The sequence below is a fragment of the Vipera ursinii genome (assembly GCF_947247035.1).
Source record: "Vipera ursinii genome assembly, chromosome: 14".
NCBI classification, from domain to species: Eukaryota; Metazoa; Chordata; class Lepidosauria; order Squamata; family Viperidae; genus Vipera; species Vipera ursinii.
In genome coordinates this window covers 8,596,816-8,700,169 of record NC_139527.1, presented here as the reverse complement: position 1 = coordinate 8,700,169, position 103,354 = coordinate 8,596,816, and the positions used below count along the sequence as shown (strand labels likewise).

The window sequence follows — 103,354 nt, the reverse complement described above, 5'->3', positions numbered from 1 at the left end:
AGGCAGCGATTTCCCAAACTTTTCCAGATGATGCATTGTTGACAAAAAATAAAAATAAAAAAAATCATAGATAACTTTTAAGCCTATCAGCATTCGGAATAGAATAACAGAATGACAAAGTTGGAAGCTCAGATAATAGAACAGAACAGAATAGGATAGATTGTAGAATAGAATAGAATAGAATAGAATAGAATAGAATAGAATAGAATAGAATAGAATAGAATAGAATAGAATAGAATAGAATAGAATAGAATAGAATAGAATAGAATAGAATAGAAATAGGAATGAGTAGAGTAGAGTAGAGTAGAGTAGAGTAGAGTAGAATAGAATAGAATAGAATAGAATAGAATAGAATAGAATAGAATAGAATAGAATAGAATAGAATAGAATAGAAATAAGTAGAGTAGAGTACAGTAGAGTAGAACAGAACAGAACAGAATAGAATATAGAATAGAATCAGAACAGAACAAAAAAAATAGAATAACAGAATTGGAAGGGACCTTGGAGGTCATCTAGTCCAACCACTTGCTCAGGCAGGAAACCCTATACCATTTCAGACAAATGGCTGTCCAGTCTCTTCTCAAAAACCTCCAGTGTTGGAGCATTCACAACTTCTGAAGGCAAGCTGTTTCGCTGATCATTATTCTCAGTGTCAGAACATTTCTCCTTAATTCCAGGTTGCTTCTCTCCTTGATTAGTTTCCATCCATTGTTTCTTGTCCTGGCTTCTGTTGCTCTGGAGAAATTCCTGCAATCATTCTTCATATATTTTAGCCTCCAGTTCCCTAATGTTCTTTGTTGCTTTTCTCTTCATTCTAAGAGTCTCAACATCTTTTTTTATATTGTGCCAATCAGCTGATGATTCAAAATAGCAAAAGAGATTTGTTGCACAATCTGCAAGCATTTGGCTTTTGCTTAACCATCTTCTAGAGTCGCGTAGAGGCCCAGTGGATCACAGTGAGAGGTCCAAACTTCCTTCCCAAGTATTTGCTCCAATGAAGATTACCTTCCATTGGACTAGACTAGACCACACTAGACTAGACTAGATTAGACTAGAACAGAACAGAACAGAACAGAACAGAATAGGAAGGGACCTTGGAGGTCTTCTAGTCCAACCCCCTGTTCAAGCAGGAGAACCTATACCATTTGAGACAAGTGACTGTCCAATCTCTTCTTTAAAATCTCCAGTGATGGAGCACCCACGATTTCTGGAGGTAAGCTGTCCCACTGGTTGATTTTACAACAGGCTGGGCAAACATACCTCTCATATGATTTACTTCAAGTAGACTTACAAACTAGCAAAGAGAGAAAGGGAAAGAGTAGAGGTGTTGTAAGGTCTGATGAAAACAAGTCAAGATGGTGGTCATATGTTGGGGGGTGTGGGGCGTTGATATTATCCCGTCATCCAGTATGCAGTAAAGGATGGAAACCAGCCAAGGAGAGAACCAATCTAGAAAGGACGAGAAATTTCCTGGCAGTGAGAATAGTCAATCAGTGGAACGGCTTGCCTCTGTTGCAGGCTGTTGGGGATGGGTCCTGTGATGAGATGCAGACAACACAGACTCATCCCCAACGGCCTGCACCCGTCTTCAACAGTGAAGGGACCCAAGGCAGAAAACACCCCTGCAGCCAAGAAGGCTCCACAGCCATTTGCACCACTCAGGTGACCCTGAGGACACAGGTAAACCTCTAAATGGCCTCACAGCTCTCTAAAATGATGCAAACGACCAGCTGTCTGCAAGGAGTATCAATCCTTCCACTCCCCACCATCCAGTCAGAGCTGAAGAAGAAGCTTCTTAGAGGAGAAGCGAAACGTCTTCAAAGAAAAATGAGAAAGTCAAGTTGCCTCCTGAAAAAGTAGCTTGGGACTTGCCTCCAGAAGTTACATATGCTCCATTGCTGGAGGTTTTTAAGAAGAGACTGGACTGCCATTTGTTTGGAATGGTGTAGGGTCTCCTGCTTGGCCAGGGGGCTGGACTAGAAGATCTCCAAGGTCCCTTCCAACTCTTGTCATTTTGTTCTTTCCTGTAATACCAGTATGGTCCTTGAGATTTGGCTTTCCAGTTTCTTCTTGAGTTTCAAGTTGAGGATTGGCTATCTTCCAGATCTTTTGAAACCTTCTAGATCCTTCACTTTCCCTCCCCCATGGCCTAAATCTTCCCCTTGTTAACTCCAATCACTTGGGCAGGCAGTTCCTCCACTTCTAACATCTTCCGTCTTGTACAGTGAGACATAATGGCTGTTATTCATCAACTTGATGTTCTGGCTTAACAATCCCAATCACGCTCCACTCGTCTCTCCCGTTCAATTCCAAATCAATTTCCCCAGGAGGAAATTGATTTGATTAGTGGTCCATTTGCTTCGCCTGTTTCAATTTTTGAAGGTTGTTCGGGTGACCTCTCAAGTATCTCCCGGGGGATGCGTAAAGCGTTTCCTATTTATAGTCTCACTTGGGGCAAGTCCGAGGTATGAATTGGTTTCACAACTTTCCATTGATAAGATTCCTACAAGGGGAATTCTGAGTTTTCTTGGGTTCGGGCATCAATCAATCAGATTATTACAGCCCTAAGGCCAGATATAGTAAAATATCTAAGAGTAGGATGGATGGGTGGGTAGATAGATAGATAGATAGATAGATAGATAGATAGATAGATAGATAGATAGATAGATAGATGGATGTTAGCTAAATGATAGGTGATAGATGATAGACATTAGACAGATGTTAGATAGATGATAGATATAGATAAGATGATAGGTGATAGATGATAGAATAGATTATAGATTGATGATAGATAGATGATAGATAGATGATAGATAGATGATATAGATATAATAGATATAAATGATAGGTGATAGATTATAGATAGATGTTAGATAGACGATAGATGATAGATGTAGATAGATATAGATATAGATGATAGAAGTTAGATTTGTCTTAAGTGTGTTGTTTTATGCACCCTGTCAACCCAAATATGGGGAGAAGGAATATTTGGGTTGACAGGGTGCATAAAAAAAACCATGAAGACATATCTCCTCCCCTGACCTCTTTCCTCCCTGATATAGCTGACAAAGTGAGAAAGAGCCTGTGGCCTAGATGTTAACACAGCTGCCTAAAGTGCATGCAGCCCAGGTTCAAATCTCAGAAGGGTGTGGCTGACTGATGAGAGCAAAGCAGCTTGAAATAGCTATACCAGTCTCCCTTTAATCCTTTGTTAGCAATCCAAATTTAATATAAATATGTTAGATTATAGATATGATAGATGCTAAATGATATATGATAGATAGATACTGTAGATGATAGATAGATGACAGATATATAGATGATATAGATGAGAGATAAATGATAGATATAGATATACAGTATAGATTTAGATATGTAGATATACTGTAGATGGGGTGGGTTTCCTTTGGAACTTGAACAGTGAGTATTTTAAATCTTGCATCCGAATTGGGTCAAGCCTCTTTTCCTTCCTCAGTTTAGGCCTCAAAGAAATTTATCTCTAGAAATAGTTTTATCGGAGAACATCCAGGTCACATTTCCTGTTCTACTTGAAGACTTCTGAAGGGTGACATTGGCGAAAGTCAACTAAAAAGGGTTTCTAAATTCATAACAAGGTGTCCGCAGCAATCTTGCACTTTGGCCTGTGGAAGAAGTTCCAGCTGTGTAGCAAGATTGCCCTTTCTCTCTATTCTCACCTCAAACGGAAGGGTGTAGATGATTGTAGGAAACCACGAAACATCTCATGTCTCCGCTTGAGACATGTCAAGAGTTCATAGGGCTTAGTTCCTGCATTATACTGTCTTGCCAAAAGATGGCAATGATGTTTTACTTCACTCTGATTCAGAAAACACTCCCCTTTAAGTCTGTGGAGATTCACAGTCCTCCAGGTCATAGTTATCCCAAAGATGTTGTTTTTCAGGAGGCAACTGGGCTTTCTTGTTTTTCTCTGAAGACATTTCACTTCTCATCCAAGAAGCTTCTTCAGCTTCAGCTCAGAGAGAAGCTGAAGAAACTTCTTGGATGAGAAGCGAAACGTCTTCAAAGAAAAACAGGAAAGCCTAGTGAAAAAACATCTTTGGGACTCCCTCCCTTTTAAGGGATCTTCTTTTCCAAGATGTTGCCTGTAACCCAAGCTTGTCTCTCTGGATGTTTTGTGGTTCAGATGCTAAATCATTTCTGACTCCTCATGACCCCATGGACCATCTAGCACACCAGGTCCCCCTGTCCTCCACTGACTCCCTGAGTTTGCCCAAACTCACACCCACTACATTGATGGCACTATCTAACCATCTCATCTTCTGCCATCTCCTTCTCCTTTTGCCTTCAATCTTTTCCAACATCGGGGTCTTCTCCAGGGAGTCCTGTCTTCTCCTTTGGTGGAACAGTTAGGGTTGATTTTCTTTAGGATTGACTGATTGGATCTCCTTGCAGTCCAAGGGACTCCCAAGAGTCTTCTCCAACATCTCTAGATGCAGAGGATTACAATTTCCATAATCACTTGACTCTGCCCTTATATAGAGATCCTGGGATCGATTATAGGACTTCCTTTATGCAATCTAGGTGTCAATGAGGACTTCCTATGGAAACCTTGGAAGCTCCAACTTAGCCTGGATGTGATCCCTGATTGGGTAGGATTGGATCCCTGGCTGGCTTAGACCAACCTTGTAAGCAGAAAACCAGGAAGAAGCAGATAGGTTCTTGTTTGTCACATGAAATAGCTTCCCCTTAAGGCAGGGGTCTTCAAACCTGGCCCTTTTAGGACTTGTGGACTTCAACTCCCAGAATTCCTCATGCCTGGCTGAGAAATTCTGGGAGTTGAAGTCCACAAGTCATAAAAGGGCCAAGTTTGAAGACCCCTGCCTTAAGACACTTGACACTTTAGAGATTTTAGCTTCTAAACCAGAGGACTTTAAACTTGGCCCTTTTATGACTTGTGGACTTCAACTCCCAGAATTATTTTGTGAAGAAAAAAAAGATGTCACCAGTCCAGGGTAGGAGTATAGATTTTTTTTTTACACCCCAAAGGCATTATATCTATATTGTTGATGTTTTTGTCACTGTTATTATTTTACAAATACCCTTTTTTTTAAAAAAAAAGATGAAACAGTACAATATAAAAACATCAAATTAGCAACAGTGCCATGGTGCCAGAAATTCAACAGAAAGGCTGAGGCAGAGAGAGTGTATAAATTATCTGGATTTATTGCAGACAGAAAGGTATAGTGGATTTTTTTAAGAAATGGAAATAATTGGAAGTTATAAGTTTCAAAGTTAATACATCCTCCCCCAAATCAAAGTCATCTGGGGGTAGGGTCAAAAAACAAAGATGGCATCCCTGACTCGTAAAAAGGGGTAGGGCTTCCATCGTGAGGTTAAAGCCACCATCTTTGCTTGTTCTAACCCCCCTGAAGAAATGATGGGACTCAACCCATACATTTAAAAACATAGATTAAATTAAGATGTAAAACAAGGGATGTAGCTAAAGGTGCAGACTTGGTGAATTAGAAATGGAGGGAAAGCCTTGATGACTGGGGAATTCTGGGAGCTGCAGTCTACATATCATAAGGTTGACCTCCACCCATCTTAAGGTTGAAGTCCACACATTTTAAGGTTGTCACGCTGGCTAGGGAATTCTGGGAGCTGAAGTCTACATTTTATAAGGTTGACCTCCACACATCTTAAGGTTGTCATGCTGGCTGGGGAATTCTGGGAGCTGAAGTCCATATGTCTTCAAGTGGCCATGGTTGAGAAACACCATTTTAAGGTATCAGGAGATACCTTGAGTTGACATCCTCATCATTTTCTTCAAGGTACTTTTCCTCCTTGTAGACATACAACTTTTCACTTATGACACGTACCACCTCAGTTTTTCCAAAAGCAGAAACAGATGTTCAGGAGAGATAAAAAGAGAGGTGATTATGCAATGAGATTGAGCAGTCTTTTGTAGTTAAGCATATTGAAGCTTAATCAAGAGAAGAAGGCAGATATCACATTCATTGTTTTTCAATCATTTCTAATCAGTGTTAGAATGGCAGGTTGAAAGCCTCTTTTCAAAACCTTTTCCTGCAGGGAACGTTTTATTAATTCCAACTGATTGTGTGTTTGTGTGGTGTTCCTCAAGGAAACAGTAAAACATGACAGGTATTTTTGTAAATGAAAGCAGTCTGCAAACATCTGTTGAAAGTGATAATGCCTAAGTAGTTTTGTTGTTGCTCTGAAAAACTTAGTTACATTCAGAGGAGATTAATTTTTCATTGTCCTCCAGTTAAGATGAGAATTGCTTACCCGGAATTACTGATGGAAAACATCACATGGAGCTCCAGATCATAAAAATTGGATGTGGATGGGAACATCAAATGGATCTCTAAATTTTGGAGAACAGAGAGAGTCTATTCCCCTATCTTTTTCAGCAATGAAGATGGTGTTCTTACTTTAATAAATCATCACATACGACCAAGATGTTTTGATATCCAGGATAGGAGTTACAATGTGCTCTGTTCTATGGACCCAAAATTAATTGGTCCGGTAGCTGAATATTTATTTAACACTGGTGAAAAGGTAATCTTCTCTAGAGATTAGAGAAGCAGGTTGATCTAAAAGGAAGAAAGCAGTCTTGAGTAGCACACACAGATGCATCTTCTCATCTTTTCTAATGCTCCCAAACCTTGTGGGATGACAACACAGGGGTCAAACTTGGCTCCATATCTTGGTTGTGCCTCTGTCTTCTGGGGAGTAGAGTTGACATCTCAAACCAATGATTAGGAAAAGGAAATAATACTTGGACTAATGTTCAGGTGAGTCAGTTCTTCAACCGTCCTTCTGAGAAGCACAGAAGAAAGCAACGATTGAGAGGGAATAGACAGTGACCAAGAATAAGGCTTTGATCAAGAATTGATGGTATTTGAGTGAGGACTTTGCTTCGGGAAAGGATTGAGTGAAGTAAAATTGTCAAGTTGCACCAACTTCTACTTCTAAGAAATTAGAGTTGCGACGATGATTCATTTGTATAACATTGAAGACCAACTTGTCTTCTGGGACTGCCTTACAAATGGTGCTGATTCTTTGTGACTGACATTAATCAGCCTAGAAGATTAATTAAAGCCTCTGCAGAAGAATCCAGTCAATTAAAGTTCAGTACTAAATTGGCACCAGATAAGAGTCAACAGAATTCAGGAGGGGTTGGTCTGGGACCCTTTATGGGAACATAACAACTCTAAACTGATAACACGCTTAACTCCACTCTCTACCTCTCTGCCTGCTCTTCTAACAACAGGTGAAGTAACTGCCACCAAACAGTTGGTGCCTGCAAAGAAACCCTCTCATCTACTTCTTGTAATTCTGGTGGTCATATTTCTGGGATGTCTACTTATGCGGTCCCTGCCTAGAGGGAATCATATAATAATACTAATAATAATACTGATGATGATGATGTTGGAAGGGACCTTGGAGGTCATCTAGTCCAACCCCCTGCTCAGGTAGGAAACCGTATACCATTTCAGACAAATGGCTGTCCAGTCTCTTCTAAAAAACTTCCAGTGTTGAAGCATTCACCACTTCTGGAGGCAGGGTGTTCCACTGGTTAATTGTTCTAACCGTCAGGAAGTTTCTCCTTAGTTCTAGGTTGCTTCTCTCCTGGCTAGTTTCCATCCATTGCTTCTTGTCCTGCCTTCGGGTGCTTTGGAGAATAGCTTGACTCCCTCTTCTTTGGGGCAGCCCCTGAGATACTGGAACCCTGCTATCATGTCACCCCTCGCCCTTCTCTTCATTAAAGTAGACATTCCCAATTCAGCAACCGTTCTGTCTATGTTTTAGCCTCCAGTCCCTTGATCATGTAGCTCTGGTTGGAAACAGAATACTGGATTAAGTAGACAGGCTCTTGTTTTCCTAGCCCCTTCCCTGGGGGAGAGTGGGAAGGATGTGACAGCTGATCGATAGGCTAGGAGAAGCCAACCAATATTCTAGGAAAAACAGCAAAATGGTGTTTCTGGCGCTTCACGAGATAATGAATTACCTCCTGGTGGAGATAAAGTTCATCCATCTTTCCATTCAACTTGTGTGCTTGTGGCAAGGTTAGTTGTGAGTTGAACTAGTCTGGGCCACCCATCATGTTTCTGCTCTGACCTTCTGAAAAATTTAGTTCTGACTTAAATGTCAAGGAACTGTTGCGATGGGAGCTTTGGAGAGGCGCATCCAGGAAGGTATTGATAGATATCGGCAAGGAGTTTTGCAGCTGTTGTTGCTGTTGCCAAGTGAGAGAGATCTGATCTTTGAAATTTGTTTCTCGGGCGTTGTTTTTTTTTTTTTTTGCTCTCTCCGCGTTCCCATCCACGCTAGCACCTGCTTTCATGAGCTGTTGAGACTGGTGGAAGAGAGTCTGTAACTCACAGCTCATAGATTACAGCCTGACATTGCGTTGAAAGAATGGCTGTGTTCTTTTCAGCAGTGATACCATAATACTTTCCTCTTACAGCATGTGTGCCCTGAATTTGGTTGTGAAAATGAACTAGGTGATTAATCTAAAGAAGACTTTGTCAGGCTGGGTTTTCCTTCCTTCCTTCCTTCCTTCCTTCCTTCCTTCCTTCCTTCCTTCCTTCCTTCCTTCCTTCCTTCCTTCCTTCCTTTCTTTCTTTCTCTCTTTCTCTCTCTCTTTCTTTCTTTCTTCCTTCCTTCCTTCCCTCCCTCCCTCCCTTTCTCTTTCTTTTTTTCATCTTCTTTCCTTCTTTCATCTTTCTTAATTTTCTTTCCTCCCTCCCTCCCTCCTTTCTTTCTTTCTTTCTTTCTTTCTTTCTTTCTTTCTTTCTTCCCTCCCTCCCTCCCTCCCTCCCTTTCTCTTTCTTTTTTTCATCTTTCCTTCTTTCATCTTTCTTAATTTTCTTTCTTTCCTCCCTCCCTCCCTTCTTTCTCTTTCTTTCTTTCTTTCTTTCTTTCTTTCTTTCTTTCTTTCTTTCTTTCTTTCTTTCTTTCTTCTTTCTTTCTTTCTTCTTTTTTCTTTTCTCTTTCTTCTTTCTTCTTTCTTTCTTTCTTTCTTTCTTTCTTTCTTTCTTTCTTTCTTTTCTTTCTTCTTTCCTTCCTTCCTTCCTTCCTTCTTTTCTTTTTCTTTCTTTCTTTCTTTCTTTCTTTCTTTCTTTCTTTCTTTCTTTCTTTCATCTTCTTTCCTTTTCTTTCTTTTCTTTTTTCTTTCTTTCTTTCATCTTTCCATTCCTTTTGTGAGCTATGTTGCCTCTGATTGTTCCTACTTGGAGACTGTGAGTTCTAGTCTTGCCTTAGACATGAAAGCTGGCTGGGTGACTTTGGGTCAATCACCTGGATACCGTGAGTTCTAATCCTGCCTTAGGCATAAAAGCCAGCTTGGTGACTTTGGGCCACTCCAAAAGAGAGTTGAGTTGAGTTAAACCCTCTGTGCATTCCTGTCTCTTCTCGGTGCCTCATTGAAAGTCCCTATTTTCAGCTAAGCTTGGGAAAAAGAGATCGTTCCATTTACACCTCCAATATTCTCAGTTCTTTGACTTGTCATAAATAACTTTGTCCTCCCTATCAAAATAGGAAACATCAGTAATTACGAACATGGCAGAACAAGAAGGGAGATGGCTCCTTCTCTGCCCTACCAGAAAGTCAAAAAATAAAAAGGAGCCAAACAGTTAATTCAAATCCTGACTGATGAATTCCCGTCTATTCTAGCCACTGCTTCTCGCTGGCATCTATGCTGTCCTTAACATTTTTACATGGTTTGGAATAGTGTTCCTTTTATTCCCTTATATTGCATTTTTATTTCTCAGTGCAGGGATATTGTGGACAAAATCATTACAACAGTTCAATCCATTTGTCCGTTTGACTCTCGTTTCTGTTTGCTGATCCATAAGCTGGGTCAAAATGCAAAGATGGACATTCAACGCGAACAATTTTGATGAGTTCCCAAGAGTGCACAGTGACTCATTGATCCTCTAGAAAAGGTCGACAGATGTGCACCAATATATTACTGATTCTTCAATAAGGTTCTCTAAATTCTGTTTTTCTCAAAGAACCATCAGCCTAGTGGTACCTGGCTCAATAGTAGTAACTGTGAGAGGGATTTTGGAGTCCTAGTGGACAATCCCTTAAATAGGAGCCAGCCGTGTGCTGCAGCTGCCAAAAAAGCCAACACAGTGCTAGGCTGCATTAACAGAGGAATAGAATCAAGATCACGTGAAGTACTAATACCACTTTACAATGCCTTGGTAAGGCCAGACTTGGAATACTGCATCCAGTTTTGGTCACCACGATGTAAAAAAGATGTTGAGACTCTAGAATGTGCAGAGAAGAGCAACAGAGATGATTAGGGGACTGGAGGTTAAAACATATAAAGAACAGTTGCTGGAATTGGGGATGTCTAGTTTAATGAAGAGAAGAACTAGGGTAGCATGATAGCAGCATTCTAATATCTCAGGGGCTGCCCCAAAGAAGAGGGAGTCAAGCTATTCTCCAAAGTGCCTGAAAGCAGGACAAGAAGCAACGGATGGAAACTAATCAAGGAGAGAAGCAACCTAGAACTAAGGAGGAATTTTCTAACAGTGTGGACAATTAACCAGTGGAACAACCTGCCTCCAGAAGCTGTGAATGCTCCAACACTGGAAGTTTTTAAGAAGAGATTGGACTGCCATTTGTTTGAAATGGTATACGGTTTCCTGCCTGAGCAGGGGGTTCGACTAGATGACTTCCAAGGTCCCTTCCAACTTTATTATTATTATTATTATTATTATTATTATTATTATTATTATTATTATTATTATTATTATTATTATTATCATTGTTAGTCTAGCAAAGATGGTCCTTATTCTGATTAGGCTTTGTGGATAGACCATTGTAATCGGCTGATTTGCATGTTAACAAAGTCAGTATCAAATGGAAGTCACACATGTTGTTCCTGGAATGGCTGTTGGGTTCTTGGGGATAACAATGTTGCATTGAAAATAAACCTCAGTTTCATGGAATATATTTGCTAAAAGCACCCATTTGGCAGCAAATAAGCTGGCTTATGTTCCAATGTTTTTAAATAAATATTTAGAACATAGAATAATAGGGTTGGAAAGGACCTTAGTGGTCTTTTAGTTCAACCCCCTGATTTCTCTGTCTTTCAGAACCAGCTTTCAACTCAGCCTTGAAAGATCTAGTAGCTTGGAGAATATTGCATTTCTTATTATTAGGACTGGAACTCTGAGTTTGGGATTGATAAAGCTGAGAATGGTTGCACCAGTCAGGTTACTGTTGTATATTAGAACTGCATTACAGAGTTCTAAGTGGACCATACCTTATTTTCCAGAATGCTGAGGTTGAAATCTACTTGTTTTTCTTCAACTGCCTTCAGTTTGGAGAAGTGTTTCCATGGGTAAATAAAAAGAATATGGAAATTGCTTTGGGAGGGGGAAAAAAAGCTGCGTTGGCAAATACACCCACATGCGTGCAGAAATTCTTTCTCCCTGAAATGCATCGACTTTCAATACATTTCTTAGCGAGGCAATTTTCTCTGCTTAACCAATAAAAAGGTGAGCATTTCCCCCATCTTCTGCTTCAGGCTGTGGATTAAATCAATGCATATGATTGCAAAGGAACTCCATTGAGTTACTTTCTCTGGACTGGGCTGATCTACATGGTGAAGCATGATCCTGAGAATTCCTTGCAGGGCGTGACCTGAAAGAAGGTTTGAACCCTTGATCTGTTGAAAGATAAATAGACTCATTTCAGTAGAGATTCTTTGCCCATTGAAAGGGTAGTGATAATTCTACAGGTAGTCTTTTGACTTACAATTTGGACCAGAGTCACTTCTGATTTTATAACCCTTTTTGTCATGATTGTTAAGTGAATTCAACTCCTCCATTGACTTTACTTGTTGGAAGCTGGTTGAGTCTGGAGGCTAAATTGTGTGATGAATAGCTAAGAGAGCTTGTCGTGCCTCTGAGGAAAATGAGCTGGAACGGGACCCTACGGAGGTCAAGGGAGAGGTATCTGTGGCTTCAGAGTAATGTGGGGAAGAGCAGGCCGAGGCAGGCCAGGGCCCTTCAGGATTGGGACAAGATGAACAGGAGAGACAGAGCTCAGGTGATGAGCAAGGGCCACCCCCACCTGATCCTAGAGCACGGAGAGTGGAGAAAAGTTTAGTTTAGTTTAGTTTTATTAAATTTTTATACCGCCCTTCTCCCGAGGGACTCAGGGCGGTGAACAGGGCATATGATAAAAATACAAAACTACAAAAGTTAAAATAGAATTAAATTAATGCCCAAGATAAAACAATAAAATATACAAATATTTAAAACCCAAATTAACTCCCCATCAGGCCAGGCCAGCTTGTTCAAACAGGTGGGTCTTTAACCCGCGCCGGAAGGAGCGGAGATCCGGTGCCATCCGGAGCTCCACCGGCAGTTGATTCCACAAAGCCGGGGCGCCCACAGAGAAGGCCCTCCCCCTGGGGGCCACCAGCCGGCATTCTCTGACTGGAGGCACCCTGAGGAGGCCCTCTCTGTGGGAACGCACAGGGCGGAGGGGAGTTGACGCCGGCAGCAGGTGGTCCCCGAGGTATTCCGGACCCATGCCATGTAGGGACTTAAAAACCATCACTAAGACCTTGAACCTCACCCGGAAGACAACTGGTAACCAATGTAGCTCGCGGAGCAAAGGTGTAACATGGGAGTACCGGGAAACTCCCAAGACAACTCTCGCGGCCGCATTCTGTACCAGTTGGAGCCTCCGAGTGGTCTTCAAGGGAAGCCCCATGTAGAGAGCATTACAGTAGTCAAGGCGAGAGGTCACAAGCGCATGAGTGACCGTACACAGGGCATCCCGGTTCAGATAGGGCCGCAACTGGCGCACCAGGCGAACCTGGGCGAAAGCCCCCCTAGTCACAGCTGGGAGGGAACAACACAGGCAGGCTCAACTACTCAGGAGGAGAGCATCCCGCCCTTCTCCACAAGGCACACCTCGGGATTGAGATTTAAGGAGACGCTGTGGGGAGAGGCATTTGTCGGGAACACATGCTGATTCCTTGGAGTTTTGTGTGTTGTTGCTGATCTCTTGTTCTGTGACTTCTGATTGGAAATCTGGAAACTATGACCATTGGACTGACTGACCATGTTGCTTGGATGTTCAAAGACCTTGGACTGTATTTTGTCTTCTCTTCTGAAACTGCTCAGGCAAGCTTGTATTCACACAGACTCGTTAGGTTTATGATGTATGTGTCATTCCTGGTTATCTCCGTGGCCTTGAATAAATTCCTCTTCTAATCAGACTGTGTGTGAAACTACTTGCAGCCAGAGGCAGTTGAAGGTGTGTGTGTGTGTTCCTTGGTTTGGAGGCTTGCCAGAAATGTGGGAGCATTTGGGGAAAATTTGGAGCAATTAAAGGGCGGTTTGAATTGCCAGCTGACTGCATTGCCTCTGTGCTGTGCCCTGGGTCATCACAGAGCTAGGTATCTTTAGCCTAATGCAGAGAAGGAAACGTGATAGCCATCTTCCAATACTTGAAGGGCTGTCACAGAGAAGAGAGGCTTGGCCTACTCTCCAAAGCACCAGAGGACAGGACAAGGACAAGAGGCAATGGATGGAAACTTATCAGAGAGAGATCAAGCCTAGAACTAAGGAGAAATTTCCCATCAGTCAGAACACAATGGAATGGCTTGCTTCCGGATGTGGTGGGTGCTTCGTTGCTGGACGTTTTCAAGAAAAGATTGGACAACCATTTGTCTGGGATGGAATAAGGACTCCTGCCTTGGGCAGGGGGTTGGACTAGAAGAGCTCCAAGGCCCCTTCCAGCCCTAGGATTCTATGATTCTATGAAAATATCAAGAGCTGAAACAGAGGGCTTTTGACCCACTTCTGTCTGGAGCTCTCCAAGGTTCTGAACCAGCTTTTGCTCATCTACAAATAGCAAAATAGGGTTGATGCAATGGTGTCAGCTTTTGCTCATCTACAAATAGCAAAATAGGGTAGATGCAATGGTGTGATTGGACCCCTTGTGCTCATGCAAGCATTATACAAAAGGGGCAGAGCTTCTGTTGCAATGCTGTACCCATTTCTTGCAAATTTTGACCCTTCTTGCAGATGCTACTGGAACCCACATAATCCCAACTTGGAGAGTCCAAAGTACTCAACTGAGGAAGCTCCGTTGTCTTCCCAGATGCCTTTTGTGAAAGAATATGTTGATCTGAAGCTGTTATCTAGTTTTGGGCATAAGCTTATGGGAAATTCAGATTCGTTTGTTTTGAGTGGGCAGGTTTCCTATTGACACACGGAGGAAAAAAGGGAAATGTAAAAATAGTAGCTTTTTTAAAGAAGGGAATCCTCCTCCCCGTGCCTTCCTAAAGAACTGTCGTTCTTAATTGTATCCATTTTCTGTAACTTGAAAGCCCTTAAAGTGAGGCTTTTCACTGACTCTTTGGTTTTCCACATTCTCAGCCTGAGAATGGCACATCAGGTGAACACTAAAAAGTGAGACAGCTTCTCAAAGGAAGAAAGAGATGGCACCGGAGTTAGGCTAGCTTCCATCTCAAAAACACCACTGGGTTCCTTTTGTAAAAGTTTTAGGTCAACAGACTTAAGGAAATCTGAAGAGGAAGGTTTGAAACCAAAAGGTTGAAGGAATTGGTGCCATCTTTCCTTTTAAGCAGGAGGGAGAGCAAAATTGTCCAGTGCCCCCATTTTTATGCAGGATCTGAACTTTTCCATGTAAGCTGCATTGATATGAAATTACCTGAGTGGTGGTAGTTAATGAGAGGTTACTGGAATTTGGGGGGGGGAGCCTGCTTATTTTTATGACTGGTATCCCATCTGCTCAGAGAGAACTTTTGATGTTCTCTCTAGGTGCTAAACTAGGTGCTATTGGACCTTAGTCTGGTGAGAGAGAGACATTCCTTGAGGATGGACTCCAGCACAAGTCCAAAGAATCAGAAGATTAAACCTCTGGTCCCAGATTGGACCCTTAGTAGGGAGTCTTGGAGATGAACTGAATTTGACGATGGATTTTTAGACAATGTGGGGACATTCTGGACTTCTTATAATCCCCCTCTTCTCATTTGCCTTCTCCTTTCTACCTCCCCCACCTATTTCATGGGTGGCCCTAGAATGTGATCTGGATGCATGTTGTGCTCACTCCAACTTGGTTTCACGATGATATCACATGGCTGTGAGTTATTGTGAAGTCCATTCAGCATAAGGACAGTGCATTTACTGTTCTGCCCTGGTTAAAAATAAATAAAAGGGATTGCCAGCTTTGAAATCTAGCCAGGGACATATTAAAGAGCCTTGGTGGAGCAGTGGGCTAATGCCTCCTTAAGTAACACCAGCTGCCTGCAATGAGTGCAGGTTCGAGTCCCACCAGGCTCAAGGTTGACTCAGCCTTCCATCCTTCCGAGGTAGGTAAAATGAGGACCCAGATTGTTGGGGGCAATTAAGCTGACTTTGTAAAAATGCCGCTTGGGGTGTGTGTGAAAGCCCTAATAAGCAGGCATATACATAGAATGAAGGCTACTGCTAAGCTTGTAAGCCGCCCTGAGTCTTCGGAGAAGGGTGGGATATAAATGGAATTAAAATAAAAAATAAAAATAAAAAAAAAATAAACACACCCATTGAGTTGAAATTTTGCAAAGAGAAGAGGTAAAGATGAAGTGTCTTTCAAGTCGACTGTTGGTTCCATTGATTTGATGGAGTCATCAAATGCATGGAGGGAGAGGCGAAAGTTGATTGACTAATGATGATGACTCCTGTTAATTTCTTTTTTTTTTCCCATGCGTGTCAATTGCTAGAAGAGGTATACAGCTTCTCCAACTCACCGTAACAGATTTAAATAGATAATTTTGCTTTCTCCTTAACTGGCCTGGCCACTTGTCCCAACGCATTTTACTTAAAAATCCCAGCACTCAGACTTTCTCTAATATAATCCCTATATTTATTTATAAAGGCTTAAAAAGGATGCCATTTTGTTTGCTTGAAGACAAATGGTGTGGGGTTTTTTAGTTACCACTGTTCTTTCTTTTCCAATTGTCCACGCATGATGTGTTGTTGCTTCGCTGGTTGTGTAGTTCTTTTTTTAAAAAAACATTCTTTGCCATCCCATCTAGTCATGTGCCTTTTCTCTGTTTCTTTTCATTCAGAAGCAATAATAACAACATATTCAGCGAAGTTGTCAGACTGAATTTTGAAATTGCCAGCTTCAGCAGCCTTTCGGGAACCCAGCCAATATCCTGGCAAGTGGAATATCCTCAGAAGAAAATGACAGAGATGGCCCTTTCTGAAATTTTCATTTGCCAGAAGGATCTAGTGGGGATCGTCCCATTAGCAATGGTAAGAGATCCTGAGTTTCCTACAAGATTTCTAAAAGATCTGTTGTACGCTTGTATTGCTTTCAGGGGAATGTCAAAATTTCTTCCTTACCTTTCCTAAAAGTAATATGCCTGCTTCCCTAGATGTTTGGAGGGCAATGTCTTCCTCATGTTCTAGTAAAGGTAGGTTGAAGAATGGTTTATTGGCTGATGATCACTCAAGACCATCATTTCAGTAGACTGGAGATCTGCTGAAGTCCATCATTTTAATCATAACACCGTATGGAATGCAGCTATTCAATCAAGAGGCAGCTTTAGTATCTTGAAATAGCAATGTCACATAATACACAGTGAATGAGCTGGTCCCGAATGTTGAGTATTAGTCCAGTCACTATGACTTTAGTTTGGTAAGATTCTGTCCATTGGTGAGGAACAATAAAGCAAACTTCCTAGAAGAACCTCAACATGTCTTTCTTGGTTTAGGAGCCTGACTGTCAGGTCCCACCCCAATCCACGTCTTAGGAAAGAAGGACTCTTGGAGACAGAATTGTCCAATAAGGAACTTTTTACTAAAACATGATTGTCAGTGGAAAATCTAGACAGGATCTGAAAACTGTGTTACAGATTGATACTTTTAAAGTGTCCCCAAGTGAACCCCCTCCCCTCAGTCCATTTGGTCAGTCCCGGATCAATTAAGGTTCAGGTGTCAAAACCTTCCATGGGAAGAGGGATCTTCCATGTCTTTACAACATTTCCTTCTACCCTTTCAGATGCTAATCGGAGATACAAACCAGAATCTCTCCCCCCCTCCCTTTCTTTGTTCTTCTCAGTTCAAAGGTTTACCCCTGGTCTAATGACAGCCTCCAGGCAGGCTGAAATAAACACCCTTGCAACAAATGGATAAGGATAACCAGTTAACATCTTCTCTTCTCCTTGGGAATGGCAGAATCCAGTGAGGGCTGTAAGATTTTAGAACATACAGATAGAGTTTTATGAATGGGATATAAATCCCATCCCAGTCCCATTCTGACACTGACAGTAGTTGCATTCTGGCATGTTGTAAGACCCCAGCCATTGTTTTTATCCATTGTGTGAATTAGGTTTGCATGTTAATCCATAGTGTGAGCATTCTATGTTTTTAGATGAACCCAACAATTATGTTCCCTTGAATTCAGTTGAAATGTATGAACTTCCATGGCTGAGGGTAGACTCAAAACTGGTTTTTTTTATTACATTTATATCCCGCCCTTCTCCGAAGACTCAGGGCGGCTTACAAGCTTAGCAGTAGCCTTCATTCTATGTATATGCCTGCTTATTAGGGCTTTCACACACACCCCAAGCGGCATTATTACAAAGTCAGCTTAATTGCCCCCAACAATCTGGGTCCTCATTTTACCTACCTCGGAAGGATGGAAGGCTGAGTCAACCTTGAGCCTGGTGGGACTCGAACCTGCACTAATTGCAGGCAGCTGGTGTTACTTAAGGAGGCATTAGCCCACTGCTCCACCAAGGCTCTTTCACTGATCCATATCCAACCTTTCACCATTATGCACTTCAGTTGTCCTATAAAGGTGCACCTCTTTCCAATTGTCTTCTCCAAGCCCACCATGAAACAGATGAGCTAACATTATGCTGACCTGGTCATTAACCAGGTGTGTCCCTACAATGAAACACACTGAAAGTGAGAACGAGTGAAAGCCACGTGGTCAAATACACTGGGAAACGTGATTCCTGGAGGTTAAAAAAATATATATTAACAGAAAGAGAAGAGCTTTGATACACGCCCACACAAATGTCTATGTAACACATCAAATATTTTTTTGCTCAACCCTAGTCAAAGAAAGCAAGCAAAGCCAGTTCTGTAGAGATGATTCTAATCAGAAGTTAATAATAAATCCTTCATCTGGGAAATGTTAAAAGGATTTGGTGGTGCTTGGCCAATAAATTATAAATAAACCCGAAACTATTACCGGGATGTTTCCTAAAAATACACTTTGAATTGCCTTCTTAGGTGTGCGTGTGTCTGTTCTCTGCTAAGCCATATTAGCAAGGTTGGCACAGCCTGTAAGGCAACCTGCTAATAGCATCCAGGTGAATAAAGGAGCCGATGCTTAGAATTTTCTTTTTTTTTGAAAAATAAAATAAAATGCTGGCAGGATCAGACAAGGTAAAAGAATATTGGCTCTTCTTTTCTTCTGCTAACTCTGCAGCTCCAGCCAGCCACTTATTTTGCCATCGTTGTTCTCTTTTTAATTTCTTCTTCATTTGTGCCTTAATCTCCTGCCGAGCTGATTACCTGTCAGTTCCCTTGCTCGGAGTTGCAGGGTGAGAAAAACAGGAGCTTCAAAGGAAAAAGTTGGAGGCTGCCATCTGCTCAGATATATCCAAATCAGCTCTGTGAGTTTGGAAGTTGGGGAAAAAAAGGGGGTGGGAGAAGCAAATTCATGCCAATTTGGCATGGGGGGGGGAATCAAGGAACAGTTTTGGGATGATGATGATGATGGTTGGTCAGATAGCCAGTCAGATGTTCAGACTGGATTTGGCATTGTTGTCCACCCATTGAGTCCTTCCCAAGGACCTGGGCTAGGCAGATGTTGTTTGATGGTGTTAAAGTTTCTCGTGGTAGGATGTCAGCTGCAAACCTGCCTTTTGCAATTGACTGGTGGGGATTTTTGTCAATGCCGAAGGTGTCCAAGTGATGCTCCAGTTGTTTTTGGGATTGCACCCAAGGCGCCATGACCATTGGTACTATCTTTGCTTTCTTTTGCCACAATCGTCCTACTTCTGTTGGCAGGTCTTTGTATTTTGTTATCTTCTCCAGTTCTTTCTCTTCTCTTTTGTTGTCTCCAGGTACTGTCGCATCTACCATCCAGACTAGTGGACTTGTTGTTATTATTATTATTATTATAGTTCATTGCGCAATCAGCCAGATGTTTAGGCTGGATTTGGCACTTTTGTCCACCTATTGAGTCCTTCCCAAAGATCTGGGATTAGGCATTTGTGGATGTTTGATGGTGTTAAAGGTCTCGTTGCAGGATGTTAGCTATTGCAAGCCAAGCTGCCTTCCTTTTGCAATTGGCTGATAGAGTTTGTGTCAATGGCCATGTCATTCAAGTGTTTCTGAGGTCTCTGTCCATCTAGGGATCTCAGTCAATTGGTAGACAAATGAAGCTTAGAACAGAATAGGAATAGAATAGAATAGGAATAGAATAGAATAGAATAGAATAGAATAGAATAGAATAGAATAGAATAGAATAGAATAGAATAGAATAGAATAGAATAGAATAGAATAGAAATATGGAATGGAATGGAATAGTAGAGTAGAGTAGAGTAGAGTAGAGTAGAGTAGAGTAGAGTAGAGTAGAACAGAACAGAACAGAATAGAATAGAATAGAATAGAACAGAACAGAACAGAACAGAATATGGAATAGAATAGAATAGAATAGAATAGAATAGAATAGAATAGAATAGAATAGAATAGAATAGAATAGAATAGAATAGAATAGAATAGAATAGAATAGGATAGAAATATGGAATGGAATGGAATAGTAGAGTAGAGTAGAGTAGAGTAGAGTAGAGTAGAACAGAACAGAACAGAATAGAATAGAACAGAACAGAACAGAACAGAATATGGAATAGAATAGAATAGAATAGAATAGAATAGAATAGAATAGAATAGAATAGAATAGAATAGAATAGAATAGAATAGAGCAGAGCAGAGCTGGAAGGGACCTTGGAGATCTTCTAGTAGTCCAGGCCCCCGCTTAAGCAGGAGAACCTATACCATCTCAGACAAGTAAATGTCCAGTCTCTTCTTAAAAATCTCCAGTGATGGAGCACCCACGATGTCTGGAAGCCAGCTGTTCCACTGGTTGATTGTCCTCCCTCTCAGGAAGTTTCTCCTTAAATCCAGGCTGCTTCTCTCCTTGATCAGTTTCCAACCCTTGTTTCTTATCCTGCCCTCTGGTGCTTCTTCTCTTTTCACACCGTTCTCACGCTTTGTCCATCAAACTGGGTCAACCCATTCCCCAGATTTAGTAGTGATGAATATACAAAAATATGGTGTCTTTTAAGAAGCATTTTAAGCTGGAGAACAATTTAATCCAGATAAGTCATCTCATTTGGAGAGCCAAACTTCTGGGCTTCCTCTGATGTATTTTTCTGGGGCAACCCACAAAAGGCTGTTTTGTGGTACAACCTGCAAAATCTCCCTGATGCATTTTTCTGGTGCAACTCCGCCAAAAAGAGCCTTGGTGGAGCAGTGGGCTAATGCCTCCTTAAGTAACACCAGCTGCCTGCAATTAGTGCAGGTTCGAGTCCCACCAGGCTCAAGGTTGACTCAGCCTTCCATCCTTCCGAGGTAGGTAAAATGAGGACCCAGATTGTTGGGGGCAATAAGCTGACTTTGTAATAATGCCACTTGGGGTGTGTGTGAAAGCCCTAATAAGCAGGCCTATACATAGAATGAAGGCTACTGCTAAGCTTGTAAGCCGCCCTGAGTCTTCGGAGAAGGGCGGGATATAAATGGAATTTTTTTTAAAAAATGGCTGGATGACAAATGGCACACCACATAAAGCAAGCCTGGCAGAGAATGCATCAAGTGGCAAAGTTAAAGTGACAGATTTGCTGAGAGGCATCGATGTTTATTTATTTACATGTAGAAGATTATTACGATGTGAGGGGAAAGGAGAATTCACTCTGCAGAGCTGTGATTTGTAAAACAGAGAGACCTGGGCAATTTGTCATTCTGGGGTTTTGTTGTTGTTTTTTTTAAACTTAAGGCCTCTTTCTTTCCTGATAAGCCTCTTTCCTCTTTAGCAGGCGGAATTTTTAGGTTTAACCGTATTTTATTCCTGATGCTTTTTCAACGCTCTTAAGTGCATGAGCCTGGCTTTTCAACAGCCTCATCCTGTTTGAACAGTGACAAGACCTAATTGGAAAGTCCAGACCTGTTTGTGTTCAGTTCGGCTCGCCTTCAATCCAACCGTTGCCTGCTGAATAATTTACAAAAGGCACACTTACATAAGGCTCAACTTCGGATATGCAAAACTTTTGTCTTATGTGCATGTTTGCATGTAACATTTACAAACAGTATCTTTCGGCCATGTAAACACTGTTCTTTTCAGCAGCCTGTCAAGCTTGGAAAAACTTCACGCTGCTTTGGCTGGTTTTTTTTTTCCCTTGGGGGGGGGGGAAATGGGATGTGTATTGCAGCTATGGAGCTGCATCCACGAGTTTGTTTTGGAAACAACAACAACAATAATAATAATGTTGGAAGGGACCTTGGAGGTCATCTAGTCCAACTTCCTGCTCAGGCAGGAAACCCTATACCATTACAGACAAATGGCTGTCCAGTCTCTTCTTAAAAGCCTCCAGTGTTGGAGCATTTACCGCTTCTGGAGGCAGGTTGTTCCACTGGTTAATTGTTCTCACCATCAGGAAGTTTCTCCTTAATTCTAGGTTGCTTCTCTCCTTGTTTAGTTTCCATCCGTTGCTTCTTGTCCTGCTTTCAGGGGCTTTGGAGAATAGGTTGACTCCCTCTTCTTTGGGGCAGCCCCTGAGATATTGGAACACTGCTGTCATGTTGTTCTTCTTTTCATTAAACTGGACATACCCAATTCCAGCAATCGTTCTTTATATGTTTTAGCCTCCAGTCCCCTAACCATCTTTGTTGCTCTTCTGTATACTCTGTCTAGAGTCTCAACATCTTTTTTACATCGTGGTGACCAAAACAGGATGCAGTATTCCAAATGTGGCCTTACCAAGGCATTGTAAAGTGGTATTAACACTTCACGTAATCTAGATTCTGAAACTGAAGATTCTTTCTCATAATAATTGTCTGGAGCTTAATTGGGTAATGTGACCTGCAGTGTGGGGGGGGGAGGGAGTTTCTATACTTTTAATATACTGCTTTCATGCCAATTTAATCAGAGCTGACTTCCTACTCATCAATGCCAATATGGTGTGCTCAATAAAGATTTGCATTATTTATTATTTATTAATTTGGTTTATATACCGCCCTACTCCCAAAGGACTCAGGGCAGTTTACAAGGCAAAATTTAAAAACAATACAATATAAAATTAAAATTAAATTAAATTAAGTCTAGCCGCAAAAATTAAAATCACAATTTAAAAACATTAAACCCTTCAGTCCAGACCAGATAGCTCAAAGAGCCAGGTTTTTAGGTCCCGGCAAAATGAACGAAAGTCGGGGGCAGTCCGGAGTTCCGTTGGCAGTTGATTCCATAGGGCAGGCGTGCCCACAGAGAACACCCTCCCCCTGGGGATTGCCCATTAGAGATTGGAATGTCTCAGCTGTGCTTACTTTGTTGGGATCATCAGTCGGAACCTTGACGCAGCCTTTTTCAAATGTCAATGTTTGGAATTTCACAAAATTGCAAGAAATTTTGTTACACACAGACCATATACCAGTATTTCTCAATCTTGAAAACTTGAAGATGCGTAGAGTTCAGATTCAAACAAGAAACTTCAAACAAGAAGTTTGAAGTTGACGGAAACTAATCAAGGAGAGAAGCAACCTGGAATTAAGAAGAAACTTCCTAACAGAGAGGACAATTAACCGCTGGAACAGCTTGCCTCCAGAAATTGTGGGTGCTCCTCCAGTGAAGAGAATGAATGAAATTGTATAGGGTATCCTGCTTGAGTAGAGGGTTGGACTAGAAGACCTCCAAGGCCCTTCCAGCTATTGTGATTGATTGATTAAATTCCTCAGCTGTGCTGGCTGAGGAATTTTTGAAAGTTGAAGTCCACCCTGTCTTCAAGTTGCCAGATTGAGAGACACTATCATATGCCATATGCCCCCTCAGCTTCTTTATTTCCCTTGTGCCCTTACTCTCCCACAGCACTGTCATGCCTAAGATATTTACCCATGTAGTAGGGCCGTATTACTATTACCCTTCTCATCTTTCCTATTAGCTACTTCTATTGGTATCTTATGATTATATTACTTTAAAGTTTGTACATACATGTCTGCACCACAGACAAGTTCTTTGTGTGTCCACTCACACTTGGCCAATAAAGAATATTCTATTCTATTCTGTATTAGGAAGATGCTAGATCCATCAAAGACTCAGAGGCCTGGATTCATGCAACACCCTAAGAAGCTATATTTGCACTAAGACTAAGCCCTGTTAGGCTTTAACCTTGGTTTGATTTGTACGACCAGCTTCCCTGACCGCACAATCAGTCTTGATGGTCCAGACTGAATGACTGATCATGTGATCAAGAAATCCAGGCCTCTGAGTCACCAATTTTATTTTATTTATTTATTTATTTATTTATTTTAATTCCATTTATATCCCGCCCTTCTCCGAAGACTCAGGGCGGCTTACAAGCTTAGCAGTAGCCTTCATTCTATGTATATGCCTGCTTATTAGGGCTTTCACACACACCCCAAGCGGCATTATTACAAAGTCAGCTTATTGCCCCCAACAATCTGGGTCCTCATTTTACCCTTCCTTGATCCAAGCACATGTCTTAATCACAACCATCTCTTGCGATTAGCATGTTGGTTTGCTTATTTATGGTTTAATATACTCAGATCCTAGTCACACAATTCGCCCTCCCTAGTGTATGGTTCAGCCTGATGAATCAACCCTGCCACTAGTGGTTTATACAACTGCCTCCAACTTAAAGCTATTTGTGAATCCAGCTTCTGAGTTGACCTGCTGAAAGAACATTGAAAAAAATGCTTCTGGGGGGGTTCCTCCTTGACTATGACTAAGGTGAAACCTGGTATTTTCTAGAAACTAGTTTGGATTGTCTTGGGTATGGATGTTTTGAGTAGGCTTGTGGACCTCTTGGTCCAACAGTGTTTGGAAATCCAACTGTATATTGTTCCCTCTAAAGCTAGATCAATCAGGTGAAATTGTAACAGGATCTTTGTGACAGCCACACCATCATGGTAAGCTACCATGAAGGCACCAAGAGAGAAGGGAAGAGTTGGCCAACTACAGGAAAAGATGGACAGTAGGCCTTTTAATCTGCCAGCTTCCTTGCCCATCATCGTCCCCTCCTTGATTTAGCAGTGCTGACTGTCCTTCAGCAGGATTCGTTGCCTCCCCAAACATGAATAAATAATAAATGCGCTTTTATTACAATTTATTACACCAGTACGTCTTCTGAAATTCTCTATTAGGAAAAAATGGCCACGTTGCAGTTTGGATGAGCAGGCATCTGTCTTACTACAAGTAGGCAAAAGTTCAGCAGTTACTAAATCCTTTTTCAGAGATGTCCTCAGCCTTCCTCATCATTTGTGGCAAAGGAATAAAATAAAACAGGAACTACTCCGTTTTCTGCAAATGCCAATTTTCTGAAATAGTACAAGGTCTTCTGCTTGATCAAGGGGGGGGGGTTGGACTAGAAGACCTCCAAGGTCCCTTCCAATTCTGTTATTATGTCTGTCTGTCCATCTATCCCAGGGGTGTCAAACTCGCAACGTCATATGTTGTGTCACGACGTATCGTGACTTTTTTGCCATTGCTGGCAATGGGGAGGACGTACTTTCTCCATGACTTGGGCTTGTTGCTTACATACCTGGCGCCCAGCTGTGTGGCAACAGCCCTGCCTGAGCTGCTCGACACCCTCTCAGGGTTGGCGGTGGAGTTCCCTAGGCTTATAGTCCTGGGTGACTTCAACCTGCCATCACTGGGAGGGTCGTCGGAGTTAGCTCGGGAGTTCATGGCTTCCATGACAGCCATGGGCCTGACCCAGGTTATTGAGGGCCCGACTCATGAGGGGGATCACACTCTCGACCTGGTGTTCCTGTCTGGACAGTGGTTGGATGATCTGGGAGGGGGTTCTCCATCCATCACCCCTCTGTCATGGTCAGATCATCACCTCCTGAGGCTGGTTTTCTGTCATGCCATCCCCCGCTGCTGGGCGGCGGAGCCGACCAGGTGGTTCCGCCCCAGGCGCCTAATGGACCCAGATCGGTTCCAGAGGGCGCTTGGGCCTATACCTATCACCCTTACCCACAGCCCAGTCGATGCCCTGGTGGAGGCCTGGGAAACGGCAGCCACCAGGGCACTCGACTGCGTTGTACCCATGCGACCTCTGACCCGTCGCAGATCCCGCTGGGCCCCATGGTTCTCTGTGGAGCTCCGGGAGATGAAGCATCGGAGACGAGGTCTAGAGAGCGGTTGGAGATCCAGCCGATCCGAATCCGACCGATTGCAGTTAAGAACCTTTATAAGGTCTTATCTTGCGGCGATAAGGACGGCAAAGTCTAACTACTTTGCCGCCCTTATCGCGTCCGCAGATAATCGCCCGGCTGCCCTGTTTAGGGTGACTCGCTCCCTCCTTAATCAGGAGGTGAGAGAGGATCCCTTGCAGGGACGAGCCGAGGAGTTTAGTCATTATCTGGCGGACAAAATTGCTCGGATCCGGACCGGCTTGGACTCTGACTGGGCAGAGTCTGATGTGGAGGAATCAGGCGGTCTTGAGCACGTTATCTGGACTGAGTTCGACCCTGTTTCCCCTGATGATGTGGACAGGATCATGGGGAGACTGAGCACCACCACCTGTTTGTTGGATCCGTGCCCCTCCTGGCTAGCTTATGCGGCTCGGGAAGGAACACGAGGCTGGTTCCATGCAGTAATAACTGCTTCCTTGAAGGAGGGTGTCTTTCCTGCCGCCTTGAAGGAGGCGGTGGTGAGACCCCTTCTCAAGAAGCCTGCTTTGGACCCGGCTGTTTTAAACAACTACCGTCCAGTCTCCAACCTTCGCTTTCTGGCGAAGGTTGTTGAGAGTGTGGTGGCGCATCAGCTCCCTCTGTTCCTGGAGGAAACTGATTATCTGGACCCGTACCAATCGGGCTTCAGGCCCGGACCAGCACGGAGACGGCATTGGTCGCGCTGGTGAATGATCTCTGGAGGGCTAGGGACAGGGGTTGCTCCTCTGTCCTGGTCCTATTAGATCTCTCAGCGGCGTTCGATACCATCGACCATGGTATCCTGCTGCGGCGTCTCAGGGGGCTGGGAGTGGGAGGCACCGTCCTACGGTGGTTCTCCTCCTACCTCCAGGGCTGCTCGCAGTCGGTGTTGACAGGAGGGCAGAGATCCGCCCCGAGGTCTCTCATTTGTGGAGTTCCTCAGGGGTCGGTTCTCTCGCCTCTCCTGTTCAACATCTATATGAAGCCGCTGGGTGAGATCATTCGTGGTTTTGGGGTAGGGTATCACCAGTACGCTGATGATACCCAACTTTTTCTTTCCACCCCGAACCAACCCAGTGATGCCCTCTCCGTGATGTCCCGGTGCCTGGAGGCGGTTCAGGTCTGGATGGGGAGAAACAGGCTTCGTCTCAATCCCGCCAAGACTGAGTGGCTGTGCATATCGGCATCTCGGGTTAACCAAGTTATTCCATCCTTAATGATGGGGGGTGAGGTGTTACCCCCCGTCGATAGGGCTCGCAACTTGGGCGTCCTCCTAGACTCACGGCTCAATTTTGAAGACCATATAGGAGCCGTGACCAGGGGGGCTTTTGCTCAGGTTCGCCTGGTGCGCCAGTTGCGTCCCTATCTGGACCGAGACGCCCTACGCACAGTTACTCACGCACTTGTGAACTCCCATTTGGACTACTGTAACGCTCTCTACATGGGGCTGCCCTTGAAGACCACTCGGAGGCTTCAACTGGTGCAGAATGGGGGTTTCCCGATACTCCCATGTAACACCTCTACTCCGCGAGCTGCATTGGCTTCCAGTTGCCCTCCGGGTGAAATTCAAGGTGCTGGTTATCACCTATAAAGCCCTACATGGCCTGGGTCCGGGATATCTGAGGGAACACCTGCTGCCGGCATCAAACGCCCTTCGCCCAGTGCGCTCCCACAGGGAGGGTCTGCTCAGGGTCCCGCCGGTAAGAGATTGCCGGCGGGTGACACCCAGGGATAGGGCCTTCTCAGTGGGAGCACCTGCCCTCTGGAACCAGCTGCCGGTGGAGCTGAGAACTGCCCCCGACCTCCGATCATTCCGCCGGGGCCTGAAGACCTGGCTCTTCGAGCTCTCGGGCCCAGGCTGAGGAGAAATTTTTAATTGGGGTTCTTTTTAATTGAGTACAGGGTCAATTTAATATTTTTTAATTTGGTTTTTAACTTTTGTATGTTGGATTTTTAATTCCCTGTAAACCGCCCTGAGTCCTCAGGGAATAGGGCGGTATAAAAATGTAACTAAATAAATAAAATAAATAAATGACACATCTGGCCCACGGGCCAGCAGTTTGACACCCCTGATCTATCCTGTCCTTCCAGTTCTGTTCATCTATCTGTCTGCCCCCTCCACCTGCCTGTTTATATGTCTGTTTGTCTGCAGGATCCAATCTGGGTTGGTCACTGGGACCAGAGGATTGTCTTCCAAGGCTATTTTTGTACCTGCTCAGCCAACAATCTTAGTAGCTGCGAAATTGAGTGTATGTCCTTGTTCATTGCCATGTGAGGCTACCAATGAGTTCGGGTCTCATTTGTGTCCTTGCAGACTGGTGGTTAGCTTCCTCCCCAATTGTCACATGGGCAATCCATGCAGGGGATCCGGTAGATTACATTAAAAGAATCTCCCACTGCCAAGGGACCTTTGAAGTGCATAATTTCTCCTCTTATGGTAGCCTCTGGGCAGCGTTAGACTAAACTTCTGGTCCCCATGGCTGACCCAGATTAGATCCTGCAATATTATCTTGGAACACTTATATTGCCTTCATTCATCTGTTTGTCTGTCTGTCAATATGCCAAGCAGCCTATCCATCCATCCATCTGTCTGTCTGTCCGTCCATCTATCTATCTGTTTGTGTGTCTGTCTATCCTTTCGCTCCTGGAAAATTGACTGCATTAGAAGCTCCAGTTTAGCAACAATGGAGCTGTGGACATTTGGATTTTTTTTCTGAGGCGGGCGGGGGGGGCAGCCATCTGGTCTGTATTTCGGACTGAGGAAGTCCCTTGAAACAGCCTGTGTGAATGTGTGTTCCCTTATAAAACATTCATGTGTGTTGCTTTGTTGGTGTTTGGAAGCCATGATTCTTGTGGATGGCAGCTATTATCCCATTGCTGTTAAGTAAATTGCCAAATGAATAACTTAGTTCCACCAATGGGGTGTTTATATAACTTTTTACATTTTTAATTTTGCTTTTAAAATGCCTGGGGTACCAAGGGTGTGGAAGGAATTGTCTTTCTGAGAGAGAGAGAGTGCATTTTTATGTTGTGGGTGCTGTAAAACTAGATTTTACAAACTCATTCTTCATCCAGGAGCAGCTTTACAATCTTCCATCATTTCTTCTTCCTGAGTAGTTAGTGCCTAGAGGTCTGTCTATCTATCTGCCTAGCATCCATCCATCCATCCATTCATTCATTCTTTCATTGAAGCATAAAATGAAATTCTTGTTGAGTACAAGAGTCCACCACCTCTGAGAAGAGGGAAGGAAGGAAGGAAGGAAGGAAGGAAGGAAGGAAGGAAGGAAGGAAGGAAGGAAGGAAGGAAGGAGGGAGGGAGGGAGGGAGGGAAGGAAGGAAGGAAGGAAGGAAGGAAGGAAGGAAGGGCAATGGGAGGGAGAGAAAGGGGGAAGGGAGGAAGGAAGGAAGGAAGGAAGGAAGGAAGGAAGGAAGGAAGGAAGGAAGGAAGGGCAATGGGAGGGAGAGAAAGGGGGAAGGAAGGAAGGAAGGAAGGAAGGAAGGAAGGAAGGAAGGAAGGAAGGAAGGAGGGAGGGAGGGAGGGAGGGAAGGAAGGAAGGAAGGAAGGGCAATGGGAGGGAGAGAAAGGGGGAAGGGAGGAAGGAAGGAAGGAAGGAAGGAAGGAAGGGCAATGGGAGGGAGAGAAAGGGGGAAGGAAGGAAGGAAGGAAGGAAGGAAGGAAGGACAATGGGAGGGAGAGAAAGGGGGAAGGAAGGAAGGAAGGAAGGAAGGAAGGAAGGAAGGAAGGAAGGAAGACAGGTGCCTTCTAATTCTGAACTACAATATCTTGTAACACTGAGCTACAACTTGGCGCAAGTCAGCACAGAAAAAAGAGAATTTAGTCCTGCTTAAAGTTCATATTCAAAGTGTGTGGGCCCATTTCACACAAAGGCATGCATATACAAATACACACACACACACACACACACACACACACACACACACAGAGAGAGAGAGAGAGAGAGAGAGAGAGAGAGAGAGAGAGAGAGAGAGAGAGAGAGAGAAATTATTTCTATTCCTTTTTTTCCTGCGAAAGTTAAAGTCTATTCCAACTTTTCTTCTTCCTGGCACTGAGGGGGGAGGAGAACGGCAACGATCATATTTTGAAAGTTGGGGTCTTGGTAGGAAATTGCACCTTTTGGCTACCTGAGAAATATCATTTTCAGTTTAGCAATTGGCCAGAAAGAGAGAGACCACTGGTCTGCCTCGCCAGCTAGAAATCATGACTGCTTGCTTTCTTCCTTCCCTTTCAGCCTATCTTCTTTGCAGTTAATCTTAAAATTGTCCCAGCTGGCAGTCTGTTATCTATCCATCCTTCTCTTTATTACTGAAAAAGGAGGAGGAGAGGGAGAAGAAAAAGGAGGAGGAGGAGGAGGAGGAGGACTGTGGGGTCCTGGGTGCTCTCTGAGCTGGGTGGTTTTCTTGCAGACATTTCATGACCCAACTTGGTAACACTATCAGTGCTAGAAGGGAGTGTGATTTGCAGAATGGGAGGAGGAAGAGGAGGAGGTGAAGGAGGAGTGAGAGGAGGAAAAGGGGGAGGAGGAGGAGGAGGACTGTGGGGTCCTGGGTGCTCTCTGAGCTTGGTGGTTTTCTTGCAGACATTTCATGACCCAGCTGGGTAACGCTATCAGTGCTAGAAGGGAGTGGGGCTTGCAGAGAGGAGGAGGACATTGCTCAGATAATTCCTTCCAATCCAGTTTGGGTTTTTAATATAAGATTGCCAGTTTTAATGCCCGAAGTCTCCATATTTTGCTAAGACTTTAGAAAATATATAGAAGATTGGGCTGACTGGCGGCATTGGTACATCCCCGGAAGCCATAAATCCTGATTTATAGGACAGGATGGCGAGGTTCATGAACACAGCAATCCCAAACAAAACCCACTCTAGCAAGGAAGAATAAACGATGGCCAAATCCTGAGTGCCAGCAGAATCAATTGGCAGAAATATGCTGTGTTGGATATAATTCTTCTCAGCCCTGAAGCGGCTTCAGAAAGGAAATTGCAAGGGCTGCATTTGAATGCGTGCGTCATGGGATGAGGTGCAGGCAGCAAAACAGAGAAAAAACAAGTTGTTATTGTTGTTATTATTATTATTGTTTTCAAGGCTAAAACATTGGCAAACGCTCCCTGCTCCTCATCGTGTAACGGTGATCGAAGGACTGAGATTTTTCCAACTTCAGTGTAACCCCGTGGGAAGCCAGGAAGGGCTAGTGAAGGCTCCACAAAAATAATAATGAGGCCTACAAGGTTCAAAAATAATTTGTAGTTGGGAGGCTTAGAAAAAGGCAGCTACATTTTTTTTTCCGTTCCACGAGTGAAATCTAGTAACTCTTGGGAAGCAGAGGAAAGAATCCAGTCATCCATCACTGTTCAGCCTGGGCTCACATTGGTGGGGGTTAGAAGAGCTTGTACTGGAAAAGACTCTGAACTTATCAAGCCATTACAGAAACGAGACAGAAAAACACCTCTTAATGGCTTTGCTTGTTAATTATCTGTTTACACGAAACCGCTAGCCTTCCCTTTGTACATTAAAAGCGCTGGGGAATTCATCAACGGAGGCCTGTTTGCAAGAAGGGGAAGGAATTCTTTAGCTTTGTAGATTGGAATGGAATGAATGAAAGTTTATTTTGGGGTGGATTTCAGGAACGGCGTGGTTTTGTTTTTCTTTCTTCCAAACCTAGAGGAAAGACGGGGCTGTTTTCGTCTTGTAATATTGAAGGCTGCATCTGTAGGTCTTCTGAATTGATTGCATTTTTCCCCCCATGTTGGGTTCTTTGTTTCCATAAATCATTTTGCTTTATGGTGGTCTGAGGACATGAATATTTTTAATTTTATTTTTATTACATGTTTGTGTTTCCCCACCCCCCACCCCGTAGGAGGGCACCCGGGCTGGCATGCTTAGACCTTCATGATTCTGACTAGGAAGTTCAGTAACATTCTTATCCAGAAGTCCCAAAGGTGCTTTTCAAAAGGCAACTTTCTTGGGGGGGGGGGGGTTCCATGAAAATGTTCCTTCTCATCCAAGAAACCTGGATGAGTGAGAATCTCCACAGACCCTTATCTAGTGCGTTTATATGTACGTTCAGACAGTAACATTGAGACAGTTGCATGAAATACCCTATTTACTGCTCTTGGAGGACAGAGATAAGCTCTCCTGTAACAGAAGTGGGCTTATGGAGAGGAGGAGGAGGAGGAGGAGGAGGAGGAGGAGGAGGAGGAGGAGGAGGAGGAGGAGGAGGATTGTGTGGTCCTTGTTGCTTTCTGATCTTGGTTGTTTTCTTGTAGATATTTCACTACCCAACTAGGAAATATCATCAGTGCTAGAAAGAAGTGGAGTTTGGGGGTGGGAGGAGGAGGAGGAGATTGTTGGTGCCCTTGGTACTCTCTGAGCTTGGTTGTTTTCTTGCAGATATTTCACTACCCAACTAGGGAACGTCATTAGTACTAGAAAGGAGTGGGATTTGTGGAAAGGAAGTGGAGGAGGAGGAGGAGGAGGAGGAGGAGGAGGAGGAGGAGGAGGAGGAGGAGGAGGAGGAGGAGGAGGATTGTGTGGTCCTTGTTGATTTCTGATCTTGGTTGATTTCTGGTAGATATTTCACTACCCAACTAGTGAACGTCATTAGTACTAGAAAGGAGTGGGATTTGTGGAAAGGAAGTGGAGGAGGAGGAGGAGGAGGAGGAGGAGGAGGAGGAGGAGGAGGAGGAAGCTGTTGTTTCTGTCCTTGGTGTTCTCTGAGCGTGGTTGTTTTCTTGCAGATATTTCACTACCCAACTAGGGAACATCATCAGTATTAGAAAGAAGTGGGGTTTGTGGAATGGAGAAGGAAGTGGAGGAGGCGGTTTGTGTCCCTCTGCCCTGCTACCTGCTGACTGGTTTAAAGGCTGTCTAAACAAGCCTTTTGCTCAGTGGTGCCATGATCTCATGACAATCATTGAAGATTTTTCCTGCCAAGGAACTGCATGCCATCTTTCCTCGGCTGGCAGAGAACATCTTTGGCAGTTTAGATGGCATCATTTCAGGGTGGAATCTCTTCTGCTGACAAGGCAGAACAAACTAGAGTGAGTACAACATTGCACTGGACTTCCTGTCCCCCAGAGGCCCAATGATGAAGCTGGTTTACAAGCTCCAAGCTGATATCATACGGATGCGAGTTCTCCATCTCCTACCTTCCTGGTCCAGTGAAAACCTCAATTTAAGAACGGATTTTACCAGAATGTGTTGTTTTTTTATGTCACAACAAAGTCCAGTTTCCTCCCACTGGTGGCCTGAGTTTGAACTTGACTCTTAATCCATATGAATATTATTACATGTTCTAATTTGCCATCAGCCCCCATACCCAGAGGGATCATCTCCACCACCATCAGCATGTCAAAGAGTGTTTATTTCATCCTGGTGGACCAGTGTTTGAAGTGGTTCTTATATATTCTTGGATGAATAACTACTTTTATTGTCCGTTCATGATCCCCTGATTCTATAAGTATGTGGTCTTTCTTAGTTCGCTGATGACAATGATGTATAGGGAAAGGAACTGCCTTGAGACTTGGCTTTGGAAGAACCAAGGGTTTGGAACCATTGCAGATGAATGTCCCAAGGGTGCTTTCCCAAGAGGCAACTGGACTTCCTTGTTTTTCCTTTGAAGACGTTTCGCTTCTCATCCAAGAAGCTTCTTCAGCTCTGACTGGATAGTGGGGAACGGAAGGATTTATATTCCTTGCAGATAGCTAGTCATTTGCATCCTTTTAGAGCAGGGGTGCCAAAGTTCCAGCCCATGGGCTGGACACATCACAAGGAAACCGTGCCCACCTCATTGCCGGCAATGGGGGAAAAGCTCTGATACATTGCATGATGTCACGTGATGTCACGAGTTTGACATGTCTGTTTTAGAGAGTTGTTGAGGCCACCTGGAGGTTTATCTGTGTCCTCAAGGCCACCTGAGTGGTGCAAATGGGTGTGGAGCCTTCTTGGAACTGCGCAAAGGACTGTGTTGTAGACTGGAGATAGATGATGTCGTATCCCTCCCCCTCTGTTGAGAGGGCTGTTCAGTTTTGACCTAGATCGGACATGTCAAACACAAGGCCCGGGGGCCGGATCCAGCCCGCGAAGTGGTTTCATGTGGCCCGCGAAGCCATCTTGGAAACAGTGAGGGAACGGCCCCCACTGCCTTGGCCCTGGCCCAGAGACCCTCCTCCTGCCAGAGACCCTCAGATCTCTCCCACTCCTGCCCAGGCCCCCATAGGCACCCTTGATGCAAATGATGTAGAGCTGGCCACACCCACCCAGTAGGCCATACGCACTCTAGCCACGCCCACCCAGTAGGCCACACCCACCCTGGCCACACCCACCAGGCCCCCTGAGGGCAACCGCAATGCTGATGCGGCCCTCAATGAAATTGAGTTTGACACCCCTGACCTAGATGGCCTCTTTGACCCCTCTTTCAAACCAGCGGTCCTCTCTGTCCAAAATGTGGACTTTGCTGCCTTCGAAAGACTGGCTTTTGTCTTTCAAATGCAGATGGACTGCTGAATGTTGTCCTGATGGGTTTGTTCTCCTATGTTGTGCCATAGCGTTTTTGAAGTGGTTGTTTTGTTTCCCCAATGTACAGAACTGCACGTGGCTCACTGCATTGTACTGCATACACCACGTTGCTCAGTTTGTGTCGGGGTGTTTTATCCTTGGGGTGGGCAAGCTTCTGCCTCAGGGTATTCTCGGGTCTGAAGCGTGCACGTCCATAGACGTTGCAGATGAACTATTGGAAATTGCAGGCAATTCTTTGGGTTTTCTTTTAAAGTTAGCCAGGAGACAGAAACAGCCGCTCTGTAACCATTCTGTTTTTAACTTTATATAACGATCAGCCTCAAATCTAGTGACTTGCTGAGGAGCTGAATATCTTCTTTGCTCGCTACAAGGTAAAAAGACCAGATCCCCCCACCCCCGTAGCCTCTGCTGGCCGGCCTTCTGATTTTCAGCAACTCACCCTATCTGAAGACCAAGTGAGAACTGTATGGAAGGCTGTGAATCCCAGCAAAGCTGCAGGCCCAGATGGGGTGCTGGGGATAGTGGTTAGGAATTGTGCCGACCAATTAGCAGGGGTCCTGACAAGGATTTTTAACATCTCCTTGCAAACGGCATGTGTACCATCGGGTTTGAAAGCAGCTACCATTGTCCCAGTCCCCAAGAAAACTGCAGTCGAGTGCCTGAATGACTACAGACCCGTTGCATTAAGGTCTGTAATCATGAAATGCTTCGAAAGATTGGTTCTCCAACATCTCAGGACATGCGTCATCAATTTGCCTACAGTGGGAACAGGTTGACAGATGATGCCATAGCTACTGATTTACACTCTGTAGCAAGTCATCTTGAGAAACCTGGAAGTTATGTCAGGATGCTTTTTGTTGATTATAGCTCAGCTTTCAACACCATTTTGCCGAGCATTCTCATTGAAAAGCTGACTGACTTGAAATTTTCCCACTCCGTCTGTGATTGGATTCAAGACTTTCTCAGGGACCGGTTTCAAACAGTGAGGGTCGGGTCTGCTTTGTCCACCCCCCTGAAGCTTCGCACTGGCTCGCCACAGGGCTGCGTACTTAGCCCCTACCTGTACTCTTTGTACACATATGACTGTGTATCATCCGACCCATCTACTGCGATAATTAAGTTCGCAGATGATACTACCATGGTGGGTCTTATTACAGGTGGGGATGAGACAGTATACAGGGTGGAGGTACAAAAACTATCCATATGGTGTTGTAACAACAACTTGCACCTGAACATCAGCAAGACGAAAGAGATGGTGTTAGACTTCCGGAGAAAAAAGGAGGAACCTGCCCCACTTTACATCGGAGAGGACTGTGTAGAGAGAGTTTCCTCCTTTAAATTTCTGGGAGTCTACCTCTGAGAAGATCTGACCTGGAAAGTCAATACAACCCAGGTGGCCAGAAAGGCCCAACAGAGGCTTCACTTTCTTAGGGTCTTGTGGAAGAACAGGGTAGAACAACGGCTAATGACCCTCTTTTACCGGTCTACTATAGAGAGCGTCCTCTCGTACGGTATTGTGGTTTGGTATGCTGGTCTGACAGCCGCGGATAGGAAGGCATTACAGAGGGTGGTGAGCACAGCACAAGACATTGTGGGCTGTCCCCTGACCCCACTGGATGACCTCGCCAGGGCCCGCTGTCTTGGTAGAGTGAGGAAAATCCTCAGGGATGACTCACACCCTGGATGGTATCTCTTTACTCTCCTACCATCGGGTAGGAGATATAGGAATACAGCCAGCCGCACCAACAGGCTGAAGAACAGCTCTTGAACGGGAAATAATTTTATAAACTTTATGCATAATTGACTTGTGAGGCCGGTGTGTTGTGCAATTCGTTCACATGGTGTAATAAGATGGAGGGTTTGTGTCACTGTAAGTTGGGGGTTGGGGCACGAAGGGAGGCTCAGCCAATCTCAATGCATACATGGTTGTACTTTGACAATAAAGGTTCATTCAGTTGAGCATTGTCTGGTCTTGCCAGGGATCTTTTGGTATTCTCATGAGGAGGGATAAAATGTGGGAAGGAAGGGGTAACGAAGATTAAACCACCTAAAAAAAAATCAATTTATTTCTTATTTAGCTCAGAGCTCTTATGAAAAGCCTGATAATGAGGATGTAATTCTTCTTCTTTCCTTCTCCAAGCTAAAGCAGCAACTGATTTTACAAATCTACAGATCTCGCCCCAACATCCCATTTATTCAACGGTTGGTCGATTTGGTTCGATTTGGAAAAAAGAAGAAAAATCTGCCAATGTTTTCCATCCCTGCATTTTTCATACGCATTTCTTAATCTCTGATGACAGAGAGATCGTAAATGTCCTCTAAATGTTATGGAACAGGAGCAAAGTTAAACTGTACAAATGTTTTGGAATTGATGTGTTTAGCATTTAAATGGCAGCCTCTTTTTTCAGATGGTTTGATGCCAGTCTATGGATCATTTATTTCTATCTCTCTGCTCTGTTTTGAAAATATTTCCTTCAAATGAAAAAAAACATAACAGTTGGGCAAAACTTTATGGGAAAATGTTGCCTTATTTGACCAAGAGTTAATGATATCCTTTTTCTAGAATTCTTACAGATACCTGCTGAAGACAGGATATTATTTTAATCATTGATTTAATTTAGATGTAAATGTAAATTCTCAATTCAGCTTGGCACCTGGTGTGCTCAGTAATTATTTTAGGAGCAACATGGAAGTGGTTTTCACATCCTTCTTCTGAGATTACTATTATCATTTGGACATTCTCGTTTGATACAACACTGGGGTTTTATCATAGTCTTCCTCCAAGTATTAACCAAGTCTGATTCTGCCAAGTCAAGATAATAGAATAGAATAGAATAGAATAGAATAGAATAGAATAGAATAGAATAGAATAGAATAGAATAGAATAGAATAGAATAGAATAGAATAGAAATACAGAATAGAATAGAATAACAGAATAGAATAGAATAGTACAGAACAGAAATACAGAATAGAATAGAAGAATAGAATAGAATAGAATAGAATAGAATAGAATAGAATAGAATAGAAATACAGAATAGAACAGAAATGCAGAATAGAATAGAATAGAATAGAATAGAATAGAATAGAATAGAATAGAATAGAATAGAATAGAATAGAATAGAATAGAATAGAATAGAATAGAATAGAATAGAATAGAGCTTGAAGGGACCTTGGAGGTCTTCTAGTCCAACCCCTTGCTCAAGCAGGAGAACCTATAACCTACACCATTCCAGATAAGTTACTGTCTAGCCTCTTCTTTAAAAACTCCAGTGATGAAGCACCCACAACTTCTGGAGGCAAGCTGTTCCACTGGTTAATTGTCCTCACTGTCAGGAAGTTTCTCCTTAATTCCAGGTTGCTTCTCTCCTTGATCAGTTTCCAACCATTGTTTCTCGTCCTTCCCTCTGGTGCTTTGGTGATCAACCTGCCCCCCTCTTCTTTGGGGCAGCCCCTTAGATACTGGAGCACTGCTATCATTTCTCCCGTTTCTTCTTTTCTTCAGACTAGCCAAACCCAAGTCCTGTAGCTGTTCTTCATATGTTTTAGTCTCCAGGGCCCTGATCATCTTAGTGCTAATTTAGATGAAGACAACCAAATGATATCCTGCCTTGGTGGAGCAGTGGGCTAATGCCTCCTTAAGTAACACCAGCTGCCTGCAATTAGTGCAGGTTCGAGTCCCACCAGGCTCAAGGTTGACTCAGCCTTCCATCCTTCCGAGGTAGGTAAAATGAGGACCCAGATTGTTGGGGGGCAATAAGCTGACTTTGTAATAATGCCGCTTGGGGTGTGTGTGAAAGCCCTAATAAGCAGGCATATACGTAGAATGAAGGCTATTGCTAAGCACATTGATTTGTGCTTCTTAGATTGTAAGCCACCCTGAGTCTTCGGAGAAGGGGAGGATATAAATGGAATTAAAATAAAAAATAAAATAAAAAATTTTTCCCGATGGCCCTTGGCTGACACCCAAGAGGGGAAGTTTCCTTCCAAAACGAGCCAACCCTGCTTTGAATCTTGACTAAATGGCCATTGACCCTCAGGAGAACTTCTCTCAACCAATGTTACACTGACATCTGCTTTTGTTTCCATTGCGTTCCAGGACACGGATATCTTGAACACAGCCATCCTCACTGGGAAGACAGTGGCTGTCCCCATCAAGGTCATTTCTGTTGAAGAAAACAATGTGGTGGTGGATATCTCTGAATCGGTGGAATGCAAGTCTGCTGAGGATGTGGTTAAAGTAAGTGCTAGGATTGTCAGCCACGGGGGATGTTTCATTCTTGGTTTTTGAGGAGTTGGGTCTCTGTCCTTCCGCTCTGAACTTCCATGGCCAACTCTGATCTAGTTTTTTATTTTTTTATTTATTTTAATTCCATTTATCAGTGGAGTCTTCTCCGAAGACTCAGGGCGGCTTACAAGCTTCGCAGTAGCCTTCATTCTATGTATATGCCTGCTTATTAGGGCTTTCACACACACCCCAAGCAGCATTATTACAAAGTCAGCTTAATTGGATGAAGATAGCTTGTTGATTCTTGTCCCATCTTTCTGATCAAGTTTTACTTGTTGGTATTGCTTTTTCTTCTCCACTTGATAAGCAAACAGCCAAAACTTTCCTGATGGCATACTGGGTTTTCACATTCTTTTTTTTTTTTGAATTGTGTTGACGCTGTTGGCTTTCTAGAGCAAGAGTAGGCAACCTTGGCTCTTTTAGGACTCGTGGACTTCAACTCCCAGAATTCCTGAGCCAGCGTGGCTCAGCTTGGAAACCCCTCCCTTTCCCCTCAGCGTGGCTGGCTTAGGAATTCTGGGAGTTGAAGTCCACGAGTCATAAAAGAGCCAAGGTTGCCTACCCCTGATCTAGAGGAACGTCTGAACTTCAGTTCAGCAAAAAGGCATGCCTGAGGCGAATTAAAGAGTTATATTATAAAATAGCTAGGTTATTTGTATTCCTGATAAGAGCCCAACCTGAAATCAGATGTAATTAGAGCTTCTTGAAAATATCTCTGGAAACTATTGAGGTAAACCATAGAGATAATATATGTAGCTCCAGCTATTAAAGAATCCCTGCTGGATTTTAATGCCTCCATATTAATAATGCAGCCAGGCTTCCTTTAGCTCAAGGCAATTTGAGGCTTTGTCTGGTTACCATTGTCTACCAACCCTTCAAGCTTTCTGTTGAAGAGACATATTTATGAAACCTTCTTGAACTGGCACATATAGTTTAGTGCACGATCTTCCTAATATGTAGAGCAAACCCCAGACTGAGTGGCTCTCTATCTGTCATTCTCAAATCTCAGAACTTCCTTCTGATGATGCAGCATCTCCACTACAGGTATGTTCCTTAGTCTGTCAAAGATTTAAAAAGTAAAGGTAAAGGTTCCCCCGCACATGCGTGCTAGTCGTTTCCGACCCTAGGGGCCGGTGCTCATCTCCGTTTCAAAGCCAAAGAGCCAGCACTTGTCCGAGGACGTCTCCGTGGTCATGTGGCCGGCATGACTAGATGCCAAAGGCGCACGGAACACTGTTACCTTCCCACTGGAGTGGTCCCTATTTTTCTACTTGCATTTTTACGTGCTTTCAAACTGCTAGGTTGGCAGAAGCTGGGACGCGTAACAGGCGCTCACTCTGTTACGCGGCACTCGGGATTCGACCCGCCAAGCTGCCGACCTTCTGATCGACAAGTCAAAGATTACAACCTGCCTTAAATCTCCATCTTTGTTCTGGTGAACTAGATCATAACATCCTGAGCATTACAAATACAAAAGGGTAAGAATCTCCTGAGTCTTATTTCAATTAAACCTAGAATACTCTCACAGCAAAGCAAAGGCTTTGGTCCTATTCTTCTTCTGTGTTGTTTCTACACTATTTTCCTGTTGTGTCTTCAAACACTGTGCACTCCATCTCTGACAAGTAGAAACATTTCCATGAAATGAACCCTAGAAAGAGTGCAGAGAAGAGCAACAAAGATGATTAGGGGTCTGGAGGCTAAACCACGTGATGAAGAATTGAGGGAACTGGGCATAGCTAGTCTAGTGAAGAGAAGGACTGGGGGGGAGGACATGATAGCAGCCTTCCAATATTTGAGGGGCTGTCACAGAGAGGAGGGGTTCAACCTATTGTCCAAAGCACCTGAAGGCAGGACAAGAAACAACAGATGGAAACTAACCAAAGGGAGAAGCAACTTAGAACTAAGGAGAAATTTCCTGACACAACAGTTAGTGGAACAACCTGCCTCCAGAAGCTGTGAATGCTCCAACACTGGAAGCTTTTAAGAAGAGACTGGAGAGCCATTTGTCTGAAATGATATAGGGTTTCCTGCCTGAGCAGGGGGTTGGACTAAATGACCTCCAAGGTGCCTTCCAACTTTATTATTATTATTTTCCAAAGTACCTGAGATTAGAACAAGAAATAACAGATGGAAGATTATCAAAGAGAGATCCAATCTAGAGTTAAGGAAAAATTTCCTGACAGTGGAGAACAATTAATCAGTGGAGCAACTTATCTCCAAAAGTTATGGGGTGCTCCATCACTTGGAGGTTTTCAAGAACAGACTGGACAGCCATTTGTCCAGTGGGGTCTCCTGCTTGAGCATAAGATTGGACTAGAATATCTCCAAGGTCTATACCACCCATATTCTATATGTTCTGTGAAGCTTCTGTCTGTCTCCTATGATTATCCTGTAGGGAATCCAGCTAGTCTGTTATTTCCAGAAATAGACTGAACAGACTTGAAGAAATGGGGACACAATAACAGAATAGCAGACCAATGGTTGTCCCATCTTTTCTTTAAAAACTCCAGTGTTGGAGCACCCACACCTTTGGGAGGCAAGTCGTTCCACTGATTAATTGTTCTTACTGTCAGGAACTTTCTTCTTAGTTCTAGTTTGGTACCATCCTCTCTGCTCTCTTCAGAAATTTGAAGAAACATTAAAGGAAACCTGAAAAATATAGCCACACGATCCATGAGGCAGATTTCATGAAGAAGAAGAAGAAGAAGAAGAAGAAGAAGAAGAAGAAGAAGAAGAAGAAGAAGAAGAAGAAGAAGAAGAAGAAGAAGAAGAAGAAGAAGAAGAAGAAGAAGTTGTTGAAAGGTACCTTGGAGGTCATGTAGTCCAACCCCATGTTCAGGCAGGAAACCGTCGACCATTTCAGACAAATGGCTGTCCAGTCTCTTCTTAAAAGCTTCCAGTTTTGAAGCTTTCACAACTTCTGAAGGCAGCTTGTTCCACAGGTTAAATGTTCTAATTGTCAGGAAGTTTCTCCTTAGTTCTAGGTTGCTTCTGTCCTTGGGTTAGTTTCCATCTGTTGCTTCTTGTCCTACCTTCAGGTGCTTTGGAGAACAGCTTGACTCCCTCTTCTTTGGGTCAGCCCCTGAGATATTGGAACCGTGCTATTATGTCACCCCTCGTCCTTCTCTTCACTAAACTAGACATGCCTAATTCTGGAAGTGAGATTTAATATTTCATACGTCTACCCTTGCTATACCTCTTGGTATATCCTTCCAACAAAGGCTGGTACATAAAACATATACATCGTTGACAAGCTGGCAATTCTCCATCCTTAACAATGTAAGTAGCACACTTGAAGTGTAACTGATGTTCCAGGTTTTCCAGCCAATTCTTTTATCTCTCTCCTGGTTTGGGTTATCAACCACACTCGGCTTCTCTGAACTCTGAATTTACACTGCAGTTATAAAAGTGCTCAATCTCCCAAGGACGGATCTAACCTTTTAAAAAGTAGACCAGACTATATTTACAATGGCACTAAAACATAAAGAATAGCCCACATTTTTGCTGGCTCAGCAAGATTCCTCTGCTTTCTTGGTGCCCATGAATAATGAGAGTTCCATTCTGGACCTTGGGAACTTCTTCTTTTCCTAGAAACTTAGAAAAGCAGCCAGCTATTTTTATTTTGCAAAACTTGAGGGGGAGGGGGAGGAAATCACTTCCCTCTCTGGAACAGATTGCTCAGATTTGAAACAAGCCTTGTTTTGGCAGTCAACTTCCTTCTATTTATTTCTGTGTCTATTCAAGTGCAAGTGAGTTGAGCACGTGCTAAGATTGGCAGCCAGAAAGCCAATGGAGAAGATGCATCTAATAAAGGAGAATATCTGTAGCTCTGGGTTGAAATGGAGGGCCCTTGGCGCTCTCTGAGCTTGGTGGTTTTCTTGCAGACATTTCATTACCCAACTAGGTAACATTGTCAGTGCTAGACTAATGAAACGTCTGCAAGAAAGCCAGCAAGCTCAGAGAGGACCAAGGACCCCACAGTCCTCCTCCTCCTCCTCCTCCTCCTCCTCCTCCACCCAGCATTGATGATGTTACTGTCAGGACCCACCCCAATCCACATCTTAGGAAAGAAAGAACTCTTGAACCAGGAATTGTCCAAAAGAAGCTTTTACTAAAACATGATTGGTAATGGGAATACTAGACAGGATCTGAAATTGTGTTACAGGTTGGTACTTTTAAAAAGTCCCCGAGTCAAACCCCTCCTCTCAAACCATCTGGTCAGTCCCGGATCAATGAAAATTCAGGTGTCAAACCCTTCCATGGGAAAGAGGGATCTTCCCATGCCTTTACAACAATTACCTCCTTCCTTTCAGATTCTGATCGGAGATACAAACCAGATCTCTTCCCCCCCCCTTCCTTTGTTGTTCTCAGCTCAAAGGTTCTTGCCCTGGTCTTTGAAGACAGCCTCCCGGCATCCTCTCTCCTCCTCCTTGGAGAAATGGCAGAATCCAGGGGGAGGTATAAGATTTTAGAAACATACAGATAGAGTTTTATGAATGGGATATAAATGGATTCTGACAGTTACCTAGTTTGGATAATGAAATGTCTGCAAGAAAACCAAGCCCAGAGACTCCAAGGACCCCACAGTCGTTCTCCTCTTTCTCCTCTTCCTCTTCTTCCCCTCTTCCTCTTCTTCTTCCTCCTCCTCTTCCTCCCTTCTTTTTCCTCTTCCACTTCCTCCTCCTCCCCCTCCTCCTCCTCCTCCTAGCATTGATGATGTTACCTAGTTTGGATAATGAAATGTCTGCAAGAAAACAACCAAGCCCAGAGAGCACCCAGGACCCCTCAGATACATCTGAGTAGATCAACCCAGAGGATCAGAGCCATGTTAGGATTTTTTTTAAAAAATTCCATTTATATCCCGCCCTTCTCCGAAGACTCAGGGCAGCTTACAAGCTTAGCAGTAGCCTTCATTCTATGTATATGCCTGCTTATTAGGGCTTTCACACACACCCCAAGCGGCATTATTACAAAGTCAGCTTATTGCCCCCAACAATCTGGGTCCTCATTTTACCTACCTCGGAAGGATGGAAGGCTGAGTCAACCTTGAGCCTGGTGGGACTCGAACCTGCACTAATTGCAGGCAGCTGGTGTTACTTAAGGAGGCATTAGCCCACTGCTCCACCAAGGCTCCATTTTAAAGACAACCGTCTCTCTCTTTCTCTCCTTTTCCTGCATGCCTCTTAAAAGGGTAAGGAATGCTAATAAACCTGAGGAAGTTAGTAAAAATCCATACTTTTTAGTATCTCCCCTAACATTGATGTTGAGATAAGATATGTGTATATCTCTGGCAGTTTCCACCTGACCATCAAATCCAGGAGTTGCTAAACTTGAAGGTTGGAGGACCGGATATACAGTAGATGTTTTGAAAGGTTAGACTAGGATTGTAGGGGTTCAGGTTGAAATTCTTGCTTAGCCCTGATGGAGCTCCACAACAAGTTGCATCCATCCTGCTTTCCGTCGTATTAGAAGTCGACCAAATATCCCATGATCCCCAACTCTCATGAGGTTTTTTTCAATGTGCAAATATCCCATGATCCTCAACAAATTATGAGATTTCCCAGTAGGCAAATGGTCCATAATCCCTAACTTGGAAGAGACTTCCAAAGGGAAAATCTTCCATCATCTCCAAATCTTGTCAAATTTCTGGGTTAACAGATTTTATTTATTTTATTTTATTTATTTTAATTCCATTTATATCCCGCCCTTCTCCGAAGACTCAGGGCGGCTTACAAGCTTAGCAGTAGCCTTCATTCTATGTATATGCCTGCTTATTAGGGCTTTCACACAAGCGGCATTATTACAAAGTCAGCTTAATTGCCCCCAACAATTGCAGGATCCATGTGAGCTTCAGGCATCTTTTTGCAACGCTTCCAGACCCCATGAGATCACTCATGATCTCGTGAGCCCTCTCCTACTTTTAGCTTTCTTTCTCACTCCGTTTCTTCACCACTGAACAAGACTATGTTATGAGGCACAGTGCCCCAAACCATCATCAGCTCCAAACTAGGCATGGTGACATGTTGACAATGCGAACTGGCTCTGATAAAAGAGTTTTTTTGGCCTTAATTGTCTTGACTCCGCCTTTATTTGTATGCTGTCCCCTTTTTCTTGTGAGGAAAGCAGCTTGCAAAAGAAGAGACGGATGTTGGATCTTGTGTCTGGGAGCAATATTTTATTCCCTCTATCCAGGGTAGCAGGAAGCTTTCCTGAGTTCATGGACCAAGGCTACTTGTCCCCTTGTTTTCCCCCCCCCAAATAAAATCTCTTATTGCATTCTTAAAAGCCTGAGGATTTATAGATAGGATATTGTTTAATTAAGCACACATACCAGGAGGTGTTAGATGCTACAATGAAAAGGGAACTGAGTTATCAGACTTATCAACATCCTTCTGGGGTTTATTCACACCTTGCCAACGAGTGCTAAATTATGAGAAAAGGTGAATAATTAGGAACAAGCCCATTTTAATGCTTTATTCTTTGCACTTCGTACTTGATCAATACCTCCTGTCAACTTGGTTTAAGAGAAGTTTATTCCATCTCAATTTTATACTAACTTACCCAGCAACAATCTTCTAATCTAGACAATCACAGACAATCACCTGTCTGAGATGGTGTAGGTTCTCCTGCTTAAAGGGGGGGATGGACTAGAAGACCTCCAAGGTCCCTTCCAGCTCTATTCTATTCTATTATTCTATTCTATTCTATTCTATTCTATTCTATTCTATTCTATTCTATTTATTCTATTCTATTCTATTTTATTTATTCTATTCTATTCTATTCTAATTCCTTATTTCTATTCTATTCTATTCTATTCTATTCTATTCTATTCTATTCTATTCTATTCTATTCTATTCTATTCTATTCTATTCTGTAATTCTGTTCTATTCTATTCTGTAATTCTATTCTATTCTATTCTATTCTATTCTATTCTATTCTATTCTATTCTATTCTATTCTATTCTATTCTATTATTATTCTATTCTATTATTATTCTATTCTATTCTATTCTATTCTATTCTATTCTATTCTATTCTATTCTATTCTATTCTATTCTATTCTATTCTATTCTATTCTATTCTATTCTATTCTATTCCATTCCATTCCATTCCATTCCATTCCATTCCATTCCATTTTCTATTCTATTCTATTCTCTGTTCTGTTCTGTTCTGTTCTGTTCTGTTCTATTCTGTTGTAGTATTCTATTCCGTTCTGTTCTATTATTCCTATTCTATTCTATTCTATTCTATTCTATTCTATTCTATTCTATTCTATTCTATTCTATTCTATTCTATTCTCTGTTCTGTTCTGTTCTGTTCATCAAGAATTCTAAACATCTATGGAGATTCTCAGTCTTCCAGGTCATGGTTGTCTCAAAGTTTGTTTGTTTTCCTCAAAAGGCAACTAGACTTTCTTTGGTTTTCCTTGAAGACATTTCACTTTTCATCCAAGAAGCTTCTTCAGTTCTGAATGGTGGACGTTGGAGGGATTTATATTCCTTGCAGTCATCCGATCATTAGCACTCTTTCTGAGAGTCATTGAGGACACTTGGAGAGATAAATCTCCTCCATCATTCAGTCAGAACCAAGGAAGCTTCTTGGATGAGAAGCGAAATGTCTTCAGGGAAAGATAAAGTCCAGTTGCCTTTTGAAAAAGCACCATTGTGACACCAGAATTCTATTATTATGATTGATTGCACGGTCAGCCAGATGTTTAGATTGGCTTTGGCATTTTTGTCCACCTATCAAGTCCTTCCCATATGCAGATGTTGTCCTTTGATGTTGTTAAAGGTGTTGTTGCGAGACATCAGCTGTTCCAAGTCAAGCTACCTTTTGCAATTGACTGATGCTGTTTGTCAATGCCAATGGTGTTCAAGTGGTGCTCCAGATGTTTTGCAATTATACCCAGGGCACCTTTTACTGTTGGCACTATCTTTGCAAACAACATCTGCCTATCCCAGGTCCTTGGGAGGGACTCCAAATACAGCTGCCAGTTCTTTAGCTGGTGTTGGCATTCATTCATACCAAGTTCTTCCCAAGAACCTAGGATGTCTTAATGGATCAGCCTATTGCAATAAAGGTAAAGGTAAAGGTTCCCCCGCACATACGTGCTAGTCGTTTCCGACTCTAGGGGCCGGTGCTCATCTCCGTTTCAAAGCCGAAGAGTCCAAGGATGTCTCTGTGGTCATGTGGCCGGCATGACTAGACGCCAAAGGCGCAAGGAACGCTGTGACCTTCCCACCGTAGTGGTCCCTGTTTTTCTACTTGCCTTTTTACGTGCTTTCGAACTGCTAGGTTGGCAGAAGCTGGGACGAGTAACAGGCGCTCACTCTGTTACACGGCACTCGGGATTCGACCCGCCAAACTGCCGACCTTCTGATTGACAAGCTCAGCGTCCTAACCCACTGAGCCACCGCGTCCCTATAGTGATTAATAGTGATCCCTATTATTATTTCCCAAAACAGCACTACTTTTCTTCTCCCTTAATTACAAATCCCCAGGACTTTACAAAGAACATCCAGCAGAAAAACAATTCCTCCTGTGATAGACCATTGTCTCTTTTTTATGATTTGTTTTGTGCTGCTGAACTTTTCTTTTCATTCAACTTCAGGGCAGCCTCCTGCCTTCTCACTGCCAGCGTTGAACTGGATTTATTATTTAGCATGTAAATATTGTCCCAGAATAGAAGCACACATTAGCATAGCCAATTTCAGAGAGATATCCATAATCGCTTCTTTAATCAGTGTTGAATTTTACAGACCACTGAGTTTTCTCTTCTGTTAACATACTGGGGACAAGCTGGGTGGTAGAGATAGATAATGGATGGATGGATATATAGATGAGAGAGAGAGAGAGAGAGAGAGAGAGAGAGAGAGAGAGAGAGAGAGAGAGAGATGATACAGGGAAGGTAGATAAATGATAGCTGGATAGATAGATAGATAGATAGATAGATAGATAGATAGATAGATAGATAGATAGATAGATAGACAGACAGACAGACAGACAGACAGACAGACAGATGATATATATAGAGAGAGATGATACAGGGATGGTAGATAGATAGATGGTAGCTGGATAGGAGAGAGAGAGAGAGAGAGAGAAATAGAGAGAGAGAGAGAGAGAGAGAGAGAGAGAGAGAGAGAGAGAGAGAGAGAGAGAGAGAGAGAGAGAGAGAGAAAGAGAGAGAGAGAGAGATGGTTGCCAAAGGCATTCTGTAATGATATTGTCATCATAACATTCTTAAAAGTGATGCAGAAAACCTTGCAATTGGTTAATCACACACATTGTATCAGATGTGCCTTGGTGGAGCAGTGGAGCCTTGGTGGAGCCTTGGTGGAGCAGTGGGCTAATGCCTCCTTAAGTAACACCAGCTGCCTGCAATTAGTGCAGGTTCGCATCCCACCAGGCTCAAGGTTGACTCAGCCTTCCATCCTTCCGAGGTAGGTAAAATGAGGACCCAGATTGTTGGGGGCAATTAAGCTGACTTTGTAATAATGCCGCTTGGGGTGTGTGTGAAAGCCCTAATAAGCAGGCATATACATAGAATGAAGGCTACTGCTAAGCTTGTAAGCCGCCCTGAGTCTTCGGAGAAGGGCGGGATATAAATGGAATTAAAATAAATAAAAAATATATTTCCAGTGAAATCATTGAGCATCACCAAAGCCTTACTAAATGGGCCCAGGGCTGAAAAGCTAAATGCTAAGCACATTGATTTGTGCTTAGATTGTAAGCCGCCCTGAGTCTTCGGAGAAGGGCGGGATATAAATGGGATTAAAAAAAATAAAAATTCATAGCCATCATTTTGTCCAAAGGCTCTCAAAATTCCAGATGTGCCCCAAAGATCTCCTCCAATCCATGCCAGACCCACTCAAGGATGTCCCCTGATTCCTTCTTGACCTCCTCCTGTTTTCATTCTTTGCCTAGGTGTCCGACCGATGCGACTACGTTTTTGTCAATGGCAAAGAGATGAAAGGAAAGGTGAACGCTGTGGTGAACTTCACGTACCAGTATCTCAGTGCCCCCTTGCAGCTTGCCGTTTGGGTCCCACGCCTGCCTCTTCAGATTGACGTGTCCGACACGGAGCTGAATCAGATCAAAGGCTGGAGGGTCCCCATTGTTTCCAACCAGAGGTAGGTTTGGTTGGCTGGCTCAAGATTTGTGGCCTCTGTCTATGTCCAAAGGACTCCGTGTCCTTCTGTCTCTGTTGCGCCTTCTTTTTCAATCCACTGTTCTGCTTCTTTCCCCTCTTTCTGTAGATAAGGAAGAAGTGTTTATAAAGGGGACTGGGAAAAGGATCTCATATTCCCTAGGGCGATCCAGCTCAGTCTTTCCCCAATTCCCGAGGACATGGTGCAGTGGTCCATGTTGGACTGGATTCAGGAAAAATCAGCATCAATCTGCCACTCAATCAAGGGGCTTTCTGAAAGATAGGTAGATGGTAGATTGATGATAGATGATAGAAGATAGATAGATGGTAGATGATAGTAGATAAGATGGTAGATAGATGATAGATAGAAGATAGATAGATAGATAGATAGATGATAGAAGATAGAAGATAGATATATGGATAGATGATAGCTAGATGATAGAAGATGGGTAGATGGTAGATAGATGATAGATGACAGGAGATAGATAAATAGAGAGATAGCAGGAGAGAGAGATGATAGATACAGATAGATCTCTATCGTCTTCCTCTCTCTCTTTATTTCTATAGCTCTCTATCTGAGACAAACAGACAGACAGATGTCTCTATCATATCTCTCCCTCTATTTTTATCTCTATAGATCTCTATCTATCTATCTATCTATCTATCTATCTATCTATCTATCTATCTATCTATCTCTATATCTATCTAGCTATCTAGCTATCTATCTCTATCTATCTATCTATCTATCTATCTATCTATCTATCTATCTATCATCTATCTATCTATATGAGAGAGAGAGAGATGTCTATATTATCTCTCTCTGTAGCTGTCTCTCTAACATCTCTATATCTCTTCTTAATGTAGTTTATATCATTATCGGGGGGAAGGCAATTCTATTTCAGAAGTCAACAGGCAAATTTAATTGGTTCAAGCTTTTACAAATTCTTCCCTAGAAGAAGCCTTTGTTGGAGTTTGGTCCATGAACCAACGATGAATTGTCTTCTCCAAACAGCAGTTGACCATAGCGAACCTCCCTATAAGAGCATCTTCTTTGTGGAAGAAGCCATGGCATCTTTGAAGTGTGATGTGCCTGTTCAGCTCGTTGGGCGTGAAGGCAATCTCAAAATGCTAATTTTTCAGATTGACACGGGACAGTGATGATGAAGATGGAGATGAGCGGAAGGGAAGAGGTTGCACCCTCCAGTACCAGCATGCCATGGTGCGAGTCCTCACCCAATTTGTGGCTGAAGATGCCAGCCCGTCAGGGCAGCTGTCTTATTTGTTGGGCTCCGACTGGCAGGTTGACATAACCGATTTGGTGACGGACTTCATGAAGCTTGAGAAACCTCATGTCGCCCAGTTACAAGGAGGCAAGGTTCTGGTTGGGCAGGAAGTTGGCATGACAATGGTCCAGGTCAGTCTATCACATTGGTAGGAGAACATTCCTGCCTTGATCTTCCATTCTCTAAAGGTATTTGAGAAAAAATGACAGTGTAACTTTGATATATTCCTAAGAGCATCTCTCTGTTGACTTCCAAAGGTCCTTTCTCCACTATCTGACTCCATCTTGGCCGAGAAGACTGTGACAGTGTTGGACGACAAAGTGACCATCACCGATATTGGAGTCCAGCTAGTAGCTGGGTTGTCCCTTGTTCTTCAGCCCAGCACAGCTAGTCATCAAGCTTTCATGGCTACTACTATAGCTCAAGAATTGCTCCACACTCACAAACAGGTAGAGTATTTGGGTTTTCCTGAGTCGTATGCTGAGCCCTGTGTCTCCAGAATCTTGGTGTCATGGTTCCGACAAATGAAACTCTTCAAAAGAACTTCGAGGAATTGTTTACCTTAAAGAATCCTTTATTTGAGAAACAAAGTATCTGCACTATGTAGTTAAAGCCAAAAACTGAATTCCCCTCCCCTGGGCACAAAATAACAAAGCATAATTCCCTCCTCCAATTAACAGTCATAAATCACATTCTCCAATTAGCCTGAAGCACAGGTTTTCTCCCCAGCTCTCCAGCCCACCAAATCTTTATCAACTCTGGGCGCAATAACCTTGGGTTCCCACAGCTGAGTTATTACTGTTATGACTAACTGGACTCTCATCCATATCCCCCCCTCCCAGCATCAACTAACTCTAAAAGCAAAAGAGAAAAGATGGCTACATTCCCCTCTGTTGTCAAAGCAAGAACACCCGATGTTAGCAGCGTTGACACTTAACATACTACTTCATCTTTAACCCGTTTCCTTACTATCCAAGAGATACAGTGAAAACTGGGGGAATGGAGAAATGAAATTGCTCTTCAGATTGGGAGGCTCATCAAATCTTGTTATTTTATGGCCCCATCAAAAAGCTTATTTCTTAACAAATACCCCATTGAGGTCCGGGCATGTTCTTCCCAAGGCAGTGGTAAAACCTTTTAAACTAAATAGATATACATTTGTACCGATTGTTCCAAAGAAGGGGGAAAGGCCACTCTCAAGTTTAAATGATGCTTGTGTCAAGGGACAGATACTCTTAGAAGAGATTTTTTTTCCCTGCCCATTTTGTTTTCTGGCTGTTTCCTACCTGGAAAGTATAATAATCTTTGAGGACCATTAAACTTAACTGCTCCCTTCTGCATTGCTTAAAAGTATCAGATTTATCGATCAGACCTATTGATTAAGCATTCCAGCCCTATAAAAGCCACTCTTCCTCTCCTTCCCATTAAAGCTGATTTGTGTCAGGAGACTGCAGTCTCCTTGAAAAGTGGCTGGCCTTTCACCAGATCCGTGAACCTCAAAGCTAGCATGGAGCAATGGCTTGAGAAAATAAGCGTTGCAGATAGCAACTTGGAAAACATACACAGGTACACTTTCCATCATCATCATCATCGTCATGACAAGAACAACAACAACAATAATAATAAAGTTGGAAGGGAACTTGGAGGTCATCTAGTCCAACCCCCTGCTCAGGCAGGAAACCCTATACCACTTCAGACAAATGGTTGTCCAACCTCTTCTTAAAAACTCCCAGTGTTGGAGTATTCACAGCTTCTGCAGGCAGGCTGTTCCACTGGTTAATACTTCTCCTTAGTTCTAGGTTGTTTCTCTCTGTTATAGAATAAGAGAGTTGGAAAGAACCTTGGAGGTTTTCTAGTCCAATCCCTGCTCAGGCAAGAAACCCTGTCCCATTTCAGACAAATGGTTATTCCAATCTCTTCTTAAAAGCCTCCAGCGATGGAGCATTCACCACTTCTGGAGGCAGGTTGTTCCACTGATTAACTGTTCTAACTGTCAGGAAGTTTCTCCTTAGTTCTAGGTTGTTTCTCTCCTTGGTTAGTTTCCATCCATTGCTTCTTGTCCTTCTAGTCCATGAAAGCTAATGAGATGTTCTACTTACCTCATTCAACTATTTCCTTTTATTTTCTGCTAGGAGGCCATGGTGAGCTCCTGGATCCAATTCAGCGATGGTGCTGTGACTCCACTGGACATCTATGATTCCAGAGATTTCTCTCTCTCTGCCTCCTCACTTGATGAATTGGTTGTTTCGGCCCCTCAGAGCTCTGCTCTCCAATGGCCAGTGGTGGTAGCAGAAGGAGAAGGGGAAGGCCTACTGGTCAGAGTAGATATGATGATCTCTGAATCCTGCCAGAAATCCAAAAGGAAAAGCATCCTAGCAGTTGGCCACGGAAGCATCAAAGTCAAGTTTGGCCAGAACGATGCCAACTCCCACGGCCTTGGGGATTACAGTGCTGAGGAAATTGAAAACCATGCCAGTGACCGGAGGCAGAAGGAGTTTGACCAAGAGCACCATAGCCAGGAAGGACAATATTATAGGAGTTCTTCTGCTGAACGAGAAGAAGGCCTCAGGAGGAAGACCGGTGTGACAGCCAAGTCGACAATCAAAAGCAAAGTCTTCAAAAGTATCCCTGAAGGAGATAAACTTTCAGATGAAGGTCTACTCCAGAACATCCCGATTGATTTCACCAACTTCCCGGCTCAGATTGATCTTCCCCAAAGCAATAATGGCATGGAGGACAGTGACCTGGTTCAGACACCCAGAGGCCTCAGTGACTTGGAGACTGGGATGTATGCTCTGTTAGGAGTCTTCTGTCTCGCCATTCTGGTCTTCCTGATTAACTGTGCCACCTTCACGTTGAGGTACCGTCACAAGCAGCTTCCCATGGAAGGGCAGACCTCCGTGAACCATTCTCATGACTGGGTGTGGCTCGGGAATGAAATGGAGCTGCTGGACAACCCAGCAGACATCTCACCTCCACCCGATGATTGCACCACGAACATAGACCAAGGGATAGGCTTTGATGCAGGCCACCAACTCCTCGTTGGCACACCAAAAAAGCTCCCGAGTCAAAGCAGTCCAAAAGTTCAATGGGGGGACAAGCAAATCAGAGACCTGAAACAGGAGCACCCTTTGCATTCACCTGCCTCCAAGAGGAAGCGGGTGAAATTTACCACGTTCACCACCATCCCTCCAGATGATGGCTCTCCCACTGTCAATTCCATCCTCAACTGCAGTGAAGATGACATTAAATGGGTTTGCCAAGATATGGACCTGGGAGAATCAAAACAGATCAGGAACTACCTGGAAAAGCTGAAAGAGAAAGTGTAGCAGCATCACTTCTGGGTTTTCAGAGTTAACAGCCACACCTTGATGCCTTCAGATGCATTGGAATATGTGAATACACAAATATATGCATGAACCGGAGTGGGAATTGAGTAGATGATGTATAGGACCAATTTTGATAACCCGGCAGATACGTTCTTTCATGAAACCAGCTAGATGGCAGTGTCTAATCAAGCTGGATGGATTGCAGAAAACAAATCAAGAGTTGGACCTGGTTAGTTCTTGGATAGAACATCATCAAGATGTTCTCGGCCGGTAGGCTCTACTGGGAAGTGATAACCCAACCAGAAAGAGACAACGGCAAATTATTTCCATATTGTTGCCAATGATATTTACATGGATGTTTTCATAAAAGTTCATTCCATGTTTATTATTTGCTAAATAATAAACCATAGGTGATTTCTCCCACCCCATCCTCTTCAGATCAGATGTTTCTAAGGTCAAGTGGAAGTTCCCAAGGAATAGTTGGTGCCTAGGTGGGACAGGATGTCATGAAGAATGAGAAGGCTGGGTTTTTGGAGGTTATCAAGTGCAAAGTAACCAAAAGTATTCTTTTTTTTTTAGAGAGAGAGACAAATCAAAGTGGATCTTCAGATCTCTTGTAAAGATTTGAAACGTCTTGAGATCTAAGTCATGCTTGACTTACCGTTCCTTGAGTTGGAGAGAATTGGGGATGACATCTTGTACAGCAGAATGAAACTGGGGTCACTTTTGGATTTAGCTGCATTTTTTTTAAGGTTCCCATGTGGAAATTTGGCTCTCCTTCTCATCTCTCTTCCTTTCGCCAACATAGTCATTTGGGGCAGATGAGACTTATTTTGCAGGTATTCCAATCCAAGAGCTTTGGTCCAAACCTAACATAAGCCACTGAAATGGTCTTGCCACTTGGAAGAAACTTTGGCATGGGAATTCTAGATGCAGAGGAGTCCATGAGTTTCTGCTGATTTTAACCCATGACAAAAGCAACATCTCTGCATTCATACCCCTTGGGTCCTGTGCGTGATGTCACAATGCGCATAGAAAAGGGGTAGGGCACCACAACATTGCATTCTTCAGCCTAACCACCAATGGGTAGATAGAACAGCAAACCCTGATTGGTTCAGCCTTGTAGCGAATCAGCACCACTTGATGTTGAGCGTTGTCCAACCCCTGGGCCATGGACCAGTACCGGGCCACAACATTCCAGCAACTGGTCTGCACAAACAAGCAAAGCCCCATCCCTGGGATGCAGGCAGCACACACAACCACACACCCTTCATCCGTGGAAAAAGCTCTTTCCACAGAACCAGTCCCTGGTGCACAAAACGTTGGGGACCTCTGGTCTAACCAACATCCATGCCTATCTCTGAAGGTTTTCTTTTCCCCACTACCTTGAAAGTGAACCAATGTTCTGTTTGACAAGACAGAGCTGATCTGGAAACTGGAAGGTCTTCTCTTGCCTTGGAGACCAATAAGCTTGAAATTAGTTCATTCTAAGTGGAGCAGAAACCCTGATATTCCAGCTTTTCGTTCTGGTCCTCCTTCACTCGAAACAGAAGTCATTCTTAGTTTAATGGACTGGTTGGCTGGATTTGTACAACCCAATGAACCAGATCTGGTCAAATCTGTGTGACAGCCATTCCACTGGTTCAGCTAAACCTTGATTAGTTGTCTCTGTGTGTAGTTCAGCATATTCACTCAGCCCATGGGGTTAATGAGGACCCAGATTGTTGGGGGCAATAAGCTGACTTTGTAATAATGCCGCTTGGTGTGTGTGTGTGAAAGCCCTAATAAGCAGGCATATACATAGAATGAAGGCTACTGCTAAGCTTGTAAGCCGCCCTGAGTCTTCGGAGAAGGGCGGGATATAAATGGAATTAAAATAAAAAATAAAAAATAAAAAAATTATAGCTGGCAGCATTGTACCAACTCAGAAAAATTGGTTCAGTCAGGCACCAGGTTAAACTCGTTGTGTGAATGAAGCTTCTGAATGCTTTCCAGCCGGCTTGCGAAGTTGGGAACATGCGGTGTCAACCATCATTAGGGATATTTAAATGCCTCGTTGGGTTTTATTTGTGCCCTGTTTGGGTTTTGGCTTCCTAACACCCAAAACACCCGTCTGTTTTGCTTCTCTTCTTTCTTTGGGATGGCCTCAATGGAACTTGACACCTCATAACGAAGACGGTCCTTTTTTTGTTCATTCTTGTTTTTGACAAGACTGGCCTAGTATTCACTGTAAACTGAATGAATGTAATATTTATTTCTACGTGTCCACGGCTGTAATTAAAATGTTTCCATGGCTTGGTTAAAAGTCAGTTTGTTTGGAGGGGGTCCATGAGGGTGAAAAATAAATAAATCAAATCTATGTTCTTCTCCCAAGACAAACGCAGCTCCTAAAGGAGTGATTAAGGTCATATTAAAAATACTGCCGGGGATCACCGACAATTACAAGTAAGCTCATTTCGTGACCGTTCAAAGTTACAACCTCACTGAAAAATGTGACCTATGAAGTTTTTTCAGCTATGACCTTTGCAGCATCCCCATGATCACGTGATCAGAATTCGGATGCTTGGCAACTGCTTCATACTTAATGACGGTTGCAGTGTCCAAGGTCACGTGATCCCCCTTTTACGACCATCTGACATGCAAAGTCAATGGGGGGGGGGGGAAAAAGCCAGATTCACTTAACGGCTGTGTTATTGACTAAGCAACTGCAATGATTCACTTAATAACTGTGGCAAGAAAGGTTGTAAAATGGGGCAACACTCATGTAACAAATGCCTCACTTAACGACAGACGTTTTGGGTTCAATCACGGTCGTAAGGCAAGGATTTCCTATACAGGCGGCTGGTGGTTAGGAATAGGTTCATTGAAAAACATATAGGGAACCGTTGCTGGAATTGGGTATGTGTAGTTTAATGAAGAGAAGGGTGAGGGGTGACATGACAGCAGTGTTCTAATATCTCAGGGGCTGCCCCAAAGAAAAGGCAGTCAAGCTATTCTCCAAAGCACCTGAAAGCAGGACAAGAAGCAACGGATGGAAACCAATCAAGGAGAGAAGCAACCTAGAACTAAGGAGAAACTTCCTGACAGTTAGAACAACTAACCAGTGGAACAACCTGCCTCCAGAAGTGGTGAATGCTCCAACACTGGAGGTTTTTAAGAGGAGACTGGACAGCCATTTGTCTGAAATGGTATAGGGTTTCCTGCCTGATCAGGGGGTTGGACTAGATGACCTCCAAGGTCCCTTCCAACTTTATTATTTTTATTATTATTATTATTATTATTATTATTATTATTATTATTATTATTATTATTATTATTATTATTATTATTATTATCAGTTGTCTCTTGGCTGGTTGGTTAAGTTACATGGTGATTGTTAGGCTAAATGTAGTCCTCGACTCACTCACCATTTGTTTAGTGAATGTTTGAAGTTATAACAGCACTGGGAAAAAAGGGGACTTGTGACCGGTTTTCATGTTTATGACCTTCCCAGCAACCTCATGGTCACATGATCAAAATTTGATTACTCCCTTCTCCCTCCTCCCTTCCTTCCCTCCCTCCCTCCCTCCCTCCCTCCTCCTTCCTTCCTTCCTTCCTTCCTAAATTCAATACCTTTTAGCACTGATGATGTTACCTAGTTAGGGTAATGAAACCTCTTCAAGAAAACAACCAAGCCCAGAGAGCACCAAGGCCCCCTCAGATACATCAAAGTAGATCCACCCAGAGGATCAGGGCCGTGTTAGGATTTTAAAGACAACCGTCTCTCTCTTTCTCTCTTTGGGCTGTGTCGACCTACCGACTTCAGCCCCCATGCTGCTGTATTCCTCCTGATGTCCAAGCAAACCGCTCTCAGCAAGCTAGTCTTTAAAAAAACAACAACAATGGGTGTGTGTGTGTGTGTGTGTGTGAAGCGTGATAAACCAGGATACACCAAGTTGTAAAAAAAAAAAAAAGTGGATTGGTCTCCAATGTTTCAAAGTAGCCAGAGGAGGGCGCCTGATAACTTCCTAACTCAGACATGTCAAACACAAGGCCCGCGGGCCACAAACGGCCCGCCACATGATTGAATCCGGCCCGCACAACTCTCCCAGAAATTACAAAGGTCAGGCCCCCACCACCTTGGTGCCGGCCCGGCTGAGCACTTGCTCAGTAGGAGGCAAGTGCACGTGGGCTGGTGGAACCCAGCACTATTTGCATCTTATTAGTCTCCTGCGGCTCCAAAAAAAAGTGGAGGAGGAGGAGGTAGGAGGGAGTGAGGTGGGACGCGGGGGGGGGGAGGACGAGCAACACCCAGCCGGTGAGGGGGAGAGATGCCCAGGCCAGCCCCAACCTCCGCAAGTGAAAGCAAGGGAGATTGCAATTGGCTCCTGCAATCTCCCTGCGGCCCGGCTTTCTCTTGCAGAAGGCAAGCTGAAACGGAGCAAGGAATGCGAATCGCCCGATCTCGCGCTCCTAGGATCTCCTCTGCTCGGGTTCAGCTTCACTTGCTACAAGAGAAAGCAGGCTGAAAGGGAGATTCCCTCGCTCCGTTTCAGCCTGCTTTGTCTTGTAGCAAGAGAAACTGAAACCGAGAAGAGGAGATTGCTGAAGCGCGAGATCGGGCGATTTGCATTCCTTGCTCCGTTCCAGTCTGCCTTCTGCAAGAGAAAGCCGGGCCACAGGGCTGCCTCCGTAGGTACTGCTCTAACGCGGAGAGGGAAAGATAAAGAGGGAAGGAAGGAAGAAAGAAGGAAAGAAGGAAGGGACAATGGGAGAGGGAGGGAGGGAGAGAAAAATAGAGAAAGAGGGAGAGAGAGAGAAGGAGAAAGAAAGAGGGAGGGAAACAGAGGAAGAGGGAGAAATAAAGGGAAAGAGAAAAATAGAGAGGGAGAGAAAGAGGGAGAGAGAGAAGGAGAAAGGGAGAGAAATAGAGGGAGAGAAAGAAAGGGAGAGAGAGAGAAGGAGAAAGAAAGAGGGAGGGAAACAGAGGAAGAGGGAGAAATAAAGGGAAAGAAAAAAATAGAGAGGGAGAGAAAGAGGGAGAGAGAGAAGCAGAAAGGGAGGGAAATAGAGGGAGAGAGGGAAAGAGGGAGAGAAAGAAAGGGAGAGAGAGAAGGAGAAAGAAAGAGGGAGGGAAATAGAAGAAGAGGGAGAAATAGAGGGAAAGAGAAAAATAGAGAGGGAGAGAAAGAGGGAGAGAGAGAAGCAGAAAGAAAGGGAGGGAAATAGAGGGGGAGAGAGAAGGAGAAAGGGAGGGAAATAGAGGGAGAGAGAAAGAGGGAGAGAAAGAAAGGGAGAGAGAGACAAGGAGAAAGATAGAGGGAGGGAAATAGAGGAAGAGGGAGAAATAGAAGGAAAGAGAGGGAGAGAGAGAAGGAGAAAGGGAGGGAAATAGAGGGAGAGAGAAAGAGGGAGAGAAAGAAAGGGAGAGAGAGAGAGACAAGGAGAAAGAAAGAGGGAGGGAAATAGAAGAAGAGGGAGAAATAGAGGGAAAGAGAAAAATAGAGAAGGAGAAAAAGGGAGGGAAACAGGGAGAGAGAGAAAGAGGGAGAAATAGAGGGAAAGAGAAAAATAGGGAAAGAAGGAAAGGGAGAGAGAGAAAGAAGGAGAGGAGAAAGAACGAGGGAGGGGGAGAGAGGGAGAGAAAGAGAAGGAGAGAGAGAAATTAAATTAGTAACATGATTGTTAGGTGAATCTGGTTTCCCCACTAACTTTGCTTCTCAGAAGGTTGCAAAAGGCGATCACATGACCCTGGAACAATGTGACCATCATAAATATGAATCGATTGCCAAGCATCCGAATGTAAATCACATGACCCTGGGGATGCTGCAACGGTCATAAGTGTGAAAAATGGTCATAAGTCACTTTTTCAGTGTCGTAACTTTGAACGGTCACTAAGTGAATCATTGTAAGTCGAGGACTACCTGTACTTTATCATTTTTTTCCTTTTTTAGGGGGGGTGTCAAGTTTTTGACACGTTGCTGGGTGACATTGCCTTGTCCTAAAAGTGGTACAATGGATGAAAAGGTTGAAAAGCCCTGTTTTAGTATACTGGTACTATTTGGTTCAGAATATTTTTTTTCTTGTTTTTCTGCTCTAAAAACTGGGTGCGTCTTATGGTCAGGTGCGTCTTATGGTCCGAAAAATATGGTAGCTCGCACGCAAAACAAGCACGGCAGAGGAGCCCATGTGTGAAAGAAGCCTGGCAGAGGAGCCGGAGCGGCTCCACTGCTGGGGGCACGTCTTGGCTGGGGCCTTCCAGGATCCGAGCTGGGCGCCTCTGCTCGCCACTCCGGCTCCTCTGCCGGGCTTGTTTCGCATGCGAGCTACTTTGCCGGGCGCTGCTGAGGGCGAGCAGAGGCGCCCGGCCCAGATCCTGCAAGGCCCGGCCGAGACGCGCCCCCAGCAGTGGAGCTGCTCCAGCTCCTCTGCCGGGCTTCTTTCACGCATGGGCTCCTGTGCCGGGTGCTTGAAGTGCAAGGATCACATCCAGGCAAGAATGTTCAGCTCACAGAAAATGAGATTCTGGGCATATGCCTGAAGTCACGAGAGATCTTCCTGAGCCAGCCCATTTTGTTGGAACTAGAAGCCCCACTCAAGATTTGTGGTAAACAGCGGTATAACATAAAATTATGGAAGAACTTCACTGATTGCTTCAACTGCCTACCTATCACTGCCGAGGGCAGAATCCTTTAATTCCAGGCTGTGTTATGGGTAATTTTGCAGCTGCTGGGTTTCTGCTGCACAGGGTAAAGCTGTAAAATGGAAACTGAAGTGGGATCCCCTGCTGCCGGTGTGGTTTTGAAAAGCTGGCATGGGTACAGAAGTGTGATTATGTGTTGAATTGCTGTTCAAGTGTGTGTACTTCAGGGGCACTCCTAGCCTGGGGAAAGTAAGTCTCTGGTCCTTTTTTAGGAAGGTTTCCTGAATTTAAGCCCTCTACCACACCAAAAAGGACATAGAAATACAGGTAGTTCTCATTTACCGACCACAATTGGGACCAGCCACTTGGTTGTTAAGCAATGCAGTCACTCAGTGAAACTGCAACTGACTTAGGTTCTTACTTCAGCTGCCATTTGCCACACAATCCTGAAAAAGTTCTAAATGCAAGGATTGGCTGCAAAGTTACTTTGTCACCACTGTTGTAACTGTACTGTTGCTAAACGAGGACTACCTATCTTACGGCTATGCAATGCTCATCGGGGTGCCTGCAAATGAGCCAATATCCGGCCCCACCCCACTAGGCTTTTTCGGGGGCCTCGAGGCGGAAGGGGGAAGTTGGCCCTCTGGGAACCAGGTTGAGTGGCACTCTGCCTGCTTCAAGTGCACCTACCTACAAGGGTAACCCTGGTGTGATTGCTTGATTTGCTGGTATAGTAGAGCTGAGCGCTAAAAACTGTTTTTGCCACCCTGCCTGCCCCTCAGGGGCACTGCTGCCAACTTTCTTTCATTTTGAGTAAGCTGCGCTGAGTGAGCAGCATTGAGCTGGCCACGCCCCCCTGGCCACGCCCACTTGGTCACACCCACCTGGCCATGCCCCCCCGGCCCCCCGAGGGCAACCGTAATGCTGATGTGGCCCTCAATGAAATTGAGTTTGACACCCCTGTCCTAACTGATAACTTGCGAATTTTGCTCTGCTCTTCCAAATCCTGTTAAAAAAAAAAAGAAGCCACTGCTGTGCTAAAGCAATGTTGTGGTGGTGGTGGTGGTGTGTGTGTGTTTGTGTGTGTATGAGAGGGATGCGGTAGGGGGGGTAGGGGGGGAAAAACCCAACCAGCTGTGCTTGGAATACTTTGGCAGAGGAGGTTTGCCGTGTAAAAAATGGTTTCCCACCGTTAAAATTGGCTCTGCAATTCGATGAGCTCTTTAAAGTGCTACCTTTCACGGGTGGGGGGGGAGGAGGAGGGGGGAGGAAAAAAGCTCTTCCCCATAAACGCACGCTCAAACACACACAGAGAGACATACACACTTTTCCTTTGCTGCGTCCAATTGGTTTTGAATAACTAAGCTGCTGGCTTCAGAAGCTGAGCTTGCTATCAATGCTTGCCCAGCTTTGGAAAGACTTTTTGAGATGAGCTGTTGAAATTGTACTGCCTGGTTAAAATGCAAGTATGAAAAGAGAAAAGAAAAGAAAAAAAAGAAAAGGGGAGAGGAGAGGAGAGGAGAGGAGAGGAGAGGAGAGGAGAGGAGAGGAGAGGAGAGGAGAGGAGAGGAGAGAAGAGAAGAGAAGAGAAGAGAAGAGAAGAGAAGAGAAGAGAAGAGAAGAGAAGAGAAGAGAAGAGAAGAGAAGAGAAGAGAAGAGAGAAGAGGAGAGGAGAGGAGAGGAGAGGAGAGGAGAAAGGGAGGAGAGGAGAGGAGAGAGGAGAGGAGGGGAGGGGAGAGGAGGAGGGAAGAATAGAATAGAATGGAATGGAATAGAATAGAATAGAATAGAATAGAATAGAATAGAATAGAATAGAATAGAATAGAATAGAATAGAATAGGAATAGAACAGAACAGAACAGAACAGAACAGAACAGAATAGAATAGAATAGAATAGAATAGGAATAGAATAGAACAGAACAGAACAGAACAGAACAGAACAGAACAGAATAAATAGAATAGAATAGAATAGAATAGAATAGAATAGAATAGAATAGAATAGAATAGAATAGAATAGAATAGAATAGAATAGAATAGAATAGAGCTGGAAGGGATCTTGGAGGTCTTCTAGTCCAACTCCTTGCTCAAGCAGGAGAACCTATAACATCTCAGACAAGTGAATGTCCAGCCTCTTCTTAAAAACCTCCAGTGATGAAGCACCCACAACTTCTGGTGGCAAGCTGTTCCACTGGTTAATTGTCCTCCCTGTCAGGAAGGTTGCTTCTCTCTTTGATCAGTTTCCACCCATTGTTTCTCGTCCTGTCCTCTGGTGCTTTGGAGAATAATTTGACCCCTACTGCCTTGTGGCATCCCCTCAAATACTGGAAGACTGCTATCATGTCTCCCTTATTTCTTCTTTTCTTTAGACTAGCCAGGCCCAAGTCCTGCAGCCGTTCTTCAAAGGAAAGGGAAGGAATAAAAGAAAAAAGCAGCTTCTGCAAAGAGACTCTATCTTGCCCTAGGAATAGGGCAGCCCTGAATTGCTATAAGACCAAAACCAACTTCCGCACCTGTGGGGTCTAGGCATAATGGTTGAAAGTGCTCCATCTCTGTAGGCTTTTGTGAAGAAGTTGGACAGCCAGTTCTAGAGGATGGCCAAGTTGCTTTTCCTGCAGATGGCAAAGGCTTGGAGGAGATGTTCCCTGGGGTTGCATCAGCTCCACAACTCCGTAGTTCTATGATTTAGGGATGCAGTGCCAGGACCCACCCCAATCCACGTCTTAGGAAAACAAAAACTCTCGGAGTCAGTTCTAGTCCAAAAGGAATTTTTACTAGGACATGTTTGGTCGTGGAAATACAAGACAGGACTTAGTATTGTTTTACAAATTGAAACTTTATAAAGAGTTCCCGGTTCAACCGCCTTTCCCTCAACCCCATTTGGTCAGCCCCCCCATCATTTACTTCGTGTCATCCCTTTCGTGGGAAAAAAGGAACTTCGGATCTTTACGGTTATTGTCTTCTTCCTTTACAGATTCAAATGGAGACACAGGACAGATGCCTCCTTCCCTAACCCTCCCTTTTGTTCCCCCAGTTCAAAAGGTTTCCCTTGGTCTTTGAAATAACCTAAGGCAGGCTGAATCCACATCCGCTCCTCCTTCCTCTGGAGATGGCAGAATCCATGGTGGGGGGGGAATAATGTTTTAAACATACATTTATGAATATGATATAAATGGATTCTGACATGCAGCCTATTTAGCCATTGGCAAGGGACCGTTCAGAACCAGCCATTGTTTTATTGAACCTCACATCGGCACCAGACAGGAAAAAATAAATAAACTTAATTTGGACTTCAGTTCCTACATTATGGAAAAGAGATCAAACTTTTGTTTTGCTAAACCAGGAATTAAACAACTCTTCAATGCTTTCCTTTTTATTCCCTAATTAGGACCCCAACTTTTGGAGAATAAATTCTGACCATTGGCTATGGTCAGTCTCACAAAGGATCTCATTATTGTAAGTGCTCCAAAAGTAGCCATGAGTTACAATTATTTTCTTCTTTCTAATTGGGCGTCTGGGTCTCTGTTTCCAAATAGGGCTGGAAAACAATGGACTAATTGCAGGAAACTTTGATTTTTAATTGACATGCAGGAAATGAAACTAGGCAGAAATTACTGCCTCAAACAAACCTCAGCAAAACTCACACAACAAAAGTTTTTTTTTGTTGTTTTTTTTAGCTTTTTGCCATGGGGAAGGGAAATCAGATTTTATGTGATTTTAGGTCCAATGTAGCCTTTGAAAATATTGGCTTAGGAAAGCTGTACGTGTAACTCCAGGCATCCTTTGACACACTCTCTCTCTCTCTCTCTGTCTCTCTCTCTCTCTCTCTCTGTCTCTCTCTCTCTCTCTCTCTCTCTGTCTCTCTGTCTCTCTGTCTCTCTGTCTCTCTCTCTCTCTCTCTCTTTCTCTCTCTCTCTCTCTTTCTCTCGTTCTCTCTCTCTCTCTCTGTGTGTGTGTGTGTGTGTGTGTGTGTGTGAAAAGTCACTTTGGCAGTTGTGAGTGTGTGATTGAAATCATCCTCCTCCTCCTCCTCCTCCTCCTCCTCCTTTCTGTTCTATTCTATTCTATTCTTTATTCCATTCCATTCCATTCCATTCCATTCCATATTTTCTATTCTATTCTGTTCTGTTCTGTTCTGTTCTATTCTATTTCCCATTTCCATTCCATTTCTTTCTATTCTATTCTATTCTATTCTATTCTATTCTATTCTATTCTATTCTATTCTATTCTATTCTATTCTATTCTATTCTTTATTCCATTCCATTCCATTCCATTCTTCTATTCTATTCTATTCTATTCTATTCTATTCTATTCTATTCTATTCTATTCTATTCTATTCTATTCTATTCTATTCTATTCTTTATTCCATTCCATTCCATTCCATTATTCTATTCTATTCTATTCTATTCTATTCTATTCTATTCTATTCTATTCTATTCTATTCTATTCTATTCTATTCTATTCTATTCTATTCTATTCTATTCTATTCTCCATTCTATATTCTATTCTATTATTATTCTATTCTATTATTATTCTATTCTATTCTATTCTATTCTATTCTATTCTATTCTATTCTATTCTATTCTATTCTATTCTATTCTATTCACATAGAGTACTAAGCAGTTGGAAAAAGACATGACCTGCTAAATTCTCCCCCCCCCCACTCCCCAGCTTAAAAACAGCTGCACTCTGCTAACCTCAGGAACCATCCAATCTAACCTGTACTTCCCGAAAACCAGACCCGTTCTGATATTTCATTTCCCTTCCGCCTGAAATCTATATAAAAATATTTCAAGTGCTCTTTGCCAATATTAAAAACACTCCAGAAGGCGCACACATGCTGCAATTTTGAATTATTGCTTCCCCGCACATATATATTTTCCCCCTCCCCGCATAAGTCTTTGGTACACAATATTTTTGATGTGTTTTTAAAAGCAAGAATCATAGCAATTTAACAATACTGCCTTGGCAGCCCGCGCATGTTATGCCTTGGAATCTCGGCGCTGTTATGATTCTCTGAGTGCGATTTCTGAATTATTAACCTTTCATAAATACTTAGCTGGAGCATTAATGGATTTACACCGGCTGGGTTTGGAATGGATAGCTGCAGACCGATTAAGGTACATTATCTCTTGAATAGAGAAGCGGATGACAGAATCACAAGGAGGAAGAGAAGACAAACCAATATAGGCAATAAAAAACAGTCAACCCTGGATGGTTGCCTTGTTCGGGATTGCTGTTTCCTTCCCTATAAATGCAGGTAGTCCTCAACTTTGAGGGTGATGGAGCCCGTCCATTACAGTCATAAGGTGTGACAGTCGTAAAATGGGTCACCCATGTGACTGACTCATTTTTACACCCTTGTCTTATTTTTATCATCTAATCTTCAGTTTTGTCATGTACTAGCCTCCCATTCTCCACTAAACAGATAAAAAAAATACTCTCCAGCAAATAAAGTTTAATGTTTCAAATTCCTTTTCCAAATTTTGTCTATCCGCCAGGAGAGATAGATGATAGATAGATAGATAGATAGATAGATAGATAGATAGATAGATAGATAGATAGATAGACAGACAGACAGACAGACAGACAGACAGACAGACAGACAGACAGACAGATAGAGACAGATAAAGGTGGAGAGAGAGACAGATAGATATGATAGATATGGACGGATATATAGATAGATAGAGGGGGAGAGAGAGAGAGATAATGATATGGATGGAGAGATGTTAAATGATAGATGATAGATAGATAGATAGATAGATAGATAGATAGATAGATAGATAGATGATATAGATTAGATAGATAGATAGATAGATAGATAGATAGATAGATAGATAGATAGATAGATAGATAGATAGATGATAAATAGAGATATGGATGGAGAGAGATGTTAAATGATAGAGATAGATAGATAGATAGATAGATAGATAGATAGATAGATAGATAGATAGATAGATAGATAGATAGATAGATAGATAGAGATATGGATGGAGATGTTAAATGATAGAGATAGATAGATAGATAGATAGATAGATAGATAGATAGATAGATAGACAGACAGACAGACAGACAGACAGACAGACAGACAGACAGACAATATGGATGGATAAATAGAGGCAGACAGGCGGACAGACAGACAGACAATGATGGACAGATGAAAGTGATAGAATGATACAGAGATAGACATAGATGATAGGCAGACAGCTGATCATCTGCTTTCCTTTTTGAAAAGGGCAGGACTTTTGAAAATTCGATGTGGAACTCCCCCACCCCCGATGGAGTCAACATCAGCAGGTGACTGAGATTAAAGGTTGGTTAGTTCGATTTCACGACGGCATAATTCTAGCCCATCAAGCCATGAAAGATCTGACAGCCATTAAGGTGTAATTTTTTTTCCTCTTTGGAAGAATAGACACTAAAACACCCCAAGTTTCTTCTCTAAGAGGAGACAGTCACTTTATTACTTAATAGACGGAGGATGAACGGCTTCAGAGTTAGGTGCCCGCCGATCTGCCTAATAACATAGGTTTTGTAAAATAGAATAAAACACCCTTTTTGCAAACTGAGCTGGCTTTGGGATTGACACCACGGGTTGGGTTCATAAATCAGATTAATTTAATTGTGATATCAGCTTTAGATGATGATGGGCACAAGTCCAGGACGACATAAGTAGACCTTGGCTTAGAACAGTTCATTTAATGACCATTTAGAGTTACATTGGCACTGAAAATGGCGACTTGTGGCCGTTTTCCACACTCACATCCACGGCCATGTGATCAGAATTCAGACGCTTGGCAACCGACTCATATTTACGACGGTTGCAGCATCCTAGGTTCATGCGATCCCCTTTTGCGACCTTCTGACAAGCAAAGCCAATAGGGAAGGCAGACTCACTTAACAACCGGGTTACTGACTTAAAAACTGCAGGGTTTCACTTAGGAACGGTAATAAGGAAGGTCACAAAATGGCAAAACTCGCTTAACAACGGTCTCGTGTAATAAGAGAAATTGGGGGCTTAGTTGTGGACTGCCGGTGCCTGTATGCAGGCAGAAAGGTAGCTTCTCTTCCACATGCTGTATTTCTGCTTACGGGGAAAATGTTTCTTTTTAACAATATCAACTATCAGGGTTAGGCAACCTCGGCTCTTTATGACTCCTGGACTTCAACTCCCAGAATTCCTGAGCCAGCATGGCTCAGCATGGAAACCTCTCCCTTTTCCCTCAGCGTGGCTGGCTCAGGAATTCTGGGAGTTGAAGTCCACAAGTCATAAGGCGGCCTAGGCCTAGGCCAGGGGTAGGCAACCTTGGCTCATTTATGACTCGTGGACTTCAACTCCCAGAATTCCTGAGCCAGCGTGGCTCAGCATGGAAACCTCTCCCTTTCCCCTCAGCGTGGCTGGCTCAGGAATTCTGGGAGTTGAAGTCCACAAGTCATAAGGCGGCCTAGGCCTAGGCCAGGGGTAGGCAACCTTGGCTCTTTTATGACTCGTGGATTTCAACTCCCAGAATTCCTGAGCCAGCGTGGCTCAGCATGGAAACCTCTCCCTTTCCCCTCAGCGTGGCTGGCTCAGGAATTCTGGGAGTTGAAGTCCACAAGTCATAAAAGAGCCAAGGTTGCCTACCCCTGAACTAAGGCATTCCGAAACGGTGCCGTGCAGGGGTGCCTCCATTCTCCGGTCTGTGGCCGATGGAGCCCAAAGTTCTGTCTCGGTTTATTAGTTTCTCAACTCCTGCAGTGATTAGCAGTCCAAAAGTGGATTTGAAAGGCAGAGTGATGTTTCTGCTACGTTAAGTCAAAGAGAGGTGCTAGTCACTGAACTCAGAAGCATAAATGATGCATTGCAAGGTATTTCTTTAATTAGCCATAAAGTTAATTCATCAGGCTTTCAGGGGCAGAGAAGGGGGAAAGGACAGAATAACAGAGTTGGAAGGGACCTTTGGAGCTCATCTAGTCCAGGGCTTTTCAACCACTGGTACGGGTACCACCTGTGGTACATTGGCACCTGGCAGGTGGTACGCGACCATCCTAGAAAAGTGGTAGTGGGGGAGGGGAACGAGCTGAACCGGTGGCAGCACCGCACAAGCCTGAGCGAGAGACGGCTGGAGCTGCAGGGCTGTCAGGGCTCAGCGGAAGCGCCAGGATCAGCACCAGGCTCCAGCTGGAGCTCGGCACTAATCCTGGCACTTCTGCTGAGCCCAGAATAAGCGCCGATCAGCTGGAATGTTGCAGCATCTCCAGGGTCTTGCGATTTACCTTCAGATGCTTGGCAACTGATTCATATTTATGATGGTCAGTGTCCCAGGGTCATGTGAAGTGACCAAAACCTGCTGCAACCACCCAGCAGAGTGGGGGAATAAAAACCAAACTCCCCCCACCCCATCCCCGCTGCCAATCCTCAACAGAAATCCTCACAACAATGAAAACCTCGTACAGGAGGAAGAGCGTCACTGGACATTGTTCTCACTGTCAGGAAATTTCTCCTTACTTCCAGGTTGCTTCTCTCCTTGACTAGTTTCCATCTGTTGTTTCTTGTCCTGCCTTCAGGTGCTTTGGAGAATAGCTTGACTCCCTCTTCTTTGGGGCAGCCCCTGAGATATTGGAACTCTGCTATCATGTCACCTCTAGTTCTTCCTTTTAATAAACTAGACATACCCAATTCCAGCAACTGTTCTCTAAATGTTTTAGCCTCCAGTCCCCTAATCATCTTTGTTGCTCTTCTCTGCTCTCTTTTTAGAGTCAACATTTTTTTTACATCGTGGCAACCAAAACTGGATGCTGTATTCCAAGTGTGGCCTTACCTAGGCGTTATACCGATCCAGAGACCATGTTCTAGACAAATATAAGTAAACCAACAAAGATAAAAATCGTACAAGCTTCTTAGTATACAGGAATGATCGTGTCTGTCAGTAACGATTATAGATGGAAAACCTATCTGAAGAAGCTATGGTGTTCGCTGAAGTTTCCAGTCCTTATGAACTGTGAAAATAGCTTCCAATAGTGTTGCAGCACCAACATCTGTTTTTTTTTAAGTACCGACTTTCTTCTCAGACCTTTTCACCTTGCGAATAAAATAACTGAATTTGGAGAGAAACTATGGAGATGAACCATTTTTAAAAATTTATTTACACAGGGTCACATCACAAGGGTTGTGTAAACAAGTTTAAAGGAAGATACTTGATATTTTTAAAAAGAGAAGATTTGCCTTCCCTCCCTTGTTAAGAATTAAGCAGCAATTCTCAGGTTGTTTTTCTTCCCTCCAGTGACTCTAAAATTCAGTGCAAAGAGTTGGTTTAAAGGGTTGATGAGTCAAGGCTGGGGCTCAGACAACTTGAAAAACACAAGCGGATGAAGAATTGAGAACTTTGTTTGCATGTTCATCTCTGATTTAAACCCAATGTCATAAAAAAAAAAACTGGGAAGGAAGGAGGGAGGGAGGGAGGGAGGGAGGGAAGGAAAGAAGAAAGGAAGGAGAGAGGGAGGGAGGGAGGGAGGGAGGAAGGAAGAAGAAGGAAGTAAGTGAAGGAGGGGCAATGAGAAGAAGGAAGGAAAAGAAGGAGGAAGGGAAGGAAGGAAGGAAGCGAAAGAGGGAGGGAGGGCAATGAGAAGGAAAGAAGGAGGGAAGAGGGGGAAGGAAGAAGGAGAAAGGGAGGGAAGAAGAGGGAGGGAGAAAGGAAGGGAGAAAGAGGGAGGGGGAGGAAGAAGAGGGAGGGAGGGAGGGAAAAGATGCAGGAAAGAAGGGGAAGGAAAGAAGGAAGGAGGAAGGAAGAGGGAGGAAGGAGGAAGAGGGAGGGAGGGAGGAGGGAAGGAGAAAGGGAGGGAGGGAAAAGATGGCGGGAAGGAGAAGGAAGGAAGGAAGGAAGGAAGGAAGGAAGGAAGGACGGGAGGGAGGGAGGGAGGAAGAGGGAGGGGGAGGAAGAAAACGGAGGAAGGAAGGAAGGAAGGGAAAAAAGAAGGGAAGGAAGTGTCAGGAAACAGGCAAGAGTATGCCAAACCAGTTTCGCACTCCCAAATAATTGCTAACATAAAACCAAACCAAACATCCCCACCCCCCACCCCAAAACCTACACTAGCTTAAAAAATATCTTTTATTTCAGCGTTGTCTAACTAGCTCTCTCCATACCCTGGACTAAATAGACCTATGATCCCCAGCTGTAGCGCCAGAGCCGCCGGTTGAGCTTCGGAGCGCCACCCGTCAGCAGTACTGGGATGCTTTTGTGTAAGAGAGAACCGCGGATGCCAGCAACGACCAAAACCTAGGCTGACCTCGCACCGTGGCCTTCGAACCTCAAAAGGCGTCCAGGGGCAGGAATGCATTATTTTTTCAAGCCAGCCTGGGACGTCGTCACGCAAAGGCACGCCCGCACATCCGATGCGCATTTCTGTCCGTCCGTCCGTCACCCCGGAAGGGAAGTCGAAACGCTTCTGGGTTGGTGATGTCAGGTTTGAAAGGGGAAAAAAGCATCAGAGAAAACCTGGACGCCTTAGATCAGGTCTGGTCTACATCACAGGATGCAGCCCGTAACATTAGTTTGCTAGCGTAAGGCACTCTCTGCTTTAGCCTGTGTGTGTGTGTGTGTGTGTGTGTGTGTGTGTGTGTGTGTGTAAGAGCAGGGAGGGGTCCAAACTAGAAGTCAAAAATCATGCAAGTCAAAAGTAAGACGCCCCCTCTGAAACGGCGGTTTCTTGCTGGGTCAGCAACAGCTCCTGATGCTCCACTGACTTCCATGCCTTCTGTTACGCTCACGTCAAGTCCGTCCGGCATTAGCCCTCCACTTCTGACGGTCGTATTTGACAGACACGATGAGGAAAAGCAGCAGGGTGATGCCCTGGATCACCGCCAGGAGGAAAAAGTAGTAGTTTAAATGGCAACCGTTGATGTTACCTGCGAGGGAGACAAGAGACGGAGTAAGATGCTGACCGGGAAGCAGAAAGCAAGGAGATGGGTTTTGTTGTCTAGGGATGGAGCCTGGGAAGTTAGAACATGTCCCAGAAGGAAAACGTTTAATTTAAGGCAAAGGTTGGGACTCACCTAAGGTGGACAGATATGAAAAAAAGAAGAGAAAAGAAAAAGAGGAGAGGAAGAGGAGAGGAAGAGGAGAGGAAGAGGAGAGAAGAGAAGAGAAGAGAAGAGAAGAGAAGAGAAGAGAAGAGAAGAGAAGAGAAGAGAAGAGAAGAGAAGAGAAGAGAATGGAAAGGAGAGGAAGGAAGGAAGGAAGGAAGGAAGGAAGGAAGGAAGGAAGGAAGGAAGGAAGGAAGGATGGAAGGAAGGAAAGAAAGAGAAAAGAGAGGAAGGAAGGATTTCCTGACATTTAGAGCCAAATCAGACCCTTTCAGCACAATCAAAACATATTAAGTATTTCCTCTGCTTAAGAAACTACCTGAATTTTGTCAGTTCGCCGGTCACACCCTTGTCAAGGTGAAGCCTCTTTTCTTTGCAAGCATTAATTCAATTAAACCCAATTTAAATCAGAGGCGAGAACCACACCGAAGCTCTTCCAGCTGACACTTAAAAACAGGATATATATTTCCCCTGAAAAGCACAAGGGCTTAAAAAACTGCCTCTCTTCCCCCCCCCCCCCCACACACACACTTTTACAGATCAGACTGTGCAGGCCATAAAAATCTTTTTCTTGCACGCACAAGGCAGAAGTAATTTTAACTGTTTTTTAGAGGAATGCTGGCTGGCAATTTCGGGGTCTTGCAGATGGGTGAAGGAGAGGATTTGAGCCTGATCGATGGATTGGGAAAATAATTGCCCATCCGAGCATCTGTATGGCTCTTCTAGCTGAATCAGTTTCTTGCCTGATTTGAGAAGGTCCTGAGAACTTTTATGCACCCCCCTCCCCCCGCAAAAAAACCACCCTTCCCCATTAGCTCATTTAGTGAGGTGGAGCGTTTCCATGCTATGTACTAAGTTGGGTCTTGCTCAACTGATTCCCTGACATTTCAGAGGAGAATCTGTTTTATGTCAGGGTTCCTTTAACTTACAATCCCCATTGGGACCTGAATTTGCTAAAAATCAGAATCAGAATAGAAAGGGACCTGGGAGGTCTTCTAGTCCAGCCCCCTACTCAAGCAGGAGAACCTATACCGTCTCAGACAGGTGAATGTCTAGTCTCTTCTTTAAAATCTCCAGTGATGGAGCACCCACAACTTCTGGAGGCAGGTTGTTCCACTAGTTGATTGTCCTCACTGTCAGGAAGTTTCTCCTCAATTCCAGGTTGCTTCTCTCCTTGATTAGTTTCCATCCGTTGCTTCTTGTCTTGCCTTCTTTGGTGCTTTGGAAAACAAGTTGACCCCTCTCTTCTTTGTGGCAGCCCCTCAAATACTGGAAGCCTGCTATCATGTCCCCCTTAGTCCTTCTTTTCTCCAGACTGGCCATTCCCAAATCCTACTTCCAGAATGCTCCAGCCCTGGAAGTTTTTAAGAAGAGAATGGACAGCCATTTGTCTGAAATAGTACAGGGTTTCCTGCCTGAGCAGGGGGCTGGACTAGATGACCCCCAAGGACCCTTCCAACTTTATTATTATTTTCCAAAGTGCCTGAGGTTAGAACAAGAAATAACAGATGGAAGACTATCAAAGAGAGATCCAACGTACAGTTAAGGAGGAATTTCCTGAGAGTGGAGAACAATTAATCAGTGGAGGGGGTTGGGCTAGATGATCTCCAAGTTCCCTTCCAATTTTTTATTATTGTTATTGTTGTTTTGTTGTTGCTGCTGCTGTTGTTATTCATATAAAAGGTAAACTTGAATATGGTTTTCTGCCTGCATAAGAGGCAATAAGAGATAACTGACCCAAATCCGCGTGATTACTCATCCAACCGATTGATTTGAGGGACACCAACTCCAAAAGTCCGGAGCCCACGAAAGAGCCAATTCCAGAAAAAAAGAAGAAGAGACCCATAATTGCACTTTGCATGGATTTGGGAGCAGCGGAATAGGCGAATTCCAAACCTGGAACAAAAAAAAAGAGAAGACAGACAGACGGAAAACGGTTAGTTCGCAAGCTAACTTCAACAGAAAGATTCTCTGCCTCTTTATTCTTGGGACGACGATGAAGCAATGGATTTTCTAGACATTTAAAATGTATTTGCCTCTTAATTCGTTTGCGTCACAGGTTTTATCCTGTGCTTGGTGGGTGTTCTCACCACTCGACAAGGGCGGTTTTGGCTTCTGTGCTTGGAAATTCGAAACGCCAGGCACATAAATGTTTTTTTTTAATTGAAAAGTTTTACAGTACATTTTTGAATACAAAACCCCTCCCCTCCCCCTCCCCTCTCCCCAAACCTCCCCAACTCTCCCCTCCCCTCCCCAACTTCCCAGAGCTAAATACAGGGTATAAAAATACAAACAAACATAATCTAAAATATGCAAACAACAATAAAATATTAAATTCTATCGCACTTTAACTCTTAATAAAATAACTTACAAGCTAGTTATACATCATATAAATCCACTACTTATTCAAATGCTAAGTGAAACTTTTTAGTCCCATATTTATTCTGGATATAATCAATCCATCTTCTCCACTCCACAGTATATCTCTGTTGCAATTGGTCTTTCAAATACGCTGAGATCTTTGCCATTTCCGCCAAATTGGAAACTTTTAAAGTCCATTCTTCTATAGTCGGCAGTTCTTCCTTCTTCCAATATTGCGCTACTAAAAGTCTCGCTGCCGTAATTAAATTCAACATCAACTTAGTGTCCACAACGGTAGTATCTGTGATAATACCCAATAAAAACAGTTGCGGACAAAACTTTATCCTTTTCTTGAATATTTTTTGCATATTCCACCAAATTTTAATCCAAAAAGCTTTAACCCTTTTACAAGTCCACCATATATGAAAATACGTTGTGTAAGTTGTGCCTCTCAGCATCCTAAACCTCTGGAAATTCTGCCCTCTCGTGGTCAACACGCAGCTACAACTCACAAAGTAGGCTTGTAGCCGTCGACCCATTGATTGCCTCCAAAAAAACGAGGTCTCATTTTTTTTTCCAGATGAAGTCTCTTCAGAATTCAGAAAGAAGCAGAAGTCCTGAACTTTCTAAATCTGAATCGCCCTGGAGAAGAGAGGACAACACATGGCTTGCTCCATGCTGCAAGGAACGAAAGAATAAGGAACAGGAGAGTCCTATTCTCAACCCAGAATTCAAAATCTAAAAAACCAAAACAAACTCAATTCCTATCTGCACTCCCACCAAGCCTTAAAGGTTGCCTCTGGAGGCTTTCTCAAGCAAATTGCCATTTCAAATGTGTCCAGAGGGGAAAAAAGAAATAATTCAACGTTACGAGTGGAAAATAACGCCAGCTGCTGTATTGAATTTTAATCAAGCCTGAAGACCAGCAATGCGATCGTTCTTGTGTACCGCTCACATTTTAGAACGAGCGACACAGAGGGAGACCCACACGACACTCCAGTGTGCACGTTCCTCGTCTAGGGAGATGGTCTTTTTGCAGATCACATGTTTATTTTTCTGCACCCTGCTCTTACTGATTTTTACAAGGAACTCAAGCTGGTGAACACCTCCAATGCGCCGTCTTCCTCCTAGTTTACTCACAGCCAACAAACCTGAGTGGTGAGTTGGGCTGAGAGAGAAGGGCTGGCCCAAGATCACCCACCTGGATTTTATGCCTAAGGTGGAACTAGAATTCCCAGTCTCCTGGTGATGGGCCAAAATCACCCAGCCAACTTTCAGGCCTAAGGCAGAACTAGAACTCCTAGTCTAGTTCTAGGGGGGGCCTTTGCCCAGGTTCGCCTGGTGCGCCAGTTGTGGCCCTATCTGGACCGGGATGCCTTGCGTACAGTCACTCATGCGCTCGTGACCTCTCGTTTGGACTATTGTAATGCTCTTTACATGGGGCTGCCCTTGAAGACCACTCGGAGGCTTCAACTGGTGCAGAATGCAGCCGCGCGAGTTGTGTTGGGGGTCTCCCGATACTCCCATGTTACACCTCTGCTCCGCGAGCTTCATTGGCTGCCGGTTGCCCTCCGGGTGAGATTCAAGGTGCTGGTAATGACCTACAAAGCCCTACATGGCATGGGTCCGAATTACCTACGGCACCTGCGGCCGGCATCAACCTCCCTCCATCCAGTGCGCTCCCACAGAGAGGGCCTCCTCAGGGTGCCTCCGATCAGAGAATGTCGACTGGCAGCCCCCAGGAGGAGGGCGTTCTCTGTGGACGCGCCAGACCTGTGGAACCGCTTGCCGGTTGAGCTCCGGATGGCCCCCGACCTTTGCTCCTTCCGGCGGGATCTAAAAACCTATTTATTTGAGCAAGCCGGCCTGGTCTGATGGGTTTGGGGGTTGGGTTTTAAATATGGTTTTAACTATTGTATATATTGGGCATAATTATTTAATTGCTTTTTAACTTTTGTACTTTGTATTTTAATATTTATTGCCCTGTTCACCGCCCTGAGTCCTTCGGGAGAAGGGCGGTATAAAAATCTAATAAATATAAATATAAATATAGTCCTCCTGGTGATTGGGCCAAAGTCATCCAACTGGCTTTCACGCCCAAGATGGGACTAGAACTCCCAGTTTCATGCCTAAAGTGGGACTAGAACTCACAGACACCCACTTTCTAGCCTGGAGCCTTAACCATGAGACCAAACTGGGTCTCTGAATGTGGATCTAGTCTTCACCAGGGTTCGATCCAGCATCTTTGTCCCAGGTGCTGCTCTGCAATATTTGGTTTCTAGACTCAAAAACGCCCAACTCCTGCCTGTAAAACTGAAGGCGAGTTTGTCCTTGCTAGCAAAAGCCCACGAAAGGACCCCGGAGAAACCAAGTTGATCGGAATTGATTGAGTCCCACGGTGAGAACACGGCTATGATTTAATTAGAAGACAAGGCAATATGAGTGCTATGCGAAAGAGTGAGAGGCTGGCGGCTTTTTTTTCCCTCCTAATGAACCTAAAATGTGTGTGAAACAGTCCAGAAAATGAGATTTTATGGCCACGCACACACCTCCCGTTTGCAGGTTGCACCAAAAGTCGGAGGGGAGGAGAGGAACACACAGGGAGAAGAAGAAAAGAGAAAAATCAATCGCGGGTGATGAGCCTGGATATTGACGCACCAGCAAAGAAGCCACCACACCTTTGTTTATTCAAGCCACGATATTTTTTTTTTAAAAAAAAATCTACCAAGAACACCCTAGAGGCCGTCCAACAATCTGGCTGCTTCCCTGGAGTTAAATCCTGGTTTGGGCCAATATTAGTTTGTAAGTAATGTGTTTGCACCTCAAACCTGGGCTTTTTATGGGCTCCAGACCACATCCAGCCCTTTGGCTGCCCCTGTCAGGCCCACGTGAGATCAGTCGGGAATCAGAAATCAAATGTAAATAAGCGTTTGAGGGCTCCTCGGTGCTCTCTGAGCTTGGTGGTTTTCTCACAGACATTTCATGACCCAACTAAGGGAACATCATCAGTACTAGAAGAGAGTGAGGTTGGCGGAGGAGGAGGAGGAGGAGGAGGAGAAGAGGAGGAGGAGGAGGAGGAGGAGGACGACGACGACGACTCTGGGGTCCTCGGTCCTCTCTGAGTTTGGTTGTTTTCCTGCAGACGTTTCATGACCCAACTAGGTTACATCATCAGTACTAGAAGGGAGTGAGGTTTGAGGAGGAGGAGGAGGAGGAGGAGAGGAGGAGGAGGAGAACTGGGGTCCTTGGTGCTCTCTGAGCTTGGTGGTTTTCTCGCAGACATTTCATGACCCAACTAAGGGAACATCATCAGTACTAGAAGAGAGTGAGGTTGGCGGAGGAGGAGGAGGAAGAGGAGGAGGAGGAGGACGAGGACGACGACGACGACTCTGGGGTCCTCGGTCCTCTCTGAGTTTGGTTGTTTTCCTGCAGACGTTTCATGACCCAACTAGGGTACATCATCAGTACTAGAAGGGAGTGAGGTTTGAGGAGGAGGAGGAGGAGGAGGAAGAGGAGGAGGAGAGGAGGAGGAGGAGAACTGGGGTCCTTGGTGCTCTCTGAGCTTGGTGGTTTTTTGCAAGCATTTCATGGCCAACAAGGGAACATCATCAGTACTAGAAGGGAGTGAGGTTGGCGGAGGAGGAGGAGGAAGAGGAGGAGGAGGAAGAGGAGGAAGAGGAGGAGGAGGAGGAGGAAGAGGAGGAGGAGGAGGACGACAACAACAACTCTGGGGTCCTCGGTCCTCTCCGAGTTTGGTTGTTTTCCTGCAGACGTTTCATGACCCAAATTCAATAACATCCTCATAACTAACTCTATGCCATGCACGTAATTGAGCAGAATTACGTTCAGCCTATTAGTTTGGCCCTCCGCAGCAGTCCCGCTTTCTCATGTAGCCCCTTAGGAGAATTAATTGCCCACTTCTGCCTCAGAGAAATGTACTGAGGAAGCCAATTGGGTTACTCAATGAAAACTGCCTAAACTAACCGTGGTTCAGGACCAAGGCAGTTGGCCCTAGATTACCTGCTCAGATTCTCCAAAGATTGCCAAGAGATTTGCAAATCTCTGGTCTTTTCGGCTAGGGAATTATAGACTGAATGACGAGGCTTAAGGGGTGCCTGTATTCCTCTTACACACGCAACATTTTAAACCAACCTGCAATGCTGGCTAAGATTTCGCTGATTCCGATCAGAATATACTGAGGGACCTGCCACCAGACGGACATGTCGGCTGCGTGATAGATTGTCATCCCAATCTTCTGATCAATTATTTTGGTCTTGACTCTTCTTAGCCGGTCGCTTTCCAATATTCCTGGAAGGAAAAACATGCAAGAAATGACTCGCAATCTGTGACATCTTTCTCTGAGGTTCCACGTTGTCCCTGACCTCACACTTGTGTACAAAGCATTGCGGTTTTGATTGCACAGTGCTCGCCCTGTTTAGGATCGACCATGCAGTAATCCAAATCATCAGGAAGAGAATAAGATGGGTTTAGCCCCCTCTGACGCCCACAGATGTTAAACCATTGGTGAAGATTTCAAGATGATTGGAAATTTTGGTTGGTCAAAAAAACCTTCTCCCATTACTGGTGGTTCCCAGTTAGTGACTGCCTCATTTTGCAACCGTATGAAGTTAAAAAAAATAACTTTATAATGAAAGCTTACATGGATGACCTTCGCAGGTCTATAAAGCAAAGGAAAGCTGTAAGTGCAGTCTCGGTTTCACTTAGTGACCACTTTGGTTAATGCCCAAGTTGCCAGTCGTTAAATCTAACAGTGAAAGTTGTTAATTAGAGCAACCTTAGAAATGTAGCTGCTAAAAGTCTTGTTTCTAAGCAGAGATCTAGATCAGGATGCCATGTCCCAAAGATGATTTTTCACAAGGCAACTGGACTTCCATTCCCCACCATCCAGGTAGAACTGATGAAGCTTCAGGGATGAGTAGCGAAACGTCTTCAAAGGAAAAAAACAAGGAAGTCCAGTTGCCTTTGCGAAAAAGCATCTTTGGGACAATCTTGACCTGGACAACTGAGAATCTCCATAGACATCGTGACACCATATCGACTGCCTGGTCCAGGGGTGGCACTCCATAGTCCAAAATCCTGTGCCTTACCTGCAGCAAACGCAGAGCACATGACAAAGAACATCCCCAACGCGATTCTCTTCAGCGAGGAAGGAAGGAGCCCTTTCTTCTTCAAGATGGGGTCCACCACTTTGTCTTTGAGGGGGATGAGGATGAGGATCAGCACAGCATCAAACATGGTTAGCCAAGCAGCGGGGAACTGGGGTGGAGAGACAGAGATTTATTTTTATTGTTTATTTTAATTCCATTTATATCCCGCCCTTCTCCGAAGACTCAGGGCGGCTTACAAGCTTAGCAGTAGCCTTCATTCTATGTATATGCCTGCTTATTAGGGCTTTCACACACACCCCAAGCGGCATTATTACAAAGTCAGCTTAATTGCCCCCAACAATCTGGGTCCTCATTTTACCTACCTCGGAAGGATGGAAGGCTGAGTCAACCTTGAGCCTGGTGGGATGCGAACCTGCACTAATTGCAGGCAGCTGGTGTTACTTAAGGAGGCATTAGCCCACTGCTACAGCAAGGCTCTATAAAGGCAACAACCCAAACTCAGCCATCTAGTCCTCAACGCGGGACCCCTGATCTGTGCAGATGGACCCCATGTTGCTTGTTGAGGAACATCAACCCAACGTCAGCAAGGATTAATGTGTGTGAGACAGCAGAACTTACTATTTACAGAATAAGAGAAGAGCAAACGTGGAAGGGACCTTGGAGGTCATCTAGTCCAGCCCCTACTCAGGCAGGAAACCCTATACCACTTCAGACAAAGGGCTGTCCAATCTCTTCTTAAAAGCCTCCAGTGATGAAGCACTCACAACTTCTGGAGGCAAACCATTCCATTTTTATCCCTATGGCCTCCTGGCTTTGGAGAACATCTGCTAAGTCCTTGGCTCTGCCAGCCAACTTCCCAGGAACTAAAAACAAAATCCTGCCAGCAGAGAAATTAAAATTCTCTGAGACGCAGAAACTGCAAACTCATTAAGTATCTGTCTTCATCAACCCACAAGCGGAGAAGAACGACAGTTTCACGAGGGATCATAGGTTAAACCATGAGCACACATGGTCTGCATAGAAAAATCGTTCCTAAAAGAGTTATTTACACAAAAACCGTGCTGAGATCTGCTCTCATCCTCTCTCTGTTGTTGCAGACCTTCTGCAGATGCCTTGCTCTTCATTAAAATTCCACCTTGCGAGGTTTTGACCCAGGTCAAGCCGACATACCCTTAGCCGCTAGCAAAAAGATACTTGCTCCTCTGTAATCACCAGAATAGTTCAAGAGGGGAAGGGTGGAAAAAGTCCCAATTAAACAGGAAAGCCTCACCAGGATCTCCAATGTTGGTTTTGTTTTTTTTGTTTTTTGGAAAACTGTGATTACTCTAATGATGAAATATTCATGCCAGACAAAGTGCACCAGGAATGCTGAAATGGGCAAAACAGGAGTATGTGATCGGTCGACTGATGGAACAGGCATTCCAATGGATTTGGGGGGAGAGGGTCCTTCTCCAATTGGAGATGTTTTGACCTTCGCTTTTGAGGATTGATCTCTGGGATTTCACGGACACGACGGCCCTGGGACCACTCGGGAGACCCGAAGGGACACATGGAAAGGCATTTGGGGAGCTCCAGATGGCTCCCGACCTTCGCTCCTTCCGACGCGACCTAAAAACATATCTGTTTGAGCAATCCGGTCTGGTCTGACGGGTTCTGTTGTAATTATTGTTTTAAGGTAACTTATCTTCTGCATTTGGGCAAAATTAGGGTTTAATTTGTTTTCAATATCTGTATTTGTGCATTCTGATATTTATGTCACTGTTCAGCGCCCTGAGTCCTTAGGGAGAAGGGCGGTATACAAATCAAATCAAATCAAATCAAATCAAATCAAATCAAATCAAATCAAATCAAATAAATAAATAAATAAATAAATAAATAAATAAATAAATAAATAAATCCTCCTATTTTTAGCACTGCACCAAAAGTCCAATTGCTTAAGCTAGTTAGAAAACATAGAACTTAGAATAAAAGGGTTGGAAGGACCTTGGAAGTCCTCTAGTCCAACCCCCTGTTCAAGCAGGAGATCCCATACCAAATGGCTGTCCAATCTCTTCTTCAAAACCTCCAGAGTTGGAGCACCCACAACCTCTGGAGGCAAGTCGTTCCTCTGATTAATTGTTCTCACCGTCAGGAAGTTTCTCCTTAGTTCCAGGTTGCTTCTCTCCTTGATGAGTTTCCATCCGTTGCTTCTTGTCCTGCCTTCAGGCGCTTTGGAGAATAGCATGACTCCCTCTTCTCTGTGACAGTCCTTCAAATAATGGAAGACTGTGTGTGTATAGATATAGTTTGTTTATAGCTTTGGTTTACAAAGGAAAACTATGCAAACCAAGGCCACACTTGGAATAGTGCATCCAGTTTTGGTTGCCACAATGTAAAAAAGATGTTGAGACTCTGGAAAGAGTGCAGAGAAGAGCAACAAAGATAATCAGGGGATTGGAGGTTAAAATGTATAAGGAAAGGTTGCTGGAATTGGGTGTGTCTAGTTTAATGAAGAGAAGGACCAGGGCTGAAATGATAGCAGTCTTCCAATATCTCAGGGGCTGCCCCAAAGAAGAGGGAGTCAATCTATTCTCCAAAGCACCTGAGGGCAGGACAAGAAGCAACGGATGGAAACTAGTCAAGGAGAGAAGCAACCTAGAACTAAGGAGGAATTTCCTGACAGTTGGAACAATTAACCAGTGGAACAACTCCAAGGTCCCTTCCAACTCTACTCTGCTTCTACTCTACTCTACTCTACTCTACTCTTACTCTATTCCATTCCCTATTCTATTCTATCCTATCCTATCCTATCCTATCCTATTTCTATTCTATTCTATTCTAAATATTCTATAATATTCCATTCTATTCCATTCCATTCCACATTCTATTATGTTCTGTTCCGTTCCATTCTATTGTAGTTTAGTCTAGTCTGGTCTGTCTTGTCTAGTCTAGTCTAGTCCATAAGGTAAGGCTGGCCAGATGCTCCATCCGTGGAGGTTTTCAAGAAGAGACTGGACAGCCATTTGTCCTGAATGGTAGAGTGTCTCCTGCTTGAGTAGGGGCTGGACTAGAAGATCTCCAAGGTCCCTTCCAACTGTCCCAAAGGTGCTCTTTCAAGAGGCAACCTGGATGACTGAGAATCTGCATAGATGTCCCTTCCAACTCTTGTTGCCCTGTTTTCACTTCGTGGCTCACCGTGTGGGCGCTTGTGGTGCTGTTGAACGTGCTGTTGGAAAACTGTGGGATTTTCAAATGGAGACTCTGGAGGACGTAGGTGGTCTGCATCTGTGAAGTCAAAAGGATTTATGGCTCAGCAGCCTTCTTTACAAAGCCCAGCAGGATCAAACCCTCTTTGTCAATGGCTTGGAAAACAGCCGATCAACTTTAGCCTGACCAACCAACTCATACCCCAAAATTAAATGTATTTCTCCCATCGTTCAGATGATCTGTTGCCTTCTTTAAAAAGCCACAGTTGAGCTCCCCAATTGTTAAATTTATCTAGCTGCCTGTCTTAGCCTGCTATTTTAACTCAATTTAGAGCCCCCACACAAGCACACACACACACACACACAGGTGACTCTGGGCCACTAAGAAGGAACAAAAACAAATAAATGATAAAAGCATGTGAGCCAAAGAATAAATCACAAATACAGCCACTGCTGTTAGTCCCCATCTCTTCAACCTAGTAGTTTATATATTTTTATTTATTAAGCAAATTTATCTGGCTGCTCAACTTACTCACAGTTGTCTCTGGGCCGCTGATAGAAATGAAATCCCAAATATTGAACCCAACCAACTCGGGACCAGGTCCAGCCTCCGATCCTGTAGCCGTGTAGTCCCAAGCGAAAAAGCACAGAACAAGATCAAGCCCCTAGTCCTCATGCACAGAAAGAACACCTCAGAGTCCGCCTGAGCAAAGCCAGAGTCGTTAAAGACAATTTTTTTCCCCACCATAGGGATCGATTCCAGGGCTCTAACTTTAACCAGGATTCCCTAGCACTGACCTAGCATGGATCGTGGTCGATTAGAATCAGTCAGCAAGTTAACTCAGCTTTTTGCAAAATAAATAAATAAGGGGTTATGCCCAGAAAGGCAGATTCTGAAGTTTTCTTTCTGTGCACGAGGACGAGGAACTGGAAATTTGTTTTGAAAGCGAAGGAATTCGGATCAGGCTAATGTCTAATTTGCTGCACCCACCTACCGGTTTGCATATAAGTGTTCTGTACCAGCCTGCTACCGGCCCTGCAGAAAAGGCAGGGACAACCCCTTTTACAAGAAGGCAAGAGGCTGGAATTACGCCTGCCAAATTTATTGCTACAAAAACAAATAGAACAAGACACAAACCAAGAAAAAGGAGCTATTCAAATGGTTGCCTTCAGCAAACCAGCCCTCCCACACATTCCCCTTAAATACAGTTCAGGGCGTGACTTCTCTCTGCCTCCTTCCGAGGAACCCCATTGCCTTCCTCTGTTTACTCCTGATTGACTGCCTCCTGCTTCGGGCGTCCTTGAACAGGGCCAGCTGTGGGTCATCTTCATCCACGCTGTCAGGCTCACACAGCTGGGTCTCCATGGTGACCAAGTGGGAGGGGCCTGGCTGAGGGCTCTCATCAAGCTGTCCAATCCCCTCAGCAAGCTCTTCAACACCCCCCTCCTCCTCTGAGTCGTCCGACCCAACTGCCGAACCCACAGGCTGACCCTGAATCACAACAATAAGGTTGTGCCACCTTGAAAATAATCCAAAAGAAACCACGGTTTATCCGCCCACCTGAAAGTAGACGGTCCAGTACGGGATGAGAGCCAAAAAGACGGGGATGATTTTGACCAAGGCTTTGACGTCTTCCACTTTGTCTTCTCGGAAAGGACCCCCGTGGGAAGTCTTGGCTGCTTCAAAAAGGCTGTCCCTTGAAGGCTGAGGCTGGTGAAAGATCCCCTGGGTGCCCCTTCAGAAAGAAAAGGAAGGATTATTCCGTGGTTCCTTCCCGGCAGCATCACCCAAAGACTTTGGAGCCGGCTGTTTTTTAAGGCTGTTGGGGCCAAATCTTCGGGGCTCCCAAAGGGGAAGAATCGGCCGACTCAAAGAAGGGCGGGAAGGCACATACTAACTAGTTTTAATATCCTGCTTTTTGGTTAGGGTGCAAATCAAAAATGGAAATTCTTTCAGAATGAAGACAGGTTTCCCCCCCCCCCCACCGGAAAATGTCAAAGGTTTGCACGAAGTTTGTGAAATGCTCTGCATAAAATGGAGTGGGATGGGGAGAAAGGTGAGAAGGAAGGAAGGAAGGAAGGAAGGAAGGAAGGAAGGAAGGAAGGAAGGAAGGAAGGAAGGAAGGAAGGAAGGGGAGGAAGGAAGGAAGGAAGGAAGGAAGGAAGGAAGGGAGGGAGGGAGGGAGGGAGGGAGGGAGGGATTGGGAATGGATGGATGCAGGGAAGGGAGGAAGGAAGGGAAATGAGAATGAAAGAAGGAAGGAAGGAAGGAAGGAAGGAAGAAAGGGGGAAGGAAGGAAGGAAGGAAGGAAGGAAGGAAGGAAGGAAAGGGAGGGAGGAAGGAAGGAAGGAAGGAAGGAAGGAAGGAAGGAAGGAAGGAAGGAAAGGTGGGAAGGAAGGAAGGAAAGGTGGGAAGGAAAGGAAAGGAAAGGAAAGGAAAGGAAAGGAAAGGAAAGGAAAGGAAAGGGGGGAAGGAAGGAAGGAAGGAAGGAAGGGGAGGGGAGGGAGGGAATGAGAGAGGGAAGGGAAGGAAGGAAAGTTGGGAGAGGTAACGAGAATGGAAGGGAAGCAAGAGAGAAAGTGGGAAGAAAGGAAGGGAGGGAGGGAGGGGAGAGAAAGGGGGAAAAAAGGAAGGGAAGAGAAAGAAAGGGCGCTGCTATTGTATAGTATTTGCCCATCAAAATTTCAAAATTTGTTTTCCGATGCCTTCAAGAACCACCAACACACACAAAGGCAAGGAAGGCGCTGCTGAAGGCAAAAATGCTTAGCAGAGACTATTTGCTTTCAAGACCCCCCCAGAAAGCTGGTTTAACAGAGTCTTCCCCTAGATAAAAAGCAACCCAAACTTAATGTATCCAGACTCCGGTTTTACACCAACTGTCCAGGGGGGAAAAAACCCACCCGCCCACCCCTCACTTTTACCTACCTGGGGCTGGAAAAGCGCTCTGGCTGTTTTCGGTTACAGCAAGAATAAGCCAGGATTCCGAACATGTCGGTGAAAGCGCTGCCATCTGGGGGCTTGGTGATGAAGACGCTCTGGCCACACAGGAGGACCACGAAGGAGACCCCAATGCAAACCGTGGGGATGATGTAGCCGATGGCGAAACTGACATTCTGCTGGATGTACGCGATGCCCCCCAGGGACAAGATGGCTCCCAAATTGATGCTCCAGTAAAACCAGTTAAAGAAACGCCGGGTGGCCTCCGGACCTCGATCCTTCACCTAGAGGAGATTTTTTTTCCCCCCAGGGAGAAGAAAACTCTATGAGAAAATTATATATATATAACGTGCAAGCAGCCCAGGTTCGAATCTCAGAAGGGTATGACTGACTGATGAGGACTAAAGAGTCAGAAATGCATCTTAGTCTCCCTAAATTCTTTGTTAGTAATTTACACAAATATATGAACTGTCCGGTGTGACTACAGCCTGTTCGATGGCCTTTGAGATAAGGCTGAAAACAGGAAATAAAGATTTGCCCCATGTTTGGGGCCTAGCAAGGTAATCTAAGAGTTAACATATGACACACACACACATACACATACACATACACACACACACACACACACACACACACACATATATATATATATATATATATATATATATATATATATATATATATATATATATATATATATATATATATATATATATATATATAATATATATAATATATATAATATATATAATATATATAATATATAATAGCTTTCTTGAAGGACCTGCAGCAGGAACATTTTTACAGGGATAATTTTCATAATGCCACAGAAGAGACCGGAGATATTTCAGGAAGCAAACTTTGAAAGAGCAGGTGCAAATCTCTGCCTCTATAAAAAGCAAATGAGAAATGCAAAATAGAATTCCATTTTTAGTCCATAGAGAGCAGAGTTTCCCAACCTTGGACCCTGGCTTTCAATGCCCAGAATTCCCCAGTCAGCCATGGAAAGAGTGAGGAAGAAACTCAAGAAAACCTCGCCTTGATTCTATTTGGTATAAGAGGAAGGGGAAGAAAGTTTTGGCAGATTTTCGAGATTTTGTTGTTATATCCTATAATAACTAAGTAGCGTTCTTGTAATCCAGTGTTTTTCCACCCTGGTGGCTTAACGACATGTGGACTTCCACTACCAGAATTCCCCAGGTAGCGAAGGGAGAAGAAATTGTGATTTACAAGGGTGCTGAGCCCAACATTTCTGTTGCTACATAAGACATTTGTGTTTTTTTTTTATTGAAAAGTTTTAACATACAATTTTTCTTTAAGAATCCCCCCTCCCTCCTCCCTCCCTCTCCCCCTACCCCCCCCCCCCCACTTCCCAGAGCTAAATACAAGGTATATATAAAAAAAACAATCATAAACAACCATATACTAACAACCATAAACTCTAAAATCCATCACTCTCTAGCTTATATAAGATAAGACAAACCTTAGTAATATTAAATATATATAGAAAAACAAAAATAGAAAAAGAAGAAAAGAAAGAAGACTTATTCAAATGCTACATGAAACTTCTTAACCCTATACTTGTTCTGGATAAACTCAATCCATTTTCTCCATTCCATAATATAGCGTTCTTGCGAGTGATCTTTCAAATAGGCCGAAATCTTCGCCATCTCTGCCAGGTCGGAGACCTTTAAAGTCCACTCTTCTATGGTCGGCAGTTCCTCTTTCTTCCAATACTGACCTATCAAACGTCTTGCTGCCGTAATTAAATTTAACATCAACTTAGTGTCCAGAACCGTAGCATCCGTAATTATTCCCAACAAAAAGAGTTGCGGACAAAACTTTATCCTTTGCTTAAAAATCTTCTGCATATTCCACCAAATTTTTATCCAAAAAACCTTGATCTTTTTACAAGTCCACCATACATGAAAATATGTTGCATCTTCATCTCCACATCTCCAGCATTTTGGCTGATAATTCGGATACATACTTGCAAGCTTTTTAGGATCTAAATGCCATCTATAAAACATTTTATAAAAGTTCTCTCTTAAGTTTTGGCTTCCCCATTGTCTTTACCTGTCAGAAGGTCCCAAAAGTTGATCGCATGACCCCAGGACACGGCAACCATCATACATAAACACAAGCCAGTTGCCAAGCTTCTGAATTTTGATCATGTGACCACGGGGATGCTGCAACGGTCGTAAATGTGACAAACGGTCATCAAGGCCCTTTTTTCAGGGCTTCTGTAACTTTGAACGGTCACTAAACCAACTGTTGTAAGTCGAGGACTGCCTGTATAGCTTTGCTAACACATTGGGCAATTAAACAGTGGAACAGCTTTGCCTCCAGAAATTGTGGGCGCTCCATCATTGGAGGTTTTTAAGAAGAGACTGGACAGCCACTTGTCTGAAATGCTATAGGGCAGGGGTGTCAAACTCAGTTTCATTGAGGGCCGCATCAGCATTGCGGTTGCCCTCAGGGGGCCGGGTGGGTATGGCCAGGGTGGGCGTGGCCTACTGGGTGGGCGTGGCTAGAGTGCGTATGGCCTACTGGGTGGGTGTGACCAGCTCTACATCATTTGCATCAAGGGTGCCTATGGGGGTCTGGGCAGGAGTGGGACAGATCTGAGGGTCTCTGGCAGGAGGAGGGTCTCTGGGCCAGGGCCAAGGCAGTGGGGGCTGTTCCCTCACTGTTTCCAGGGTGGCTTCGCGGGCCGCATGAAACCACTTCGCGGGCCGGATCTGGCTCCCGGGCCTTGTGTTTGACATGTCTGGTATAGGTTCTCCTGCTTGAGCAGGGGGCTGGACTAGAAGACCTCCAAGGTCCCTTCCTATCCTATCCTATCCTATTCCATTCCATATTTTCTATTCTATTCTATTCTATTCTATTCTATTCTATTCCATTCCATATTTTCTATTCTATTCTATTCCATTCCATTCCATTCTATTCTATCCTATCCTATCCTATCCTATCGTATTTTTATTCTATCCTATCCTACTTCATTCCATTCCATATTTTTTGTTCTTCTCTTCTATTCCATTCCATGTTTTCTATTCTATTCCATTCCATTCCATTCCATTCCATATTTTCTATTCTATTCTGTTCTATTCTATTTTCTATTCTCTCCAGCAGCTCACAACTAGATAAGCAGGGATTCACACCAGACAAACAATCAAGCAGTAACCTCTACCCTCATCAAAGGACCACCAAGGAGAAAAACCACACCCCGATTGGTGGCTCTGGCTGAGGAATTCTGAGAGTTGAAGTCCACGTATCTTAAAGCAGCCGAAAAGATTGAGAATAGAGAATAAGTCACAGTTTCTTGGGGACTGAGAGCCCAACAGCTGTTACAGGGATATATATCTATCCCCACAGACACACCCTTGGCCCCAAAGCCCCATTTTTCATGACTCATTGGGGCTGCTGTTCTATGACACAGCTGCGAATGAAAAGCCACTACTGTATCTCCCCTCCACACAAAAAAAAAGGAAGAACATAAAAAATTCAGAACGTTCCTCCAGCGCCAGCTGAATCATCCAGAGACTTGTTTTGCTGTGTTTTGGTTCAATTATGCCATCCCGGCTTGCACAAAAGCCAACGTCCTTAACTGGCAGGACTTGTTCGTGGCCTCATTAAAAGGTCCACTTTCTGTCTTGGATGCTGTGCCAACACAGCTGGATGAAGACCAAGAATGGCACCACTGCCATCATCCCTCGCCCTCATTCTTCTGGTTTGCTTAAAACTCTTCGAAGAAAGAAAGACCCATGCAATTCGAGATGTGTAGCCATCTTTCCTTTTCGTAGTGCTCCAGGTTTTAAAAATCTGATAAATGAGATTAGGGGTGTGCGATTTGGGGGGATGGGGAGAGGTGGCTCTGAGTTTTTGCCTGGCATATTAAACATCTGGACTTCTGCGTATCAATCCGTCCTTGACAATCTGGCCCTAGTTAGGATGAAATGACTTAGATGAGGGAATAGAAGGGGAACTCATCAAATTCATCATAAGCAGGCATATACATAGAATGAAGGCTACTGCTAAGCTTGTAAGCCGCCCTGAGTCTTCGGAGAAGGGCGGGATATAAATGGAATTAATTTTTTTTTTTGCAAATGACACTAAACTGGCAGGAATAGCCAAACACCCCAGAAGACAAGCTCAGGATCCAAAATGATCTTGACCAACTTGAACAAGGGGCCCTATCCAACAAAATGAGTTTCAATGTGGAGAAAAGCAAACTTTTACATTTAGGCAGGAAAAATCAAAGGTACAAGTACAGATTGGGCGGGACCTAGCTCAAAAACAGCGACTGCGAGAGGGACCTTGGAGTCCTAGTGGATGATCACTTAACCATGAGCCAGCAGTGTGCAGCAGCAGCCAAAAAAGCTAATACAATCCTGGGTTGCATTAACAGAGGCATAGAATCAAGATCATAGAATTAGTTGTTGTTGTTGTTAGCTGCGAAGTCATGTCCGACCCATCGCGACCCTATGGACAACGTTCCTCCAGGCCTTCCTGTCCTCTACCAACTTCTGGAGTCCATTTAAGCTCACGCCTACTGCTTCAGTGACTCCATCCAGCCACCTCATTCTCTGTCATCCCCTTCTTCTCTTGCCCTCCATCTTTCCCAGCATGAGGCTCTTCTCCAGTGAGTCCTTCCTTCTCATTAGGTGGCCAAAGTATTTGAGTTTCAACTTCAGGATCTGGCCCTCTAAAGAGCAGTCAGGGTTGATCTCCTCATAGAATTAGTACCGCTTTATAAAACCCTAGTCAGACCACACCTGGAATACCGCAGCCAATTTTGGTCACCATATCACAAAAAAGATGTTGAGACCTTGGGAAAAATCCAGAGAAGAGCAACTAAGATGATCCAAGGCGTGGAGACTAAAGCATACGAAGAACGGCTGCAGGACTTGGGTTTGGCTAGTCCAGGGGTAGGCAACCTCGGCTCTTTTATGACTCATGGACTTCAATTCCCAGAATTCCTGAGTCAGCTGAGCTAGTCCCTGGGCTAGTCTAAAGAAAAGAAGAAACAGAGTACAGAGTCTCTGCTTTGCATTCTTGGAGAAAAATGCAGTAAGCAAATAAATATACAGGGGATTCTCTTGACCATAATGAATTAAGAAGCGCTCACGCCCCCAGTGTGATGTAGAAGGATTTTGGGCTACTCATCCTTTGCCATTTTTATGTTTCAAGTCAGTTTCATTTCCTTGCAGTGATGGCAGAACTATGAGAAGTCATGGAAGTTTTTTTTTTTAAAAAAAATCACCATGTGTCAAAGAGAGGAACAGGAAACAAACCATTTTAAAAGAGGAACTTGAAAACAGCTGGAAGAGTGATGAAAAAAATCCTCTTTTTCAGTACATTGGGATGAAACCACTGCATTGCTTAAGTCCACCTATTTGGAACAGGGTGTAAGCGTGTTTCGCTGGTATAATGAAAACAACACCAGGAAAATGAAAAGAGAAATATGTTCATTTTGGAGAGAGGAAAAACAATGAAGGTGTGTCTTGACAAACTTTGGTTGATGGCAGGAGTGTCCAATCTTGGTAACCTTAAGCCTTGTGGATTTCAACTCCCAGAATTCTCCAGCCAACATCCTTCAAGACAGGTGGACTTCAACTCCCACAATTTTAGGAGTTTAAGTCCATGGGTCTTAAAGTTTCCAAGGTTGGACATCCCTGGTTTAGATCTCAGGTCAACAGAGGAAGTTGACTGATGGGAAACAGAAATTTGATTTCATATGCCATTGACTCAGTGCCATGAAGCTGGTGTTGCCCACATACGTCAATTTTCTCCAGAAGGATGTCTCCAAGGATATTTTCCAATGGTGGCCCTATCTAACTAGAGTCCATCCACCTCATCCTCTCCTTCCCTTCCCTTCCATCTTTTCTAGCATCTGAACCTTCTCCAGAGAACTGGGTCTTCACATAATATAGGACAATTTGAGCCTGATCGTTCATGCCTTGAGTGAGAACTGTGGATTTATCTGTTTGATGATCCATTGCTTGTCTTGCTTTGTACCTGGTCTTAGAAATCTTCTCCAACTCCGAAGTTCAAATGTGTCAATCCTCTTTCAATCCTGTTTCCTCAAAGTCCCAAGTTTCATTTGCATAGAGATGGATCTTCCAGATGTTGCTGAATTACGAATCCCGGAATTCCTCATTATCAGCCAGCTGACCAGGAAGGCCATATCAACAACATCTGGAGGACCAAACTCACAATAATAGGCAACTTTTGTGCCTTTCCTGGAACAAACCTTCCCTATTGGTGTCACATGTCTGATTGGTCACAAGGCCACAATTGTGTGCATATCAGGTCAGGGAGATTAGCACAGAGGAAGAATTATATAGAAATTTAGCAGACACAGCATAGTAAGCAAGAGAGAAGAAATTTGCGCACTAGGAAATTTAAGAGGCCAATTTCTTTATCTTAATATAACACAATGGTTTTTTTACACTCAATCAGCTGCCTCCGGAGAACACTTTGATACACATTTTTCAGGTTTCAAATTTTCTCAATCTGGTGCAGGCCAAATGACTTTGACTATAACTCCCATTATCCAAAACCACACCTATTTTAGCCACCCAGAAAGGTATTGCCGCTTAAACAAACCAAACGTAATTTATGTAAATGTATTTCAAAGACATCAGAACTGGGGAAGGATGAGATTGCAAGAAACAGAAGCTAATATATCCCAAAATAGCACAACAAGCACATTCAGGACATATGAATATCTACTATTAACGGGGATAGTTTGGTCTAAAGAGCAGCTGAAAAATCTAATTTTAAATCTGGCCTACTCAGAAATATTTCTTAACCCTCCATTGTCCAAATTCAAAGGCAAGAGAACGGAAGAATCAGGATCTGTTAAAGGAGACCCCCCTCATAGACACAGTTCGCCACAGCACCAGAGGGAAGGGTGAGAAACAATGGTTGGAAACCGATCAAGGAGAGAACCAACCTGGATTTAAGGAAACTTCCTGACACTGAGGACAATCAACCAGTGGAACAGCTTGCCACCAGAAATCGTGGGCGCTCCATCACTGGAGATCTTTAAGAAAAGACTAGACAATCACCTGTCTGAGATGGCGTAGGTTCTCCTGCTTAAGCGGGGGGGGGGGGAGAGAAGGGGCTGGACTAGAAGACCTCCAAGGTCCCTTCCAGCAATATTTCATATATACAAATACAAGTTAAGCACGCCATCCCAGCGTTCTTGAGAGAGATATCAATCCACACCACAATTCAAAGGTGATACTTAGCTCATTCATGGCCCCTAATTCTTGAATTTTCCTTTCTTATCTCCCAATGTGAAGAGCTTTTCAAGCCAATTCCACGAATCTTCCACCACACACCCAAATTTGGTGGTGGAGAGGCAAAGAGGAGGGGACAATTGATGGAAAAAGCCATCATGAAGGTTAGATGTGGGGAAGCTAATCTCAAAAATCCACAAAGCCACAGATTACGGGAGGAGAACCAAGAAAATCCTTTGAGCATCACATGCAACACACCCACAAAACCAGAATGTTTCAAGAATGAGTTGAGGAGGTGGGTATCAACATTAAAAATCAATCACTGCTCATCATTTGAAAGCTAAAAAGCTGCTATCCTTTTAGGCCATTGTTGCATTTAACTTAGCATTGTCCACCCCAACCTTGTTTGAACTGACTATTGTGGCCAAACCTATGAGTTGATGGGTCCCACCAGGTTGGAGAAGACTGATCTTTGCTATAAGCTACCATTTTCCAGATGCTTCTGCAGGCTTGCCAGAAAATGGGGAAGATGATCATAGATATGTAGAGTAGGAAGATTCTATTGATTTATCTTCCCCTCCCCAATTAGTGCAGAAATTCCTATAAGAGCACCCAAGCCTAGGATGGCCCAAACTCTAATGGAACCCATCTTCTTAAGAAACCACTTGGTTTCCTACTTAACTATGGTGTTTCGGCAGGGACCACATCTCCAAGAAGATCTACACCACCAACTAAGACAGTTACAGACAGCAGCAAGGACATACATGAAGCTGTCCAACCGGTCTGCTTGGCCACCCATTTGACAACCCAACCCAAGATTTCATTAGGGAGGAAGACAATGAAGGCTACTCCACCTGATCGGCTCCGAAGGGGGTGATATTGGCCTTGACGGAGCCCACGCTCAGCCCAACAAGCACCAAGCCGACATAGGAGGCGATGTAACAGTAGGGCGTGGTTCCTTGTGACGGGCACGGGGCAGACGTAACATTACTCTCCACAGGCGTTGAGCAGTTGTCAATGGGTGATAGGCGAAGCTCCCCGCAGAGCCATTGACGGCTTGGAGTGATGGCCATGGCAGGGAAAGCCAGCATGCCCAAGAGATAGACCGCCATACTGACCAAGATGGTGGGGAACTTGCCCAATAGAGCATCAGCCAGCCAGCCCCCAAAAGGGGAGACCAGGTAGGTGATTCCCATGAAGAGGAGGAGGGCCTGGCTGGCCTGGGTCCCCTCCCAGTTGTAAGGAGTTCCATTGAGGAAAAGCACCAGGTTCGAGGTGATGCCATAGAAGGCCACCCTTTCCAGCAGTTCAGCCAGCAGCACTGCAGCGCAGGCCAAGCGCCGTCCATGGAAGATATTGGCTGCGGGGAAGGAGCCGGGTGACCGAACATTGGGGTCTAAGAGCGGGCTTCTCTCATTGGACTCAGCCTCTTGCATTGCTGGTTGGCCAACTCCTCACTCAACTTCTCCTGTTGGGTGACCCAACTGAAAAAACTCCCCTCCCCCTAGCTCAGAATGAGGGTGTTGCCCCCTACTCAACTCCCCCTCCAACGTCCTCTCTCTTAAGGACCCAGGAACCTCTGGGGTTCCCCCCTCCCGACCCTCACCCAGTTTTGGCACTCTCCAACCCTTCCACCCCCCCTCTCTAGGCAACTTTTAAGCTCCTCGGCTGCTCAGATCCCTTCTTAGGAGCTAAAGAACGAAGGGGGGGCTGACTTCCAAGAGCCAACTCACCCCCGTACCCCGAAACTTTTCAATTAAACCCCGCTTCCAAACCCAACTCTTCCCCAAGTGGGATTCGAACCCGTAACCTCACGCTTTCGGGGGCTCTTCCGAGGCGCGCCAGATTCTCTCTCTCTCTCTCTCCGCCCCCCCTACTAACTACCTCACTAGAAAAGCCCGGCGCTGGCCGCCGTTCTCACAGCCTTCTCCCCCTCCCGCCGCCGTTTCTGCCGGCCGCCACTTCGCCTCCTCGCTTGGGAATGCCCAGGTTCTTCTTAAAGCCCGCCTCTTTCGGCCCGGGCCGCGCTCGCTGATTGGCCACGGCGCGCCGTCGCTCACAGCTCCCCCCCCTGATTTGCTGGTGGAAGACACTTCCTGGTTCTTGCTTTCGCTGCAAAAGAATAAACTCAAAAATTGCAAGCGCGCCTTTCGGGTGGAATTCGGAGTCGGTCCGGATCAGAGGCGGCTTTGTTCCAAACTCCAGTGCCTTCCCCTCTGGTTCTTTATTATTATTATTATTATTTTGGATTTCTTTCCACCCCACCCCCAAGAGGACCATCCGAGAGACTGAGCAACAGAGCACGCCCGAAGCGAGTCACGGGTTTTTTGTCACGTGCAAACATGTTGCAATGCTTAAGCATGCTTTGGAAAGCCGGGGGGGGGAGGGGGGGCGGGAGGCGTGCGGATGTTTGGAACCTTTATTGTCAAAGTACACCATGTGTACATTGAGATTATTTATTTTATTTTTATTTATTTATTTTAATCCCATTTATATCCCGCCCTTCTCCGAAGACTCAGGGCGGCTTACAAGCTTCGCAGTAGCCTTCATTCTATGTATATGCCTGCTTATTAGGGCTTTCACACACACCCCAAGCGGCATTATTACAAAGTCAGCTTAATTGCCCCCAACAGCACACAGTGACAACAAACCCTCCATCCCGCCACACTATGGTTAAAGGTTTATTATTATTTCTGCCCGGAGTGACCGGCTCTGGGTGCAGATGGCCGGAATGGGGCGGCTAGGCTTCCACCCAGCTGTTGGATAGTCCCCCAAATCCGCAAAGAAGCGAAACTCTCAGTGAGTCGCTTTCGTTTCTTGCTGTCGGCGCAGTTTTGTTTCCTTGCTGTTTTGGGATGGGGGGGAAAGGCGGTTGCCGTTTCGGGGTTTTGTAAGGCTACAGATTCCAGAAGTGTTCTAAGCATTTAGGAGCAATGAAATAATGCAAGTCAAATGGCCCAACGACAGCCAGAATGCGATGATCTCAAACCTAAAAAAAAGAAGTGAACGTTAACTCGTACACGCATGGCTATTAATTGACAAGTTTGTGTACGCACATAACGAGAAGAAAAGAATAAAATACGGAATGTCGAAATAACAGGAAGAAAAGTACAACAGTAGTGGAATAAAACGACATAAAATGCCAGTCAGGTCATAACCTCAAGCAGAACATTGCACAATTCAGAGTCCAATAACAAATTTTTTTTTTCCTGGAATCTGAATCATTGTTATTGTTAGCATTCCAAGATTAATGGCAAGATTTATGATTTTCTCTGCAATCAATCCAGCTTTCTCTATGCCAGGGGTCTTCAAACTTGGCCCTTTTATGACTTGTGGACTTCAACTCCCAGAATTCCTCAGCCAGCAAAGCTGGCTGAGGAATTCTGGGTGTTGAAGTCCACAAGTCATAAAAGGGCCAAGTTTGAAGACCCCTGCTCTATCCTGAGCATCCCCAGGGGTGTTGAACTGCCTTGCCCATGTTGGCTGGGGACGATAGACTTTGTACTTCACAGCCCCCAAGCTGTAGCCCATGCCTGCCTTCCTGAGGCAAAAGAGGGTTTAGACTTGAGATGTCAGATGATAAAACCGCTTCTTTATATTTCAAGAGATAAGTTGAGAAGATCTTGCTTTTACATCAAAAGCTAGCTGCTATCTCTCTCACTTCTAAGGGGAGAAAAAAAACCCTCAAATGCAGATAGTGGTGAGACTGAAAGAAATCAGAGTTTCTAAGGAAACTCACAGCCAGCATTTTGGTTGTTTGGTTTCCAGTTTCTTTCTGACATCTGTCATTCACAAGAGAGAAAATCCTGCTTGCCTTTGACAGGTAGTAAATACATTGACAGCCGTTGCTAAAAAATATTGATCAGGCTACTGTATCAATAATTTCTGTTCCCACTGCTTAAGGCGGCTTGCAAGAGAATAATAAAACAGGCTTAAATAAAGCCAAGGGAATTATCCATGCAAATGTGTGTGTGTGTTTGCTTCTGCTGCTAAGGAGACCTGAAAGGGATTGAGGAATTGAGAAATGTGGGGCTGGGGAATTGTGGGAGTTGAAGTCCACGTATCTTAAAACTGCCTAGGCTGAGAAATAATAATCTTCTAGGCTACTAAAAATATATATATACTTCTGCAACCATTTCAGCTCAATACAGTATTTCTTTTCAAGAGACAAGAAAGAACACACAGTAGAATATCTTCTACTTAACACAGGGCACTTTTTTGGGGAGTTTCTTTGAATTTGATCTCCAACACATGCATACATTCTGCAGTCTATATAGTATGCTATCTATCTATTTTTATGATTCTGATTCTGTCTCTACATCAATCATTTATCACCTCCACTGATATTTATCTATCTTATCATCTATTTATATGATTCTATCTCAATATCAATTATTTATTTATCTATCCACCGATCATTTATCTATCTTTATGATTCTGATTCTATTCATCTATCTATCTATCTATCTATCTATCTATCTATCTATCTATCTATCTATCTCTCTATAGCTAGCTTATCTATAGCTAGCTCATCTATCTATCTGTCTATCTATCTATCTATCATCTATCTATCTATCTATCTATCTATCTATCTATATCTCTATAGCTAGCTTATCTATAGCTAGCTCATCTGTCTATCTATCTATCTATCTATCTATCTATCTATCTATCTATCTATCTATCTCTAGCTAGCTAGCTAGCTAATCCATCCATCATATCCATCCATCTCTATTAGATTTATGTGCCGTTCATCTCCTCTGGAGGCGGCTTACAAACAATAAAAACCAGTAAACATTAAAATGACAGCGGAAGAAATAGCAACAGTTAACAATAACGTCCTCATAACGAAAGGAAGCGGAACTGCATGACTGCCGCCTTGTTGCTGGGGGGGGCGTTCCTTACGGCGGACTGCTACACCCGAAGGGAGCCGACCATAGAGTTGGGCAAGCGCGGAAGAGGAGCACCTAGCTTCCGCTGCTTGGAAAGGAGGGAATGAAGCCGCCAAGGACCTGGCCGGAAGTAGGGCACAGCTGCCAACTCGCCATGCGGCTATTGCTGCTGGCTCCCGGGCGAGCCCAGACGGGCAACGGCACCACCGCCCAGAGGATCCAGTAAGTTTCCCCCTCCCTCCCTATGCCCGACTTTGCACTCCCAGCCCGGTCCCCCTCTCTGCAGCCCTGTTTAAGACGTGGCGGCGGGTGGGCAGGCGGGAGTTCGTCCGGTGCAGCCGGGCAAGGCTGCAAAGGGTGGACCAGTGGCCGGAGAGGGTGCTCAGGAGTGGAAAGGGAAGCCTCTGTTGCTGGCTGGGTGCACTAAAATTAAAACATAAGGAAGAACGGTTGCAGGAATTGGGTACGGGAAGTCTAGAGCAGGGGTCTTCAAACTTGGCCCTTTTATGACTCATGGATTTCAACTCCCAGAATTCCTCAGCCAGGCACACTAGCTGAGGGATTCTGGGAGTTGAAGTCCATGAGTCATAAAAGGGCTGAGTTTGAAGACCCCTGGTCTAGAGAAAAGAAGGACTGGGGGTGGGTGGGGCGGGGGACATGATAGCAATATTCCAGTATTTAAGGGGCTGCCACAAAGAGGGGATCAAGTTATTCTCCAAAGCACCAGAGGGAAGGAGAGTGGATGGAAACTGACCAAAGAGAGAAGCAACCTGGAATTAAGAAACTTCCTAACAGTGAGGACAATCAACCAGTGGAAGACTTGCCACCAGAAGTTGTGGGTGCTCCATCCCTGGAGTTTTTTTAAGAAGAGGCTAGACAGTAACTTATCTGGAATGGTGTAGGTTATAGGTTCTCCTGCTTGAGCAAGGGGTTGGACTAGAAGACCTCCAAGGTCCCTTCCAGCTCCTATTCTGTTCTGTTCTATTCTATTCTATTCTATTCTATTCTATTCTATTCTATTCTATTCTATTCTATTCTATTCTATTCTATTCTATTCTATTCTATTCTATTCTGTATTTCTGTTCTATTCTATTCTATTCTATTCTATTCTATTCTATTCTATTCTATTCTATTCTATTCTGTATTTCTGTTCTGTTCTATTCTATTCTATTCTGTTATTCTATTCTATTCTGTATTTCTATTCTATTCTATTCTATTCTATTCTATTCTATTCTATTCTATTCTATTCTATTCTATTCTATTCTATTCTATTCCAGAAGTTGTGGGTGCTCCATCACTGGAGGTTTTAAAGAAGAGTCTGGACTTGTCTGAAATGATAGGGTCTCCTGCTTGAGCAGGGGGCTGGACTAGAAGACCTCCAAAGACCCTTCCAGCTCTATTCAGATCAATTGATCGATCTGCCAAACCTGGGTCAGGAGACTTTAAGCTGCTGTTTCACCTACTGGGCTAAACCCGGTGAATGGTTACCCGGATTTAGCCCTTTGTGGGTTTACAGGGTGTGCATCTATGGGGTGAATCTGAAATGGAGTAATCGGGTTGTGGGCATGTAACTTTTGGGGTTTATTTTGTATTCTGGCTACGTATTTTGTGTTCACAGTGGTTATTCTGTATTTCAGCTGGTTATTTTGTCTTCTGGATACTGTACTTCATATTTTCTCCATTGATATGCATTTCAACAAAGATGTCAAACACTGTGTATTTCTGTGTGCATGATACACCTATCTTATTGGAGGTGTTTGGATCTTAGCTTGGCCTGTGTGTTGATTCTATACACAACATGTAAACATGGCATTGTCTCCAACAGCAACATTCAAGAACTTTTGAATTTTGTTGAAAAACACGTCTAAGCATGTTATAGAGTAGACAGCCAAGGAAACAAGTCAACGATTATCAAGCAAATTCTTTTCCCACCCAGCTCCTTGAAAGTCCATAGAGTGTCTCAAGGAATATCACAGCTTACATGAGAACAGGCTTTTGATATTCCTAGTGGGGAAAAGTTCCATTGGTCAATTACAATCAGTGCTGGAGGGAAAATGTTTGGTGCGATTTCTGGAAAACTCAGAAAAATTGCATATTCTCTCTGTGCGGTAGAAAACACAGTGGTGATATTCCCCCCGCCTCACCCCCTTTGGCTGCTAATATCTCTCCTGGGTCCCATTAGGAAATGAGTTTCAAATCATTGGCAATTTGCAAGCCTATTAATATGAGCAAATTAATCAGTGGAACAACTCGTCTCCAGAAGTTGTGAATGCTCCAACACTGAAAGTTTAAAGAAGAGATTGCACAAGCATTTGTCTGAAATGATATACGGTTTCCTACTTGAGCGGGGGGTTGGACTAGAAGACCCCCAAGGTCCCTTCCAACTCTGTTATTCTGTTAAGTTTAAAATTAAATGAATGCCGTGATTGTTAAACAAGCTCATTCCTTTGTTGCTCTGGGTAGCGAGATGGGTGCTGTATAGATTTTAATACGTAAATAATAAATTTGAATTGGTGTTTTTCTTCTGGAAAACAGCAAAAATTGCTGAAGACCAGCAAACATCCCTTCCTGCTCTGTTATTCTATTCTATTCCGTTCCACATAGAACAGTTGAGGTTTGTTCTGTTGGAACACAACCAGTATAGAATGGCTGTAAGAATGTAAATCGTGGTTATTGGTACAATGGAAAGAAAGCAAGAAAATTCCTACTTCTGTTGTAGCGGAACTTGGCAATCCCCGCATGTATTTGTGATGAGGTCATGTGATTGCCATTTGTGCCCTCAACTGCTGTGTCTGGCTGAGGAATTCTGGGAGTTGAAGTCCGCAAGTCATAAAAGGGCCAAGTTTGAAGACCCCTATTGTAAAACTTCATGGCCTTATTTCCTGCAGAAATTAAATGCTAATATCCTGTCTTTTCTTTTTAATTATTCCATCTGCGCCTGTTTTCCAAAGAGATCATTTACAAGCTGCAGGGCATTTGTGTCTCTTGAAGGATACCTCTGATTATGCGTCCCCATTGGCAATTTCGAGTCTCATCTCTTCAGAGAAGTTGGAGGCAGCTCTGGGCATCCATCTCTTTAAAGCTGGAAGGCTTCTCCAAGGTAAGATAAAGTCTCTTGGTCTCCAAAGGGGTGGGAAACAAAAGGCTTTGGGAAAAAGCCCAAGTTGCTTCTCTAAAATATTAGTGGTATATATAGCTTTGATAACTCTGTTATAACTAGGCTGCTATAATATGCATAGCCCATAGGTGGCAGCAGCAACCTAGAGTTCTCTATATTGTTCTGCTGCCCTCTAATGGTTATATGGATGTTTTGCAGTGTGGATCTGTTCTTTGGCTCAAACATAGCCCAAATCTTTTCCGTTGACTTGAAAACTCCATTTTAACTGGAGAATAAGGCCTGGATTCAACTGAAGCCATCTGTTGATTGTTCCTCTCCAAGAAATGCTTTTAATTGGCATTTCAACTTTAGTCACTTATTGCTTTCCTGTCTGCCTGCATTTTTCCCCCCTCAACTGCTGCTGTCCAGAGATGCTGGACCATCTGACCAACCTCTGAGAACAGCTTAAAATAGGTCACGAATTCCTCTGCCAGCTCTGAGCCAGCTTACCTGATTCCTTTTTAACAAGTGAAACCATCTACCTAGAATATTGAAAGCGGGCTTGTTCCTAATTAGCTGCCATCACCGCTGCTGTTTGTTAGCTTAATGGAGTGTTAAAACTGCCCAGTTAATTGTTTCTCCCTTCCCCTCCCACTCTTCTAATGTTTTTTTTTTAAAAAAGGAGAGAGGTTTATAGTTGTGTTAGCATCACTGCTTTTGAGCTGAAGGATGCTTGATCTGAAAAGACACAATGCAAATTGCTCTTCTTTGTAATGACAGGGCTGGCATGGTAGAACAGGTTTGAGAGGATAGTTGGCTTCCATTTAGCCAGACAAAAGGCAAACTGAGATGGCCTGTCTTGGATTCCCGTTTGAAAAGAGCACTTAGCCTGGCTAAAAGCACCTTCTCCTTTAAAAAAAGGAACACCAGGATGAGATTAAAAAGAAAGATGGTTAAATACGGGTGGTCCTCATTTAGTGACTGCCTTGCTTAGTGACCATGTGCAGTCACAGCGGTGAGGAAAAAGCAACTTTGCAACCTGCCCTTGCCTCGCTAACTTTTGCACGTCCGTTAAGCAAAGGAAAGAGGAAACAGGATCGTAAGCACAGCCATGTTTCGCTCGGTGATTGTTTCACTTAATGACCAAATGGATGGTCCCAATTGTGGTTGCTAAATAAGGATGACATATGGAAGAAAGGAAGTTAAAAATTGTCCTTAGAAAAATCAAAGCCCAGAGGTCAAATGAAAGAAAGTCCTCTAATTACAACGATGGGACCGGAATTTCCATTGCTCATTTTAGGACCTTTTGTTTTTGCCGTGGTTGTTAAGCAGATCTGCAGTTGTTAAGTGAATCATGTCATCATTAAGCAAATCTGGTTCCTTCCACTGATTTTGCTTGTTGGCTGGGAAGATCACCAGTGGCGATCAGGTGACCCTATTTGCAACGGTCTTGTAAATCCATACCAGTTGCCATTTTTAATTTTGAGTGTGTGTCCACGGGGATGGTACTAATGGTTGTAAGTGCAAGGGCCAGACGTAAGTCACTTTTTGCAATGTCATTGTAACTTTGAACAGTCACTAAATCAACGGCTGTAAGCAATGTTGGGATTCAGCCAGTTCGCACCGGTTTGGGAGAACCGGTAGCTAAATTTTGCTCTATTCGGAGAAACGGCTGGCTTCCAGATATCCATTCTAGGCCTCGGAGTCCTGCAGGAGGCCTCACAGGTCTAGAATGGCCCACCAGAAGTGCATGGATGCCACTTCCGGAAGTCCATTCTAGGCCTCGGAGGCCCAGGCCTGCATCGAATAAGAGAACCAGTTGTTTAGATATTTGAATTCCACCACTGGTTTTGTATCTGGATTTGCTGGCACCTTCCAACGTGGACACCAGACGAAGTCCCCTTTGGTGTACTTTGACGCAGGCCCTACTTCAAAGGGGAGATCTTTGAAAGGGTCTCCACCAACACTGATCCCAGAGTTGAGTTGGGTTTTGTCACTGGGATTAACTTGTTGATTAACTCTCCATTTTTCAGGAAGTCCTGTTCCTTTTGGGATTATCTTTGGAGGCACGGATGTTAACGAAGATGCCAAAAGTGAGGAGAAGGCCCTGATTATGGAGAAGGTGTTGGATGAGGCCAGGTAAAGAAATGTCCCTCCTAGTCTTTATTGTTCTATCATGAATCAGTTGAAATCTGTTTGGACCTTTGTCCCAAAAGTGTGGTGTCCTTCCCGAAAGGACACTGGATTTTCTTGGTGTTTTCTTTGAAATCATTTTGCTTCTCATACTAGAAGCTTGAATGAGCCGTGGTGGCGCAGTGGTTGGAATGCAGTACTGCAGTTCGGCAGTTTGATCCTGACCAGCTCAAGGTTGACTCAGCCTCCCATCTTTCCGAGGTCGGTAAAATGAGGACCCAGATTGTTGAGGGGCAACAGGCTGACTCTGTAAACCACTTAGAGAGGGCTGTGAAACGGTATATAAGTCTAAGTGCTATTGCTCTTCCTTCCTTCCATCCATCCATCCTTCCTTCCATCCTTCCTTCCTTCCTTCCTTCCTTCCTTCCTTCCTTCCATCCATCCTTCCATTCATGGCGTGCAGTGGTTAGAATGCTATACTGCAGTCTGACTCTGCTCACAGCCAGGAGTTCGGTCCTAACTAGCTCAAGGTTGACTCAGCTTTCCATCTTTCCGAGGTCGGTAAAATGAGGACCCAGGTTGTTGAGGGGCAACAGGCTGACTCTGTAAACCGCTTAGAGAGGGCTGTGAAACGGTATATAAGTCTAAGTGCTATTGCTCTTCCTTCCTTCCTTCCTTCCTTCCTTCCTTCCTTCCTTCCTTCCTTCCATCCTTCCTTCCATCCATCCATCCATCCATCCATCCATGGCGTGCAGTGGTTAGAATGCTATACTGCAGTCTGACTCTGCTCACAGCCAGGAGTTCGGTCCTAACCAGCTCAAGGTTGACTCAGCTTTCCATCCTTCCGAGGTCGGTAAAATGAGGGCCCAGATTGTTCGGTGGTCAACAGGCTGACTCTGTAAACCGCTTAGAGAGGGCTGTAAAGCACTGTGAAGCGGTATATAAGTCCAAGTGCTGTTGCTATTGCTATTCTTCAGTTCTTGGATGAGAAGCGAAACCGAGAAAGTCCAGTTGCCTTTTTGGAAAAGCACCTTTGGGATAACCATGACCTGGATGATTGAGAATCTCCACAGACCGCTTGGAACCTCCTAAGACTGGAAAAGGGCAACGATAACTCAACCTTCTTCCAATCTTCGTCTTGGAAAATTCTCAACTGTGGACCTTTTGGATGGTGGAATCCTAATATTTGGAGCCCTTGCCAAAGGCCCCGGTTTGGAGAACCTCTCTGGACGAGAGTCAACTGCTAAAAAGAAAGGATCTTGAGTGGGATGGGGCTTTTGAGTCCATCAACAGCTCCATCATGTTCAGATGTGTTTTCTTCTCCAGGTTTGCTGTGTCCTTCACTGAAGCCATGAAAGAAGCAGCTGCAACGTATTGGGTAGGTGAGTCTGTGGAGGCTGGCAATCCACAAAGTTTTTATTTTGTCTCTTTTCTTTTCTTTTAAAAAAGTTGCATTCCCTTGCCTTTGAACCTTTGGGTTGTGAGCATGAATTTCTTCTGCAAGGATTTTGCTCACCTAGCTTAAGTCATGGCAATCCTCCTCCTCCCCCTCTTCCTCCTCCTGTAACAACACTGTTGTGATTCAGGGTCAGCCTGTGGGTTCGGCAGTTGGGTCGGACTCAGAGGAGGAGGGGGGTGTTGAAGACCTTGCTGAGGGGGTTGA

The 103,354-nt window shown here is 44.1% G+C and overlaps 3 protein-coding genes across 4 annotated transcripts in view; 2 read left to right on the top strand and 1 right to left on the bottom strand.

Annotated features, from left to right (window-relative positions):
- Positions 1 to 14,427: 14,427 nt before the first annotated feature.
- Positions 14,428 to 53,032, top strand: LOC310646750 (transmembrane protein 132C-like; the record flags this gene model as incomplete). The annotated part of the gene is made up of 7 exons (XM_083373415.1): positions 14,428 to 14,453; positions 16,115 to 16,304; positions 38,087 to 38,227; positions 48,198 to 48,403; positions 49,561 to 49,834; positions 49,961 to 50,152; positions 51,836 to 53,032. The coding sequence occupies 7 exons, from the start codon at positions 14,428 to 14,430 to the stop codon at positions 53,030 to 53,032; spliced, it is 2,226 nt and encodes a 741-aa protein (XP_083229541.1).
- Positions 53,033 to 68,751: 15,719 nt separating this feature from the next.
- Positions 68,752 to 93,854, bottom strand: SLC15A4 (solute carrier family 15 member 4). The gene is made up of 8 exons (XM_083373256.1): positions 92,427 to 93,854; positions 84,314 to 84,609; positions 82,949 to 83,123; positions 81,377 to 81,466; positions 78,182 to 78,350; positions 77,226 to 77,381; positions 72,450 to 72,608; positions 68,752 to 70,535 (listed from the first exon to the last, which is right to left on the bottom strand). The coding sequence occupies exons 1-8, from the start codon at positions 93,006 to 93,008 to the stop codon at positions 70,399 to 70,401; spliced, it is 1,764 nt and encodes a 587-aa protein (XP_083229382.1). The 5' UTR covers positions 93,009 to 93,854; the 3' UTR covers positions 68,752 to 70,398.
- Positions 93,855 to 96,566: 2,712 nt separating this feature from the next.
- The window catches only part of GLT1D1 (glycosyltransferase 1 domain containing 1), a 33,604-nt gene continuing 26,816 nt past the window's right edge, over positions 96,567 to 103,354 (top strand). Inside the window, exons 1-5 of one of the 2 annotated variants that reach the window (XM_083373282.1) lie at positions 96,567 to 96,683; positions 99,413 to 99,561; positions 101,592 to 101,697; positions 101,848 to 101,952; positions 103,018 to 103,069. In XM_083373282.1, coding sequence (XP_083229408.1) covers positions 96,616 to 96,683; positions 99,413 to 99,561; positions 101,592 to 101,697; positions 101,848 to 101,952; positions 103,018 to 103,069 — 480 coding nt within the window. In that variant the 5' untranslated portion in view covers positions 96,567 to 96,615. The remainder of the gene's footprint in view (positions 96,684 to 99,412; positions 99,562 to 101,591; positions 101,698 to 101,847; positions 101,953 to 103,017; positions 103,070 to 103,354) is intronic. The other variant, XM_083373283.1, reaches the window with a different exon arrangement.

What these genes read in the sequence shown, in the direction of transcription:
- SLC15A4 (XM_083373256.1), bottom strand. Translation starts at nt 93,008, where the DNA reads ATGCAAGAGGCTGAGTCCAATGAGAGAAGCCCGCTCTTAGACCCCAAT. An exon ending in GAGCGCTTTTCCAGCCCCAG is followed by an intron (nt 83,124 to 84,313) that starts GTAGGTAAAAGT and finishes TTCTTTCTGAAG; the next exon opens with GGGCACCCAGGGGATCTTTC. An exon ending in GCACCACAAGCGCCCACACG is followed by an intron (nt 78,351 to 81,376) that starts GTGAGCCACGAA and finishes TCTCCACCCCAG; the next exon opens with TTCCCCGCTGCTTGGCTAAC.